Raw genomic sequence first — 144,179 nt, 5'->3', positions numbered from 1 at the left:
GCTTCAAAGGTAAAAGTAACTTACGGTTAAAGTCAGACATACGGCAGGTTAAAAATTACTTTTTTTAATTTCCTTGGAGTTTTTTCGTTTAAAAAGTTTTCGAGGAATTATTACGTGCACATAACCTTGTTCCCACTGGTTGGGAACGAAAGAATATTCAATGCGTTTCTTTTTTATTACCGCCACAATCTTAAACGTGTCCATTATGTGCAATAAAAACAAAAAGTCCTCTGTAATAACACTCACAATTCCAAAACACAAAACTTTTAAAAATAATAAGCAAATAAAATTAATTTAGTTTTCTAGTTAGTTAGTGTTCTAGTTTAGGCCAGTTCGGTAATTGCATCGGCCAGCAAAAGGATAAAAATTTTACATGTCACGTGACTCTCAATAAAGATTCTCATTGTTCTTCTCTGTGATTACTGTGAAAAGTTAATCGGATTGCTCGAAGATGTAATTACCGAACTTAGCATAAAATATCATTGTCAACTGTCAAAGATTTCTGTTTTACCGGCGTTACTCGACCTAATATAGCCCATTTTTTAACTTGCACCTCAAAGGAACAATACCTTAAGCAAGAAATGTTGACCTTTGAGGTTATTAATTTAAAGAAATCTTAACCTCATACAAAGAAAGCGGACTTTAAGGTGTTAAAGTTATGGAAAACCTAACTTCATAGACGAATAGTTAAAAACACCATTAGCGGCCATTTTCTTATCCAATTTATTTTCAAAAAATATTTTTTTGTGATATTGTTCTAAACTACTGAGAAAAATAAACAGTCGTTTATGAATAATACTACCTATACCACAAGTTAAATTAACTAATTAAGAACTTTAAAAGTGTACCAAGGAAGTTAGCTGAAAAAAAGTTTAGGTTAGAACCTTGAAAATAACGATTTATTCTAAAATTAATTGTTGAAAATACATAAAATTTTAATGGCGCATAATTTTTTAGGGCCTATCATATTTACGTCTCACAAAAAAAAATTCTCCGCAGACATAATTATCTTGGGAATCCAGTAATCGACTTCTTAATATTGCAAAGGAATAAATAAAACACAATACAGGATGAGTCTTAAATAAGTGCAAATATTTTCAATGCTGGTAGATCACGATAAAAGAAACATGTTCTCTCTTTACCGTTTTTCAAATAAATCCAAAATAACTGAGTTATTTTACTTGAAAAATTTCTAAAAAAAATATTTTTTGCTAAAATTTGGAGAACCACTAGATATTTTCTAGATTTTCTTTTTTGTAAATTTCTTTTTTGAAGGTTAAATTGCGCAAACTGGCCTGCACTGAAGAACGAAGCGTCTGTGGAAGCTCTAAGAGAAATCCACTGTTTTTCACTAAGAAAAGTTTTGTTACTTGTTTGTTGAATTTTTTGTTTATTTCTCGTAAACAATAAAACTGATTAATTTTAACTTAGGTTAGCTAGTATTAATATTTAGAATTATTTGTTTTAAAATATAAAAGTATCAACTAGGTCTAAGTAAATGGCATCTAATTCAATTACTACAGACATATAAGGTAAGACGCTTTAGGTATTTTTTGTACGTATTTTTTTATTTAAGATTTTTAGCATTGTAGCTAAAAGTTTGTCAACGAACGATGTAGAATTTTCAAAATTCTTGTAAATATAAGGTTCACTAGCGTGTGGCCATTTATATATACATGGTGGTCTATATTTTAAATCAGGATTTTCAGAGAACCTTTGACAGAAAAAAAAATAAGCAGAAAAATGGATGAATTTTTATATTTTGTAAAAATGAATATTTTTTTTAAAATAGTACAAATTCTTGATATATTTATATTAGAGTTGACATCTTCAAAATTTGTGTCATCGTACGCATCACGATCTTCTAATAATAATAATACATTCCCCCAGCTTACTCTCTTCTTTTATAACACATTTAACATTTTTCTGTATAATCCACATTGTCTGTACTATCAAATCTTCCTTTTACTTTCTTGAATACGGATTCTTGTGTTCCCTTAAACCTGGATATCTTTGATGATAAATTCATCTTGCTAAAAATATTAAAGCAGCAAGCAATAAATTTATAGTTTAGAAAGCATATAAGTAGTAGTATCTATAGTATATGACACTATGGTATTTTTGGAATGGAAATTTAATGGTAAATTCACTGCGTTTAAAAAATATATAGTATTCCATTTAAAAATACACAACTTTGGTTTGAAAATATGTTTGAATCACCCTGTATGTTTTTTATATGTAATATTTTCAAAACATGCGTTACCATTGCCCCCATATTATGTTAAAAATTGAAAGGAAATTCACAAAACAAAAACCTAATATAAATATAACTTCAATCTAACTTCACATCCAACATGTTTTAAATAAAATTAGACTACCCTGTATAATAAAGGGCCTTTCTAGATTTGTATTCCGAAATTATTCTGATCCTCTAAATGTGATGATTATGTATTATTAACTGTATAGTATTATATAGTGATTTTTTGTAGCTTTATGGATAATAGATAAATAAATAATACAGCGAATATACAGGAAAACTCATAGTTTACATGCTTGTTCACAATTTTTTGCTTCTTGTACTGTATCACTTTATTCTAGCATCTACAATCTTAAGAACAGTATTATAAAATATTATACCGCTTAAAAACTTTGCAACGACTAATAAAAAACTGTTTATTTAATTTTTGTTTTTCTTTTTTGTATAGGATGTTTTACCCCATTGGAGAACGGGCGATACGCGTGTAATAGATGCTATTCAACGTATTCAAGTAAAAACAATATGAAGAGGCACTTCAAGTTTGAGTGTGGCAGAGAACCCACTTTCATGTGCCACATTTGTTTGAAGAAGTTCAATTACAAATTTATACTCAGCAGGCACATGATGACCCACCGGAACTGAAGAATTGTTTATAATTAAATTCAGAGCCCAGTGTGTTCAATATAAATATTGTACATAATTAGTAAAGAATGATTAGAAGTAGAGAATTGCATATTTTGTTTATTAAAATAAGAAAGAAACAATTTCTGTAATTCATTATTATGATTAATTGATATACAGATTTACAAATTATTTCTTCAACACTAAACTCAGCAAAACTTATCAAAAATCATTGAAAATATAAACCAAGCATGACAAATATCAATTTTGGCAGTTCTACTATTTTATAAAGCTGTTCCGTATTGTACCGATATTTTTCAGGAACCGATCCTTACCATGAAACTTTCTACCACATGTAACCTGTTTAATTTTATTATTTTAAAAGATAAACGTGTGAAACAATGTTTCAATCTCTTTTATTTCTTTCCCCTATTATATTTGGTGTCCCACGTTGGGCGCCAAATATCATAGGAAGTGAAAACGCCTACATTGGGCGCTAAATATAGCTCGGAAGTGAAATAAAAGAGATTGAATTACGTAAGAGATTGTAGTTGTAGTGTGAACTAATACGTTAATATCTGTTATTTCACTTCCGTATTATATTTGGTGCCTCACGTTAGGCGCCAATTATATTAGGGATGTGAAATAATACTTTAATCTCTTTAATTTTACTTTCCTATCATATTTAATGCCCCACGTTGGGCGCCAAATATAATACGTGAAACATAAGAGATTGAACTGTAAAATAATACTTCAATCTCTTGTATCTTACTTCTTTATTATATTTGGTGCCCCACGTTGGGCGCCAAATATATTACGGAAGTGAAATAAAAGCGATTGATCTCTTATATTTTACAACCCTATCATATTTGGCACCCCACGTTGGGCACTAAATATCATAGGGAAGTGAAATAAAAGAGATTGAAGTATTATTTCACACATATATCTATTAGAATAATAAAATTAATCGAATTATACATATGATCATTCTAATACGATTTATTTTTTAGAATCTTCGAAAATTGAGAGAAATTCTGAAGGTGAATATATTTGTCCCACATGCAAATGGACTTACAAATACAAGACGTCCGTCTACACGCACATGAAGAATGCCTGCGGCAAAACACCCCAATATTTCTGTGACATTTGCGACTTTAGTTGCAAGTTTTACCATGTTTTACGCAGGCACAAACTTTCACGGTCCCATAAGAAGCGACTGGAATTGATGGAAAAGAATATGAAAAGTGAATTCTAGTTAATATGGATAAATATATTGGAATCTAAAACTTTAATAAAACATAATAAAGGATATGATGATAAAAAAGTTGGTTTTAAATTCCCTTTTTTTTTCGCGAAAATAACAACACTTTTTTTTCTTATAATACAGGTTGGTCCGAACTATATTCCGGACACATATTCTGCAGATAAAAATAAGTAAGTTCATATAAATATATGTCCTAAAATGCTTAGTTTCGGAAAAACAGGGTGTAGAAGTTTCATTTTTATTTCGATTTTTTCCAAATAATTTATGAAGTAACCTTGATGAAAATTGGTGTCTTTTTTTTTGACATGAGAAATTTGATTATAATGTCAATATGACTCCTACTTGTAGAGGGCGTCACCTACATATTTTTTAACTCGTTTGAAGTGTAATAACTTTTAGTCCGAACCTGTATAAAGCTACTGAGTAAAAAAATATACATTTACGACATTTTTTACGTAAAAAAGGTTTCTTGGGAAAAATCGCTACAAGTAGTTTTTTCCAAATATTTGGAAAAAAAATATCAATACCTGTCATCATTGACATAAATTAAACATGTTGACTAAATAGTTATTAGACTGAAATCATAAATTTGAAAAATGTTTTTGTGCCAGAAGTTCAACAGAATCTGTTTTATCATCATTTCTTCGCAGAAAAATTTATGATTAATTAAAAAAAAATCTTATTTATTATTTCAAGCAAATCACTATCCATTAATTTAAGGTCGTGTTTCTTTTTATGTATTGACTATTTCCATTTTAAATATCTTGAGAACGGTTACTCGTAGGGATTCTCACCAAGAGACATTTTTTACGTAAAAAGCCACAGTCAAAAAACTTCCAGACACCAATTTGCATCCAAATATTGACGTTATTTCAGACATTATTTGGAAAAAATCGAAATAAAAATGAAACTTCTACACCCTGTATCTCCGAAACTAAGCATTTTAGAACATACATTTGTACCAACTTTTTCACTCACATTTATCAGCAGAATATGCTGCCGAAGTTTCCGGAATGCAATTCAGACCACCCTGTATACAGATGGGGACTTAAATTTTTAAATTGAAATGAGGCTGAAACATCAAATTATTTATCTACAAATTGCTTAAGAAATTATCAAAATCGGCCTACTAGAACAAAATACAGGGTGTCCCAGAAATAAGTGTAAGTATTTTAATTGGTAGTAGAGTTCGTCCGTGGAAACACGCTCCTGAGATTTATTTTGCAAAAGAAAAAATGTTGAAAATCTTATATTTTTCACAATACACCAAAACACTTTTATTTTACACTGGACGCGCGTTTCGCTAACCATGTTAGCATCATCAGCAGATGATTATAAACGAAAGTACAATCTACAAGTTGAGCGTTTATATACTCGCTCAGTGGGCACCGAGTGGGCGTGGCAAAATCTAGCCAACCGAGTCAGAGCCAACTGAGCGTAACAGTTAGATTTCCGCCACTAGAGAGATATTTTCCGGAAAATATTAAAAAACTTTTGAGTGCCGCTTGTTTAATTTCGCAGAATGCAATGTTGCCAACTCCTACGCCATCCACATTACTGTCCAACATAAATGATCTCCGATTATCAATCATTTCAGTGGTCATTCTAAAAAAAACTAAGTCTAAACTTCTGTTAATGTTTTTTTTAGGTTGGTAATCAAATACACTTCTAATATATTTTTTTTTTAGAAATCAAAAAAAACGAGAAAGGCGAATTTATTTGTCCAAACCCCAATTGCAACAAGGCTTACAAATACAAGTCCTCTCTTTTGGCTCACGTGAAGAACGAGTGCGGCAAAACGCCGCAATTTTACTGTGACATTTGCGAATATAGTTGCAAATATTATCATCTTTTAATTAGGCACAAGAACTCGTTGGCTCACAAAAAAATTGTGAAATATTTGGGAATGAAGGATGGCACCGATACATAACAGTAGCTAATGTGCATAAAAACAGTGTCGTTCAGTTTATTTGACAAGTATAGAGCTATATTGCTCCAAAACGTAAAGTTTGGAGATGTTAGAGGACTATTGGAGCTAGAATTTAAATTTATTTTTATGTTTCATTTCTTTTCATATTTTGCTTTTGTTATTTCTTTTTATATTGTACAGGGTGTATCATTTTGGTTGAAATCATACGGTATCTCCGTTATGCGTGGAGATAGAAGGATGCGGTTTGCACAAACCTGTCCCACTTTTTTGTCAAACGGAAGATGCTGTAAACAAAATTTTCATGGCCCTCTTCGTTTCTATGTTCACTAATAACAGAGATACCGTATGATTTCAACCAAAATGGGACACCCTGTACAAAATGTTCTAAGTAAGCCAGAATATAATGTTTTGTTACTTAAACAGGAACACTATATACCTATTATTGCATTTTCAGATCTTTTGTTTAAAATAAAGATACCTTTTATTAAGTTTTACCTGTGTAATGGAATATTTTAGAGCAGACAACAAACCTAGCTTGTTAAAAGTTTGTCATGTGTTTCTGCCTTTAAATTGGTATTTATTCAGAAGATCGTAAAAACTGTTTAGAATGAAGGACCCGTTTCTCTGGGAAAAAACTAAATATTTTTCTGTTAGGTTTAAAATCCCACCGCTGCCACCAATTTTTAGGTGACAAAACTTTCAAGATTTGCCCGTTATCATGGTTGCCTTTATATAATTATAATTAAGATAATTTATTAAGCTATTTAAAAGAACACTGTGATAACCGGTCGAGTGATTTAATCGACAGAATGAGTCCAAGACCGAAGCGGTAGATCTACAAGGGGATCAATGAAGTCTTCGACAGGTTCTTGTTGTTGATGAAATGCTGACGGATGTTGACGTAATAAGGTAAGTGGCAATAGAGTTTATAGTAACTGAATTCAGAAAGAACCCTTACCATAAAAGTGCGATGCCTTAATTTCTATTTTTAGCTGGCTATATTTTTTTTATATATAAACGACAAACTTACGCTCTGAAAAGGCGGTGTTCTAATTAATCCAAGTTTTGTCTACCGCTCAATAAATTATCTTAATTATAATTATATACAGGCAACACTACCATGATAACTTTTTAAAATATTTTCGTTTTTGTAAAAATACATATATGTATATAATCGTTATAGAAAAGAAGTATTTGACAAATTTTCAAGCTGCCTCAAATAACTGCTCAAAAGTAACTACCCAACTCTTAGAGTAAAAGTTGTAATTGCATTTTACAATTAGGTACTAATTTTTTTCAAAAAGAGATATATCTATTTAAGTGGTGTAAACTTATATATGAATTATGTTTATTTTAATCGTAGAAACTGAAAACGCAATAATACTATACAGGATGTCCCAGAAATAAGTACAAGTATTTTAACTGGTAGTATAGTTCAACCCCAGCCTATGAGGTTTTTTCGCAAAAAAAAAATTGAAAATTCAGAATTTTTTGAAATTTTTTTTGGAAATTTTAGTTTTTATTTAAAAAGCATAATTTCTTGGTAACATGGCAACATAGGTAGTTGATTAAATAACGTAAGTAAAATAACTCCGTCATTTTGGACTTACTTAAAAATCGATAAAGAGAAAATATGTTTCTTTTATCGATATCTACCACCCCTTAAAATACTTGCATTTATTTCTGGGACACCCTGTATAGGCTGTCCTATTTAAATATTAAAACTTCAAAGTTTTCTTACATATTTAGATTCACCCTGTATTATGATACAGGATATGCCTTGATATTAAAACCAATTTTTAATATCAAACCACTTAGCTATACCTACTCTCTGTCATAGTTATAGAATTAAATATTGAAAGTTATTATAATTTTACATCTTGTCAAAAATAAAACATTCTACAACGGACGATGTTTTTTTCTATTTCAAATTGACATATTTATCTATCTTTTATATAAAACTAACTTTAACATAATGTATTTCAGGTTCGGGTAAATTCAAATGCACGACTTGCGACAGAACTTATAAATACAGAAGCAACATGAGAAGTCATCGGAGAGTATGCGGTCAAAAATTGTACAAATGCAGGGAATGCAATAAAGATTTTAGCACGAATTTCAGTTGCAAAAGACATATGATTAGTGTTCACGATGTCAATGTTTTCTAATTGACATTAATACTGTTACGTTTTTTCGTCGGTTCCGTGTGGATAGAAAGTCACAATTTATTTAAACACTATTTATTTAACACTAATTAACAAAACTAATAACGATAAACGACTTATAGAACTATTTACAAACGATTTATAACTAAGAATTTATTTTGAATTTTAGCGCGTCGACTGTATATTTATAACTGCCCCCTGTAGGTCACGGCCGCCGGCTTTATACCGGCAGGTAAAGAACTCTAGAATTGTCCATAGATCGTTAGGTGCGTAGAGAAGGTTTTCGAATGTTCTCGTATGTACTCGTCCATTCCAGTGGGACTCGATTCTTCTCGAACGAATGAATCATTGCGGTGTCTATGCGATGTTAAGGTCATCCGAGGGCGGGCCATATTGTGAGGTTAGGTCGAGTCCACACCGGCCCGCAACACTGCCCCTTCTTAGGTACATGCTCGTCCCGAGATGTATACGGTGAATGAAGGTATTTGCAAAGCTGGCCCCTGGTACATTGCGAAGTCTGGTAGAAATAGCAGTCTACAGTTTTCTCTCCCGATCTCAGCTTTGGGTTGTAGCAGCAAACGAGGATCTCGATTCCCGTAAATCTGAACAAGACTTCAATCATGTTCCGGATTGTACGCCAACTCAAACCATCGAGTCCACACGCCAGCTTCGGAATGGCTAATCGTGCAATGTTGTTGTTTAGCAGGGCTTCTCTCAGTTCAATCAGGGTCTTCCATAGATTGAGATAAGTCGGCTTACTCGGGGACCATTCCTTGGTGACCAGGTAGAAGATGTGCCTTGCTTGACCATGTGCATTGTCGGTTAGCCTCAAGACGCTTCCAACCTCTGGATCCTGTCGGCGTAGTTCTCCGACACGCCCAAACTTCTCATTGAACGTCGCAGCGATTCCTCTGGACATCCGCAAATCTCGAGCCACACAATGAGCGAGCGAATAATCAGGAGGCACGGAAAAGAGGTCTCGTTGATCTTCTTTGGTTACACCATAGCGAGCCTTCTCACTGCTGTTGTATCGGGCCATGAAATCGTCAAAGGACATCTCCGAATCAGGGGGATCAAAGCTGCAGGTTCTCACGGTCCCAGCACGATCTTCTATTTCGCCTTGGTAGGGGCTCAAACGGTTGAAATGGACTACCCTCGGTTTTCCTTTTGGCAATTTTCTGATACGGTATACGACGTCATTAATTCTATCCATGACTTCGTATGGCCCTTCCCACGAGGATTGTAGCTTCGGAGATAACCCACGACGTCTCTGCGGGTTATATAGCCACACCAACTTCCCTGGTTGGTATCCTCCATGCTCAGCTTGAATGTCGTAGTGTTCCTTCATTCGGTCACTAGCACTTTGAATATTTAGGCGGACTCTCTGATGAATGTCGTCCATCCTTTGACGTAGTGTGTGGACATAATCTTCTCCGGCGACTTCTTCTCCCGGTCGGCAACCAAATTTCAGATCACAGGGTAGGCGCACTTCCCGTCCCATAACGATGCTGGCTGGAGTTTGCCCTGTAGATTCTTGGACGGATGAACGGTAGGCCAACAGGAACAGGTGAAGAAATTTGTCCCAGTCTCTTTGGTGGTCAGAGACTACTTTGGCCAGATAACGGTTGATAGTTCTGTTCATGCGTTCAACCATCCCATCGGATTGTGGATGTAGAGCAGTCGTCCTGGTCTTGCGGATGTTCAGGACTTCACAGACGCCTTGGAACAGATTGGACTCAAAGTTTCTTCCCTGATCTGAATGAAGCTCCATGGGAACACCAAACCTGCAGATCCATTCTTTAACAAGGGCATCAGCAATCGTGGACGCTTCTTGATTTGGCAACGCGTAGGCCTCGACCCATTTGCTGAAGTAATCCATTACTACCACAATGTATTTGTTGCCATCGTTCGTCTCCGGGAAAGGACCAGCCACGTCGATCGCTATTCGTTCGAAGGGACTACCAACATTGTACTGGCGCATAGGGGCTTTACCACGCTTTTGTGGCCCATTAATGGCTGCGCAAATGTCACATTTCTTACACCAGGCCCTCACATCTTCTTTGCAGTTCACCCAGTAGAACCGTTCACGCAGCTTGCCAAGTGTCTTGGTAACACCAAGATGTCACCGCTGGTTCCATTGTGAACTTCCGCCAAGACTTCCGGGACCCTCTTCTTTGGAATGACGATCTGCCTCTCTCTTCTTGTCCCTCTGGTCTCTCAATCACACGGCGAAGTAATCCATTATCTATTACCAATGAATTCCACTGGGACCAGTACGACTTCACGTTCGGCGAATATCTGCAAACTTCCTCCCACGTTGGTCTCTGGTCCGCGTTTTTCCAGTTAATCACCAAGCCCAACTCTGGATCACTGATTTGGTCATTTGCAAGATCTTCGGTTTGCCAACTATCACCAACCACAGTCGTCCTTAAGACTTTCACTTCTTTCTCTTCTTTGTAACGATTTCCCATCTGTCCGCAATTCCAACAGCGAATCGGTCCCCCCTTCTTGCTCATATACTGATCCAGTACTTTCCGCACAATCCTTTCCACTTTGGAATCGTCGGAACTCTCCTCAACAGCCCGTACAAATCCTAGAGACCTAGAGCATTCTTTCGCGGCCTCAAATTCCAGGGCACGTGCTAGGGCATCTCCCAAATGCGTTGGATGAGCTAAAAGAAGTGTTTGCCTTGTCTCGTTGTCACGTAAACCATCAATAAAAGCCTGTACTGTTAAGCGCTCCATAACATTTTCGGGCATAGCAGGGTACGCAAGGCGAACGAGGCGGGCTACGTCGGCTTCAAACTCCTGCAGAGACTCATTTGACTTTTGAATGCGATTTTTTAGCTGGGAATGATAGACATGTTCCAAATGAGCTTGGCCGTACCTCATTTCTAAATGTCGTACCAATTGCTGATATCTCCCTGTTCCGATGGTGACAATGTCTGCAGAATATCAGTCGCATCTCCTCGCAGTGCGACAGTCAAAGCGGTAGCCTTTTTCAGCGATTGTCCATCCGTTCGCTCTCGCAGCGGCCTCAAACTGGCAAAAATAATTAGCCCAAGCGGTTTTTCCGTCAAACTGTGGAGGCTTAATAACTGACTTTGAGATATACTTATTTTCGACTAGTTTCGGCCCCTCCGATGTTTCTTGACATTTTGGTGAATTTGATTTCGCTATTTCTTCTCTTAAAATTTCGATTTTTCTATTTACATCTTCCTCAATCTCTGTTATTTTGTCTTGTGTATCTGTTATCTTCTCTTCTAATTCCCTGGAATTTTCTGTTATCTTTTCTTCTAAATTAAGTATTTTATTATTAAAGCTGGCCTGTATGTCTTTAGAATTTTCTGCGATCTTATCTTCTAAAATATTAATTAAATCCTGGGAATTTTTCATCATTTTATCTTCTAAATTATTCAAATTGCCGTTTAAATTGTCTTGCAATTCCCGGGAATTTTCTGTAATTTTGTCATTCAAATTGTCTTCTAATTTTTGTAGGCACGAGTCAAGGTCACCTTCCAACTCAAAGCAAAATGTGTCAGGATCCTCACCTTCCTCAATCAAAACGTCTCTCAGTCTGGCTTGCAAAATGCTTTTCTTTCCATCTGTCTCGCATTCCCTCTCTTCCAGTATGCTTTTTAATTCCGACACTTTCAGGTCTTTCAATTTTTTTGGAGCCATCGTTAGTCTTTTTATTTTTCTAGTCTATCACACACGCCACACTTGACACCAATTGTTACGTTTTTCGTCGGTTCCGTGTGGATAGAAAGTCACAATTTATTTAAACACTATTTATTTAACACTAATTAACAAAAACAATAACGATAAAAGACTTATAGAACTATTTACAAACGATTTATAACTAAGAATTTATTTTGAATTTATAACTGCCCCCTGTAGGCCACGGCCGCCAGCTTTTATACCGGCAGGTAAAGAACTCTAGAATAGTCCATAGATCGTTAGGTGCGTAGAGAAGGTTTTCGAATGTTCTCGTATGTACTCGTCCATTCCAGTGGGACTCGATTCTTCTCGAACGAATGAATCATTGCGGTGTCTATGCGATGTTAAGGTCATCCGAGGGCGGGCCATATTGTGAGGTTAGGTCGAGTCCACACCGGCCCGCAACAATACCTATATAAATGTATTGCTTTCTTGAAGTCGTTATGTTCCATCTGGAGTTTAGAGAAATAAGTATACTTAGAGTAGTATTAAAATATACATACCTAGATGCAACAAAACAAGAGTTAAAAAGAAAAAAAAAATATAATAGGTTCGTTCCAACACAGTAGAAAACCGTTCTCGGCTTTTGTGTTTAAACCACACATGCTCTGCAATGCCCGACTTCATTGTTTCACCTCTTTGCGTATGCTTTTTATGTTCGTCATGGGCGCCGGAAGAATGAAATTGAGGGGGGGGCAAGGTAAAAATGAATAAAAAATTGACATTTTTGGTAATTATTGGGAAAACTGGAAATCGTCCGATTTTCACCAAAATTGGTATACACCCTATTTTGAAGTCGTAGATTACGAATCTGAACTTTTTTCTTGGCGGTATCTTACCGTTTTTCAGAAAAACGGAAAATAATATCAATATCGAATTTTTCTTAATTTCTCATATTTTTAAGGTTTTCTAGCACATATTTTATTAGGTATTCAATAATCAATAATGTTTTTGCTATTTTCTGTTACTTTTTTATCCAATTCTATGCAAAATAGAGGAAAATTTGCTAAAATAAATTTGTAAACAATCTGAAAATGTTAGGTTATAGCTTTGTTCGGGTTCTTGTTATTACCGATTCTGAACCGTCCAAGAACTCTGCAGCGCATGCGCAAATGAAATAATGTCTTCATATTTCCTTCTGCGCATACGCATCACAGTTCTAGGACGGTTCAGAATCGGTAATAAGAGAAACCCGAAGTAAGTTTATGTGTTTCTGGCATTTAAAGCAACGTTGCCAATGCTAAACCTAAATTTAGCGTGTTTTTTTCGCTCATTCTGGAATTACGAAAGGCGGTCGCCAGAAGAACGGCTCCTTCCCATAACTGCTATTTTACCAACGAGATCTGACTATTTATACCCACGAAGTTGCACGAAAGAGTTTTGATTGCATTGGTTACAACTTCCATGCAGAGGGTGTTAATCTTTTGTTGTTATATTATTAGATTAACTAAAAAAAGATTAACCCCCTCCGCAAAGAAGTTAAAACCAATGCAATCAAAACTCTTCCGCGTAATTTTGTGGATATAGGTGTATATTTAATTATTGTCGATCTCATAATAGGTAATTTATTTAAAATCCCTAATCACCCGAAAAAATAGAAGATATGGCAACGTTGTAAATTTTCAAATTTCTAGATTAGGTCTAGAATATATTTGTCTCTCTTATTACATAGGAGAGAGGAAGAAGGATATATCAAATGTCAAACTTCCATCTGGTCTCAATTTTCTTTGCTATTTTGTTAAGAAAAGTGTTTTTCAGAAAAATGTTGGACACTTTTCTATCCCCAATCAAGTGTGGCTTTTAGAAAAACTATAATATAATGAAAATATAGTGAAATTATTACTTTATAGGGCCGAAATAAAGAAAAATTCAATGTTGAAATAATTTTCCGTTTTTCTGATAAACGGTAGGAGACCGCCAAGAAAAAAGTAGATTCGTAATATACGACCTCAAAATAGTGTGTATACCAATTTTGGTGAAAATCGGACGATTTTCAGTTTTCCCAATAATTACCACATTTTTTATTATTTTACAGGTAACACCTAACAATTTCATAATAATGATTATTTTTTTTACAGATGGATGTAAGAAGATAGCTTTTATTTTTATTGTTTCAGTGATCCAGGGGGGGGGCAAATGCCCCCTCTTGCCCCCCCTGTCCGGCGCCCATAATGTTCGTCAAGTCGTACATGTAGAGAACGTTTTGTCTCTCCAATATACGACTCACTGCACTCGCAAGGTGCCTGGTAGAAGCACTCTTTTTCTTGATTTGATGATTCCGCTTTTGTTTTTGTTAGGACACTTCTTAAAGTAGTCCCAGACTTAAAAGCAGTTTTAATTTTGTCCTGCTTGGCAATTCGCCTGATCTTCCCCGATGTTCCTTTCACATATGAAGACTACAGGGGTAAAACGATCTAAGTCCATAGTCATTTTCTTACTTTTGAGATAAATGATTTTGAAACTTTAAAGACTAAAGGAAAAGAAATAATAAAATGTAGCGAATCGTAAGAAGTTTTTATCAATAGTTATATGTATAGACATTAACTGATTGACAGACAAAACAAAGAAAAATAATTTGTAGCAAATTTGTTAGATAAAATAAAACTCGGATTCGCTTGGTTCAATGGAAAAGTGATCCAAGTCCATATGGAATAATTCTGTATGTATAATTCTGTATGTGATTACTCCGAGGATTACTAGTGCTGGAATAAAGAGAAAAATATGTTTTTATTCTCGGTTTTATTATTAATATTGTTAGTATATTTTCTTAATATTTTTTTACTTATTTCTTATTTTTATTCTTATTTTTTTATTAATATTATTAATTATTAGCATTAGATTATTTTTTACTTAGGAATGGGGCGATTTGTTTCTGATAAAGTTAGACTACACTACTAGACAGTTCCCTTATGGTTCCACTTGAACCATTTCCAGAATTTAATTTCTTTGAATTTAAAACTAGTGACACAATAGACATAATCAGACTTCTTTTCTTAGGAAGAAATAAAAGCAATATAGTTTAATTGATATTACTCACCATATCTGCATCGTTTAGATGAGCATTGTTTGACGCACAAGTCAAATTTGTGTAGTAGTCTTGTAGAGTTTCATCTACGAACTTTTTCAAAAATTGTAGCTGCTCATACTTGAGTTTAGGCAAAGGAATTAGGTCAGCATAAAGTTGCTGAACATATAGCATATTTTTATTCGTTTTGTATGCGTTAATATGGTTACAAACATGAAATATGGACTTGGATCGGTCTTCCGTGAATTCACGTGTACTAAGATCGCTTTTCCAAAGTATTAATATTTTAATCGCTGATTTTAGTGGTTTTAGATCATTGTTTCAGTCTTACATTATTCCTATGTTGGAACGGACACTTGATGGGCATAAGATGGCAGTGTTATCTCAATTTCCATTTTTTTGGACATGGTCCGTTTTTCTCGTGTAGTCTTCATATGGAATCGTCAAGAGAGAGAGAGAGAGAGAGAGAGAGAGCATCCTCCTCAGGCTGGCACACCAATGAGTCAGACTTGCAATTGGATACAATATTGTCTAGGGATTTTGCAGAGTAACCATTCTGAAGCAAATTGGTTTTAATATTACTTAGTTCAGAATTCAGAGATTCTTGGTCACTGCATATATCTAGTAGTTTAACTCTTTTCTTTTGGTTGCTTCAGAATGGTTCGACTGAGAATTTAAATGTTGTCCCCAATGTGTTGGTTTTCTATAAACAGCAGTGGTAATGGATCCATCGCTTCTACTGACAAGAACATCCAGAAACGGTAGACAGAAGTTTTTCTCTTTCACAGTTGTGAATCTGATTGAGTTACTTCGTGAATTTAGATGATTGAGAAAGGAATCCAACTGTCTATCGGTTCCATTCCAGATTATAAAGGTATCATCAACATATCGAAGCGAGATTTTAGGTTTGACGACTGCGGTACTAATGGCATTAGTCTCGAACCATTCCATATACAGGGTGGTCCGAACTGTATTCCGGAAACTTCAGCGCAATATTCTGCAGATAAAAATAAGTAAAAAAGTTCGTATAAATGTATGTCCTAAAATGCTTAGTTTCGGAGATACAGGGTGTAGAAGATTCATTTTTAATTCGATTTGTGTGTTGGAACGAAGCTAATAATGTTTTTCTTTCACACTCCCTTGTTGATTTTAACACAATGATATTGTAACTTATTACAAACTAATGGTTAGTGTTATGTTAGAACGCCTCTTTGTTTACTTATTTCTCTCTTTGTGTAATAAAAACACTGTCATAGTAAGCGTAGAAACATAATTTAAGCTTGTTCTGTATGTTTAATCGTTGAAACTCTTGACAGATGAGAATAAAAGTTTTAAACGATAATATGTAAAAAATATAAATATTTTTTTAAACATGTACTTTTTTTGTTTGTAAATTATTTATACATGGTGTCCCAATATTCCGTTTACTGTCAAGAAACAGTGACATACATAGTAAAGCTCAAACTAGGAGATTACATCTATGCCTACTATGACGTTGTTTTTTTATTGTTTTTTTTTAGGAAATCCGTATGGTATTTTAAACTGACAATATTACTTTGTAAAATAAACAATAAAGCATTTTACTTTTGTATATAAATGTAAATATAAACAACGGTTTGGTAAAACTTCCTTTTTCTTCTTTTTCTATTAACACTATTCCATAACCCATGTTGCCAGATCATTTAAAATATATTAAATTTACTTATTAATTTTTCTAATATTAAATATACTGTTTTAAAAGAAAAAAGAAATATTTTGAATGGTCTGGCGAAAGTAAATTAACTTTTGATAAATAAATTCTTATGAAACTTTGCAGAAATGTTTACATTAGACCAAATAAACGCCATGATGGGTCAACAGTGTCTCTTTGCTTGTAAGGAATGCGGAAGATCATATAAAAGGAAGAGCTCGTTGTACAATCACATGAGATGGGAATGTGGCAAAGAGCCCCAGTTTAAGTGTACTTACTGCCCTTATAAGGGCAAGCAGAAAATTCATTTCATCATGCACGTCATGGCCAAGCATAAGGAACACAAGGCCGAAGTACTGAATGCTACCTACAAGTAATAAGAAAAGAAGCATTTTGTCCCACGTTGGATATACTGTATGATATACAGGGTGGTCCGAACTGTATTCCGGAAACTTCGGCAGCATATTCTGCTGATAAAAATGAGTGAAAAAGTTGGTATAATTGTATGTCCTAAAATGTCTAGAAATTTCATTTTTATTTCGATTTTTTCCAAATAATTTCTGAAGTAACGTCAGTATTTGGATGAAAATTGGTATTTGAGAGTTTTTTGACATGAGAAATTTGAGTTTGATGTCAGTATGACTCTTACTTGTAGAGGGCGCCTCCTACATATTTATTAACTGCTTTGAAGAGTAATAATTTTTCGTTCGTACCTGTATAAAACTACTTAGTAAAAAATATACATTTACGATGTTTTTTTCGTAAAAAAGGTCTCTTGGTAAAAATCGCTACGAGCAACCGTTTTCAAGATTTTTAGAATGAAAATAGTCAATACGTGTCATTATTGACAGAAAATAATCATGTTGAGTAGATTTGTATATACTTTTTACTTTTTTAAATTAATCATAAATTTTTCTTCGAAAAAAATATGATAAAACAGTTTCTGTTCAACTTTTGACCCAAAAACATCTCAGATTTATGATTTCAGTCTAATAACTATTTAGCTAACATGTCTAATTTATGTCAGTGATGACAGGTATTGATCATTTAGATTCAAAATATCTTGAGAGCGATTTTTACCAAGAGAACTTTTTTACATAAAAACGTCGTAAATGTATATTTTTTACTCAGTAGTTTTATACAGGTACGGACGAAAAGCTATTAGTCTTCAAACCAATTAAAAATATGTAGGTGGCGCCCTCTATAAGTAGTAGTCGTATTGACATCAAAATCAAATTTTTCATGTGAAAAAACTCCCAGATACCAATTATCATCCAAATATTGAAGTTATTTCAGAAATTATTTGGAAAAGATCGAAATAAAAATGAAATCTCTACACCCTGTATCTCCGAAACTAAGCATTTTAGGACATACATTTATACGAACTTTTTTACTTATTTTTATCTGCAGAATATGCTGCCAAAGTCTCTGGAATACAGTTCGGACCACCCTGTATATACGAAAAAAAGAGCGTTAAAGACGGCTGCGGTCTCAATTTTTTTTATTACGTTTCCAGACCATAAATCTATTTTTAAAATATTATTTTTTCTCGAATTTCAAACTACAACGTTTAAAAATAGTTTTTAATCGATATAACAATAAATTAAAACCTTCTTAAGGCTAATTGACTCAACTGGCAGTAGAGGCCATTAAAAAATAAAGAAGAATACGGGCCTAGTAAAATACGTCTAGAGACTGACCACGCCAAAATTATCATCGATTGCCATTCCCCAGCATTCTTTGACGCTGTTTTTTTTCTATACTATGATACATCACACATGTTGTTTTAAAACAAATTTAGGTAGTGCGGTCAATTATGTGTACTATTGTTATTACGGTGGTTATGGTAAAAAGTCTGTCCTTAGTACTCTTGTTATACAGGGTGAGTTCTAAAAAAGTGCAAATATTTTTGGCGGTACTGTAAAAAAATTGAAAATTTAGAATTTTTTGAAAATGTTTTTAGTCACAAAACATAATATCTTTATAATATGTCTCCCAGATAGATTAAATTTATAAGAAAGAAAACCCAGAAAAAATCCGGTGGTTCTCAAAATTTAAGAGAAAAATAATTTTTTTTAATTTCGAAGTAAAATATCTTGGTTATTTGGGACTTATTTCAAAAACGGTAAAAAGAAAATATGTTTCTTTTATCGAGATCAACAAGCTTCGAAAATATTTGCACTTATTTAAGACTCACCCTGTATACAGAGATATTTTAATGTAACCGTGAGGAGAAAAAGGAGTACAGAATTGCAAATGACAGAAATTGTTATTTTGATGAATTTTAAGTTGGTTATACCTGGTATATATTTACCTTATTTATTTATTTACTTATATTATTTAAATATTATATTTAATCAAAATGTAGGAACTTTTTTCTACACCAAAAAAAATACACAAACTTTATATAGACTAATTACATATTTTAATATATAAAAAGAGGCTCTTATAAATATATTTATACATATATATTTTTATTTTTAAAAGTACAAATATTATATTTTTTATATTTATTTAGTAGTGAAGTACAATTTTCTTTTGTATTTAGAAGACTGTGCTTAAAAGATTCTGAAAGCTTTATATATCAACATTTATGCATTCCGTATTTCTGTAATTTTTAGATTTATATTTATTATTTTATAGTTTTTTGTATTTATTTATATCTATCTATTCATATCATTACTTGAAGTTACTGCCAATATGTAATAATAATAAGCTGTTTTTGTACTGTTGTTTACTGTTTTTAATTAAGAATGTTATTTATTTATTTATAGTATTATATAAAGCAAGCATTTAATCTATTTTTTTACGTAGTACAATTATAGGTATAGATTAATTATTTAATTAAACGATTGAGGTTCATGGTTTTGTGGAAAGGTTTGGGAATGGTTATATTTTGTTAGAGGAATTATTTTTAACCATATTTATATATTTTTATATAATATTTTATACATAATATTATATACGTTTTTTTATATACCTGATTGTTTTGAAAATAAAGTTATTTAAAAGTAAAATCCCTTATTATCTCCTATAGATAGATTTGATATGATAGATTTTCACACAACTCTTTCATTATTTAATAATTATTTCTTTGTATATAACTTTACATGCAAAATGACAATGATTGTCATTTCCATGCCAATTCTGATGACGTACTAACGCAACTGCCGCCACCCTGTATAATTTTCTGTGTACGGCTCAGGAAATGATAGGTTTGTGTTCGTGGGTTTTAAAAGCATCTAGAGTAGAGTCGTAGAGCGTATTGAAGTTTTGTGATGAATTTTGTACGTGTTTTTTGGCCCTGAGTCTTTTTCTAGGCGCGCCGTCGTATCTGTATCTAATGCCCAAACCTCTCTCCTGCAGTTTGCTGTCCACTATAATGGAGAGCGCCGCCATGAATATATTAAATAGGCGCTAAGACACATCCCTGCCTAACGCCTGTGTTTGTTAGGAAGGGATAGCTCAGGTGATCCATGATATGACACTCTTGATTTGTTGTTGTTATGGAGGCTTTTACACACTGTAAGAAATTTGTTGGGTACTCCGAACTTTTTCATAACTGCCCAAAGTGCATCTCTGTTCACAGAGTCGAAGGCTTTTGTTAGATCGAAGAATGCAACGTAAAGTTTAGACTGCTGCTCTCTTACTTTTTCCTGTAGTTGGCGGATGGAGAATATGGAATCGACGGTACCGCGGTTGGTGCGAAAACCCGTTTGCGATTCTGGGAGGATTTTTTTCTATATGTGGGTGCAGGCGGTTTGACATAATTTTTGCAAGAATTTTTCCTCCGGTAGCCAGTAGTAAAATTCCTCGGTCGTTTCCGCAGTCTGATGCAGTTCCTTTGTTCTTAAATATATTTACTATATTCGCGTTGCAAAAGTCCTGAGGTACCTCTCCGCTTTCCCATATGACATCAAAGAGAGCCAAGTTTTCTTATAATGTTCGTTTTAAGTGTCCATGTTTCGCATGCATAGGTCATGAGTGGTAGTACACATTGATGGAATGTTTTCTCCTTTAGATGAAATGGAATTAGAATTAGATGAATAAAATCCCATCCCTAGTGTCATCTTGTGCCATCAATAAATATTGTTTCGAACTTTTGAACTTTTAGAAGTGCAAAGGACTTAAAAATAGATCGATTTCTGTTTCTTTGAATACACGTAAATCATTGTTATTTAGACAAACATTCGATATATCGATATTTTAGAATCCATATTAAAATATCGATGATAAACTTCAATGTTCCAGAATCACGATGATAAACTTCAATGTTCCACATTGGTCTATCGTTTGCATCCCTAGATGTACAGGGTGGGTCAAATTCGACGCTTTTAAATGGAAACACCCTTTGCTATAGGAGATAGACGAAAACTAATATCGGTGTCTGAAGCTCAATTTTTATCAACAACATGATGGTGAAAACCGCACATCAATATCTTTTACCGTTTCAGAGTTACGAGGTGTTTATCAAAAATGTGCATTTTTAACAAATCGCTGTAACTTTTTTGCTATGGAAAATTTTGTATTTTTGTGAAAACATTTCCAAAGCACCTTTTTACGTAGAATTTAATGGTTTAAGTATATTTTTTTTAAATTAATAATTTAAGAGTTATCAACAGAAAAATTGATTTTTTATTTGGGACACCCTCTATATTTTTAATTAACTGCCAAGAATTTAAAATTAGCTTTCCAAAAAATAGCACACTTGATATTTTGTTATAATCCCCTTATTTTTAAAAGTTCCCACTTTTAACTAGTAGGCTTTGGACCTCTTATTGATGATATGCCCTTAATGGAACTCGAAAACATATTTTTCTAGAAAGACGACTCTGAACGCTGAAGTTATCAGCAAATTTTTGCAGCCAATTTCAAGAATAATTGAATAACTAACCAAGATCCCAAACTTTGGCCGTCGAGGCCGCCTGACTTAGTGCCCATGGATCTAATCCTATGGATATACAAGAATAAAGGTTCCTTATTCCGTATAATCTAGACAAGAATCAGAAATACTTAAAAGTTATGAGAGGATATCTTTCACCCACACTGAGTTAATGAATTCCGCGAGAAATGTTCAAAAACTGCCCCGTCTGTCCATAACAGAAGACGGTCGATATGTCGAACACCTGTAGCAAAATCTCATGTCTTGGTTTGCTATTTATTTTTATTGTTATTAGATACAGTTTAAATGTGTTGATGGTGGTTAAATATATTTTAAATTGTTATAAAATTCTGCATCTCTCGTAACAAATATTATTTTTGTTTTAATTGATGCTCACAGCTTGAATTTTTTCCATTATAGCCGGTGCCGTTCAAAGCCTACTCATTTAAAGCGGGCAAATTTTTATATACTCTATATCTCGAAGAGGAATCGAGCAAAATATCAAGTGTGTTATATTTTTGGAAAGGTAATTTTAAATTCTTTTCAATAAACTAAAAATATACAGGGTGTCCCATATAAAAAATCAAGTTTTCTGTTGATAATTCTTAAATTATTAATTTAAAAAAAAAAAAATATTTAAACCATTAAATTCTACGTAAAAAGGTGCTTTGGAAATGTTTTCATAAAAATACAACATTTTCCATAGCAAAAAAGTTAGAGCGATTTGTTAAAAATGCATATTTTTGAAAAACACCCAGTAACTCCGAAACGGTAACAGATATCGATATGCGGTTTTCACCATCAGGTTTTTGACAAAAATTGAGCTCCAGACACCGATATTAGTTTTCGCCTATCTGCTATAGAAAAGGGTGTTTCCATTTAAAAGGGTCGAATTTGACCCACCCTGTACATATTTGAAAATCGACATTGGTAGGTGAATTTTTAACCTAATAAAATGAGTTTTAATATTAAACATTAATAAAATAATTATAATTATATTTTTTTCTTTTAGATAACATGTTCATGTGTAACTACTGCGGTAGAGGATACAAATACAGAAATAATATGGTGTTTCACAGTAGAACTTGCGGACGAAAAATATTTAAATGTCACTATTGCCCTAAACTGTTCCAGTCCAAATTTAACAGCCAAAGGCACATGTCAAAAATGCACAATCACATCGAATAAAACTTTGAATAAAAATATTAAGGAAGGAGCATATCAACAAACTTAGGAGGACCGCGAAGGGGGATTAATATGGCGGATTCAAATTCCGGTTCATCACTGCCGTTCTAATTTTATTTTTTCCATAGCAACTGTTAAAATTGCCTTATATCTATCAAAAATAGTAGATAAAGTAGTACTTTAACCGCAAGGGTAGATTAAATGATACTTTAACAGCGAGGATAGGTTAAAAACTTTATTTCTTCTCGCACGGGTTTTAATTGCTTCCATTTTTGAAAATGTTTGTATTCCTTTTCATAAGTTATTCGGGATTTAAACGGAAGTAGTTTGGATATGGCGTTTGTCGCCTCAGCCTGAATATCTGTTGGTAATTTACTTATTTCGTTTTGAGCCATTTCTGGCTCCAATTCAATCAGCAATCGACAGGAAAGAGAATTAAAAAATATTGACTCAAAACTGACAACTAAAGAGACAGCTTTATTTATTTGCCAAATTACATAGAAATCAACGCCAACCCAGCACAATATTTTTTCTACTCGTAATAAATTCCTTGAAATATTAACTTGTATAAAAAATAACTATTAATTGGTGTAAAAATATAATACAATTGGTTGGTTTTGTTTGACGTTGTCATTAAAGTGTGACCAACGGATCTGTAGCTACGGGGTATCGGCAGGGGAACGCAGTTGTAAACAAAACACGCCCAATTTCATTCATAAAATAGACATGGGCGTACGGTGTTATATGAAAATAATGTGTATCATAAATATAATACTCAGATTAATAATTTTTTCAAAAAACTTTATGCTGTTTGAATCGTTACTACTGTTGAGTTACCAGATAAACACTAAAAGCTTTTATTAAAGCTCCCTTAAATATTTTGAATCATTTTATTATTGTGTTGTTACTATAATAGAAGAAATAATTACAGCTGGGGGTTGGAACCTTTGGTGTTACACAGCAAAATAAAACACTAAGTCAGTACACTACACCAAAACACTTTTAATTTTACACTGGACGCACGTCTCGCTAACAATGTCTGCCATCAGCAGATGATCAAGACTGAGTCTTGAGGTATATTTATTTATATATCTCTACTAACTATATTTTTTTCTATAATACATAATTTTAGATATAACTATTTCCAGCAAAAAAAAATCTTGAAAATAGTTAACTTTGGAAGCGCAAACAAAACATAATTTTACTCACCAGTAGATCCAATATTGCCTATTACACCAGATATGGTATCGCTCCGCCAGCAGTTTTAAAAGGTTAGGTCATTGTCTACCCATATGTTTCATCCAAATAGATAATACTTGGCTATATTCTCGAATTTCGCGTATATATTTATATCTCTCTCTGCAATATAATGGGCCGCTCCATTAATATTTATCTGTTATTTTGACATTTATGCCAAAAAAATTCATTTGATTTTAATAACCCGCTAAGCGTTTCCCTGCAAAAGAAAAATTCGATTCTTCCTGCAATTTTTGCGAAAGCTTTCTAATTGTGGGGACGAGTTTGAATTCGAGATAAAATCTATTTATCAAATTCCTGACCACTTCGAAAAAGTCGTCGAACTTTTCGACAGCAGTCTCACATGGTCGTTTCTTTCCAAAGCTGGATATCATTTTATCGGGGTTAGTTTTCAGCCTTTTTTTATCTTCTGTGTGAATTTTTTTATAGCCGATACGCTAACTCCGGTATAAAGAAATATCCGCCGCTCAAGTTTACGTTTAAGCGGCAACTTAAGCGAACTCTCTGTAGCTTCTTCATCGCAAACCCTATTATGAACACAAGGAAATAAACCAAATGAGATTTCATCCACGTTATTATTAACTTACCTATATAAATTAGCTATTATTTCTCTTATCTGACTATGTAGTGTCAAATTTTATTCCCAGAAATCGGACACTGCAGAAATCTACTTTATATTTTGTTTTAAGAGAAAAAATAACTCTTTCTATTTTAGTGTCATTCAGGCATAATCGGTTTGTCTGAAACCAGTCACCAACATTTAGCAAAATCGATTCAAAATCAGTTTGAATTTCTTCAGGGGATTTCCGAGCACATAAGATAGTAGTGTCATCGGCAAACAAAATCAAATTATTCTGAAGTGTAGCCACGGGTAAATCATTAATGTAAATTAAAAACAATAAAGGTCCTAATACTGAGCCTTACGGAACCCCATATTTTACAACACTCACATCAGAGAGCGTACCGTTGGCTAATGTTTGTTGAGATCGGTTTATAAGATAATCAGCCAATAATTTCGAACTCAAATTATTTACTCCATAATATGAAATTTTCTGTAAAAGTATGTTGTGATCCACACAATCAAAGGCCTTGGTAAGGTAACAGAACACCGAATCAACATAATTACCGCTCTCAAAACACTCAATTATATCTTCCATCAAACGAATGCAAGCCATTGTTGTAGATTTTCCTTTACGAAACCCAAACTGATTCTCTATGAACAAGTTATTAGATTCAAAGTAATGTGTTAACTGGTGTTTCAATAAACATTCAAAAATTTTTGAAAGTGTGGGTATTAAAGCTATAGGTCTATAATTATTCACATTTTCAGGATCACCTTTTTTAAATACTGGTACGATTTTGGAAATTTTTAAACAACTGGGATACGTACCGTCTCTTATACATCTATTGAATAATTTAGTTAGAGGATATATTAATAAATTTATTACTTTTTTAACCAGTGGAATGGTCATGTTATAAATATCTTTACTATGCTTATTTTTTAACGAATTTACGGCGTTTCGGGTTTCTATGAAAGTTACCTCTCTAAAGGAAAAATTTAGATTTAAAGGTTTATTAGAAAATTTTGTTATATAGTCAAGCGCTGTGCGATTTTCTACGCTCAGAGACTTTACAATATTTTCGGTTATATTCACAAAAAAATCGTTAAAATCATTTGCGCTAACATTCGTACTCACAGTATATTTTACAGGACCTCTGTATGAATTTATTATATCCCATGTAGCCTTCACCATATTGTCAGCGTCTTTAATATATTTCGAGTTTGCTTGTTTTTTGCAAAAAGTAATATTTGCTTTGTATTTTTTCCTAAAAGACCTTAATTCAGTATTGATTTCCGGGAAATTATAATTGTTTTTTAATTCTGTTAGAAATTTTAAATGGTCACGCATACGTTTCAGCTCATCATTATACCAAGAAATTCTACCACGCTGATTTGCCCTCTTTTTGACTAAAGGGAATGATATATTCAGATAGTCAACGAGTTTAGAATAAAATACACCGAACTGCCACAACATACACTTACGTTGTGGCAGTTGTGCTTTGACACACTGCTTTTGTCTATTGAAACGTCAAACAGAACTGTCAAAATGGAGGTTTGTGATGCCGATTCCGTCTGTACTGCATGAATACATGAATATCATTATACTCCTTCATTAATCTTTTTATTCAAAGGAATAGCACAAATATGTCCGAAATTGTCATAAATAAAACTTTTAATTTTTTTTATATATTTTTTTTGTTTTTCTTTAACCAGCTATTGTATATAACATGTTTCGTCCTGTGACAGTCTCTTTGTTTATATATACAACCTTCCTTTGTGGTGTTCTAATCTATTTTAACCAACCTTCTCTTTTAGAATGGTTAGAGTTTGACAAAATCGTAATGCCGCCGTCTTTAGACCACCTTTTATTGAACCCGGTCAGTGCCAGATGTCAAAATAGTCGCAGGGACAGGAAATGTCCCAGAGTCTTTACAGACGAATATGTCCGACATGGTTACAGTCACGACAGTCAGTTTGCGTGTAGACATTGTGGAAAAAGGTAACTAGTTACATGAAACATACAGGGTGTGTTTTAAATGAGCGCAAATAGTTTCTAGGGTGGTATATTTGGAACCCGAGGGGTAAACCGCAGAGGAAAAAGTGTACACCGTAATTCCTTTTACTCAAATAATTCACCAGAATTCCTCGTAATTCCTTCGGAATTCCTTGGAATTCCTGGTCTTCAAGGTCAAGGTCAATCATTCAAGGTCTTCCTTGGAATTCCTTGGTATGAACTCGGTAACTCTTTCAGTCTGAACCAGCGTTGCCACCTCGGTTTCGCAGTTCCGCTATGAATTTTCTGGTGATTTTTATAAATGTCTAATGTCTCTATAAGTACTAGATCTAACAATAAAAAGTACTATTACGAGATTTACGTTTTTTAGTTAAATTTTAGGACTAATAGGGGATCATGAGGTAAAAGTACTGGAAATATGTCGGCACTTACTTATTAAAATTAATTTTTCTCGGGATTTTTTGAAAATGATAGGTACCTAGTTATACTCATATCCATAGGAAAGGAAATTAATAAAACTTCAGTTGCACGTCATAATACGATCACCAGTAAATTCCATAAGATTACGCATGGTATCATTGATGAAGTGCACCTAAAGTTGTATTAATTTCCCTATAGTATATACCTAGGTATTATTCCGAGGAAATGAAAAAAATCAACTTTACACTTTCTAAGTACTGAATAAAAAAATCTTATGAGGGTTTCTTTAAAATGGCGAAATCAGGGAACGTTATAAGTAGATCTCTCGGGGGTGGTTCGGCCGTACTATTGGAAAATATTTTAGATATATAATCGAGGGTACAATATTAAATTAAAAGAATATCTAAACTGTAGATATTTGATATTGGGAAATTTTGGAAGCGAAAACGAAAAACGGATAGTAAAAAAATCGCCTGCAAAACGGTTTTCTTTAAATTTAGTACTACCTATTATAGTATTCATGGTTTACTAATGTTCGTTAATTTTTTATAAAGTTGCTTGTAATTCCTCTTAATTCCTGTGGAATTCCTCTAAATTTCTAAGGAATTCCTTGGAATCCATTGGAATTCTTACGGAAATAATTGGAATTCCTAGTAATTCCTATGGAATTCCTTGGAATTCCTCGTAATTCCTTGGAATTCCTGTAGAATTCCTTCATAGTGTACACCATAATTCCTCTGCGGTTTACCCCTCGTTGGAACCCAGGAACACGTCTATGACGTTTTTTTTCGCAAAAAAAGATATTGAAAATCGTGCATTTTCTTTTAAATTTGCTTGTATATTTTAGAAAACTTTTTAGAACAGCCTGCAAAAGAAAATATGATTCTTTTATCGAGATCTCCCAGCTCTGAAAATATTAGCATATACTTAAGACTCACCCTGTATATACCGGGTGCGTCTCAAAAGTGGCTCACCCCTATAACTTTTTATTTATTCTGATAATAGAACGAGATTTGGTATGTTAGTATATGACATAAATTAGGATTGATTGACGTATTCAATTGTTTTCAGTCACTTCCTGTTTCGATTTTTTTCGATTACTTCGATTGAAACGAAGTAGTTTCGAGTTTCGATTACTTCGATTGAAACGAAGAAGTCACACTAGTTATTTCTAAATTTGGGATATTTGCAGAAGTGTTTGTGCATTTTTTGTCAAATGTATAAAAAGCACCTAGCATCAATTGTTCGAATTTAACCTGTATTGGCTATGTTTTTATGATAACTGGCCAGAATTCATTCAAATAACTCTGTTTTGTATTAAACGACATTATAGAGCGGAGACATCTTAACAGAAACGAAATGCTAAGGGCCATGGGTATGCTCGAAGCTGGAATGCGCCAAATCGACGTAGCTAGAACATTAAATACAACGCAAAGTGTAATATCGCGATTAAGTGCACGCTACCGTGAAAGTGGTGATGTTGCTGAAAGGTACACAGGGCGACATCGCATTACTACCCCTCAGCAAGATCATTTTTTACAATTAAATGCTCGACGCCGACCGACTCTTACAGCACCAGAGCTTAGTTTAATTCTCCAGGAAACACATAATGTAACCGTTAGTCCTAACACTGTTCGCAATAGATTAAGAGAGGTCAACATAAGAAGCAGACGCCCCTGGAGAGCTCAACCCTTAACGAGAGGAAATCGAGAGGTACGATATTTGTGGGCTCAAGATCATGTTCAGTGGTCGAATGAACAACAATGGGCCAATGTTCTCTTCACGGATGAGTCACGCTTTGGAATTCACCCGGATTCGAGAAGGCTTAGGGTATGGAGAGAACTGGGAAATCTTATTCGGTTGGATCATGTTCGGGAAGTGCACCCTTATCAAGGTGGAACTGGGAGGATTCCAGTTAGGCCGAAAAACCGATCTCGTTTTTCTTGAAAGGTTTCTAACAGGAATCACATATCGTGATTTAATTCTTGAGCCTGTCGTGTACCATATGCCAATGATTTTTGGAGAAATTTCATTCGCATGCATGACAATGCACGGCCTCATACAGCCAGAGTGGTAAGTGAGTTTATCAATGCTCATCAATTAAACATCGTACCCTGGCCGGCACAATCTCCTGACCTCAGCCCCATCGAGCACGTATGGGACGCGGTCCAAAGAAGAATTTTGAGAATGGGTATGCCTCGTGAAACTCGTAGGGATCTGGTTCGGACCGTGAATGCAGCGTGGCAGGCTGTACCTCAAGAAGAGATCGACAACCTGACCAGGAGCATGGAGAGACGATGTAGGGCTGTAATGAACAGTAGAGGAGGCCATACCCTTTATTAAGTAAAAATGGTTTTATCTTTTTTTTTAATTCACAGTTTAGAATAAAAAAAATGTGTGTATTTTTTTGAGTTCAATAAAAATCATGGTAAATTTGAAAAATTCGGTAAATTTCAATACGTCCTGTAAACTATTTGTTTATTTTAATTTTATTATATCAGAAATGCAAATAATAAAATTACTGACGATGGCTGGATAAAATTGTAATATCCCTAGACTTTTCCGGTGTGTGTAATATGTCAACTTTGGACATTTTCTTGCTTAAGAAAAAATCGTATTTTAAATTTCAATCTATGCGGCTGTATTAAAAACACTAATTTTTAATCAAGGAACCTTGGATTTGATCGTCTAATGTTTTTCATGTCTTGTCCTGTCCGTTTAAAAGATGCCCCAATCGCATTTTTAGTCATATCTCAATTTTTTCAAATGGAACAAGTGTGGCTTATTAGCAAATTTGAAAAATGCATTTTTACGAATAATTTTGTACCACAAACTTGGTATTTCGAGTCAAATTGTCGTTATGAACCACATGTTACAATCTCGAATAAATGAAAATGTCAAAAGTTGAGATATGATATGTCATTCTATTCAAAGTGTCATTTTCAATCGAATAAAGTAAAAAAATACCGAGCGTGTCATTTAAAAATCAACAGTTGTAGTCATTTCCGGTGAAACAGGAAGTGACCGAAAACAATTGAATACGTCAATCAATCCTAATTTATGCCTTATACTGACATACCAAATATCGTGTTTTTATTTGAAAAAATAAAAAAGTTATTGGGGGTGAGCCACTTTTGAGACGCACCCGGTATATGGTGATTCACGTCGATGGTAGGTTAGATGTCTATGGAGGAACCAACCGGTGAACCGGTGATTTTTACATAAAGGAACCTTCTACATTTATGCTCATTTTTTTGAATTTTACACATATTTTATTTTTTTTCTTAAAAATTATTAGAGATAGGTATGATAGATTGTGATAAAAAAAAGGATAAATGAAAGTAGATTCTAAATATGAAGTAATATAATGAATCCTCTATTTAAAATAACAATGATATACTACTTTTCAAATGAAGCGGCAACACTGTAAAGCTGAAATGAATTTAAATCGATGCAGTGACTTTATAAACTCCATAAATAGCTAAGCTAATATCGCGCATTGCCGTGACTCACCCTGTATGTATTTGGGTAAATTAATTAAATTATTTCATTACAGCATTTTTTTTTTATTATCATTAACCAAACGATATTTTTTAGGTACAGGTGGAAATCAACTATGCGTAGACACGAACAAGTGGAGTGTGGTGGTAAAGAACCCACATTTAAATGCCCCAAGTGCCCCTACAGAGCAAAGCAAAAAGGAAATCTGGGTGTGCACATCAGAAAGCATCATTCTAGCGATCAGCTGTTCTGTAATGATAAAAAGAAGGATTTTTTAGTACAAGCCTTACTAGCCAGTCAGATTAGTATCAATAACAACAACAATAACGCCAATACTACTAACAATAACACTAATTCGGAATAACTATTATTTTTGTAGTTATTAAAATTATTTTTACAAAAGTTTAGAATTTTTTTGTTGTTTTTTTTTACTAAATAGAATTTATGTTTATTTATGTTTTTACTGTTAACGATTTTATTAAAAAGAGTTTATTAAAATTAATTTAAATTCTAGAATTTGTTAAACATTTTTTTGTTATATCTTTTTTTGTTCAGTATTTTAGAGGATATTATTTATGTTAATTGTTGTTGAATTTATTAACAAAAAAATCGATATTGCTTCATATCGATATAAAATTGGCAATAAGCTAAACTAGTGCCTTAATATAGTGCTGTTTATTGTTATTAAACCACTTTATATCTAACTTTATATATACATATTTTACACAGAGTGATTTAACAAAACATATATTTTTTCAAAAGATACATTTTTTAACCATAAATTTTTATTTGCTCCACTTTCATCGTTCGTTTTTCTCAAAAATTTAATAATAAAAAAGTTTTTCCTCTTATAAAGAAAATCCGGGGACTTACTGTGTATCAATCAATATACAGGAAAGATATTTTTAATTTATTGATATTCTCCATTGAATAAAGAGATTAATGAAGGAGTAGATCAACAAAACTTAACAAGACTACTTAACAGACTTTGTCTGTTAAAATTTTCCTAAAAGAAACTGGATCTTCCTGTATATCTACCAGTAATTTAATATCATTTACATACATATTGTTGATTACTTACTAGACAGGGTGGTCCGAACTATATTCCGGAAACTCCGGCAGCATATTCTGCAGATAAAAAGAAGTAAAAAAGTTCCTATAAATGTATGTCCTAAAATTCTTAGTTTCGGAGATACAGGGTGTTGAAGTTTCATTTTTATTACGATTTTTTCCAAATAATTTCTGAAGTAACGTCAATATTTATATGAAAATTAGTGCTTGGGAGTTTTTTGATATAAGAAATTTGATTTTGATGTCAATATAACTCATATTTGTAGGTGACGCCACCTACATGTGTTTTAACTGTTTTCAAGAGTAATAACTTTTTGGCCGTACCTGTATAAAACTGCTGGGTGAAAAAATATACTTTTCGGTGATTTTTTACGTAAAAAATTGCTACGAGCAACCGTTCTCAAGATATTTAGAATGGAAATGGTAAATACATGTCATTATTGACAAACAATTAAACATGTCGGGTAGATATAGATATTTGACTGAAATGATAAATTTGGGAACGTTTATTTTTTTTAAGTTAATGACGAGAAAAATTATGATAAAACAGTTCTTGTTGACCTTTTGACACAAAAACATTTCAAAATTATGATTTTATTCTAATAACTAATTAGTCAACATGTTTATTTATTATTCAAACGTCGTCAATGTATATTTTTCTACTCAGTAGTTTTATACAGGTACAAACAAAAAGTTATTCTTCAAACTAATTAAAAAATATGTAGGTGGCGCCCTCTACAAGTAAGAGTCATATTCACATGGGCGCCGGACAGGGGGGGCAAGAGGGGGCATTTGCCCCCCCCCCTGGATCACTGAAACAATAAAACTAAAAATCTTCTTACATCCATCTGTAAAAAAATAATCATTATTATGAAATTTTTAGGTGTTACCTGTAAAATAATAAAAAATGTGGTAATTATTGGAAAAACTGGAAATCGTCCGATTTTTCACCAAAAATATACACTATTTTGAGGTCGTAGATTACGAATCTACTTTTTTCTTGGCGGTCTCTTACCGTTTTTCAGAAAAACGGAAAATTATTTCAACATTGAATTTTTCTTTATTTCGGCCCTATAAAGTAATAATTTCACTATGTTTTCATTATATTATCTAAAAGTTTATCTAAAAGCCACACTTGATTGGGGATAGAAAAATGTCCAACATTTTACTGAAAAACAGTTTTCTTAACAAAATAGCAAAGAAAATTGAGACCAGATGGAAGTTTGACATTTGATATATCCTTCTTTCTCTCTCCTATGTAATAAGAGAGACAAATATATTCTAGACCTAAACTAGAAATTTGAAAATTTACAACGTTGCCATATCTTCTATTTTTTCGGGTGATTAGGAATTTTAAATAAATTACCTATTATGAGATCGACAATAATTAAATATACACCTATATCCACAAAATTACGCGGAAGAGTTTTGATTGCATTGGTTTTAACTTCTTTGCGGAGGGGGTTAATCTTTTTTTGATATAATATAACAACAAAAGATTAACACCATATATATACATACATACATATAGTATGTATATGTATGTATGTATGTATACCCACGAAGTTGCACGAAAGTGTTTTCATTGCATTGGTTACAACTTCCATGCAGAGGGTGTTAATCTTTTGTTGTTATATTATATCAAAAAAAGATTAACCCCCTCCGCAAAGAAGTTAAAACCAATGCAATCAAAACTCTTCCGCGTAATTTTGTGGATATAGGTGTATATATAAATAGTCAGATCTCGTTGGTAAAATATCAGTTATGGGAAGGAGCCGTTCTTCTGGCGACCGCCTTTCGTAATTCCAGAATAAGCGAAAAAAACACGCTAAATTTAGGTTTAGCATTGGCATCGTTGCTTTAAATGCCCGAAACACATAAGCTTACTTCGGGTTTCTCTTATTACCGATTCTGAACCGTCCTAGAACTGTGATGCGTATGCGCAGAAGGAAATATGAAGACATTATTTCATTTGCGCATGCGCTGCAGAGTTCTTGGACGGTTCAGAATCGGTAATAACAAGAAACCTAACATTTTCAGATTGTTTACAAATTTATTTTAGCAAATTTTCCTCTATTATGCATAGAATTAGTTAAAAAAGTAACAGAAAATAGCAAAAACATTATTGATTATTGAATACCTAACAAAATATGTGCTAGAAAACCTTAAAAATATGAGAAATTAAGAAAAATTTGATATTGAAATTATGTTTCGTTTTTCTGAAAAACGGTAAGAGACCGCCAAGAAAAAAGTTCAGATTCGTAATCTACGATTTCAAAATAGGGTGTATACCAATTTTGGTGAAAATCGGACGATTTCCAGTTTTCCCAATAATTACCAAAAATGTCAATTTTTTTTTCATTTTTACCTTGCCCCCCCCCTAAATTTCATTCTTCCGGCGCCCATGCATATTCAGATCATAATCAAATTTATCATGTCAAAAAACTCCCAGACACCAATTTTCATCCAAATATTGACGTTACTGCAAGAATTATTCGGAAAAATTCTAAATAAAAATAAAACTTCTACACCCTGTATCTCCGAAACTAAGTATTTTAGAACATACATTTATACGAACTTTTTTACTTATTTTTATCTGCAGAATATGTTGCCGAAGTTTCCGGAATACAGTTCGGACCACCCTGTATATTTGTTATATGTTTAAATATTGTGATTTGGTTTTAAACCATTTGCCTTATCTTTATTAATCTAGAGAATAATGTTATAACATTTTTGTTAGAGAAGGATATTATTGATTTAGTCAGAACTATGTTATTTGTTGTTATATTCTATTAGAAAAGAAATGTATTAATTTATCAATTATTTATATATTATAACTTATTTATAGAGATATACATATTTGTTTTGGGTTTGGTTTAAATAAATTTATTTACAACTGAGCGAGTAATTTTTATTGATATACCGGGTGGTGCGTCGTCGTTGGAAATAGTGATGGGAATACCGGTTCCACATGAGTCGCGTTACAATAGCGACCGTTCCAGAAAAATACCGCGGCAAAATACCGCGATTTTGTAACCGAAGTCCCGATTTCCAAAGTGTCGCGGTCCTCGCTAAAAATATATCTAATTTATCTATATTTGTTGATTAATGTAACTTTTATCCGGCACTCATTTTCCAAATATCGAGTTTATAATTGTGTATAGCCAATCTATCTCATTTTTAGGAAAACTATGACATTCCTTGTTATTTTCCATCAATTTTCGTTTAAATAAAATCAACGGCTCATATTTATGTGCATTGCAATATAATATATTTAATGTTAAAATCAAGGACAAAGTCCAAACCACCGACAAAAAGATTGTTTATCGGCCTAACCTAACCTTAAAACTAGATATAAACAATAAAACTTATACAGGCCCGGCAATGGATCTCTAGGCATAGGAATTACATGCATTGGAATGAAACGCCTATAAAAAGTCTATGCTTAAACAGAGATGGACAACAACTTCCCCGTTTCCACTTCCACTACGACTGTCTACTTAGACAAACTCCAATAAGATAACAAATTTTAGAAATTCCGCCACCTCCCATCCACTCATGATACCCATCTCCCTGCCCTTTATTTATCGCCATTATTTTATTTCCCTTCCCGCGCCTCCGCACCTCGCTATTCCGACTCCCGTCAGTTCATCACAGAGTTGCCAGGTCTACCGGTTTCGTCTGTAAGCGTTCGTTTTAAAGAAAAATCTAACGATATACTCAACTGCGTCTTTAGTTTTTACAATAGAAGCACTTTTAAAAAGCTGACTTATTTGACTAAAAATTAAGCGACTGCCGCGTTGGAATCTGTATAATCTGACTTTATTATTGTTTCATTAAATTTTATTTAGTAATAACACACATACAGGTCATCGTTCTGTCTAGTTGCAGAGTTACAGAGATATTCCTAAAAATCCTTATTACCCCTTATTAGGCGCGGTATTGGCGACATGCCCGAAGAAGTTGATATCTTTTGAAAGATTTTTATTTCATTCATCTACTAAAGTTGAACCCATATTTTCCCCAAAAATGTAAACAAAAACAAAATTTAAGTTAAGAAACAACCTAAATTCGGACAAATATTTTAGTTATTTTCCCGTCAAAAAATATATTAATATGAAAAAAAGAGTTGAGAGTTGCTACAGCTTCCCATTGAAATGAAATTAATTTTAGATATCACTGATCAAAATTTGTACAAAGGTAAAAAGTGACTGCTACACTAATTTGTGACTGCTATCCCTACTTGTTATAGTTTTATATGTTTTTATTAATATATTAATATTATTTAATTCAATATTTTTTTTAATATTAAATAATATACCTAGCTATTTCTAATTCTTGTTATATTTATTATATTTGTATTTTATTTGAGTGATCTATTATTACGACACATAGGAATGCTAATTTTGGACTTAAATATTATATTTTATTTCGTTTCTGTACTTTTAATTTTTGTTGAAGATCTACCGAGAATTTTGTTCTCGTATGGAATTATAATCTAACAAACCCGGCAACCCTGTTCGTCTACTCCTTATAAAGTTTTTTTCGGCCTAATTCCTTTGTCACAGCCGCGGCTTTGTGAAGCGCCGCCGCCGACCGACTGTGTCGGGGCGACTGCTAGGAAGATCGTACAGTATTGCCATTTCATAGAATTGCACTTGCTATTTTAGAAATGATATCAAAGTTTTGCATGTTACTTTTCGTTTTAGAAAGAAGTTATGTGCCTAGAGAAAACATTCGTAAAATTGTTTCGTACTTTATTTAATATTTCATTAAGTAGGCAAGATAATGGGATTAGAAGATTTAGAATTTTGACAAGCCAACATAATTTCGATTTAATTGAATGGCAACACTGTCCGTCCTGTTTCTATTTTTTTTGATTCTGTTCTATTAGTAGGCGGTAGCCCCCACACAAGCGTCTTAAAGACCCGCCCGGCGCCCCCTCTCGCAGGGGCTCGCTCGTCGTATCACTTCTATGATCACTTCCCCTATACGATGGTAGGGAAAAGACACTTTAGCCGTCTCTGTTGCACTGCAGTGTATTTTGCAGCCTTACCATCTTTTTTTATCGCATTGAAAACCTCCTATTGCTAATATTCCTTTGCCAGTAGTGTATAAATGTATAAAAGCAAATAAAATATTTTTATTTTATTTTGTTGGCTTTTGCGTTTCATCTTTCAAACAACGCTATTTTATACCATGCCTAGTACATAGCAAAAATCGGTATTTCGAAAGTAACGTAGCGACGGGAGCACCAATGCCAATAGTAACCGACCAAATCGCGACAGACAAAACCGGAACCCTAGATTTCCGATGTTTCCAACGACGATGCACCACCCGGTTATACACTGTCGGCAAAGACTGGCTTTGGGTGGGGATTTTTTTTGTACTAAGGTTACTAGAGATGAACAACAAATCGCAAACTGCGATTCTATCGCAGCGACTTTAAAATCGCAACCTGCGATTGGCCCTCATAGAAAACTGCAACTGCATGCGATTTTTTCTATTTGCGAGTTTCAATTTATGCAACCAATATTACTATAGTTGCGATTTGCGATTTCTTCTATTTACGAGTTTCAATTTAGGCAACCAATATTACTATACCGGGTGCGTCTCAAAATTGGCTTGCCCCTATAACTCTTTTATTTTCTCAGATAAAAAATCGAAATTTGGTATATTAATAAATTAAGATTGATTGAAGTATTCAATTGTTTTCTGTCACTTCCTGATTTACCGGAAATGACTACAACCTTTGATTTTTAAATGGCACCCTCGGTATATTTCTACCGAGATTTCTACCTTATTCGATAGAAAATGACACTCTGAATAGAATGACATATCATATGTCAACTTTTGACATTTTCGAATATGGTTTATTTGAAATTGCAGCAGGCGATTCATAAGGATAATTTGACTCGAAATATCAAGTGTGTGGTACCAAATTATTCGCAAAAAAATGTTTTTTCCAAATATGCTAATGAGCCACCCTCGTTCCATTTCAAAAAATTGAAATATGATTAAAAATACGATTTGGGCATTTTTTAACCGACCTGGACAAGATACGAATAACATTATAGACGATCAAATCTATTTTTCCAAGGCTCCTTGATTAAAAATTAGTGTTTTTAACATAGCCATGGCACTCTAGATTGAAATTTAAAATTCTATTTTGTTTTAAGCAAAAATGTCAAAAGTTGACATATTATATGTCATTCTATTTAGAATGTCATTTTCTATCGAATAAAGTAAAAGAATACCAAGAATGCCATTTAAAAATCAAAAGTTGTAGTCATTTCTGGTGAATGAGGAAGTGACTGCGAATTTGAATTTTAGGAGCTGCGATTTGCGATTTTGTTGCGAATGTAATTTTGTGGTCCATTGAAACATTTTATAGAAAACTGCGATTGCATTTTTTCTCTGATTTTATTTATTTATAGAGAAGGTAATATTTTCTAGGGCCAAGACCAATAATATACTGGGTGTTTCTTAAGAGTGGTTCGCATCTAAATTTTCCTGATAAAAGAGATTTGGTATGTAAGCATATGACATAAATTAGGATTGATTGACGTATTCATTTCGTTTCGATCACTTCCTGTTTCACCGGAAGTGACTACAACTTTTTTTAAACGATACCCTCGGTATTTTTTACTTTATTCGATAGAAAATGACACTCTGAATAGAATGCCTAGTAGAATATTTAAATATTAAAATCACAATATCGCAGGTTACAGTCGCAGCCATTTAAAAATCGCAATCGCTACCAACTTAAAAAATTATTGTATTTTTTCTTTGTTCAGTAGTTACATAGGCCTGTTATGAATTAATCATAACTCATTTATTAGTATACTAAAATTAATTTTGGTTTATACATTTTTAGAATCGTTTATCTTTGACTGTCACAGATGCAAAAAGAACTACAGATCTAAAACTGCATTGAACAGGCATTTGAAGTACGACTGTGGACAGGAGAAGAAGTTTAGGTGTAACGTGACGGCCTGCGAATACAGGGCGTTCCAAAAAATCCACGTTATCAACCATTTGTTTGCCAGGCACAATATTCGGATCAAGGATATGGATGGAAAAGTCAAAACAAACAAGTATTAAAGTTATATCTACCAGAATGTAGCATTTGTTTAGTAATACCGCATGATCGAAAAAAAATCGGCGTCAAGGACGGCTGGGGGTTTCCAGTCGATGATAATTTTGGCGAGGTAAATCTCTAGAGTAGGTATGGAGGTACTTGAGCCAGACAGTAGACCTTTACTGATTTTGCTGTCTGTTTTACTCTTTTTACTGCCTGCTTCACGTCTGTTTTACTGTTTTTACTATTTTATTTTCTGTTTTTGCTGTTATTAGTTACTGTTATTATCTGTTTTACTGTTTTGGCTCTCTGTTTATAGAGGTATAAAAGCTGAGAACATAAAAGCTGTAAAACAGAGAGCAAAACAGCAAATAAAGCAGTAAAAACAGTAAACCAGACAACAAAAACAGTAAATCAGACAGCAACATCAGTAAAAGTCTGCGGTCTGGCTCAAGTGCCCTCATACCAACTTTCTAGATATCATTTAATAAAAATTGACATAAAACTTACACAAAAAACTTAAACAAAAATTAAGACTAATTATAGAAAGATTCAAAAAGAACATAACGTTTACAGAAATACAAATCAATTTTCAAAAAATATTTTTCCCTAATTTTAGACTACACTATTTAAAAATCATTTTTACGCAATATAAAAATAAAATACAACTTTCTAAGCCCAACTGACAGTGAACGCCATTAAAAAATAAAGAATACGGATATATCTATGGCTTGACCTCGCCAAAATTGTCATCGATTGTTATTCCCCAGCCGTCTTTGACGCTGTTTTTTTTTCGATCGTATGGAATATACAAATATTAAACAACAAAAATGTTTTGATATCTAATCTAGTACAACTATTAGGTATTTTAACAAGAATTATTGTGTCTTATTTTGACATTTTAACAGGATTTGTGTTATTTTTGAAGAAATTTGCCATTTTTTACTTAATATGTCGAGTGTATACTTAGTTTAAAACTGCTACATTGTACAAACAAAGCTAATTTAAGTCAGAAAAATAATATACAGGGTGTTTCAAAACAAGTGCGAAAAACTTCAGGGGGTGATTCCTTGTTCAAAATAAAGGGTAGTTTGCTTCATAAACGTTGGGTCAAAAGTCAACCATTAGGGAGATATCGCGGTACAAAGATGGCGGAAAAATAATGTTTTTATTTTTTATCTTGAAAACGAAAAGAGATAGACTAATAAAATTTTATGAAGCATTACTGTTATGAAAACACACTTTCTGGTAATTTTTTCACTTTTTAAAATGAGTGGAAGGGGTTGAAATAAACTACCCTATCATTCTTGTTAACGAAATTTAAAGAAAAATCTTATCAAACACATGCAAAAAATTAATTTGGATAGTTTAGTTTGTTTAGAAACTTTTTTATCTCTTGTATTTTTTGATAAAACTCACCGATTTGAAATTAAAAATAAAATGTTAAGCATTACATGCCAGGACAAAAACATTTTCTGATAAAGAATCTAGTGGGCTGCTGTAATTTTTTAGGAAAAAAATCTAGTCGCCCGCTGTTACTTTTTAGAAGTTCCTAATATTATTTTATTTGACATTACTCTACTGCAATACGTTATTATCTAGATGATTATTATTATCGTTATTATCACTAGATTCTTAATCTAAAAATGTTTTTTGTCCTGACATGTAATGCTTTACATTTTATTTTTTAATTTCAAATCAGTGAGTTTTATCAAAAAAACACAAGAGATAAAAAAGTTTCTAAACAAACTAAACTATCCAAATTAATTTTTTTGCAGTTTGATAAGATTTTTCTTTAAATTTTGTTAACAAGAATGATAGGGGTAGTTTATTTCAACCCCTTCCACTCATTTTAAAAAAGTGAAAAAATTACCAGAAAGTGTGTATTCATAACAGTAATGCTTCCATAAAATTTCATTAGTCTATCTCTTTTCGTTTTCAAGATAAAAAATAAAAACATTATTTTTCCGCCATCTTTGTACCGCGATATCTCCCTAATGGTTGACTTTTGACCCAACGTTTATAAAGCAAACTACCCTTTATTTTGAACAAGGAATCACCCCCTAAAGTTTTTCGCATTTGTTTTGAAACACCCTGTATAAGGTATTGTGAAGAATGAATCATACTCTATTCAAAGTCTGTAAAAATATTTGGATGCTTTAAAAATGGGGAAGAAGTCTTAAAAATAAATGTTTAAATAAAGTATTTCTAAAGGTAGTATGTTTCAACCTCGGTTTCAACCCCAGAAACACGTCTATGAGTTTGTTTTTTCTCGAAAAAAAATTAAAAATTTTGTATTTTTTGGAAAAAAAATGTTTTTTTTCATTTTTAGTTAAAAAACAGAATATTTTGAAAATATGGCAACCTAGATAGTATATTAAATTAATATATCTATTATTTAAACATTTATAGATACTGGTTAGCCATATAGTTTACCACTTTTATATATAATTGTTTATAGACATATCTAATGGAGTATGGTTAAAAATTACAACTGAATTTTGTACATAATTTTTTGTGATATAATAATTATAAGATCTTTTTATCTCTTAAATCTTAGTATTATGTGAGTATTATAAGTTTATTTTTCTGTTACATATATGTCCAGGTTATCTAATATCCAATTTCATATTATTGGCTTCATTTTTTTGAAAGAGTTTCCTGAACTTAACCTATTGCGCATCTTTAATTAACCAACATCATATCTATCTGTAGTTGGGTATTGAATTATCTGTTATATAAGTGTGAATCATTTGATATTATCAATAAGGAATAAAATATAATGTTTGTGAAGCTCGTTTGTGTTTAACTTTTTTGCATGGCAACATTAACGAATCCTCTCAAATATACAGTGTGTTTTAAATATATATATCAATTTTATTTTAGAAATTAATCAATGCGAAGCCTGCAAAAAGTTCTACAAGAACAAAAACACCTTGAAGGTCCACCAGGCTTTTGACTGTGGCAAAATGAAGGAATGCACTTGCCTTTTGTGCGACTACAGATGTAAACGAAAATTTAATTTAAAACAACATATGATTAAGAAGCATGGAGGAAACTATGCTGATTTTCTTATGTCGACATCACAGTATTTGGGAAGAGCCTATGATTCGATGACATCAATGACAAGAATGTCAGAGTAGCAGTAGACCGTTTACAGCTAATTGGTTTAAAACTGTAATATATTTTTTTAATTACTTGTTAAAAATATGATAAATCTACAGAGATCCGAACTGTATTCCGATTCCAGATAAAAATAAGTAAAAAAGTTCGTATAAATGCATGTCCTAAAATGCTTCCTTTCAGAGATACAGGGTGTAGAAGTTTCATTTTTATTTCGATATTTTCTAGATAATTTCTGAAATAACGTCAATATTTGGATGAAAATTGGTGTCTGGGAGTTTTTTGACATGAGAAATTGATTTTGGTCAATATAACTCCTAGTAGTAAAGGGCGCCACCTACATGTGTTTTAACTGTTTTGAAGCGTAATAACTTTTTGTCCGTACCTGTATAAAACTACCGACCGAAAAAATATTCATTTCTGTGACTTTTTACGTAAAAAAATATCTCTGTGTAAAAATCGCTACGAGCAACCGTTCTTAAGATATTTAGAATGGCAATAGACAAAATACATGTCATTATTGCCGAAAAATAAACACGTTGAGTAGATAGTTTTTTACTGAAATAATAAATTTGGGAAATTTTAATTTTTTTAAATTAATCATATTTTTTTTCTGCAAAAAATGATGAAAGTTTCTGTTGAACTTTTGACACAAAACCATTTCAAATTTATGATTTCAGTCTAATAACTATTTAGTCGATATGTTTAATTTCTGTCAATGACAAGTATTGATAATGTCGATTCCAAATATCTCGAAAACCATCCCAAGCAGCATTTGGACGTCGAGACAACGTTGTGTAACGCGACCAAACGTCGCGTCGGGGCGCAACGTCGGCACAACCTCGTGCCAACACTAGTCTGCACTAGTTTGGAGAATAATTTTTGGGTCGAAACGACGTTGGGTACCGACGTTGGTTAGCAGCCTAATTTGGTACAAACTGCAACGTTGTTTAAAATCCTAATTCACAGAAATACAAAACTATAATAATATGGTGTTTAAGTCGCGTTTTATCTAAATTGGGATAATTGTAGTAAAAATATTATTTTTATGATTTAGTTAGAGACATATGCCAGATGGCAGTAAAGGAAAACAAAACAAAAGTATTTAAGTGTGGAGGATGTTTGAAGATCATAATTATTGAAACACTTTAACCGACTCTGTAACTCGTTACCCAAGGCAAAAAAGTTTAACGCAAACAACTTTATTGATAAATGTATTATTTCTACTTTGAGGCCTTAAAATTAAAGAAGTTTTAAAAAATTTCTTGAATTTTTTTAGCAAAATGAGAATAATTTATTCGTAGTCGAAAAAATTGTTTCCGCGTATTGTTTAGGGTCAAATATTTCAAGTTAATGTATTCAAAAAGCAGGAATTGCTATTTTAGGAACGAAACATTTTCTTATTCAACAACATGGCGGCTTTCACTTTGTTGTTTTGGAGATTAAGATGGAGTAGTTCGAGTAGTCGCATACTGGACTAATAAAGTCGCAGTTCAGCCTTAACAGGTAGTATACTAGTCGCAAGATTGTCTAATTTAGTCATCCTAGAGTCTAGCTTGTGCCGCCCTCTATATTCTAAATTAACGAGGGAGTGGATAAAGTATCGGTAATATGTCGATGTATATTTAAATTTAGTTTTATATGTACCTTTCATTAAGTTTTTTTATAAAAACAAAAATAGCACTGAACTATCTGACTGAACAGAACAATGAAGTGAAAATTTAAGATTTAAGGTTATGGTTCAATACAGTTGCAAAAAGGTAGTGGCTCGACGTCCTACCAACGTAAGAATAAGGAAATCTAAACAACGTTGGAATTAGTAAAACAGACGACGTTTGAATAGCGTTGGAATAGGTCCTGAAAGTGACGTCGGAAAACTCTTTATTGCCCAACATTGTAACTACGTTGTCCAAATCACCTAAAGATCACTTAAGCAAAAAAGGTTACAAGACAACGTTTATTCGACGTCGCAGAAGTTTTTACTTTGTTGTATAGTCTATAAAATGAATAACTTTGAATTTTGACCGTTATTTTTTACCAACATGGCAAATATAAAATCCCTCTATCAAAAAAGTTACTGATATTCTTTAAATTGAGTGCCTAAATGAATCAGATAGGTAACTCTTTTTACTTTCGTGAAATAGAAAAGGAAAATAATAAAACAAGTGACGAACTCTTCTTGCAAAAATTAACACGAAATGTCATAATTGACAAAAGTAAAATGTCATCAGCTTTTGACATTTCAAAATAGTAGACCAATGCTGTCTCTAATAGAACAGCCTCGGAGCAAGATTTATGACGTCACGCTAGTTAGATACTACGGATTAATAAATATGTTGGAAAACACATGGAAACATAATTATTTCTCGTATTTTTGGTTTGTATTTTAAAAATGATATAGTTTACTTAAAATATACATAATTTACAGTTAATAAATACAATATAGTATATACATATTTATAGTAATAAATACTTTGGCAAATAAACTATGAACCACACAAATGCAGCAAATGTTTTACAATATACAAATAATGAATAGGTGGTACATAAGATAATGGGTAAAATGCAAAATATATTTTAAATTTTGGGGTTCGAAAATCGATCTAATTTAACAAAAAACATTCAATATCTACTAATAGTGATGTATTATTATTTGCATTCACAAAATTTATTTATATATTATAATGTTTACTGCAATTAATAGACTAATATAAACTTGTCAAAAGATGACCACATATTTTTTTAAATTATTATTCTTAACACAAAAACTATCTACATTGACTATAGAGTACGATTTCAGCCATATTGTAAAACATTTGCTGTATTTGTATGGTTCATAGTTTATCTGCCAAAGTATTTATTACTATAAATAGGTATATATATTGTATTTATTAACTGTATATTATGTATATTTCATGTAAACTATATCATTTAACCAAAAATACGAGGAATAATTATGTTTTCCATGTATTCTACAACATATTTATTAATCAGTAGTATCTAACTAGCGTGACGTCATAAATCTCGCTCCGAGGCTGTTCTATTAGAGACGGCATTGCGTCAGCATGGCCGCAAGTTGCTAACCTAATAAAATTAACACTAGAAAAGCCCGCGGGAACTGTCAAATTCAAAGTTATTCGTTTTACAGACTATAGTACTAGTTCAACGTCAGCACAACGTCACAATAACGTGTATATTTATTTTAATACCTAAGGTACGGAGCTAACTATTTTTTGTAACTAATCCAACGTTGTGTTTAGTAAACATGTGGTCGCAAGTCCTGAAAATGCTACTTGGGATTACTCGTAGCGATTTTTACCAAGAGACCTTTTTTACGTAAAAAACGTCGTAAATGTATATTTTTTTACTCAGTGGTTTTATACAGGTACAGAAGAAAAGTTATTACTCTTCAAACCAGTTAAAAATATGTAGGTGGCGCCCTCTACTAGTAGGAGTCATATTGACATCAAAATTATCATGCCAGCAAACGCACAAACACCAATTTTCATCGAAATATTGACGTTACTTCAGAAATTATTTGGAAAAAATCAAAATAAAAATGAAACTTCTACACCCTGTAGTCTCCGAAACTAAGTACCTATTTTAGAACATACATTTATACGAACTTTTTTACTTATTTTTATCTGCAGAATATGCCGCCGAAATTTCCGGAATACAGTTCGGACCACCCTGTATATTGTTTATATTTTAGTTTTGATGCTTAATATAGGTTTGAATTTACTAAAATACAGGGTTGTTCAAGGTAAAAATTACGGTAAATGTAAAAATCTGAAATTATTGTTGTTTATAAAAAATAAGAATATGAACTATCGGCTATCGGTATAATTTTTTTGGCTTTCATTCGGGCTTTCATTTCAGGCAAAAATTCAGACTTTTACCATCAGTAATTCTCCATAAACAATAGTATAGTAAAAAAAATATAAACCTGTCACTGTGACTGTTATAAAGATCAACGATTAGGCGTTCTCAATATAGAGCAAAACTCGATTTAAAATGTTGTGCCAACGCCTACTGCGACGTCTACTTTTTTTAATCATCGATATTATTTTTGTTGAGCCAGTCTAAATTAACAATGAAAGTTAATTTTGTGTTATTTTTCTTGACAGTTCTGTAATTGTTAAAGGTTTTAATTGTTTTTGAAGTTTGTAGTATGTTCTTATTGGGGAATATAGTTTGTGGTGTGTTTTTTTTTTATATAAAAATGACTGTTATATTATATAAAACAGATAAAAATATTTGTGTGTTCTTGATAATTTTATAATTTTAAATGATCTTACAAGAGTTTTAAATATTTATTTCTATAATTTTAGGAAGTCTGTGTTTTATTTTTTATTTGGAGTTTTAGGTATATTGTTTTTTTTTATTAAAAATAATTATTATTTTATAAACGATATAAAAATATGTTTGTGTATAGTTTATTAATGTTTAAACAATCTCAATTAGTCGAATTTAATGGCATTAAATTAATTTTTGCATTGGTGTATGTTTTCCTGTCATATTACAAAGACAAACTCGAATAATTATATATGTACACAATGATCTGAATCTGTCAAATAAAGATTTGCATATATTATGTCTACCATGTATATAACATTAGATAATATTTTATTTATTTAAATGTCACTATAAAGCAGCCTTAAGATTTTTTTATTTGTGTTGCAATTTAGATGTAATAAATAAAATACTTCTTGTGTCGTAGACTGGTTTTTAATATTCTTTTAGTTTGTTATAAAATATGACAGTATAGTGCGGACAGTATGTCAGCGGGAAGATCCCTGACAGCGACAATTGTGACTGTCATTTTAATTAACAGGCAAATTGAATTTTCTGTCATTTATTGATGTCGTCTGTCTTCCCTTGCTCGACACTATATCCACTATCTATAGAAGAAATCATGAATATAAATTCATGATTTCTTCTTCAAGAATAATCTTACATTCGAAATTTTCTGTTGTGTATGGTAGGTATCATTGCTGTTTATACAGGGTGGCCCATCGAAACCGTTCCGCAAGGCATAACGGCCAGGGTAATTTTTTTTTTCAGAAAATTCAAAAACACGTCAATTTCGTTTGTGAGACTCAAATAACAAAAAATACACGAATATCTGGGTAGATCTGCAGATTTCCATACTTATGATCGTATATCGACAGGCTGGTTATGAATAGGCTGTGGTTTTACGTTTGCACTTTTTTTTCTTCAAAGGATATGATCTACTAATAATTAAGAACTTCAAAATCTTTTTATTTTTAATCGTTTTTAAAATTTTGTCTAACAAATTAGTCTTGAAAAACTTTAAAAAGTACTTTATGAAACATCAAAAACTGTTTCTTAAAAACCAACTCCATAAATTATAAAAGAAAATTATAATGACAGTTGTATTCATATAGTACCTAATAAAGTTATCTTCTGTTCTTTATAAATTTATTGCTTATTAAAATATAACAATTTTTCATTCTTAGCATTATAATAGACAATATTTTCCAATAATATATAGGTACCCATTAATTTTAATTTACCATTAAAAGATGTTTTTAAAAAAAATTCGACCCACAAAGCAACTTTATGATTAATTTACCAGAGCACAGATACGCTAAATAGCAAAAATTAAACTTGTTAACCAGGTTTGATTTTTTATAATCGAGTTTCATTTAAATACAAACGATCTGCTTCAACAACAGGTCCGTAACCAATCTACAGGTATATTCAAAAGTATTTTAGAGTTTTTTTTCTTTTTTTCTAATCCTTGTATACAAACTTTAGGGCAAGTAATAACTCTAATTAATAAAGAACAATTAACATTTCTGGTGGAATATTTGTATAATATTAATAAAATATTTAAAATTACCTAAGTTAGGATTTATATTAAATAGTATTTAAGATAATTACAGAAAATCTAATTTTAAAAAGGTTTAACATCCTGTAACTCTAAAACTATGCATTTCCATATCCATGTTTATAGGAACTTTCTTTCATATTTTTTTGATGAGGAATCAATGACTACTTATTTAAAACTTTTGCAAGTTAATTCTATTAATTTTTTTAAAGGTTCGTATAGACTTGGATCAAGGCAAATTTATAAAATTGCGTTTATCTCATCAAGGAGGCCGAAATCAACAAAATATTAAGAGACAACTTTTAATCGGCATTAAACGGCTTACACTATTTCGCTTTCGCTAACAACAGAGAAAAAGTCAGTGGCGTACATGCTCTTTTTAAGAACATTATTCCAGTGATAATCCATATGCACGTCCCTGGTGAATATGTCGACACTTTTTTAGCTGTAAAATATGTCGTATTTATAGTAACTTTTACCCTCAAAATTTCATTCGAAACGCTTAAAGTACTTGGAAGAAAATTATGACAAATAAATCTTATTTTTACGTGAGGAATTTCCCCACGAGAGATGGCACATGTTTTTTTGAAACACCCTGTATATTTCTATGCGAAGGCCTATTTGCTTGGACTTTAGAATATTGATAGCTTTATAGGAATACAGGATCACCTTGTGTAATTTTATTATAATAAAAAATTACAGAATTACCTGTATTCCACAATTTTATTAGCTTATTTTGCACTATAGTATATTTAAGTAGCTCTGTGCACGTATGGACTTGTATTCCTGAATACAGTCCTGCTACACCTCTTAGATTAGCATAGAAGAAAAACCAATTACATAAATCTGAAATTGCCATTTCCAATAGAATAAGATCGAAAAAATCTAGGAGCCCTTGTGCTAGAAAATTGTTTTCTTTTGACACGACTTGATTAGTTGATTCTTGGGGAGGTGGAGTCCTCGTTTACTTATAGTATATACCTATAAAAGAGTGAACCATAGTGCATTATCATTCATAAAATTGCAGTGTTATTGTATTAGTTACTTATTCTTGCATTCAAGTAAATAAACTACGGCAAAATGTTCAAACTGGTAAGTTAAATTTTTGACTCTTTATAGAATAAATTATGATGATCGATAAAATATATACTGATGTTTCTTAAAATATATTGTATGCAGGGAGTCCAAAACAAAGAAAAACTTTATGGGGGATTCCATGTTTAAAACAGTATTTTTTTATATAAATTTTCTAAAATCTACCATCTGGATCAGTAAAAATGTGGCGAAAAATAATCTTTTTAATTTTTATCTAAAAAACGAAAATCGATAGGATACTGAAACTTTATGAGAGTATTACTACAATGAAAGCACACTATCTTCATATTTTTTCTATCTTCAATTTTATTATGATAAAAAAGTTACCACTAGAATATTTTTCTAACAAAAGAAACTGTTTTCCACTGACTTTATCTTGTTGGCACAATTGTGTAGGACTTTTTGGAAAAGTTGTCTCTTCATTGATATTGTGATATTATGTCGATTTCGATCTTATTGTTGAGATAAACGCAATGTTATTAATCTCTCTTAGTTCAAGTCTAATAGCAACCTTTAAAAATTTGAATGTCAAATTGTTAAATAAAAAAAAATTATTGATTCTCCATAAAAAAATGAAGAAAGGTTCCTATAAAAATGGTTGCAGAAGAATTAGGTCCTTTGTAATTATATTAATTACGATTATTTTTTTGAATTTGCTGTGGGTAGTAATAAATTTTAATAATAAATATAAATATTTATAAAATTAATCAAAAACGACCTATACAATACTAGAGCAAAAGTCAGTGGTGTAGATGTTTTTTTAGAAAATTGTTCCAGAGATAGTCCATATGCACGTCTGTGGTGAATGTGTCGACACTTTTTTAGCATTAAGTTATGTAATAGTTAAAGTAACTTTTACCCTCAAAATGTCATTCAAATCGCTACTGGCGCTTGGAAGAAATTTATAATAAATCGAAAAAAAAAGGAAGACACTAACACCCTGTAGCTACCAGGGGCGTAGATAGGTGTATGCTATGGGGGTGGTACTATGATTAAGTCGCAAAAAAATCACCGTCGGAATTTTTTTGTCGAATTAAAACGACGGCGATTTTTTTGTCTTCAAAAAGATATAAAAACATAACACAAAAATTAAAATATAGATTTGTAAATAACATAAACAAAAATGAAACAACGACGTTTATTAGTTAATTTTCTATAAACTATAAAAAAAAACTCTAAACTATCAAAAAAAACTATAAAAACTATAAACTATAAATAAAACTACAAAACAAAATCAAGTTTTCTAGTACGCTGTTTCGAAAACCTATCAATAACAGCATCAACATTTATTTCAATATCTTTATGGATATTGATTAGAGTTAACCCCACTAATCTGTCCTGGCCAATAAGAACACTTTGTGTGCTTTTAATTAGGTCGAACATATTATAAACGATAAATCAACATAATTAAAAGCATACAAAGTGTTCTTATGTCGGATTTTAATTAAAAAAAATCCTTTCATAGTCAATGACTATTTCAATTCTCGTATCTCGTCAAGCGTCAGGGGGGGGGGTACTGTCCCCCAGTACCCCCCCCTTATCTACGCCCTTGGTAGCTACGAAACAAAGCAGAATCGGGCCTAGGTTGATATGAAATATAAATCTTATTTTTACGTGAGGAATCACAGATGTTTTTGAAACACCCTGTATAACTTTAAAACTACTTTTTTAAACACCCTAAATACAAATTTTATCGTTTCTCTTCAACCATATGGTATATTAGTTGCCTAATTCATTGTAAATATTAATTTTAGATTCTTCTTATTGTTATCATTTCTTATGCATCTGCGGGTATTATAAATCTCGATGAAGGATATGGATATGGTGGATACGGTGGATATGCTATAGCTGCCCCAAAAGTTGCTATTCCAGCACCAGCTATTGCTATTAAGGTAATTATAAGATCATTAATATGTAAACGTTATTTAGAATTGGTAGACTCTCCATTTTTTGTTAATTGTCATTCATTACTATTCTACATAGTATACATATTTAAATTTCTTCCTATAACTAGGCTGCAGCTACATCATACCAAAACAGTAATCTTTTGTCACTAAACCCAACTCCAATTGTGACCAAAACTGTAGCTACAGCTCCTGTTTTTACAAAAGTTGCAGCTCCCATTGCTGTAGCTAAAGTTGCTCCAATCCCATATCCAGCTCCGGCCCTTACTGTTGTTAGTTATGGTAAATCTTTTTTATTATTATATATAATAATATTAATATTACTTTATTTTGTAGGAGGCTATGGACTGGGCGGTTTGGGCTATGCCAAGTATTGAAAGGATTTAACTATTTTTTTGTTAGGTAGATTAACAGTGTTATTAATTGTTTTAACTTGTTAACAATAAAAATGAATTAAAATTATCTGTATTTCTATTAAATTGAATTAAATAATAAGGCCAAACTATGTCGAAACACCGGTTCCTGCTATAAAAAAACGGTATAAAAACATCTTAATAGTTCCATCATAATGCATTTAATATTCTTAATAATAACAGGAAATAATAAAGCTTATTAAAAAAACTGTACATTGTAAGACGCCCGGTATATTTACTTATTTCTATAGACTCTTAATTGAAATATAAGCGTAGAAAATGGTAAAAAAATCTTGGAAGTGGATTAATAACTTCCATGGTGATGGTGATGATGACCAATGGTGAACGCTACTGGTGTGATATGTGCTCCAACCACTGGTACTTGTGATACAGTCTGAAATAAACAAAAAATATTATATAGTACAATAGAAACAGACCAAAATAGTTTCCAAAAACATGCTGAAAAATGGTCAATACGTATTTTTTAGAAACAAAATGAAAAAGGACCCATTTATAATTGAAAATTACACTTTTTACGATAATTTAATAACTTGTTCATTATAAAAATACTTTTAAAGATAATAATAAGTACTAAGGAAGTTTATAGTACAGTTTTTGCATTTTTTGTCCTATTTTTAAAAGTTTTTTCATCCAATAAATAAAAAATCATAGAGTTTTTAGTCAAGTTCCATTTCCTATTATCAGAAGTGGGATTAATTCTCAAATGCCAGTTATTTGCATAAACTATGTTTTTTAATGATACACCCTTTATATTAGAAGTTTATTAGATAGCAGATTGTTTTTTCCTTTCAAAAATACATGGCACACTTTTCTTTTTAACAGTTCTATAGAAATTTGATTAAAATATACACAAATGTTAATATGTTTATTCTTTCCCATTTAGATATTTATGTATAGTTGCACATATAATTTGTTTTCATCAAATCAATGTCATTCTTAGGCTCAGAGCCCTTTTGCAGCGTTGCAAACGCAGTCACAGGAATGGCCAACAAATCTCTACAATGGTAGAACAAATCAATAAAGCAAAAGCAGACAAACAGTTCATAGTATAACATTAGCCAAAATTTACGGCAGATATGATCAGCAAAGACAGTATTACTGACAGTTCATTGCAAGCATTCGTTTACAAAATACAATTTATAACTATGATAATTATATCGTTTGTGACAGAATTTAATTTAATTAAAACCGTATTAAATGTGGGATAAAATAAAATATAAGCACTGTACAATATGACAGAAGTTTTTGCCAACTGCACTAGTACACTCTGTACACACTTACACTTTGAACAATCGATCCTGGATGTACCACATCAAAACGAGATTGGCTACTGAAAGCTGTCGGGTAAACTATAGGAGGTCCGGCAGGAATGGCTGCAAAACTAATAGATGTATGTCTGCTATTATCATTACCTCCACCAGAGTTATTATCACCTCCCATTCCACCATTGGTACCTCCATTTGAACCTCCCTGTCCTCCGTTATTGGGTCCGGAACCACCAAAGCCCATAAAATTTCCACCTGCGCCTATATAATATTTGAAAAACGATCAATCTTATGATTAATTTGGTTATATCGAATTGTAACAAAATGGGACACCCTGGACATGTGAAAATGTCGTTTTTAGTTTGGAGCTACTATAAAATGCGTTTTAATCAAAATAATACCGGAAACATTGAAACAAGAGAAAGAGTGCATCTAGAAGGTACACTGTGAGTGTGGTGAGTTGTATATTCGTATATTGGAGAGACAAAATGTCCTGTAAATGTAAGACTTAAAAAGCATACTCAGAGACACAGAGAGATGGGGTTATGTATTGTATTGGAAGGCTGGGTTGTCCACAAGGAATCTCAATGGAAAATGCGCAAATTTAAAGACACCGTTTTTATATTAAACAGCAATAACATCTTTAGCAATCGAACTATGGATATTTCTACACCATGCCATATATAAAACGTACTAATGCTGGGGTCTTCAGTGGACAATCTCACGCTTGATTACGCCCAACAGAATAGACAGTGGTAGTCCGAAATTATTTTAATATATTTGTCATATTTCAAAGAATCGTTACTATAGATATTTATAATTACCACTTGCGCCACCTCCTACTCCCATATTAGAGCCACCAGCTGCTCCGTTTGGACCTCCGTTACCTCCAGAACTTCCAGCATTACCCGAATTCATTCCATTTGCTCCACCTGGACCTCCAAAGAAACCACCTGGGTTTCCGAAAGTGAACCCTACGAAGCTTCCGGCAGGTCCATTTGAACCTCCGTTGCCCCCAGCTGATCCAGCATCACCAAAAGAACCGCCGTTATTTCCCGGGTTTCCACCGTTTCCATTCGAACCTCCTGGACCTCCGTTAGGTCCAGATGCAGCAGCAAATAAGCCAGGGGCGTTTCCAAAACTAAAACCTCCACCAGAGTTTCCATTTGAACCTCCATTATTTCCAGATCCACCTCTAAAGAAACCGCCGGCATTTCCGAAGTTAAAACCGCCAAAATTGCCATTCGATCCTCCAAATCCGCCGCCGGCGCCGTTTGAACTGCCAGAAGAGTTAGGGTCTCCGAAATTGAAGCCTCCAAAGCTACCGGCTGGTCCAGCTGATGCTCCGTTGGCTCCCATGGATCCTGAAGCTCCTCCTGGAGTGGTGCCACTCGCGTCACCGGTATTTCCGGGTCCGGAGCCAGTGATTATGCCGAAGGAGTATCCGTTAAAGCTATTTCCACCTGCGAAACCATTGTTTCCTCCATTGTTACCTCCCGACATGGATCCTGCGTTCCCGGCATCTCCAGAATTACCAGAACCGCCATTGCTTCCCCCAGCACCTCCTGATGCTCCAAAGCCGGTGAATCCTGAAAATATGCAATAAAAAAAGAATGATATGTTCTTATAAAAACGTTCTAGATTCCGTTTTTTTTTTATATTTAGTTGTCATTCAAACAACTTTAAAAATGCTTGTTTTAATATACTCAGGTCGAATCAGTTGTAAGTATTTTTATTTAGAACGTTTGGTGCTTTATAAAGGTACCTGTTTTATCAAATTAACGTATTTTCAGCGTTACAGTGTTGCCGCTTTCTATTCGAGAACACTAGTTTTTTTTTTTAAACAGATACGTCTATAAAAACCGTTGACGTTCTGTTAAAATGACATTATATCCAAGTTAAACTTCAAAATTAACAATTATTACCTGATAACAATTATTACTTATTAAGGTAAAACCAAAAAGCTTCAAACTTTTAGTGTATGATTATTTTTTAATTTTGATTTTTTATTTTTAATTTTTACGTTATGCTATGTTTATTTATGTTATGATCTTTAAAATCAAAAAAGCGATTGGTATACACTACTGACATCTACAGATGCATGAGCAATACATTTATTTTCATTAGGTTGCATTAAGAAAACCTCTTTTATTTTTCTTTTACTACTTTCATTACTACTTATAAATTTATTTTATTATGGTATCCGAACAAAAATAAATGATTTAAAAAAAATCAAATCATCTCATTTTCAATATCTCATTTTTAAAAAGATATATGATTTCAGAAAAAAAAATAAACCACCACCCAGGAAGATCAAAAATATATTTTTATTTCCGTTTGTTATAAAAAATCTCAAGCCTTTACTTTACACCCAGAAGTTAATCTCTAAAGACTGGTCTTGAGCTTGGGTTTACACTAAAAGCAAGACAGACTACCGTAAGATCTGCAATACCAAGACCAAGACCGACCAGTGCAAGACTTTCACAAAACCAGGACCAAGCATGCGATACTTTAACAACAGTAAAAAATATGACGTTAATCGAAATTAATAATAACCATGTATCAAAGAATGAAATCGAAATTATATTACCATAGAAACGCCTTTTGATTTTTAGGACTAAAATAAATTCAAGCATATTTTCATGTTTTTGTTAATTTTCTCTAAAACGGTATGGAAATTTGAAAAACTATAAACGGGATTAACCATTTTAGAACAAGCAAATTTTTTTATGTAGAATGCATTTTTCTCAAAATGTCAATAATGAAGAAGTTTTTTTTTATCTTGCAAAGACAATCTGAGGACATACGGTAGTGTTTTCCTGCACAGCTAGCCTGTGCCAAGATGTCAAGAAAAAAAATATATAAACTTTGAGTACTTTATTTTTTTAATGCCTATACCACTGGCTTCAAAAAAATATAAAAATTAAAATCGCCGACGTACAATTGGGGTCTCTACACAAATTTAAAAAAAAAACTTTTTCAATCAAAGTAAAAAGCGCGCAAAAAGTTTTGTTAATAATAAATAACGACCATCATCACCAAAAGGTATGCTTACTGTTGCCCCCCTCCCTGTTTCTAAATCCAGGAGGTTGGGTCTTGGCACAAATTTAAATAAAAATAGACTTTAATTTAATAGAAAAAGCAAAAAAATATTTTTTTTCTAATATTTTAGTGATAAAATTTTACTTTATGATCATAAGTATTAGTAAACAAGTAAAACTACCAACTAACAATTAAAGAAGTACAATTAATAACTTTAACACACACTGAATTTAGACTAAAAAGGAAGAAAACAATTAGGTACTAGCTATAAGTAAATAAATAAATTTTAAACATGGTTACTGTTGCAGGAAGCAACACTCCTAAGGAGATTTTTTTGATAGTTTTTGTGATCTCGGATTTGAATTAAAGTTTTTTGAGAACAACTTAAAAGAATGATGCATCTGCTCTGAGGCTTGCTCAGAGTAAAAGCCCAATACTTTCTGTGAAATACTAACAAAATCCAGTATATGGTGAACAACAGCGTGAATTTTTGGAGTAAAACTGATTTTCGTATCTCTTATTTTTTTAAACAGCTGGCTACCACATCATTGAAGGTACAAAATACCTCTATGTATTTGTTGTCTAAAAAAAATAAGCAAAGGGCTTAGTGTCCAAATAACAATAATAAAATAAAGTTTTGTTACAAAGTAAGTACCAGGATCTAGTGCTTAAGGACGTCAACTTTTTTAAGCAAGTGTCTGGCATTATTTCCATTAAATCTGCTGTAATGGACTAATTGTATCCCAAAACTTCTTAGCCAGCTTTCAGCAATTTCCGGAAAGTCCTTTTTTAGAGAATCGTACATTTTTTGTACAACTCCCATCTAAATAAATATATAGTTGATAATTGGAAGATTGTCATCACCAGTTATTAAAGGGATGTTGACGCAATTCTCTAAAAATTTTAATTAAAATTTGCAAAAAATAACTATTAAAAAAGTCAATACTGTACTTTTTTGTTTCTTTTAAATTTCCACTTTTCTCCTCGTTCTATAATGTACTCCATTTGGAAATATCTTTTATGGATCTTAGTTCTCCCTTTGACTGTAAATTTTTTGAGTTAACATCACACCAGGCACATGGATGGCATGATGATAAAGATTGAAGGCCCAATATAATCATTATCAACTTTAGATCTGCGGCAAATGTGTAAGAACTGACTCCACAAATAGTATGGTGTTGCAAAATCTCAAACATTGCTCTGATATTTTTGTAGGTTTCTATTATTTTGGGAGCCAATCCTATTAAAATGCATTTGTTTATTCCGGTACTTTTATGTTTTTCTTGTTTTATTTCGGGATTTTCGTAACAACATAAAGACAGACAAATTTTTAAAGATCCACTTCCACTATCTATACTCAGTTTTAAATGGAAATTATCAGTTCAAAAGTTCACGTTTTTTAAACAAATGGTATTTCCACCAGGCCAGGCAGACAAATTGGTCAAAAAAAATCTCCTTAGGAGTGTTGCTTCCTACAACAGTAACCATGTTTAAAATTTATTTATTTACTTATAGCTAGTACCAAATTGTTTTCTTCCTTTTTAGACCAAATTCAGTGTGTGTTAAAGTTATTAATTGTACTTCCTTAATTGTTAGTTTGTAGTTTTACTTGTTTAATAATACTTATGATCATAAAGTAAAATTTTATCATTAAAATCTTAGAAAAAATTTTTTTTGTTTATTTTTATTTAAATTTGTGCAGAGACCCAACCTCCTGGATTTAGAAACAGGGAGGAGGGCAAAAGTAAGCATACCTTTTGGTGATGATGGTCGTTATTTATTATTAACAAAACTTTTTGCGCGCTTTTTACTTTGGTTGAAAATTTTTTTTTAAATTTGTGTAGAGACCCCAATTGTACGTCGGCGATTTTAATTTTTATATTTTTTTGAAGCCAGTGGTATCGGCATTTAAAAAATAAAGTACTCAAAGTTTATATATTTTTTTTCTTGACATCTTGGCCCAGGCTAACTGTGCCTGGCTATTACATAACATTTTAATGTCATAATACAAAAAATGCACTCAGTTTATTCTAAATAATGAAACCAAAGTGATTTCAAGTTTAACAGCTTCAGGTGTAACGTATTTTTTTTAACTTACCTATATTTGCAGCGCTACAAATCACAAGGACACAAGAGAAAATCAAAATTTTAAACATTTTGAACTTTACTAGATCTATCTACTAGAAAAAACAATTTTAAACTATAAGGCATTCTAATTTGTGTGTCCTTTTATACACCAAAAAAATCGTGTGCCATATGAGCCTGATATCTGCCGTTACAATTACTTGAAACTCATATAAAGTTACAACAAACTAAATTATTTTGAATTCTTGTTCCTTTAAGGTTATCTTGTTTATGTTAGAATGTGGAGCAATACTATCGTATCTTATTTAGTTACAACTGAGAGAAATTCATTCAGAAATTAATACTATAAACAAAGAATTTGTTAATGAAATTCGATGTTAATGTAAAATAAAGAATAATTTATTATTAATTAAAACCACATTATTTCTCGTACAATGTACCAATGTAATGATTGAAAAAAAAACGGCGCCAAAGAGTGCTGGGGAATAACAATTTTGCCGAGGTCAAGCCCTAGACGTCGTTTACTTGGCCCGTACTCTTCTTTATTTTTATAATGGCGCTTACTGCCAGTTGGATTTAAGAAGTTTGTAATTTATTTTTATATTGGGTAAAAGTTATTTTTAAATGGTGTGTAGTTTAAAACTCCAGAAAAATTTTTTTTTTTTTGGAAACAGATTTGTTTTTCTGGATACGTTCTATCCTTTTTTAATCTTTTTATAATTAGTGTCAATTTTTCGCAAATTTTTTTGTCAAATTTTAGTCAAATGACATCTGAAGATTTACCTCGCCAAAATTATTATCGATTGTTGTTCCCCAGCCGTCTTTGGCGCCGTTCTTTCCGATCATACGGTATCAGAGAACAGTAAAATATATGTTTACAATGTTTTTAGACAGTATGGGTCCAAAAAATTGGAGGATTACCATTCCAGGTTAGTCCGTAACATGTATACCTACCTATACCATCCTGACCACTTCATCTGCGTGGTGTGTATTTCAATACATGCAACAGAGATAAATAGAAATATAAATCTCCGTTTGACAGACAGAGAGACGAAATAAAAGCGGCGTACAGTGGTTAAATTGTGAATTTTTACCTTACAAATCAAAAGTTACTCAGGTTAAAAGTGTATTTTTTGGTTTTTTAGGCATTAGACTTACATGCGAGGGCTGTGGGAAGCTGTACAAAAACAAAGACAGCCTGAGGATTCATAAAACCTACGATTGCGAAAAACTGATGGTAAAACCAAAGCTACAATGTCAATTTTGCAGTTACACTATCGGAAGGAAGTACTGTATGAAGCTCCATCTTATACAAAAGCATAATTATCGCGGGTCGTAGATAAATTGTTGGTAAATAATATCTACAGGGCGAGTCTTAAATAAGTGCAAGGGGTAGTATATTTCGACCCCAAAAACACGATTACAAGGTTTTTCTCGCAAAAAAACAATTTGTTGGAATTTTTTGAAAAAAATTTTTTTTAGTTTTTAGTTAAAAAATAATTTCTTGATAATATAGCAACATAGGTAGAAGCACAGAATATCTAGCTACGCAACAGAAGCCTCGTTACATGTAGCAAAAGGAGACAGGCTTTAAAAGCCTGTCTCCAAATCAGATATTTTGATGTCGTAGTTTCGCTACTACATAATAGAGGGCAATAAATTTAAAAGAAAACAGTTTTCTACAAACAAAATTTTAAAGAATTTTGTGCAGTGTTGCCATTGTGTAATTCATATCGTAATACTTCCTGATAAAGCCTACCTTCAAATTTGCTACATCATTTAAACATATTAAAATAGATCAGAGCTGTTTTTTTCAGTTTGCCATGTTAGTTGGAATTAAATCTTATGAGCTAAATTACAATCACTTCCTGATGTTTGATTGTATAATTGAATCCTGAATTTTCATTGTAATTCGGCGACAATATAATAAGTATTGTTCTACTGTATATGTATGTATTATGATACCACTTCCTGACGTTCGATTGTGTTCATACCAAGTTCATATTGTATAATCGGGAAAAAACGGCGTTAGCGATAGCTATGAAATGAATATCACTATAATTTTATATGTAAATTTATATGGGAAATGTCATCGATCGTCCTTTTCCAGCCAACTGGACGCCGTTTTTTTCAGAAGCATATCAAGTGATACCATAATATAGTACTATATTACGATACATGGCGTTCGATTGGGCTTAAATTTGAATACTACGTACCTTCGGTGATATTGTAATATTATGGTACCAAGGAGCATAATAAGAGGTACCATAATATAGTACTATATTACGATACCATTTCCTGGCGTTCGATTGGACTTAAATTTGTTATACTACGTATCTTCGGTTACATTGTAATATGATGGTACTATGATGCATATAAAGTGGTACCTTAATATAGTACCATATTTCAATACCATTTCCTGGCGTTCGATTGAGCTCATATTTGATATATACTTGCGTATTTTTGATGACAATGCATTATTATGGTACCATGAAGCATATCAACTGGTACCATAATATAGTACTATATTACGTACATGGCGTTCGATTGGGCTTAAACTTGGGATACTACGTATTTTCGGTGACATTGTAATATGATGGTACTATGATGCATATAAAGTGGTACCTTAATATAGTACCATATTACGATACCATTTCCTGGCGTTCGATTGGGCTCAAACTTGGTATACTACGTATCTTAGGTTACATTGTAATATGATTGAACTATGATGTACATAAAGTGGTACCTTAATATAGTACCATATTACGATACCATTTCATGGCGTTCGATTGTTCTTAAATTTGGTATACTACGGATCTTCGGTGACATTGCAATATTATGGTACCTTAAAGTATATCGAGTGGTACCATAATATAGTACACTATTATGATATCATTTCCTGGAGTTCGATTGGGCCCAAATTTGGTATACTTGCGTTTCTTTGTAAAGATTTGTTTAATTAATAATTTTAATTTATTTTACGAATTTTAATTTATTGTTCGATGTCGTGACAGCAACTTTTATGCCGAACTAATATATTATTAATTGTACCTGTGTCACTTTTTAAAATCTACCTAGGTCTATATAAATAACGTGGCAAACGGAAGAAATTTGTTATTATAGTATTTTTAGTCAGTTAACATTTTTTGTACTGCATTTTAATAAATTATTTCCATTATTATTAAACTTATATTTCATTACTAACGTTCCAGCATTAATAAATATCACTATCAATCGCCCTGTATATTATTAATTTTAAATGTAATTAAATGTATTTTCTTAGTTAACATTATAAGGTAGTGTATATTAAAAATGTATATGTTTTGTAATAATATACTTAAAATTATTTTAATAGCCAAAGGAATAATTAATATAAGTGTATCTGACAAGAAAAGAAGAATAGAAAGAAACACATACTGCATTATACACAATAAAAAGAATGGGATGCCAATTCAAGTCTTTTTGAATCTGGCAACTGTGCATATTTAGCCGAGCTATAAGGCCGTCGACGAGCCGTCGATCCAAAACCGAAAGTTCAAAATTGATAATTATATTCTGATTATGATATTGTCGCGCCATCTAGTATTCTATTTGTGCAATTTTAGTTCATTCATTTCGAGTATTTTTCTGTTGCGTAGCTAGATATTCTGTGGTAGAAGATTAAATTTAAACAGAAAAAAGATCCAGCGGTTCTCAAAATTTAAGCAAAAAAACATTTTTTTAAGTAAAATAACTGGGTTATTTTGAACTTATTTGAAAAACGGTAAAGAGAAAATATGTTTCTTTTATCGAGATCTTCCAACCCTGAAAATATTTGTACTTACTTAAGATTCACCCTCTATAACTTTATGAGTTGTTTATTAGTAAAAAAAACTGTATATTTTGCTACTAAAACAGACAAAAAGAATATTTTTTTAAATTAATCACTGGGTCTAACTCAAGGGTTGATATATTTTATTTTAGATTTCTGTTTAAGTGGTCTTAATACCCAGTCTAATTTTAGTAAATTATACACTACACTGGCATTAGCGTAACTAGCAATTTTTCCTGGGGTGGGCCTGGGGCGCCTGGGGTTGAGCCCAGGGGGGACCTAGGGCTTTTGTTTATTTAAAAATGAAAAATAATTTTAAAAGACACATTTTTTGAATAAAACGTTTACATGAATTTCTCTGTCAATAAATTTCATAGACTCTGTTAGCACACCGTGTTCCCGTAGATTACTTAAATACCTACACATTTTTTAAAAAAACAAAAATTAACACATTTTTGAACACAACAAAATAATATTAACTAAACAAAACTAAAAAAACGTAATTTTTACTGCATCACAAGCAAATAAAAATTAATACGTAGTCAAGAGTCATAATTCAGGATTTCTCTGGGAGGTGCACAGCAGTACCTGGGGGTACCCGGTACTGCTGGGCACCTCCCAGAGAAATCCTGAATTATGACTTATGGCTGGCACCCCCGGCCACCCCCGGGCACCCCTGTAGTTACGCCAGTGTACACTGGATGTAAATTATTTTGTGCCATTTTAATAATGAGTGTTGTGTGAATATTTATAGTGTGATTTCCATATTATAGAAAGTTCGAAATATTATTTTCTAATGATAATAAATTTAATGTTTTTCAAACTTTGTAGTTTCTTTACTATTTTCAGTGTCTGAGACCAATTCCACACGAGGGGTGGCTTACTATTGGAATTACATGTACATTTTCTTGGCAGTCGGTGGCAGTCATTGGCAGTCACTTATAATAATTACGTGGCAGTTATAGGCCGTCTTCTTCGCAGTCATTGACAGTCGCTTAGAAGTAGAATGGTATTTTTTTCCCATAACAAGGGGCCGTCCTCTGCCGGAAACACTGCGACCTGTTAGGCCTATTGTGTTTGTCCCCCTTCTATATCTGCACCCATTCTCCTATCCCTGTGCCCTGCACTAGCTTATGCAGGTCCCTGATAGGATGGGAGCATAGTTCCTCCGGTTCTAGTCTAGTTTTCCCAAATAAAAAGTGTCGCTTGCGATCCAGAGCCTCGCAATGACATATTATGTGCTCAGCTGTTTCAGGATCTTTATCGCAGAGTCTGCAGCAAAGACTTCCTTGACAGGTTGAGCTTGATCAGGTAACACTTGACAATCATGTGTCCTGTCAAGAGGCCTGTTGTAATCCGATCTTTGTTCCTGCTAAGCATTAGCAGTTCTTTTACGGTTTTAGAGCTAGGTCCTTGGATAAAAGCCTTGCTGTGCCTGTGCCCCCGTCTGTTTCTCCAATGGACATTGTGCTTTTCCCTGATCCAGAGTTTTAGTGCACTACGGGCCATACACTTGGGTATTCTCAGGACTGACTCTGGACCAGGATAGGATGCCGATGATCCCTGCCTAGCTAGCTCATCGGCTTTTTCGTTGTCTTGGATGCTGCTGTGGCCCGGCACTCAGAATAATTTAATATGAATATGAATGATATTTTGGAAGTACTGTACATTTTTAACTCATGTGAGACACCCGTCGATTCCACATTATAATCTTTTTTTTAAACTCAGGACTTTACGTGAAATACTCGGATCTAGGAAAATTGCCCGAAAACAATTGACCTATGGAAAATTACCAGAAAACACTTGACCGAAAAGAAAATTGCCCGAATAGATAGATACCCGAAAAGAAAGTCCACCGAATTACAATTGACACACTGATTTTTGGTAAAATATTGCTCTTATACAAATAAAAAGCTCTTATATAATAGAAGAATACAAGACAGATTTGTAAGATCAAATGTGTGGTATCAAATTATTCGTAAAAAAATGTTTTTTCCAAATATGCTAATGAGCCACCCTCGTTCCATTTGAAAAAATTGAGATATGATTAAAAATACGATTTAAGCATTTTCTAACTGACCAGGACAAGACACTAAAAACATTAAACGATCAAATCTATTTTTCCAAGGCTCCTTGATTAAGAATTAGTGATTTTTACATAGCTATGGCCGAGGGGTGTCTCACTATTGGAATTACCTGTACATTTTCTTGGCAGTCGCTGGCAGTCATTGGCAGTCTTACGGCAGTCGCCTATAATAATTACATGGCAGTCATAGGCAGTCTTCTTCGCAGTGATTGGCAGTCGCTTGGCAGTAAAGTGATATTTTGGCAGTACATGTACATTTTTTACCCAAGTGAGACACCCCTCGGCTATGGCACTCTAGATGGAATTTTAAAATACAATTTTTTATTAAGCGAGAAAGTTAAAAGTTGACATATGATATGTCATGCTTTTCATAATGTCATTTTCTATCGAATAAAGTAAAAATATACCAAGGATGCCATTTAATAATCAAAAGTTTTAGTCATTTCCGGTGAAACAGGAAGCGACCAAAAACGATTGAATACGTCAATCAATCCTATTTTATGTCATATACTAACACACCAAATCTTTTTTTTTTTCTGAAAAAATAAAAAAGTTATAGGGGTGAGCCACTTTTGAGACGCACCCGGTATAGTTACTTTCTAATATTGCCACTAGGTGCTATAATAAATATTACACTTTATATTAATATCATTCGAATTTTATGCGGACTAATTCGCGGAAACAACTAGGTATATAGTTCGTAGTTTCGTAGTTTGGTTCTCCGCTACTTCGGTAGTTCGTAACTTGATAGTTCTGTACTTCGATAGTTAACATATACCTTAGCCACAGCAACGCGTAGACGGGTCTGTTAGTTCATCTATAAAACAATAACTCTTTATTGCTAACCGCAATAATTTTCTTGGGAAAATGAAAATTAAAGACCAAAATTACATTTAAAGACGCCTTGCATATATTTGATAAATTCTTGTATCTTTGTATTATTAAAATTTAATCATTTTTTTTAGGTATGCATCGGTATATTTGTGACGTATGTCAGAAAACTTACAAGAAAGAGACTAGTCTGAAATACCATCAAAGCTACGAATGTACCAATTCAAGAAGATTCAAGTGTGCATTTTGTGACTACGTCACTAATAGAAAAAACAACCTGAAATGTCATTGTTACTCCAAACATAACGCGATGATGCAAACGTCTAACAAATTTTTCGTTATGCTTGATAAACGCAGTGATTAATATTTACCCTACAACACGTTTGTAGGATGTATCAAATTTAATGAGAGTAACTTTAATCTCTACATATAGTCCAGAAGGCAGTTATTTTTTTTGTACTTATTTTCCCAGTGAGTGAATATACAGGGTGGTCCGAACTGCATTTCAGAAACTTTGGCAGCACATTCTGCAGATAAAAATGAGTAAAAAAGTTCGTATAAATGTATGTCTTAAAATGCTTAGTTTCGGAGATACAGGGTGTTGAAATTTCTTTTTATTTCGATTTTTTTCAAATAATTTTTGAAATAACGTCAATATTTGGATGGTAATTGATGTCTGGGAGTTTTTTGATATGAGAAATTTAATTTTGATATCAGTATGACTACTACGCCTCTACTACGCGCCCTCTACTACTTGTAGAGGGCGCCACCTACATATTTTTAACTGGTTTGAAGAGTAATAACTTTTCGTCCGTACCTGTATAAAACTACCGAGGAAAAAATGTATATTTACGAACTTTTTTACGTAAAAGAAGTCTCTTTGTAAAAATCGCTACGAGTAATGGTTCTCGAGATATTTGGAATCGAAATTATCAATACCTGTCATCATTGACATAAATTAAACATGTTGACTAAATAGTTACTAGACCGAAATCGTAAATTTGAATTGTTTTCGTGCCAAAAGTTCAACAGAAATTATTTTATCATCATTTCATCATAAATTAGGAAAAGTAAAAACATGTACCTGTATAATTGAACATGCCGAATTTAGCGCGCCTGACGGGCGTTGAACGAGTCTGGTAAGGCTTTCGGGATATTCCACATGAGCCAGACTATGTTTGCAGTTGTAATTATAATATAAACTATCATCTGACAAATTTTCATGACTGCGAAAATAAGGGCAATGGTTTCAATAATTTTTATCCAAATTATCACCTGCCAGACATATTACCCATTCTCACAGATTAGCCAGACTATTTTTTTACTTAACTGCAAAATAAATAGAACACTAAAAGAATTATTTCTCTTTTGTTCTATTATATACTAATAGAACTATTTATAAACCCTCTATATGAAATTAGCTTAGAATAAGATACCGATGCCTCCTGAACTAATATATACCCAAGTAGCATTTTCACGACTTGCGACCACATGTTTACTAAACACAACGTTGGATTAGTTACAAAAAATAGTTAGCTCTGTACCTTGGGTATTAAAATAAATGTAAACGTTGTTGTAACGTTGTGCCGACGTTGAACTGGTACTACAACAAAGTAAAAGCTTCTGCGACGTCGAATAAACGTTGTCTTGTAACCAATTACAATATTGGGCAACAAAGAGTTTTCCGACGTCACTTTCAGGACCTATTCCAACGTTATGCAAACGTCGTCTGTTTTACTAATTCCCACGTTGTTTAGATTTCCTTATTCTTACGTTGGTGGGACGTCGAGCCACTACCTTTTTGCAACTGTATTGAACCATAACCTTAAATCTTAAATTTTCACTTCATTGTTCTGTTCAGTCAGACAGTTCAGTGCTGTTTTTGTTTTTATAAAAAAACTTAATTAAAATGGGACGTAAGAAAGGCACATATAAATAAATTTAAATATACATCGACATATTACCGATACTTTATCCACTCCCTTGTTTATTTTGAATATAGAGGGCGGCACAAGCTAGACTCTAGGATGACTAAATTAGGCAATCTTGCGACTAGTATACTACCTGTTAAGGCTGAACTGCGACTTTATTAGTCCAGGTATGCGACTACTCGAACTACTCCATCTTAATCTCCTTAATCTCCAAAACAACAAAATGAAAGCCGCCATGTTGTTGAATAAGAAAATGTTTCGTTCCTAAAATAGCAATTCCTGCTTTTTGAATACATTAACTTGAAATATTTGACCCTAAACAACACGCGGAAACAATTTGTTCGACTGCGAATAAATTATTCTCATTTTTACAAAAAAAAAATTCAAGAAATTTTTTAAAACTTCTTTAGTTTTAAGGCCCATTAGTATTTTTCAAAGTAGAAACAATACATTTATCAATAAAGTTGTTTGCGTTTAACTTTTTTGCCTTGGGTAACGAGTTACAGAGTCGGTTAAAGTGTTTCAATAATTATGATCTTCAAACATCCTCCACACTTAAATACTTTTGTTTTGTTTTCCTTTACTGCCATCTGGCATATGTCTCTAACTAAATCAGAAAAATAATATTTTTACTATAATTATCCCAATTTAGGATAAAACGCGACTTAGACGCCATATTATTTTGTATTTCTGTGAATTAGGATTTGAAACAACGTTGCAGTTTGTACTAAATTAGGCTGCTAGCCAACGTCGGTATCCAACGTTGTTTCGACCCAAAAATTATTCTCCAAACTAGTGCAGACTAAGGTTGGCACGAGGTTGTGCCTACGTTGCGCCCCGACGTTTGGCCGCGTAACACAACGTTGTCCTGACGTCCAAATGCTGCTTGGGTATGTTTCGTTTTGCTAGGCCTTTTTCAAGAGTTTTTCAGAACCATTTCATCAGTTTCAAGAGTTTTTTACTCTTGAAAAAGGTCTAACAAGCCGAAACATATTATGTAGAGATAAAGTTTCTACACTCATTAAATTTGGTACATCTAAAAGCATGTTCAAAAAAGCAAGATTCAGTACAATGTATTAATATTTTTTGATTGTAACTTAATAAATTTAAATTAAACATAATATTTTTCATTATTTTTAATCATAATCATGGATTTTTTTTAGAGAAAAACTTGATATTGAATTCCATTTTCTTTTAGAGTTCCCTTGCGATGCTTGTTCGAAAGCCTACAAGAGTTTAGGGGCTTTGAGGTACCACCAGAAGTACGAATGTGGCAAAAAAGCGTGCTTTCAATGTTCCCTATGTACCTACAAAACCAAGAGGAAATTTCACGTCAAACTGCATTATATAAATAAACATTTGAGAGGCAACAGCAACAGCTTATTATTGAACGACGTTTATTTTATTGATATATAATTATTTATTTTGTGTCTTTCTCTAAATGTTTATTACTATTTTTTTGGTTAATTCCGAATAAATTTTAGTGCAATACGGACAGGAGGTTTTGTTCAAAACAAATATTTTCCTTTATTATCACAATTTCACTTATTGTTACAACATTGGTTTAAATATTTTCACGCCCTGTATGTTTGTTTGTTTAAAGTGCAGAAAAACAATTTATTTACAAATAATTATTTATGTACAGGGTGGGTCAAATTCGACGCTTTTAAATGGAAACGCCCTTTTCTATAGGAGATAGACGAAAATTAATATCGGTGTCTGGAGCTCAATTTTCATCAAAAACATGATGGTGAAAACCGCACATCAATATCTGTTACCGTTTCGGAGTTACGGTTTTTTTTTTCAAAAATGTGCATTTTTAACAAATCGCTGTAACTTTTTTGCTATGGAAAATTTTGTATTTCTATGAAAGCATTTCCAAAGCACCTTTTTACGTAGAATTTAATGGTTTCAGTGTAATTTTTTTAAAATTAATAATTTAAGAGTTATCAACAGAAAATTTGATTTTTTATTTGGGACACCCTCTCTATTTTTAATTAACTGAAAAGAATTTAAAATTACCTTTCCAAAAATATAGCACACTTAATATTTTGTTATAATCCCCTTCGAAATATAGAATATTTAAAAGTTCGTCACTTTTAACTAGTAGGCTTTGGACCCCTTATTGATGATATGCCCTTAATGGAACTCGAAGTTATCAGCAAATTTTTGCAGCCAATTTCAAGAATAATTGAATAGCTAACCAAGATCCCAGCTGTTGGCCGTCGAGGCCGCCTGACTTAGTGCCCATGGATCTAATCCTATGGATATATTTGCGGAAGAATAAAGGTTCCTTAGTCTTCCGTATAATCTAGACAAGAATTAGAAATACTTAGCAGTTATGAGAGGGTATCTTTCACCCCCACTGAGTTAATGAATTCCGCGAGAAATGTTCAAAAACGGCCCCGTCTATCCATAAAGCAGACGGTCGATATGTCGAACACGTGTAGCAAAATCTCATGTCTTGGTTTGCTATTTATTTTTATTGTTATTAGATATAGCTTAAATGTGTTGATGTTGGTTAAATATATTTTAAATTGTTATAAAATTCTGCATCTCTCATAACAAATATTATTTTCGTTTTAATTGATTCTCACAGCTAGAATTTTTTTGCATTACAGCCGATTCAAAGCCTACTTATTTAAAGCGGGCGAATTTTTATATACTCTATATCTCGAAGAGGAATCCAGCAAAATATCAAGTGTGTTATATTTTTGAAAAGGTAATTTTAAATTATTTTCAATAAATTAAAAATATACAGGGTGTCCCATATAAGAAATCAAATATTCTATTGATAATTCTTAAATTATTAATTTAAAAAAAAATATACTTAAACCATTAAATTCTACGTAAAAAGGTGCTTTGGAAATGTTTTCATAAAAATACAAAATTTTCCATAGAAAAAAAGTTACAGCGATTTGTTAAAAATGCATATTTTTGAAAAACACCCCGTAACTCTGAAACGGTAACAGATACCGATATGCGGTTTTCACCATCATGTTTTTGACAAAAATTAAGCTACAGACACCGATATTAGTTTTTGTCTATTTCCTATAGAAAAGGGTGTTTCCATTTAAAAGCGTCAAATTTGACCCACCCTGTACAGGGTGACAATTTGAAAACGAACAGTATTTAATATTACCTCTACCGATGATAGTATGAAAATTTGGCGAAATACGTCAATTTACATATCAAGGGGCATTTTTGAGGCATTTGTTGTCGTGTTAATTTCAACCCTTTGACCCTCAGGGCACATACCCCTAAAATTTTAAATGGCAACCCCTATTTCTTTTACCATTTTCGTGTTCCTTATAAAATTCTCAAAAAAAATTGCTGTTTATGTAGAATTCTATAAGAAACACAAAAATGGTAAAAGAAATAGAGGTTGCTATTTAAAATTTTAGGGGTAGGTGCCCTGGGGGTCAAGAGGTTGAAAGTAACACGACAACAAATGTCTCAAAAATTGTCCCCCTTGATATGTAAATTGACGTGTTTCGCCAAATTTTCATACTATTATCGGTAGAGGTAATATTAAATACTGTTCGTTTTCAAATTGTCACCCTGTATAATATTATGTTTGTATTTAATATCCATTATTGTTAACTGAAGTGACTGTCATTTTTAATTATCCAGTGAACTGTATTTTCTGTAATTTTTTGGATGTGATTCTTTGGATAGACTTTGTTTCAGTTTGTTATTTCATTTTATACCATACTCTCGAAAAAAAACGGTGTCATAGACGGCTGGGAATGACAGTCGGTGATAATTTTTGCCGAGGACAAGCCCTAGACATCTATTACTTGGCCCGTACTCTTTATTTTTAATAGCGCTTACTACCAGTTGTTTTAAGAAGGTTGTAATTTATTTTGATAGTATTGGGTAAAAATTATTTTCAAATGGTGTAGTCAATTTTTAGTAAATGACGTCTAGAGATTGACCTCACCAAAATTATCATCGATTGTCATTACCTAGCCGTTTTGACACGGTTTTTTTTCGATCATACTGTATATTGATATAGACAATTTATTTACGGATTTTTTTAATAAAATATGTGTTTTTATACCTCTACTGTTTTTATTTTTAAGATTTACTATACAGGGTGAGTCTTAAATAATGGGAGCTAAAAAGACTATGCTAAAGACAAATCTGTGTGTAACAATTTATTATCGTAAACGAGAAACACCGTAAAACACACTAAAATGGGACACCCTGTACAATAGATGTATCTATTAAGTGAACAAAATAACCTTAATGCGATATTTACTATCACTTCACTACCCTTGAAGCCCTGATCTGACGTCACTTGTGCATTAACCAAACTTTGAAGCAAAGATACTGAGAGCAGAGTCTAGGTAGATTATGGTCTAATATTTTTTTTAAAGAAAAAAATTCGTATTAACAGAAAAGAGAGTTAAAATCGACGGACAATATTATTTATTTAATTGTTTTTCTAGGTTACGTTATTTTGTTTAGGGAGAAAAATAGCTTTAAAACTATTTTTGTATATAATTGATCTTATGAACGTGTGTGTGTCGTGCGTAATGTTATCGGGAAAAAGGCAGAATTATAAAAGAAACACATTTTCTCTTTACCGTTTTTCAAATAAGTCCAAAATAATTAAGTTATTTATGTTTGAAAATTAAAAAAAAAGATTTATTTTTAAAAATGTTTGAAAGTCACCGGATTTTTTTCTGTATTTGCATCTCTTTTAGTGCCGTAACCATATAGTAAAATCATAACCATGGTATAATCTCAGAGATTAAGAAAATATACCGTGGGAAAATTTACGGTGAACAGGCAGTTCTAGAAGGTTTTCTAAAATATAAAGGAAAACTTAAAAGAAAATGCACGATTTTAAATATCTTTTTTTGCGAAAATAACCTTATAGACGTGTTCCTGGGGTCGAAATATACCACCCCTAAAAATATTTGTACTTATTTAGGACGACTCACCCTGTATTTCGTTTACACCAAATGTCTATCACACAAAATTTACAACAACTGTAACATATGTGTAGTTACAAGTCTTTTTTAATCCTATAACTCAATCAAGTTTGTATGATTTGTAAAAATAATGGTTTATTTCAACAAATTTCAACAGTTATTGGTTCTGAAGAAATCACCTGCTAATAGAACGAGATGAAAATCTTCATCATATAACGTGCAAATACCGTATGATCGAAAAAAAACGGCGTCCGGTTGGCTGGGAAATGAACATCGATGACATTTCCTATATAAATTTACATATAAAATGACAGCGATCTTCATTCCATAGCCATCGCTGACGCCGTTTTTTCTCGATCATACGGTATGTGTTTTTAAAAAAGTTTGAGATGACCGGCCTATTTAAAAATAAATATATTTCTTTAAATTTAAAACATTCAGTTTTAAGACACTCTGTATACATAAATCATTCCTGACTTTTAAAATATTTATTCCCAAACTAGGGAGAGGGAAATCAGACAATGAACAGAGATTATAGGTGTTAGGTAATAACTTTCTGAATCCCGTCGAGACACATTGATGTTAATTTGGTTTGTAAGTTTTGGCAATTGAGACAAAAAATTTTATTAAAGGTAAAGTAAACGTTTCCTCATTATATTTTTAACTAGCGTTAACTACAGCATATATTTTATTTTATTCTTGAAATATTCTGTGCTAAAGCTTTTCCTCATTTGTTTCATCTCAGATCTAACTACAATCGTTTACTGTCCATTCGTTCCGATGTTTTTGGTTCAGAAGCTCAGCTCAAAAGTTCAGCCACTTATGTAAAACAACCAACTGGGATACTAGCTCTTATGACGTCGACACCGAATTTTCTATTTTCGTAAAAACATTAACCAGTCTAGCGTTCAAATCCTTTCCTCTTAGGCTTATATTGATTATAAAAAATAAGCATAATAAACCTTGGACCACTAAAGGTCTACGCATATCTTCTAAAAACATGCGTTCATTATCTCACTTAAAGAAATTCTCAGACAGTCTCTTCTTCCACAATTACGTAAAACTATACAGAAAAATTTATCATAAGACTATAAGAGCCGCTAAGGACCTTTATTATAATAGGAGAATAGTCAATTCTGGTAATGTTGCTAAGGAAACATGGTCTATTGTGAATGAGTTGAGAAACAAAGCTTTTCTTCGTCTAGCAATATCTCTACCTCGCCTGAGAACCTTAACGATTACTTTGTAAATGTAGCGAAAAACTTAACTAATACCATATGTCCTCCTCATGATCCACTTTCTTATCTCTCTAATGATAATGTAAACTTACACAGTTTCTTTTTTTCGCCCGTAGTTCTTGAAGAGCTTCGGAGTACAATTAATACCATCAAAAATAAATCCTCTTCTGGGACCGACGGGCTAACTTTAAAAATGTTTTCGAATCTGCCAGAAAGCACTCTGAATCACCTAACAACTTTAATAAACATGTCGTTCCAAAATGGTGTTTTTCCAAAATGTCTTAAGACGGCAATAATCATTCCTCTGCACAAAGGAGGAGACAAAGATGAAGCTTCTAACTATCGCCCAATTGCACTCCTTCCAACGCTATCTAAGATCATAGAAAGGTTGGTTAAAAGAAGGCTGGTATCTTTTCTGTTTAAGTACGAAATACTTACTGAATATCAATTTGGATTTCTAAGCAACAAGTCCACAAATGACGCTATGTTTTCCCTCCTTAATAAAGTTTACTCCAGCCTAAACAACCATCATTCTACAGCAACAATTTTCTGTGATTTTTCTAAGGCGTTCGATTGTTAATCATAAGATCTTAATTAATAAACTGCAGCACTATGGGTTCAGGGGATCATCTCTCGGATAGTTTAAGTCGTATCTGAGCAACAGAAGTCAACTTGTGAAGGTGGATACCACGTTGTCTTCTAGCAAGCCAATAGACTGTGGAGTACCACAAGGCTCAGTACTAGGCCCTATTTTGTTTCTTCTTTTTATTAACGACATTGCTAACATAAACATCAGTGGCAAAATATGTCTTTTTGCGGACGACACTAGCTTCACTTGGAGCAACAAGAACATCACGGCACCTCATAGGATTATATCAAATGAATTAATCACCATTAAATCTTGGTGCGATTCGAACCTCCTGAGTCTCAAGATTTCTAAAACTAAAGCTTTGTCGTATAAAAACTCGTTGCAGCCTTTTGTACTTAACAACACCACCATTGACGTCGTCAAGTCTGTAAAATTCTTAGGGCTTGTTGTGGACAATTCTCTGAAATGGGACATACATATCGAAGCTTTGTCGAAAAAATTGAGCTTTGCCTGTTTTGCATTAAGGTCTGTTTCTAAGGAGCTTAACTTGTCAGTGGCTAGAACTGTTTATTATGCACTTTTTGAGTCGCACCTCAGATATGCCCTTCCATTCTGGGGTACGTGTTGTGCGACTCAATTTGACCGCATTTTCAGGCTCCAGAAGAGAGCTGTTCGATATTCACTGGGACTAAACAGCAGAACTCATTGCCGGGACTTTTTTAAAAAATTAAAAATATTGACTCTTCCTTCCTTATTTATATTTGAATCCGTTTGCCTAATACGTAAACATGTATCAGCTTCTCAAGAAAGGCCCTCTCACACTTATCCGCTCAGGAATGCGGAGCAAGATCTTTATCTACCTACCCCACGCTCAGAGTTAGTTAAAAGTTCAATATTATACAACTCGAAAAAAATGCACAATCACCTGCCATTTGAAATCAAATCCATAACATCATTTTTTTCATTTCATAAAAGCATTGAACTCTTATTTACTAGACAAGGCTTTCTACGCCGTAAAGGAATTATATTTTGAAAATCAAATTTGATCTTGTAAACACTGGTCTAATGTTTGCTATTGCTATATTTACTAATGACATCGAAATGAATTTATTTAGAGGTCATTGATATTTTACTATAAACTAGCTAAATATTTTTGAATATTATTTTTATTTTTTGTTCTTTGACATTATAAACATTTATAAATGTTTATCTTAACAATAAGACTGACAATATTATTTATATAATGTTTCGTATTATCTTTTGTTTGTTTGTTTGTGTACCTTGTTTTTTTACTTTGTTTGTTAGTTTACCTTTGTCTACAAATTGAAAATTTTTTTGACAATAAAGGCATTATTTTATTATTCAGTATCATAGTTCAGTTTGACGTAGTGTGACAATAAGGGTCCTGGTTTGGTTTGGTTGTGAAGAAAGATATTGGTACCAAACATATAGCTGACTATAGCTGAGTAGCCTCCCGAATCCAGAGACCTCTGTACCTTCAGAGACCTCTTCTTCTTTTACATGTGAATTCCAGGCAGAGTACGGCACTCCTTTCATTTCATTTAATAAAATAAGTAGAGCTGTATAGGAATTTAGCTTTTGATTTAGATGACCTATTCTCCTCAAATTTTCCAAATATTGTTTCTGTCGAGTGTATTCAAGGTAAGTCACAATAAAAAAAGCATTGTTAACACAACGTAGGTTCTTTTATTTCATTTAAACTGTTGGCCAAAATATTACCTCTTCAACTTTGTCGAACGACGTTGGGCAAGTTATACTAAAAGTTTTTTTTTAATTTTAGATCTTACAGGTGTAAACTGTCCAAAATGTAACAGACTGTACAGAAATAACAGGACAATGAAGAGTCACTATTACCAGGATTGCGGAAAGGAGTACAAATGTCATTTGTGTGATTATTCTTGCAAGAGAAGGCATTCGTTGAAACAGCATTGTTTCATCAAGCATAAATTTGTTATACCCGTTCCCAATAAATACAATTATACATAAGACGGATAAAAAGCAAATTTTTAATTATGAAAAAATGTATTTTTGAAAAATTATTCTTCCAAGTGCCAAAAAATATCTAGAACTATCAAAATTTTGATTGTCGTCATTTCAAAGGCTATTGAGATGCTATTTTTCTTTCAGTTGGTATGATTACAAAATTAAAAACTATAATATACTATAAAGCATTAAGTTAAGTTCCTAGAACTTTTAGTTTTTATGTATTTTTTAATTATTTTAATGAATGTTGCTTGATTTTTTTTTCAAATATCTGTGTCGTTAGTGTTAATGTTTAAAACTGATTGCTTAGATCTTTTTAGTATAAAAAGTGTGAAATAAAAATCAATAAAAGTCTTGAGAGATATTTAAATATACTTTTTTTCAATACAAATAAAATTTCTTTGTATTACTTTTTAGATCATCGTAATAGAAAATCTAGTGGCTGCTATCCTTGCAACTGTTTTACGTGTGTCAATAAAAGACAAAAGTCTGTGTCTCGCAGGGCTAGTAATGAGGATATAAAGCCGAATTTGATTATCTTAAAAGAAGACACTTTTAAGTGCAAACACAAGAACTGCAGCTTTACCACAGATCGTAGAGAGGTTTTGATCATGCACATTCTGAACCACGACGATGAAACTTAGAATAGGATGGTTTGAATGTTTAAGTCCATTCTGTATAAATCTAGTGTGTGAACCTTAGATAGTGTACCTTAGATCAATGATGGCGAACCTTTTGAGTTCGGTGGGTCAAAATTTTAAAAAATCGAAACATAATTTTCATGGCGTTTCACACATCACAAAAGTAAAGGCTACCAGAAAAGATATAGATATGTTTCTGTCAACAATTCCGTATATTGCGGTCCATATATCTTGAAATGGACGGCTACTGCTACTTACATTTTTTATTTTTTTTTATTCTCCATAACAGGGCTGCAGAAACAATATAGGGTGTCCCAGAAATAAGTGCAAGTATTTTAACTGGTAGTATAGTTCAACCCCAGAAACACGCCTATGAGATTTCTTTCGCGAATTTTTTTTTTTTTGAAAATTCGAAATTTTTTGAAGAATTTTTTGGAATTTTTTCAGTTTTTAGTTAAAAAAACATAATTTCTTGATAATATGGCAACATAGGTATTAGATTAAATTTACAAGAAAGAAAATCCAGAAAAGATTCAGTGGCTCTCAAAATTTTAGCAAAAAAACATTTTTTTTTTGGAAATTTTCAACTCTGTTATTTTGTACTTATTTGAAAAATGATAACGACAAAATATGTTTCTTTTATCGAGATCTATCACCTCTTAAAATACTTGTATTTATTTCTGGGACACCCTGTATAAATCACTGTATACAGGGGGGCGCCTCTCATACGACGCGGAGGCTCCTAGGAGAACGACAGTTTATATTTAAAGGAAATTTTATGAGCAAATGTAGGTTAATTTAGAGCATTGTTTAAAATTATAGTGAGTTCTACAGGGTGTCTTAAAAAAAGTTACACATCAAAGTTGTGTTTTTTGCGAGGGGTAAACCGCAGAGGAATTATGGTGTACACTATGAAGGAATTCTACAGGAATTCCAAGGAATTACGAGGAATTCCAAGGAATTCCAATGATTTTCGTAAGAATTCCGATGAATTCCAAGGAATTCGTTAGGAATTTAGAGGAATTCCACAGGAATTAAGAGGAATTACAAGCAACTTTATAAAAAATTAACGATAGTAAACCATGAATGTTATAATAGGTAGTACTAAATTTAAAGAAAATCGTTTTGCAGGCGATTTTTTACTATCCGTTTTTCGTTTTCGAATCGCTTCCAAAATTTTCCAATATCAAATATCTACAGGTTAGATATTCTTTTAATTTAATATTGTACCCTCGATTATATATCTAAAATATATTCCAATAGTACGTCCGAACCACCCCCGAGAGATCTACTTATAACGTTCCCTGATTTCGCCATTTTAAAGAAACCCTCATAAGATTTTTTTATTCAGTACTCAGAAAGTGTAAAGTTGATTTTTTCATTTCCTCGAAATAATACCTAGGTATATACTATAGGGAAATTAATACAACTTTAGGTGCACTTCATCAATGACACCATGCGTAATCTTATGGAATTTACTGGTGATCGTAGTATGACGTGCAACTGAAGTTTTATTAATTTCCTTTCCTATAGATACGAGTATAACTCGTACCTATCATTTTCAAAAAATCCCGAGAAAATTTAATTTTAATAAGTAAGTGCCGACATATTTCCAGTATTTCCACCGCATGATTCCCTATTAGTCCTAAAATTTAACTCTAAAACGTAAATTTCGTAAAAGAACTTTTTATTGTTAGATCTAGTACTTATAGAGACATTAGACATTTATAAAAATCACCAGAAAATTCATTGCGGAACTGTGAAACCGAGGTGGCAACGCTGGGTCAGACTGAAAGAATTCATACCAAGGAATTCCAAGGAAGACCTTGAATGATTGACCTTGACCTTGAAGACCAGGAATTCCAAGGAATTCCGAAGAAATTACGAGGAATTCTGAGGAATTATTTGAGTAAAAGGAATTACGGTGTACACTTTTCCCTCTGCGGTTTACCCCCCGGTTTTTTGTAATGGAACACTCTATATATTAATTGAATTTCGGATTGCAGGAGAAAAATAAAGGCCAGTTTCATTAGAGGAGTATATGGCTAAAATGTAAGATTTTTGGCATATTTAACATTTTCTAAAAATGAAGAACAAATTTTAAATTTCAATAAAAGCTACCTAAATTGCAATTTACCCGGTATAACCTAATATGTAGTTAAAATAACAATTACTGTACTCTAAATGAAATTAACACTTGACCCAAAAAGTTATACAGGGTGAGACAAAATTAATATTGAACATTGTATTGTAGCAACTTACTCTTTTCTTTTAAATGGAACATCCAGAATATTATTCCGATATTCAATGAGGAATTAATGTCTCTTCAAAATACTATTAAGGTTGCCTACCCCTCAAACAAATATTTTCGTAGATATTTCCATTTTTATGATTTAGTGACAGTGGATCTTTATTATTTCTTGAAATTTTTTAATTTATTGAAATTTTAAATTTGTTCTTCATTGTTAAATATGTAAAAACCCTGCATTTTAGCCATATACTTCTCTAATGAAACTCACCTTTATTTTTCTCTTAGAATCCGAAAATCAGTTACTATGTAGGGTGTTTCATTACAAAAAAGACAAATTTGATGTGTAACTTTTTTGGGGACACCTTGTAGAACTCTCTGTATTTTAAAAAAAATGCTCTAAATCACAAAATGTTATTTCAATACAAGCTGTAGTTGTCTTAGCAGCTGTAGTTGTCTCCGCGTCGTATGAGAGGCGCCACCCTGTAGATCTACCTTCAGAATTAAATTATTAATTGTTATTAATGTAAATAATAATATTACTATTAATAACCCACTCTGACCGTTATAAGAGACAAATATGTGAATTATGATTTTTTTTTATCTTTCAATATGCGCGTGTCTTCACCAAAAATGAGCTAGCGTGTCATAGGTTTGCCATCACTGTACTAGGACTCAATGGAGTGTCATTTATACTCCGGGATAAACCTATGTTTTATTTCTATCATTCACTCAATGGATACTTTGGGGTCACCCTGTACATTAAGAAATGTTATAGATAATAAAACTTTGACTAAATAATCGTAATAAATAGTCATAGTTTCACTGTGGCACTGCCAACTGATGTACCTCCTTTATTTATAAGTACTAGTTTTTAAGATAAATATCTGAAACTAAAAAGTAATACTCGAAACAATCAAAATTACTACAAAAATATCACTAATCAAAACAGTATTCTGCCTTTTAATTCTTAGAATTAAAGATCTTGCCTCTTTTAGTTGATTGTAATAAGAAATTATTTATTTTATCATCAAAACTGTTTTTCTACCACTCCATGTCTTAAAAAACAGATTGTACCAAGTGCATATAGTCTTTTATACACTCATATACATTATAGGTATAACATTCAGGTATAAGAGCCGCCACAGACGTTCAGTTCTTTAGCGCAGGCTGAGTGTGCAGACCAGTAGTAATACAATTTATCCTATACTACTGTCTAATCGCTCACATGCGCAGTTTTACAGCACAGTTTTCTCTAGAATGAACTGAGTGACGCATCCACTACGTTGGTCGGAAGTTCCCACACACGTGTCGATATGCCGGCACAAATCAGGTTTGCACAAGAGGCCTTTGCGAAAATACTGAGCATCTGGGGTGGCCTTTAGGCTACTTTCATGCAGTTGTTAGAAAAAACTACACTATTAACAAAATATAAATAAATAAAATACTAATATTCTTATCATTAGTTAACATATAAAATGCTGTGGTTAAATAACCACAGCATATATTCATTACTCAGCTTGTCGACTTTCGATTATTTGTAGGAAGATCTGCCTCCCTATCTAGATATTTTCTTCATCATCATCATCATTTTCAGTTCATTCAACCATTTAAAATGACAAGCTGGTACCGAACAAGCTGTGGTTCAACCATTTTAATATTAGTTAAATCAACTAAAATCTTCAAATTTGCTCAAAAGATATGAATTAGAGATATGGTACCTTTAAATTTGAAGAATATCATGTAAAAACAGGGTAAAAAATTAATCACTGAAAAATTTAAAATTAAGATAGTTGTTATGGATAAATAAATGGAATTTTTTAATCTAAGTTTGGTTGTATTAAAAATATACTAATAATAAGCCTAAAAACAAAAAGAATAGTTTTTGTTTAATAATAGTATAATTTAATGTAAAAATGGCCGTTTTGTATACTATTATTGTACTACTTAAATATAATAATTTATTCTTAGATTTATAGTTATTACTTAACTGATATTTTGAAAATATTGGATAACCTATTAGGTAATTCAAACTTTTACATAAAAGGAGACTTTTTTGCGTCAAGAATTTTAGATTCTGTTTGATTTATATTGTATAATACCAAATTAACGACTTTGTTAGAGTATTATAATGAATAAGTTATAGTAGAGCAGCTCAAGTCCAAAATACTAAGGGCTGGCAAAGGTTAGTCTTGGGTCGAAATTTCCGTATGTACGAAGAGTACAATGCGTTTATAATGTACTGAACAAAGAGAGGACAGTAAACACGTTGCCAAACGTATGAAATAAAGAGAGAAACTGTACACATCGCTAAGAGACGTGGAAGGGGATATAGCAGATTTGTCGCAGTTGACCGGTCGACCCATGATACAAGAAGGTTAAATAAGATCCTTCGCAGTCGCAAATCTGTTCTCCGCGCGCATGACGTCACTAAGGTAGTAATTTTCTGTTAAGCTCCGCCCATTACATGCGTAATATATTATCTAACCCTCCTTGTATCATGCGGTCGACCCAATCAATACCTCTGTCAATACTTAAAGTTCTAGGGAAAGGTGTACGTCATGCGTTTTGCTTCACGATTTAATTACGTCTCGTGATACTTAATTTGTTTGTTTATTAACCAGTCGTTGTAATTTTCCCTATATCTCTTTATTTTTTTTAAGTGCAAGTTGGAAACACTTGTATTTTTGGTAAAAATAAGTGGAATTGAGTGGGTGTTCGATAGTGGTCGCGCTATTAGAACTCTGAATTTAAAAATCGATATCTCGAAATCTATTAGAAATAATATATTGTAGTTTTTTCAAGAACTTTGTTAATATTTCTGCTGTATTTTCTTTGTAGACAGTATGTGAAAATCTTTGTCAATAAAAAATTACACGATTGCTGAAAATTCCTGTGCTCTAAAAGTAACTGGATGGATTGTTTACAATTTTTGAATGGAAAAATCAACCTTATCGAATTTTTCTTATGTAAACATATTGTAAAATATCCGATCTTGAAAATAAAAAAAAGTTTCAATATCTAAATTGGTTCTTGAGTTATGGCCTGTTGTGTTAAAAGTAGAGTTTTTAAATTATCGCGATTACTGACGTTTTCTCGTTATAAAAAAAATTACACCCTAACGATATTCTTATAATTCCATTTCAGATACTCAGAGACATGTCTAATGATTTTATCTAGTTGTGATTTTACTTTACTTGATAGGGAAAGCCGTACCGGCAACCCCGCAACAGCACCCCGTCGCGCGTTGCGTCGGTCGGTCGCATTTCTCTCACTCCGACTTAATAAGATCCCTATGCGATTTACTTCCACACATGTAAATGCCGACCCAAAAGTAACAGTTGCCAGCACGGTATATCTTTTAGTCAAATGACAGATTTAAATTAAAAAAAAAATGTTTCTGAATTCTTTTCTTAATACTCTATGGAGTTGAATTTTTTAGTAACATGGAAAAACACATGATACATGATATATTTCACATGATACTGACATAGATGGATCCGTTTATATCTTGAGTTAAACGATCTCTAAGCAATAAAAATATTTTGCATCATGATTTTTAAGACTGTACTTAATGCTAAGTGAATTTAATTTTATTCATTAACTTGATCTCATTTTCTGGCATTTATAAATGTTTTTTTTTAATATTTCCTTACCTATTACAAATATATTTTTTTCAATTTTTCAACATATCATTGAAAAGATTTTGGATTTTGTGTAATAGATTTATTTTAGATTTTAGATACCTATTTGTATTAAATGTAAATATATTTTAGTGTTTTTTAATTTTTTATTCTTGCCTAATAAAATTTCTTCATAGCAATATCTATGAAAAAGAAAATATTATATTTAGTTTTATTCTTTTTTATTTATATTTAAACATTATAACTTACTATGTTCTATAATTGACAAATACTTCTCCTTGTTGTTTATACTTTTTCTTCTTTTAAATATTTTGTCACTAAAACCTACTAACAAGTAAAAATACCGTATCATCGAAAAAAACGGCGTCCAGTTGGTTTGGAAACGACGATCGATGACATCCCCATATACGACATATTATGATCTTCTTTAATAACCTTTTTTAAAAGTTTTAAACTAATTAAAACATATCTAACAAGTTGTCTACTAATTTTTCTCTGGAATTGTATGTACAGATGTACAAGAAGCATGTTCTTACTAGTTTAACTTTGCCGTATTGGTACATCGGAACGCGGGACATGTAAATTTGGAAAGGTCAAGTATTATCTCTCCAGATGATTTTATGCAAAAATTGTATTCAACTTTTTGGTTGATTACATTTTGATACAACAAAGCGTTACATTTTGTATTCAACAAATATCAAACTTAACACTAATGCATATTCTAGTTATTATTTACAATATTAACATTACTACTACAACCAGTACATGAACCAATATTTAATCCCAAACTAGATAATTCTGATTTTGCTTGAGATATGGGGGTTTTGGGCCTTGAGACACTATCCAATTTTGATGTAGAGGTACTTGATCTCGGTATTTGATCTCTAAAATTTTATTTGATATTTGAATTTTATTTTTGATAGAATCCTCGACGAATCCCTCGGCCACTGTCGAAGATTTCCATCCTCCGTGGCGCTTCAAACTAAATATATTACCCCCTGCATTAGCAAGCAGTGATGACACTGTTCGCAATAGATTAAGAGAGGTCAACTTAAGAAGCAGACGCCCCTGGAGAGCTCAACCCTTAACGAGAGGAAATCGAGAGGTACGATATTTGGGGGCTCAAGATCATGTTCAGTGGTCGCGTGAACAATGGGCCAATGTTCTCTTCACGGATGAGTCACGCTTTGAAATTCATCCGGATTCGAGAAGGCTTAGGGTATGGAGAGAACCGGGAAATCTTATTCGGTTGTATCATGTTCAGGAAGTGCACCCTTATCAAGGTGGAACAGTTATGGTCTGGGGAGGAGTCCAGTTAGGCCGAAAAACCGATCTCGTTTTTCTGTAAAGGTTTCTAACAGGAATCGCATATCGTGATTTAATTCTTGAGCCTGTCGTGTTACCATATGCCAATTGTTTTGGGAGAAACTTCATTCTCATGCATGACAATGCACGGCCTCATACAGCCAGAGTGGTAAGTGAGTTTATCAATGCTGATCAATTAAACATCTTACCCTGGCCGGCACAATCTCCTGACCTCAACCCCATCGAGCACGTATGGGACGCGGTCCAAAGAAGAATTTTGAGAATGGGTATGCCTCGTGAAACTCGTAAGGGTCTGGTTCGGGCCGTGAATGCAGCGTGGCAGGCTGTACCTCAAGAAGAGATCGACAACCTGATCAGGAGCATGGAGAGACGATGTAGGGCTACAATGAACCGTAGAGGAGGCCATGCCCTTTATTAAGTAAAAATGGTTTTATCTTTTTTTTAATTCACAGTTTAGAATTAAAAAAAATGTGTGTATTTTTTTCAGTTCAATAAAAGTCAAGTTAAATTTGAAAAATTCGGTAAATTTCGCATTTTTTTTCCAATACGTCCAGTAAACTATTTGTTTATTTTAATTTTATTATATCAGAAATGCAAATAATAAAATTACTGAGGATGGCTGGATAAAATTGTAATATCCCTAGACTTTTCCGGTGTGTGTACTTTGGTGATCTCGATTAATTTTTCAACTCGGCTACGCCTCGTTAAAAAATTCAAGTATCGTTCACCAAAGTAGCACTTCACGCACTAGATACAAAAATAACTATTAAATAACTATTCCAAATGAAGCATACAAAAATTCTACACAAAAGTTCAACTTTAACGCCTCATCAAAAAAGTCTAATACCTACAACTTTTGCATAAAATCACCTGAGGAGATAATATTTACAAAAAAAGATAATTTTTATATTAATTATTTTAATTTTAACCTTGCTTCTGTTTGTTTTAGTTAAGCCGTATAAATGTCATCGGTGTAACAAGGCATATGCCTTAAATTCGACTTTGATCAACCATCGAAAGGGATGTGGTAAAGAACCTCAATTCAGGTGTACATTTCCACTTTGTGACTACAAGTCGTCTAGGAAAGGCAATTTAGAAAGGCACATTACTTATATGCATTGAAAGGGTACATTTATACAACAATATATTGCAATAAAAAATGCTATGTAAAAATTTCTTTGTCTTTTTATGTTTCTATGTAAAATTTTTCATCACTTACAAAAAATAGCAGCAGATATTAATAGCAATCTTCTTGCTTATACTTCTACTACAGGATCCGGCTACAAGATTAATACGCATCATCATATTTTTCATCAAAACCCAATCTTTAACGTATATTTATGAAAAGGGGCATTAGGGTGGGTCAAAAAAATTGACTATTTTTTTTTTCAATTTATACTTAAAAAAAGGTACCTCAAAAAAATTCTCTTTAAGTATGAGTTCTTAATTTGAAAAGGAAGGTACCGCCTTTCAGTTTTCTTTTTTTTTCCTTACTATTAGAAAGAAAACTTCATCTCGGTATCTACTATTTGGAAATAATTAAATTATATATAGAGATAGATATAGATATTTTAAAATATCTCGTCTCACATATTTGTAGAACATTGAATTCTCTACAAAAAACGTCTCTTACTAGAAGAAAAAAAATCATTTTTTTTTCTTCTAGATCATTTTTTTTATTTAATTATATCAACTGAAATATACTTGGATTGGAATTGTTTAGGTTAGGTTAGGTTAGGAAACGAATTATTAATCAAAAACTGTTAAAATTATTGTGCATAGGAGTTTGACGATGAATATCTTATAAACGGTTAATTTAATCGACTAATCATAAGAAACCATTTTTGTAGATCAGTGAATTTCCTACAAAACCACACTGATAAAAAAGATAGACTTGAACTAAAGTCGTCATCGTTCTTGAAAAAAAAATTAGTGGCAAGAGAATTAATTTTTTTAAAAGAAAATATTTTGCTTGAAGAAAAACTCTCTTAACTCAAGAAAACTGGTTCTCTTGAAAAATTGGAAAATTTCTCTTGAATCTATTTTCATTCAACCAAGTGCAAGTTACTTTGTTTTAAGATAATAAGAAAAATACGCTAGGAAGTACTTCATTCAAGAAACATGGCCATTTTTCCAATAGCTAAATACTCTTTTGATGAAAAATAATAAGGACACGCAAAGACGATGACGAAGGACGTTATATACAATCAGTCGGCAGTCCGATCAGTCGTACGTCGCATTTCATAGTCGCACATCATAGTACGCACGGGTTTTGTTGCTTGGAATTTTCCACTTGGAATTTTGCATAATTTGCTTTTTAAACGCATATCGTATAACAAATTAGTGATCGTTATTAACATGATTCTTTAAAGGAGTTTCTGAAAAAATGGAAATTATAGCATTTATTTGCTATATTTGAAGGCAAGAGACATTTACCTATTTTGATAATGCATGCGTGACTATAGATAAAATGAGAATATAGGTATCGATTTTTTTATGCAAATAATTACAAAAATTTTAGAATTTCAAGTCGTATTAAAAAATTCAAAATGTGACCAAAGCTTATAATTTTAATAATTTATTTGCTTTACTTTGATTAATCGTGATGTAATATTTTTTGGTAATTTGTAGAATGATGAACCACCCAAAAAAATACTAAGGAGTGAAGAAGCAGAAATAACTACTATCGAGGAAAATAATATCACTTTACATACAGACCAGGAAAACCTAAATTTATCAGAAAATAATATACCTCGTAATATGCCTGTATATGATGTATAGACTTCTCTTAGATCAAAATAAATTTTAGTTGAGTCGAAATAGTATTCGCTATTGGTTTAAGAAAAGTGTCTCTGTAATCAAGAAATGTCCCTTTTCAATCAAGAATTTTTGCATGAATCAAAGAGACTATTGTTCTTGTAGCAAGAACTTCTTTGCATATTCATTTTGGGTCAAGAGTGAAATACTTTGGACAGATAGATTCTTCTATTCTCTAAAGTAATTTTTTAAAGCTTGTGAAAAGATAGTTAATGCTTTGGGTAAAGAAACGTCGTTCTTGGCCCTATTGAAAAGCGCCAATCTTTTGGGTCAAAGTCGTATTCATTTCGACTGAGAGATCCCTTTTTTCAGTGCATGAGTTGTGCGCATCATAATGATTTTTTGTTAACGAGTTATAAAATTCATAAGAAAAAAGAAAACTGCCTTAAAATAATGAAACTTCAACCTTTAATAACTTTCGAACGGTGAGGTTAACAAAAAAATTGTTAAAAGACATTATTAAAAGAAATTGAAAAAGAGACATTTTTTGTACAGAATTTAATTTCCTACAAATATATGAGACTAGCTATTTTTTCCAGATAGTAGTATATATGTATAGTACTTTTTTCAAAATATAAAGTGAAAAAGAAAGAGTCAATTTTTTAAGCCACCCTAAGGGGCATACACTTTTAACAGGGTGCCGAACAAAAAGTTGCCGCAAATATGTTTAATTTTTTTTTTGAAACAATTTTTTATTAACACATATTCTTTTCATTTACATACAATTAACAATAAATTCTCTAAACAGTGCTTAAGAGCTCTGGCCTCGAGAATACATGACCTGTTGAATCAAGAGATTACTTAAAACCTAAGTATGCTTTAATTTGTTTAACAAACATCCTATAATTCTGTATACCTCTTATGTGCTCCGGTACCTTGTTAAATACCTTAGAAGCAAGTATTTTGGAGACGACATTACATTTATAACATTTTTTTATCACTTACATGTCAAATTAAAGCTATTTGTATAAGTAACAACCTAAAGTATGTGTATGTATAGGATGTATTCCAGGAAAATAGTTTAACTTCTAGTTTAATTTTAGGATGTTAGGTTTTTTGTTATTTGTTAGGTTAGGTTAAAATTTTTCTTTCAGTATGGCTAATTTACAAGAAAAAGTTAATTTTTATAATTGCTATTCTAATTTTAACCTTGCATCTGTTTGTTTCAGTTAAACCGTATAAATGTCATCAGTGTCACAAGGGTTATGCTTTAAAATCGAGTTTGTGCAACCACCTAAACGAGTGTGGTAAAGAACCCCAATTCAGGTGCATGGTTCCGTTTTGCGACTACAAATCGAAAAGGAAAGGCAACCTAGAAAGGCACATTAAAGACAGACATCATATGTATAATAATGACTATAACGTCGCTATTTTGCATTCTGTGAAGCCGAGCCGGTGAAATAGATACATATATAAACCTTCCGAAGGAATTTGTAGGTATAAGTTTTTGTTTGGGGGAAGTAAGACGCTATAGGATCGGCTGTTCAAAATTGAAATTCTTTCGGTCGGCTTTCATTGGCGACACTAGCCAGTTAAATTTTCGAAGATTGGACTTGCGCAAAACGCCAGTACTTTCCTGACAGATGAACTTATGACAAATATACATGGAACGTGTTGTTTCATCTATTATACAGGATAAGTGCAAATATTTTCAGGGGTGGTATATTTCGACCCCAGGAACACGTCTGTGAGATTTTTTTCGCTAAAAAAAAGATGTTGAAAATCGTGCATTTTCTTTTAAATTTCCCTGTATATGTTTCGACAACTTTTTAGAACTGCCTGTTCACCGCAAATTTTCCCACGGTTTAATTTCTTAATGTCTGATATTACCATAGTTATGGCTTTACTCTATGGTTACAGCAATAAAAGAGATGCAAATACAGAAATAATCCGGTGGCTCTCAAAATTTTTTCAAAAAAAAATATTTTTTTTTAGTTTTCAAACTTAAATAACTAGATTATTATATGAAAAATAGTAAAGAGTATATATGTTTCTTTTATCGAGATCTACCACCGTGTTTAAGAATTTTTCCGAAAAACTTACCGGTTTTTAAATAAAAAATATTCTAATGTTTGAGGGGTGGTTTCACCCCCTTAGAATTCGAGTTTCGAAAAATCCTTTCTTATCGAACCTCTACACCCTAAAGTCAATCCGTTTTTCAAAAATCAGCTTTTTACGTCAAGCGCTATAAGCAGGATCGTGATTCATCAATGACCACATTTTTCGAAACACTCTGTATACATTTTTAAAAAATCGTAAAATATGCAAAAAAACAAAATTAAATATACGTGTTTAAGCGTTTTTTCGGAAACTTGACCGTTTTTTAAATAAAAAATATTGTAATATTTGAGGGGTGGTTTCACCCCCTTGGAACTGGAATTTCGAAAAATCTCTTCTTATCGAACCTCTACACCCTAGAATCAACCTGTATGCCAAAATTGAGCTTCTTACGTTGAGTGGTTTGAGCAGGATCGTGATTAATCAGTGAGTCAGTCACTTAAGGATTTTATATATTAGTATAGATTATGTATTATTTTATTAAAATAAAATAATATTAATTTAATTAAATTCGTTGTTTTATTATTTTATTGTTTTGCTTTTTCACTTTAGGTTATCTGTCTGAGTGGCTAATTGTCAAGAAAAAAAATATAACTACTATAAAATTTTAATCTTGTATCTAATTGTTTTAGTTCAAGCATTTAAATGTCATCTGTGTAAGAAGCTCTTTGCCCTGAAAGCCACTTTGTGCAAACACCTATACGAGTGTGGTAAAGAACCTCAATTCAGGTGCATAGTGTCACTTTGTGACTACAAGACCAAAAGGAAATTCAACCTGGAAAGGCACATGAAGGACCGGCATGCAAAGAAGGACAATTATGGATTAGATATTTAGACAATACATTAATTTGAAATAAAATTCTTGTATCAAACTTCCATGGCCTTTTATTAATTTTCACTACAAAACTTGTTTTTTACTTACAAAATAGATGGAAATTTGACGAGTAATATTGTGAAGATGCATTCTGTTATAGAGTAAGATCCCAGATCCAGTAGTACAGATTAAAGTATCCTAAAAACTATTTAAAAACGTAAGTCAGAGAATTCAAGGTGTATTCTTTTTCAAATTAATATTTTTTTTTAGAAAATATGCGATAATTGTTTTGAGTAGTTTATAATATGCAATACATTAATTTACTTTAATAATTATTATTAATTACTTTAATAAAAAAGCTCATCTTATTTAAATAGAGATGCAAAAATATTAAATCGAAAGCAGTGAGTATATTTAAATACTTTACTAGGAAGTGCAAAGTTCTCCCGCGCTCATAGTCACGGCTAAATAATTTTTGTGTTTAGAGGATGTTTGGTCATTACAGTCTGTCTGACTGATTAAATATAACTTTATAATAGCTGTCTTAATACCATATGTAAAAATCTGACATGTAAAAATAAGTAGTTTATTTATTTCTTTTAGTAACCTTTCTCTGACACTTTTTTGAGCCACCCTGTAGAAGTTAAAATATTTTCCTGAAATACATCCTCGTATATACTTTATGACTGCACTTAAACAAAATTCTCAAGTTTTTTATTATATTTGCTATTGCCGGACCCTGTATAACGTATATATTGCAGTGTAAGTGTTTATTTAGGATACCATTTTGTCTATAGATTATCAAAAAAAATAAAGTAATTGTTTAATATTAATAACTATTGATTTGTAGATCTACTCAAATTGAACTGTCCAAGATGCAACAGGCACTACGCACAAACTTATACCCTGACAAGGCATTTACGTTACGAGTGCGGTGTGGATCCAGCCTTTAAGTGCCCTAATTGCCCCTATACTGCCAGACGAAAATTTTCATTAAAACAGCATTATCTTAAAAAACACGGCGATGCCAATATCATTGATGTAAATTATTTGTAAAACTATTAATAAATGAGTGAAGAAAAACATGTTTTTTTTATTTAACAGTTTTACTTAAGAGTCTATTACGCTCTACTTTTACTGTTATTTCAGAAATCTGGTTAAGGCTTAGCCCGATCCTGTCGTGTTAAGCCACACCCAAAATTCCAAACACACGTGCTTTGATTAAGGTTTGCAGAGCTTCAGAATTTGCCATAAAATAACGAGCAATTTGTTACAAATCCATATAAGTTATACAGGGTTGTTCACCACATACGACACGGAGTACTGTAGCTAAACGATTAGATTTTTACAAATTGTAAGTTTTGGGTTCGTTGAAGGCCTATTAGAGCTACAATTTAAAAATATTTTTACAAGATACAGAGTGTCCCAAATAAATAAAAAATATCAAAGTTGTATTTTTTTAAATGGAACACCCTGTATATTATTGCATTTTTAGTTTCTACGATTAAAATAAAGGTAAATTTGATTAAGGTTTATTTTACTTAAACCTTACCGTTTTTGAAATATTTTCAATTTTACGAAATTGCAGTATAAATTTTAAGGCTTCATTTCTCCGAGGATGTCAAAGTTTTTAATACTAAATATTTACTGAAGTTTATTTATTGATCAGTTATTGTGTTGCAATAATAAAAATTATACTACCTTATACAGAGTGTCTAAAAATTTATTTTAAATAATTACTAGCTTTAAACGGCAATAACTTATTTACTTTAAATAGAACACCCTGTATATTTTATGAGAATCAAATGCACAATTTAATTGTCTATCAAATTGTATTATACCATTTCTTACCTATACCTTCAAGTTTTCGTATAAAATGCATTTTCTTATAATTTAGACCTCATTTATCAATATACCCATGACATTTTAGATTGTTTTTATAACAATAAATGTACAAAATGTACAGACTAGTAATATTATCGTTTTTACTAAAACGATAATATTACTAGCCCATTTGTATGCTAAAAGAAAACTATTTAAATCTTTATAAAAGAGTATACCATTAATTAAATATACCACCAGTATTTCCGCCCAAATACTAATTAACTACATACTTAATTGTGTTCGTTAATAAATTATTCTAAATAAAGGTGGATTTGAATCAGAAATCAATATAATAATAAGTTATGAAAATGAACGTCTCTGTTGTTATAAATAAGCATGTGTCAAAAAATTAAATATCATTTTTAAGGTGTTACTTTTTACCACACTGTCTAATACACATACATAATTCAGTTTTTTAGTATTTGGAGCAATTATTATTAATCAACGCAAACAGTCAATTAATGTAGTTTGAATACTGAAATCATATTAATTGGTCCTCTTTAACAAATATTTAAACAGTTTTTTTTTATTTTTTAATGAAATAAACGAACTATATCGACTAATATTAGTATCTGTACTCTTTAAAAATTTGGTACATCTTTAAAAATAATCTAAAATATCAGTATTCCATGGGTATATTGATAAATGAGTTCTAAATTACAAGAAAATGCATTTTCTACGGAAACTTGAAGAGACAGGTAAAAAATGGTATAATACAATTTGATAGACAATTAAATTGTGCATCTGATTCGCGTAAAATATACAGGGTGTTCCATTTAAATTAAACAAGTTATTGCCGTTTAAAGCTTGTAATTATTTCAAATAAATTTTTAGACACTCTGTATAAGGTAGTAAAGTTTTTATTATTGCAATACAATAACTGATCAATAAATAAATTTCAGTAAATATTTAGTATTAAAAACTTTGATACCCTCGGAGAAATGAAGCCTTAAAATTTATACTGCAATTTCACAAAATTGAAGATATTTCAAAAACGGTAAGGTTTAAGTATAATAAACCTTAATCAAATTTACCTTTATTTTAATCGTAGAAACTAAAAATGTAGTAATATACAGGGTGTTCCATTTAAAAAAATACAACTTTGATATTTTTTATTTATTTGGGACACTCTGTATCTTGTAAAAATATTTTTAAATTGTAGCTCTAATAGTCCTTCAACGAACCCCAAACTTACAATTTGTAAAAATCTCATCGTTTAGCTACAATACTCCGTGTCGTATGTGGTGAACAACCCTGTAGATATCAAACTCAAGGCAATTAATAGTATTTCTAATAACGGTATTAAATTTAAAATAAATTCAGTTCTCTGTCAATTTGCAGATATTAGTTTAGTTTTAATAATCTGCTGATGATTAGCGAAACGCGAGTAAAAGTGCAAGGATAAAGTGTTTTGGTATATTGTCGTGAATTAATGTTATATTTTGCAATAGATACTATGTAAAATAATAATAATAATAGCTCCCGTATATAGAGTGGTAGAGTGGCCTTGGGAGTAGCAAGGTACAGCTTGCCATGCTAGAGCCGTTCGGTATACAAGGAAGGTAATGTGGCTAGCACTACGCTTCAACCACCTATTATTACCTCAGGATTGTGAATCCCAAGTACTCATTTAATGCTGAGTCGACCTAGGTACCCAAACTATTTTTATTTTATTAAAAATAGTCGGCTTATGAAATGCCGGGTATAGGATTCGAACCCACAACCTTGAGATTGGTAGACGAGAACTGTACCTCTACGCCACCGGGCACCTTTACTGAGTGTTGAGCACTGTTACTATGTAAAAAATCATCTAATACTTGAGCTTGATAAACTAAAAAATATAATTTTGTATACATTATGAGCGTTTGTACACGATAAGGCCCATATGTATATTCATAAGTGTGAATCTTTGAGATATTTATTGTAAACCTCAGGGCATTGTCTTTTCTTTTAACGCCCATAGTACTCAAATAAGTATTTTGAATGTAGTTAGAGTTAAATCTCCGCCCCATTACTATTTGCTTCTATTTCTTGTAGCATAATCATAGAAAGGTTTATAGGTTTTATGTTGTTGAAAACTTATTTGATAATTACAGAAAAAAAATTGAAAAAATACATTTGACTGCAACAATTTCTTACTTTACTAACTGATATATTTTTAGGTCAAGACCAAAGACACAAATGTCCAACCTGTAACAGAAGTTACAAGCACAAGTACCACCTGAAAAGCCATATTAAGTACGAGTGTAATAAAGAGCCCAAATTTGTGTGTTTCGCTTGTAACAAGAAGTTCCATTTCCAGTTCTTGTTGAACGCCCATATGAAGCAGACAAGTTGCAGAAGACTGTTGCCTATTTCTTGGAAGGCTATGTATGGAAAAAACAGTTTTTCTATATAACTGATTTCGTTGACTGCTTTCGGTAGTGCCATAATCAGTAATTATCCCTGAAAAAGAAATAAAAAATAGTATGCAACACTCAGTTTGTGTATGTATATACAGTGTGTTGATTTTAGTATAATATTGGTTAGATATTAATTCTTTTATGAAGTGAATTTTTGTAGAAAAGTGTTTAAGTGTGTTTTTATTATGTATTTTATGCTCTTAGATTGAAATTTTTTTTATTGATTTTTTAAATAAAAGTTATAACTTTATTATTCTCTTAAGATTTTTCTTGAATGCCATAAAATTCAATATTTATATTAAACTACGAGTTTTTACTAGATCACCAAACAATGATAGGACACACTGTGTATAGATAGGCTGTCTCGCTTATAAGTAGGGTTTTCATATGTCCGGCTTTATCCTTGTTTATACAGGGTGGTCCGATCTGTATTTCGGAAACTTCGGCAGCATATTCTGCAGATGAAAATAAGTAAAAAAGTTCGTATAAATGTATGTCCTAAAATGCTTAGTTTCGGAGATACAGGGTGTAGAAGATTCATTTTTATTACGAGTTTTTCCAAATAATTTCTGAAGTAACGTCAATATTTGGGTTAAAATTGGTGTCTAGGAGTTTTTTGACATGAGAAATTTGATTTTGATGTCAATATAACTCCTACTTGTAGGGGGCGCCACCTACATATGTTTTAACTCTTTTAAAGAGTAATAACTTTTCATCCGTACCTGTATAAAACTATTGAGTGAAAACATATACATTTGCGTGACTTTTTACGTAAAAAATGTCTCTTGGTAAAAATCGCTACGTGCCACCGCTCTGAAGATATTTAGAACGGAAATAGTCAATACCATGTCGTTATTGACCAAAAATAAACACGTTGAGTAAATAGTTATTTGACTGAAAAATAATAAATTTGGGATTTTTTTTTATATTAATCAAAAATTAAAATAAAAACATGATGATAAAACAATTTCTGTTGAACTTTTGGCACAAAAACATTTAAAATTTATGATTTCATTTCAGTTCAGTTTCAAGTTCAATTTTGGCCTCAAATTTTTTTGGAAATTTTCCTTTTTTGCTTTTTTTTAAATATCTCCCATATCCTTCATTTGTCTGTAATTAGTTATACATTGTTGGATAGAGCATAGGTGGTGCTCATTAACGCGAATTTTTTTACTTCTTAATATTGTACAGAGTGTTGTAGAAATCGATCCAAAGTCAAAAATTTGCAAAATCTAAAAATCTCGATAATGAAAAATTGTAAAATGATGGTTGACCCCTGTGTAGATAGAGCTTGTGGCGCCTTACAATTACCCCATTTAAATTGTGAATAAACCCATCTAAAACGAATAGTTTTTGAGATATTTCGAATAAAAGTTTTCAATTGTCGATTTCCTGATTCCCTTTGAAAAAAAATCGATTTTTGAATTTTTCAATTTTTTGTACTTTTTTCACCTGAAACGTGTAAAGTGCGTTAAAATATGAATATTAACAGCATTTTTCTCAGGTATTTTAAAAAATTCCCGAAAATTAAAAAATCGGTTTTTATTTTTTTTTCTCGCCCTGTATACGGCTTTTTGACAAACTTTGTTATAAAAATAGCTTCTCTTCCTCCTTAATATGGAATTTGTTTGAGGTAAATCGGTTAAAAAATAAGAAAGTTACAGTATTTAAAAAAAATTGTGTCGGCCATCTTTAATTCAACCTGGCGGAAATAGCAAGCCTCCTAGAAGGTGTAACTTTTTTTTACAGAGTACTATTGATGGGTAGTATCATCTGTGAAAAAATTCGCTTGATTTCAAAAACTTCTCCTAAAGGCAATTATTTCACCTAACTGCCCTGGCCTACTAGGGTTGTTTTATATATCATTACTCTTGCTTTGGCTTCTTTGTATATATTGGCGAGAGTTTCTATATAAGGCCTGTCAATACTTATATACCTAAATAAATTCATAATTTATCTTTCAACGCAGTCCGGATTTTGACCGGAGCTTTCTTGTCCGAAATTTTCGAAAGCTTGGGTGGAAACCCTACTTCTAAGGTATAATATTATGTTAAAGCCGCTGTAATAATTTTAATTATTTATAATCGTCGCTGTAATTTTTTAATTATTTTTATTTTATATATATATATATATATATATATATATATATATATATATATATATATATATATATATATATATATATATATATATATATATATATATATATATATATATATATATATATATATATATATATATATATATATATATATATATATATATATATATATATATATATATATATATATATATATAACTGAAAAGAATAATTATTTTCCATCATTGCATGAACTGATACATATGTAATCAAAAACTATTGTATATCCCCATTGCTCATCAGTGTTAAAATTATTTATTAGTTAATATTAGGTAGCTAAACATTATTTGTATTTATAGGACAGAAATTCCTAATACTGGCTAAGTAGGTTAAGTTAAAATATATTCATTTAAAATTATAGTAAAATTCGTATGTATTAAGGTAAAATAATTATTTTTATAGTCATTATGTCCCAAGTAGCAAAAATAAATTCTAAAAGGATTCAATTATTTTATAACAGTCGAATAGCGTTGTCTTAAGGAGTGCTTGATTTTATTAAGCGTTTGGTTTCGACCATTCTGTTTTTTAATAAAAGTTGTCATATTAAACTATTTTCTAGTGGTTTTTACAACGTATCCTATAACGCATTAAACGTTAATTTCTTTTAGTATGATATAACACTTAATAAGACAATGCTATATGATAAAAAACATATTATTTTATTAGACTCTTATACCCACCATGTAAGAGTTCTATAATATTCATATAACTAGTAGTCACAAGATCATATAATAGTTACTTAAAATTGTCTTATTAAAGTTGTATTACGTTGTATAATAGAATGTTTTATTGCATTAAACTACGGTGCTGTATACAACACTAGTTATATAGCCTTATGCCTTATATGATAAAATTGTGATTAACAAAATAAATTCGCTGTAATATTTGCATTATAAAACTGGTTATGTATAATATAACCTCATTTTAAATTAAATGGTATACCTAGTTATTTATTTTGTTATTGTTGTTGCAAAAGTAATATCTACGTAGAAGTATAATCACAGCTATTATGAATTCTGGACAAAATTGGAAAAAAGTTAACAAACGCAGTTGTAGTTATAAAGTGCATGTAAGAAAAAACTCCTCGAAATTACGGCAAATAATCCCGAGAATTCCCTGGGTTCCCAAAAGCCAAAATCTCTCGGGTTGTCTGGCTTCTTCAAAGCATTGTTGCCACGTTGATGTAAAAGTTTTACTGTAGTAATGTTTGTATTGTTTTATTGTTGTTTTTCCAAGTCCTTAGGTTGCCGCTCACTCGTCGGGCATGCATGAAATGCATTGCGTGTATGAATCCATGAAAATCTGATCATGTTTGTTAGTTTAAATACTAACCAAATGAGATTTGGCAACATCTATTTGTCACAAATCTCAATATGTCAAAAATAGTTCTATAGTGCCTGGAAATTCTGCGTAATGATAGATATTTATCCTATACCGTTTTATTTTACAACAAAGACTTATTTAAGGGATTCATTTATAATAAAATGGTTGCATTATAATTCGCCATGTTTTTAGGCAGAATTTTTGTATGGCCTATGGCCGCCATTATATGAAGCAAAATTAAAAACATCAAAATAAATTGTAAAATGTTATTTTTGAGAACTATTTTGTGATAAGATTTCCACATACAGTAATAATCTGTTTAATTAAATTAAAAACAAGAATTTTTGAAAATTTTATTTTAGTTTATTGTTTAAATTTAATCGTAACGTAAACCTTAATCGAAAATAAAGCGCTTTACTTTTTTGCCAAATGTACCAGTAATCTACCAGTAAAATTTTCGGCGCAACAAAAATTGTCCCTACTTTTCAAATCCAAATATTTTTTATATTATATATTTGTTGTACCTTCTGGCTCTACCCGCCATTTTCACCGTCGAGTAAAGTTCTCCTTTTTAACTATCCACATCCTCCAGTTTCATTTTACGACACGCTTAAAATATAATTTGCTCCTGATTTTCTTCGGTAAAAAATAAAATACTCTTTTACCTCGATAAATGATCAAATGTTTTTATTGTTCTATTTCTTAGATGTGAGCACGTAATACACAATAAAACTAGTTTTATAATAGTTATATAACGCTGTGTAAAATAGTTGCATAAGAGTTGTATACCCTTTTTATAGAACTTCTATACTACTAAACGGTTGTATAAAAATGGGCCTTTTTTGGTTGTAAAGCTATCATATTACGGTCTTATAGCACGTTATACGAACTGAGGTATCCTATAAAAATGATCACATAGCTGTTTATACAGCCTTTATAAAATAAAATTTGCTACTTGGGGTGTATTTAGATATTTTTGTGTATGACAAAGACTAGACTTAAAAATATACATTTGCAATTTATATTAAACCCTTTTTTTATAACTTAAAGTACAGTGTTGCACATAAAATCTTCAGAATACACGAAATATCATACGACACGATAAAAAAAACGTTGTTAGAGGTGTATTGGAAATCAACATCTCTCATTTTGTACGTAAAATTATATAGAGAATATCATGGAGCGTCATTTCCAAGCCAACTGGACCCTGTTTTTTTTTCGAGCACAACGGTATTAAAATATATATTTCTCATTATCAAATTTTCTAAGATTTAGCTAAAAATGTTAAAAAATTAGTTACTTTGTGGAAATATTCATTATAACAGTTAAAAATTACTGTCGTGTATACAAGGTGTTTTATAAATATAGCGGATATAATATGATATTGATAGCTGAAATGTATTAAAATCAAACATAAGCATTATTGAAATAATCAGAATAATTCAAAAACTACCAAAAATAGTTGTAGACAAGTTTTTAAAAAAATATAATCACATAAAGGGCAAATAAAAATACTCATTTAAGTGAAAGTCGACTTTATGTGTACCACTGTATATAAAATTTGTATGTGTATTTTTTATGAACTTGTTCAAGTTGCTTTGTGATATACATACTGTGCCATCGAAGCAAAAAAAAACGTAGGCATTCAAGTAACATTTTATTTCGGGCTACACTATCCTGAATTTGTTCTCAATGACAGCTAAATAAATGTGAGTTATTGAAAGGCTCTGTTATAAATTTTAAAATACGAATATAAAAATATTGATAATTTTTCTAATAAAAATTGTTATTTATTTCGAAGCATTTCTATGTTGCAGTTTTTGATTAAAGATTATGTTCAATAGATCTGTGTGGCCCACGGCCACACAGAAAGCGTTTTTAGCGTTTTGCGTTTTTTGCGTCTCAAGCGCTTTTTGCGATTTTACCGTTTTAAGCGTTTTTATCGATTTGTGTCCATTAAAAACACGCAAAAGACGCGGCAGGTCTGCAGTTTCTATCAAGATGTCAATTAGTAACGTCGCAAGCTCGTGGATTCCCGGCCCGTTCAACAATCAATCCTGTGAGAAAGAGATAGGCGAGATCGGCGCCGTTAGCGTTGAAAAGACGAAGATAAAAGACGCTGGGATTGAATTGTAGGCGGGCCGGGGCATATATTCGTAGACAAACACAATATACTGCTAGTGCCAGTAGTGTGTGTAAAAATAATAATTATTATTTGCCATTTATATTACGAATTTTAGTTTATATGTGTATAGTTTTTTTATATTGTAGTGTTGTGGTTAGTACTTGTCATAATTATAATATAATATAATAAATAATTATAATTATATAATAGAATAGTAAATATTTCTAGTGGCTAATGCAATTTTAGGACATGATTTATGAAACATTTTGGAGTAAAACTTCTTTACGCGCTCTGGGAGTAAAAATTCAAGGCCGTGACATACGAGCTAGTGAGACGGCCTTGACACACGAGCTCGTGGTAACGAAACGTGTTAACAGCTTAGAAATACGTAGTGACGCGACGTGTATTTGTGATCAGTACACGTGTTTATCAAAAATATAAAACAAATTTTGTAAAAGCGAATCAAAATTACGTGTAAAAAAACATTTGTTATACGTAAAAAACTATTTTTATTATTTTACGCGAATAAAACTGTTACACGTAATAAACTATTTTTTACGCGTATAAAACTATTTGTTACTGGTAGAAAACTATTTTTTACGCGTATAAAACTATTTGTTACTGGTAGAAAACTATTTTTTACGCATATAAAACTATTTGTTACGTGTAAAAATATATTTGTTACACGTAAAAAACTATTTTTTTTACGCGTCAAAAACTTATTGTTCCTGGTAGAAAAACTTTCTTACGCAAAAAAAATATTTTTTACGTGTAAAAAACTCTTTGTTACACGGAAAAAAATAATTTTTACGCGTCAAAAACATTGTTTCTGGTAAAAAAACTTTTTTACCCAAAAAAAATATTTTTTACGTGTAAAAAACTATTTGTTACACGTAAAAAACTAATTTTTACGCGTCAAGAACTTATTGTTTCTGGTAAAAAAAGTCTTGTTAGGCAAAAAAAATTACGTGTAAAGAACTATTTGTTACACGTAAAAAACTAATTTTTACCTGTCAAACTTTTTTACCCAAAAAAAAAATTACGTTTAAAAAAACTATTTGTTACACGTAAAAAACTATTTTTTACGCGTCAAAAACTATTTGTTTCTGTTAAAAAAACTTTTTTACGCAGAAAAAACACTTTTTACGCATAAAAAACTATTTTTTACGCGTAAGAAAATATTTAATTTATTACTTTTACAAGATTTCAAGCTACACTTTTTCAAACATTTCCTTCAAATTTTTGAATTTAATAGAATCTTCCTAAACAGTAGATGTTCTTTATAAAAATATTTTTAGATAATACCCTAAGATGAAAAAAAATGCATACTATTTAATTTATTTTTATTGTATTATTAAATATAACGTCCGCCTATGATGGGGTCTCATCTTAGAAAACGCTAAAGACGCGACAGAAAACAAACTGATTTGTTTTCATTTGCGTTTTTTGCGAGACACGCCGAACGCTACACGCTTTTGGTGTGGCCACTCCTATATAATCCTGTTATTTTGTTTTAGTCGCTAAAGACGCTTCACGCTAAAAACGCAAAAAACGCTTTCTGTGTGGCCGTGGGCTTAATGTGAAGAACTTGAGAAATATACATAGTAAAGCTCGAATTGAAATGCTACTTCTAAGCCCACTATGACGTCGTTTTCGTTCGATCATAAGCTAGTTTTTATTATATTATTTGACAGTTTAAATCATACTTAAATATACTATAGAAACACATTACTCTAGGACAAACCATATGTAAAATAGACTTGTATAAAATAGGACTGTTTAACCATCTTAGATGTATGAATAAAATATTTTAAAACATATGGTATGTGTCTTGATATCATTTTTATATACAGTATTTTTTATTTTTTAACCTCTGTAATTGGCGAGGAACCTAATAACCTTTTTTTAAAAAGTAGGTTTATAAAATTTTGAAGAACTATTAACATATCTAGATATCACAAAAAGTAAAATTACCTCTAGAAAAAAAGTCAATATATGATATAAATCAGGATTGATTGACGTATTCAATTAGTTGTAGAATGTAGAATTCTACATTCTTCTACATTCAATTAGTTTCGGTCATTTCCTGTTTCACCGGAAATTACTCCAACTTTTGTTTTTTAAATGGTACCGTCGGTATTGTTTTACTTTATTTGATAGAGACTGACATTCTGAATAGAATGACATAAGTCCCGTTTGACATTTTCACATAAAAAAATATATTTTAAACTTCAATCTAGAATGTCATGGTTGTGTTAAATGTGCTAATAGTTAATCAACATAGTTAATCAACAGCGCAATAGTTCATCAATTATTATACGTTAAGTACACTAAAACTAAAAAAATATAGTGTGTCCACTAAAACTGTCCTATAATACATTTAATCGTCGGAAAACAATATAAAATTATTTGGAGACTAGCTGAAAACTGCCGAGTACCACAAGATGACACGCAATATGGCCGCTAATGTCAAGTTACGAGGCAACCTGTTTAATTTAATAACCTTGTCCTGTACTACACCCTGTACCACACCTTACCTCACCAATTATGGATAAAACTTACTTTTTGTTGTGTTGTGTTGCTTGAAAAGTATGTATATATTATTTTATTTTTATTTAGTTATTTTATTTTTGTATTAAATTAAAGAAATTCTTTCATTTTTCCTGTGTTCCTTTACTAATAAAACTTACTTTTAGGTCATTCGAGAGCTCGTAACCGTAGATCATACAACAGATTTCATCCTGACAGAACTTTCAATTGTCCTCGATGCTCGAAACCGTACAAATCCAAGAAGGCCATGACTACGCATCTAAGATTCTCCTGCGAAAACAAACGACAGTTCTTCTGTAGCGTATGCCCTGCTGCTTACTTCTACAGCCATCATCTGAAACGTCACATGAATCATCAGCATTCGATGATTTTGCCCAATTGCAGTCTGGGTGTTGATGAGGGAGATAACATGAGCAGCGGGACTGTAAAAATGAAGGAGAATATTTAGCTAATACTGATTTAATTTGATCAGAAGGAGAATGTCTGAATTAAAATTTAAATCACGTTAATGTAAATGTACAGGGTGTAAAAGATAAAGTCCCGAACTTCAATGGATGATACTAAATACTACAGATAAAAATAAAACAAAAAATGCCTTAGAGTAGAACCAGAGCCGCAACAAGTCTTAAATATAAAGTTCAAATGACTTTTTTTTTCGCATATCGACATCTGTTACCGTTTCGGAGTTACGGGGTGTTTTTCAAAAATATGCATTTTTAACAAATCGCTGTAACTTTTTTGCTATGAATAATTTTGTATTTTTATGAAAACATTTCCAAAGCACCTTTTTACGCAGAATTTAATGGTTTAAGTATAATTTTTTTAAAATTAATAATTTAAGAGTTATCAAGAGAAAAATTGATTTTTTATTTGGGACACCCTCTATATTTTTAATTAACTGAAAAGAATTTAAAATTACCTTTCCAAAAATATACTTGCGAGGGGTAAACACCTGTGGATTTCTGGTGTACACCCATATGGATTTCCGTGGATTTCCATGGATGTCTGTGGATTTCTGTGGATTTCCATGGATGTCTGTGGATTTCTGTGGATTTCAATGGATTTCCGTGGATTTCTGTGGATGTGTATTAGATATCTGTGGATTTCTCTAGATGTCGTTAGTAGATTTCCTGACAAAAATGTGTACACCAGAAATCCACTTTTGATAAATAAATCCAAGGAAATCCACAGAAATCCAAGGAAATCCAAAGAAATCCAAAGAAATCCAAAGAAATCCAAAGAATTCTAAAGAAATCCACAGAATTCCAAAGAAATCCACAAAAATACACAAAAATCCAAAGAAATCTAAAGAAATCCATAGAAACCCAAGGAAATACACAGAAATCCAAATAAATTTATTAGTTATTTATTATTTATCTAAAAAATATTAGATTGCATTTTAAATAGTAATATAATAAAATAATATAAAGTCGATATAGTATATTTCAGGAGATTTCTATATGACATATGACCAAAGTAATAAAAAAATTGAGAGTGAGTTTTTTTATGTGAATAAACGTCTATTTCACTTACTATTAATATTATGCGATGATAAGTATTAGTTTAAACGTCAAAATGAAATAAAAAGTAATAGACTTGGGACCATTTAAGCTGCAGTTTGACAGAATTTGTTATATAGTAAGTCATTAATACAAAGGTCCTGTTGTTTTTATTCTTCTTTTTTTTTTGTTATTATATTTGTTGTGTCCTCCTAGTATACTATAAAAATATCCTTATTTGTTAAATATGAAATAAAACTATTTCAGTATACAGTATAAAGTATAATTATTGGGTCCAATTAAAGTTGCCGATTTGTTCATTCAAATTGATATTTGTATTAATGACTTACTATATAACAAATTCTGTCAAACTGCAGCTTAAATGGTCCCAAGTCTATTACTTTTTATTTCATTTTGACGTTTAAACTAATACTAATCACCGCATAATATTAATAGTAAGTGAAATAGACGTTTATTCATATAAAAAAACTCACTGTTAATTTTTTTTATTACTTTGGTCATATGTCATATAGAAATCTCCTGAAATATACTATATCGACTTTATATTATTTTATTATATTACTATTTAAAATGCAATCTAATATTTTTTAGATAAATAATAAATAACTAATAAATTTATTTGGATTTCTGTGTATTTCCTTGGGTTTCTATGGATTTCTTTAGATTTCTTTGGATTTTTGTGTATTTTTGTGGATTTCTTTGGAATTCTGTGGATTTCTTTAGAATTCTTTGGATTTCTTTGGATTTCTGTGGATTTCTTTAGATTTCTTTGGATTTCTGTGGATTTCCTTGGATTTATTTATCAAAAGTGGATTTCTAGTGTACACATTTTGGTCAGGTGCTTACCCCTCGTATACTTGATATTTTGTTATAATCCCCTTCGAAATACAGAATTTTTAAAAGTTTGCCACTTTTAACTAGTAGGCTTTGGACCCCTTATTGATGATATGCCCTTAATGGAACTCGAAAACATATTTTTCCAGCAAGACGACTCGCCGCCTCTGAACGCTGAACTTATCAGCACATTTTTGCAGCCAATTTCAAGAATAATTGAATAGCTAACCAAGATTCCAGCCGTTGGCCGTTGGCTGTTGGCCGTCGAGGCCGCCTGACTTAGTGCCCATGGATCTAATCCTATGGATATATTGGCGGAAGAATAAAGGTTCCTTATTCTTCCGTATAATCTAGACAAGAATTAGAAATACTTAGCAGTTATGAGGGGGTATCTTTCACCCCCACTGAGTTAATGAATTCCGCGAGAAATGTTCAAAAACTGCCCCGTCTCTCCATAACAGAAGACGGTCGATATGTCGAACACCTGTAGCAAAATCTCATGTCTTGGTTTGCTATTTATTTTTATTGTTATTAGATATAGTTTAAATGTGTTGATGTTGGTTAAATATATTTTAAATTGTTATAAAATTTTGCATCTCTCATAGCAAATATTATTTTCGCTTTAATTGATGCTCACAGGTAGAATTTTTTTGCATTACAGCCGGTGCCGTTCAAAGCCTACTTATTTAAAGCGGACGAATTTTTATATACTCTATATCTCGAAGAGGAATCGAGCAAAATATCAAGTGTGTTATATTTTTGGAAAGGTAATTTTAAATTATTTTCAATAAATTAAAAATATACAGGGTGTCCCATATAAAAAATCAAATTTTCTTTTGAAAATTTTTTTTTCATTTTAAAAAAATTATACTTAATCCATTAAATTCCACGTAAAAAGGTGATTTGGAAAACTTTTCATAAAAATACAACATTTTCTATAGCAAAAAAGTTACAGCGATTTGTTAAAAATACATATTTTTGAAAAACACCCCGTAACTCCGAAACGGTAACAGATGTCGATATGCGGTTTTCACCATCACGTTTTTGACAAAAATTGAGCTCCAGACACCGATATTAGTTTTTGTCTATCTCCTATAGAAAAGGGTGTTTTCATTTAAAAGCGTCGAATTTGACATACCCTGTACAGGTTGTCCCATTTTTGTGTGTTTTACAGGGTTTCGCGTTTATGAGCAGCGGTACAAAGATACAGTTTTCGCAGTTGCTACTTTTTATATGAAACTAAAGATGGTAAACACATATTTGATGCCGCTGTTAAAAATATATGAAAAAAAAAGACTTAAATCATTTAAAAGAAAGGAAGGCAAAAATGCAATAATATACCATTCAAAAAAAATTATCCCGATCTACTCACACTTTTTTGAACCGCCCCATATTTTCCTGAAATACATCGTAGTAGATACCTACTTCAGATTTGCACCTAAACAAAATTCCCAAGTTTTTTACTCTAAGAGCTACAGATGCCCGACGCACTATTGCCGAACCCGGTATATTCATCAGACTTTTTTTGTTTTTCTCTTTAGAATCATCTAAGAAGGTTTGGCACACTATTTCTTACACCCTGTATAAGTAGTATTATTAATTAACAAGAAACATTTTGGATTTCTTAAAGCGGCTCAGTGTCACTGATGCAGTTTGACTGATTCATTATCAATGAAATGTTGATTAATGAAAAAGAAAACTTAATTTTGAATTTAGTCTTAAGTTAATATCTCTGTAGACAATCTATTATTGTTTACAGAAATTTGAATATCTATGTACTTATGAGATCATTATATGTATTTAAGAATATAAAAAAGAGACTAGCATATTAATTAATAATAACAAGAATAATAATAATTTCAATGCACTTTTGTATAAAATTTATTCGAATTTTTAGTTAAATGAGTTACTTATTATTTCTACCAAAGATTAATTATTTTGCCATTGACATTAACCAAAGATTTTCAAATTTAGTTCCTAAGATAGGTAATTTATATAATATTTTTAAATTGAGATTTTTTTGAAATATCTTTTTGCATTTCAAGATTTCTCTGTATAAATAATTACACTTTTTAATTAACTATTAAAGATATAGAGATATAGGTAGTACTTTAGTTTAAAAATGGTGTTTTAGATTAGGTATTTTTCTTAAACTAAGATTTATCTAGTCAAAAGGATATACATATTATGGATAGGGTCCTATTTGTTGTATAACTTTCATTTTTCTGTATTTTTTTTCACTATTTCAGTTTTTTGTTTGTTATAACTTCCATTTCTTACCACCTTGACCCCTTAAATTTTTATGTAGATATAATTTAAAATTTAGTATATTTTGTTCTAATGGATCTAATTTATTTTTTGGCTCATTTCAACAGCTATATTTTGCAGATATTATCTTTTGAAGAAGACTTGTTGGTACAGTCTTCCTCAAAAGTGAATATCTCCAAGAAAAATAAAGCCTATTGAAATAAATAAAAAACAAACAATCGAGAAAAGTTAAATTTTGACAATAAAGTGCGTTTTTAGTTCCTCACTTTGTTAAATCTTTCGACAGGGTGTGGACTTTTAATATTTAATTTGAAAAAAGGCTACATGGTCTTCTGCTTAAAAAAAATATCGGCCCAAAATCGGCCCGGTAGAACAAAATACAGGGTGTCACAGAAATAAGTGCAAGTATTTTAGGGGTAATTTGGTAGATCTCGATAAAAGAAACAATATTTTCTCTTTATCGTTTTTCAAATATGTCCAAAATAACGGAGTTCTTTTACTTTGAAAATTTCCACAAAAAAAATGATTTTTTGCTCAAATTTTGAGAACCACTGGATCTTTTCTGGATTTTCTTTCTTGTAGATTTAATCTACTATAGTCTATAAAATGAATAACTTTGAATTTTGACCGTTATTTTTTACCAACATGGCAAATATAAAATCCCTCTGTCAAAAAAGTTACTGATATTCTTTAAATTGAGTGCCTGAACGAATCAGATAGGTAACTCTTTTTACTTTCGTGAAATAGAAAAGGAAAATAATAAAACAAGTGACAGTTCTTCTTCTTCATGCAAAAATCAAAACGAAATGTCATAATTGACAAAAGTAAAATGTCATCAGCTTTTGGCATTTCTAAATATTAGAAATGTCAAAAACCAAACCAAACCAAACCAATGCCGTCTCTAATAGAACAGCCACGGAGCGAGATTTATGACGTCACGCTAGTCAGATACTACGGATTAATAAATATGTTGTAGAATACATGGAAAACGTAATTATTCCTCGTATTTTTGGTTTGTATTTTAAAAATGATATAGTTTACATGAAATATACATAATATACAGTTAATAAATACAATATAATATATACCTATTTATAGTAATAATACTTATATACTTATATACTTTGACAAATAAACTATTTTGCCGCAAGTTGATAACCTAATAAAATTAACACTAGAAAAGCCCGCGGGAACTGTCAAATTCAAAATTATTCGTTTTACAGACTATACCTATGTTACCATATTATCAAGAAATTATGTTTTTTTAACTAAAAACTGAAAAAAAAATCCAAAAAAATTCGAATTTAAAAAAAAAATTCGCGGAAGAAATCTCATAGGCATGTTTCTGGGGTTGAACTATACTACCTGTTAAAGTACTTGCACTTATTTCTGGGACATCTTGTATATTGCAGTTCAAAAAAACATGAAAATCTTAAGGTGTAAATTTATTGTACCAATCAATATAATTATGACTGATATCAAAGTTTACAAGTGAGCTTTACTGATATACAGTGATAATTTTTAAGCAGTGTCATGGTTACTTTTAAAACAAATATTTTCCTATACTATCTAAATTTTTGAATTAAAATTTGATATTAACTATAATTATTTTTATGTCATTCTGATTTTGTCATTTTTGTTAAGTAAAACTGTTTTGTGTGCAATCTTTTTTTTTCAGTTTTTAAATTAGTACAAATTGATATTAATATTGTATATGTATGTGTGTCTATGTACGTGGATTTCAAGTAGTAGTTCAATTATTGATTGTAATATATAAAATTACCAAAGCAGTTGTGTTGTTTATTCTTTTATCTTTTGTTTTTTGTGGTCTAATTTTACGTAAAATCAAAATATCTAATATAATAAAAAAGAAATTAAAACGTTTTAGTGTACTAAAATCTATTGTATATAAAATTTTGAGACAAATTGTTAAAAACAGTGAAAATAAACTACAACCTCCGTTTGCTAACCACAAATCTTGTGTATATACACTTCTAATAACGCCAGGTGTTGTGTTTTTCAATGTGCTTTACAACAGGGGTAAGGGACGCACTCATATTTCTGTTTTCTAAAGGCACCCCTACACGTCAATGTTTGTCGGACACATCAATGCCGTTCCGACAAATATTCACGTGTGGGGAAGCCTTTAGCCCGTATTTTCCTTCAACGTTATTCGATGTTTTAGATCTTTCCGACATACAATTGCCCATGTTACGCCGACCAAAAGGTAGAGGTAACCATCGTTGCCTGTGTGGCAGAACCTACTACGAGAAAAAGAATTTGGTGAGACATCAGAGATTGAAGTGCGTCATTCAGTTTCAGGATATCCAAGAATATACGGATATTCATAAGTTAAAGATTCAGTTGTAGGGAAAAGATACAGAAAGAAGGTTTTATTTCGAAAAAAAAATTAAGACTAAAAATAATTTTGTAATCATTACAAACTACTTAGAATATATTTATTTAGACTTATTTTGGTTGAGGAATTTGAAAGTATGTACTTATATTTTACTTAAATTTAATTATTGTTTTTATTAGTTTTTTTATTATTATTATTGTTTCATTTTATAACAACTTATATACATTTCCCTCTATCGAGTTTTATTTTGTTTTTTTTTATATTATTATATTTGTGTTTTGTTGCTATACTGTTTACGTGATAGATATAACCAAATAGAATTTAACTTTATTATAGTTTTATAATTATATGAAAAGAGGTAATGGAGTATTTATTTTAATATGTTTTACTGGATAAAATACAGCATGTCCCAATATTTCGTGTAGATAGAACTACTATGTATTTTTGAAGAACAAAATCCATATTTTGGTTGCAAAAATACGTAGTAGGGCTGAGTACATGAAATATTGCGACACCCTGTATAATATGTAACTGTGACAATATATTATTGCTGTTCAATCGTTATGGAAATGTAAAATTATATAGTACAAAAAAAATAACAGAACTTTGTGTAGTTTGATATTAATATTATTAAATTTTAAAATATTAGTATCAAATAATAACGGTTCACCTTTGCTAACCAAAGTGCCTTTCTTATACAGGGTGAAAATAAAATTATATAACAACTTTTTATAAGTCTCTCTGTATAAAGGAGGCGTATGAAAAAAAATACGCTAAAAATTATCTACTAAATATTTTAATAAAATGTTTTTGATATAGAGAAATATATATTTTATACCGCTTTGTTGTCAAATTGACTGAATTTTTGATAATTGGTCATTAAACTATGTACTTAATATATGTACAGGGTGTCTGAAAAAAATATTTACCTTTATAAAAAAAATATTTTATTTTGAGAAACTCTTAATTATTTTTTTCCTGCAAATGTGACTAATATTTTTAGACACACTGTATATATACATATATTCTCCCTTATATAATCAAGGGAATTTAATTATATTTAGTTACTTAAACCAAAATATTATTTATTATTACATAGGTGTGTGTTGGGTGCAATATGATATATTTTATATTAGTTATATTTGAAAAAAAATCAGTCATTTTCTTTGAGATTTTGCTGTATTTTTTCTTTAAATTAATTTAGATAAGTATTTTAATAAATTATACAGGGTGTCGCAGAAATAAGTGCAAGTATTTTATAGGGTGGTAGGTCTGGGCCAAAAGAAACATATTTTTTCTTTTAAGTGGTTTGAGTAAAATCTCAGTGAATTGAATAACCTAAAATTCATCAGCTAAACAGATCGGCTATTTACATATCTAATAGATGGCACTGATTCAAGATATTCAGAAAGAAGGCCAAACAATATTTGATTTATAAATATATCGTAATATGACAGAAAAAGCTGCTATAATTGATCATTATTTAGAGTTTTATTATTTCAAATTACTAAGCTGTAAGAAAAGTATTTAAAATAGTAGACGTTGCACTATTATTGTGTTGCTTGAGTAATCTACAATGATTAAAAAATCTACAATACAAATTTAAAAATGTGAACTCATAACTTATAAACATCCAGAATGTGGATAACGTAGGAGGTGGCAACATTGCATTCTCTCAAAGCACTATAAACAAATTTCCTCAAACTGAACAAGCGGCACTCAAAAGTTTTTCGATATTTTCCGGAAAATGTCAAGAAAAATATAAAATTTTCAACAATTTGTTTCGCAAAAAAACCTCATTGGCGTGTTTCTGGGGTCGAAATATACTACCGGTTTAAATACTTGCACTTTTTTCTGGGACACCCTGTATACTATTATTTTATTGGATATTCGAAAGTTATGGTATGACCTGTATTGTTAAATCAATAACTCTAACTATTAAAAAGTAAAACTTTTGGTGTTTATAAAATTGCGGAAAGTATTTGATCAAAAGAAAATTCTGTGAAGTTAATTATAATATTTATGAAAAATATGAGTTTATATGGAACACACAAAATCTGAAATAGAAAATTAATTAAAGAAGAGTAATTGCTAGCTTGAGACTAGTACAAAAGTACAGTTGTACAAATATAGGAAGAGACTTGGGGATAGCACCGGTCGCGTGTTATTTTATATTTCTCACGTCTCTAGCTATATATACTATACAGGGTGCTACAAATTCGAGATACGAGCATTGGTATCTGGAAACCGTAAGAGATACGGAGATGGTTAAATTGGGGCAAAGTTGCGCTTTAGGATGTTCACCAAGATACCATCAACAAAGTTTTAAAAATTTCAAGGATTGCTGAGTTTTTTGGAAAAAACGGATTTTTTTTGAAAATCAATTTTATTTTTTCCTGGCGTTACTTTTTAAAAAATCAAAAAACTAATTGCACATTCTCATGGCTACTTTATTAGGGCTATCTGATAGTGTTTTTAGATTTTCAAATTAGCTGATAATTTGTGAGATACAGGCATTTTTTATTTCAGATTTTGAAAGAACTCGGTCTCCGGAGTACAATCATATGCCACACTTAACATTTTTTTTGTTTCGGCATGTGAACACAATTTAATTATACCGTATGATCGAATAAAAACGGCGTCCACGATGGCTATGAAATGAAGATCGCTGTCATTTTGTATGTAAAATTAAATGGGGAATGTCATTGATGTTCATTTCGAAGCCAACTGGATTCCGTTTTTTTTTTGATCATACGGTACTAATGTTAAGTCCGGCTCTATTTTTTTAAATATTTAATCTATTCATCGTTACAATATTGGTAAGCTTTTAAACTTAACAATGACGTGGAGTAAAACATTGAATACGGATAATCAAATGCAATTAAATAATAAAAAATAATATAAAATTATTGGGCATTACTTGACAGTGAGAATACATTTCAACATTACAATAAAGAGTACAGAATGCATTCGGAAGTATAAGAAGAAGATCTGTTCAAAGAGCTATAAATAAGATTGAACGAAAAATACATTAATTTGCGCATTAGGGACGGTGGTAACCCTTTCGAACATGTAGAGCATTACTAGTTTTAGAAAAACTAGTTTATAAAAGTTGATTTATTTATAATAACTACAATTAATATTATGCATATTATTAGATCGTACACTGAGATTTCAAAATCACAATAAAAATAATAGTTTTAAATTGCTGACCTGGGTATTATTTGTTTGAATCTTTCAATTGGCTCGATTCAATGTTAATTAGCGCTGGTCCATATTGTTGCGATGATATAATCAGATTAAATAATTTAAAAAACCAGAGTGGGACTTGAAATTATTTTAAATAATAATTAAATAGTTTTGTTATTGTTAAGGTACCTAAAACAAAAAAAAGTATCAAGTGTGGCATATCATTGTACTCAGGAGATCGAGTTCTTTCAAAACTTCAAATAAAAAATGCAGGTCCGTATTTAAAAAAATTAAGTTGGCCTCTGTATCTCACAAATTATCAGCTAATTTGAAAATCTAAAAATACTATCAGATAGCCCTAATAAAGTAGCCATGAGAATGTGTAATTAATTTTTTGATTTTCTAAAAAGTAACGCCAGGAAAAAATAAAATTGATTTTCAAAATAATCCGTTTTTTCCAAAAAACTCAGCAATCCTTGAAATTTTTAAAACTTTTTTGATTGCATCTTGGTAAACATCCCAAGGCACAACTTTTTCCAACAAAACGATTACAAAAAAAACGACTGCAACCAAAATTGGATACTCTGTTCTCAACTTAAATGTTACATCATTCCATTAGGAACAAACATTTTATTCTGTATATCTGCGTTACAAGCAACTTCCAGACATACCATCAACTTTTGAATATTAATTTTTATTATTTTTTTAATAGTTTTATTTAATTTTAATTTTGGATTTTTATGAAATTTTAGATGAAAATGCATATTTATACTTAAAAATTGTGGGTTTGGGGTTTTATTTAATCACCGATTATTTACTTAATTTTATACTTAAATTGTTGTTACATTTAAACGTTTTTATATTAATATTATTTCACTATATTTATCTAAATAAAATTATTTAAAAAAGCTTTCGCATTTTCAACTGTACCATGAGTATCACTGTATCATTACGCATGTTACTTAAATAAAAACGTATAATTTATTCACTAAAATGTTTTTGTTTTATTAACCAAGGAACTAAATCTGTTCCAGATGGTACAAGAGCTGAACTGGAAGACTATTCTGAGCCCGTTATGGATATAGATGAAATTCTTTCAATTAAAAACGTGTTGAAGCCGAAATCTGACAATTTTGACAGCACGGACAATGATGAAATATTGCCCTTCGTTTGTCCAAAATGTGGCCGAAGCTACAAATGGAAGAGCTCATTGAGAAATCACGTGAATATGGAGTGTGGAAAGGAACCCCAGTTTGAATGCCCGTACTGCGAATACAAGGCTAAACAAAAGGGTCACGTTATCAGACACATTGGGAGGTTGCATAACGAAATGTTGTCTGAAATTGACTATAACGGTTGGAAGAAACAGAAGATGGGAAAATCAGTTGGTGGACGAGTTGTGAAGGGTCACAATATGAAGCGTTGAAGCTTCATATTGTGATTGAACCTGCGATAGTTTAAGGTTTATTTTGACTGCCGTCAGTTGTTTCAGCATTATTAATTGCTAGGAACTAAATACAAACACGTAACGAAACTAATAACGCCAATGGACGTTATGATCTATATTACAGGGCATTATAATCAAATAGTTTAACACAACACCTAGCAATACGATATTTGTCTTTTATACTTTGCATATAGAGGCAGAAAAAAACAGTAGATAACTTTTAAACACTGCTGTTTTTCAAAGCATTCTCCACGAAGAGAAATGCATTTTTACATCCGATGGAAGCAATTCTGAAATCAGTTATTCCCCTCGCGCGTTCAAAAATTGCGTTTTTGAACGCGCTGACTGCATCTTCTGTGGACTGGAACCTTTAACAATGTATTTTATTCTTAATTTTTGGAAAAGTCAAAAAGTCGTTAGGACTTAGGTTGTAACTGTATGGAGGATGCTACGACAATTGGTTGTTTTCTTACTTTAAAAACTTAACTGTTTTTTGAGCTGTATGGGAACGTGCATTGTCTTGGTGGAGGATCATTCGTCGTTGAGGGTTGCTATGTATGAGATCTTTGAAATGCCCAATAATGCTTCAATTTCATCAGCTTACATACTGGATTGACGTTTCCTGTGGGGTGATTGTCGTTGTTGGTGGACCGTCGCTTAAGTTAACTAAAGATGACAGTTAACTTTGATATTTTATATACAGGGTGGCCCATCGAAAACGTTCCGCAAGGCATAACGGCCAGGGATATTTTTTTTTCAGAAAATTGAAAAACGTCAATTTTGTTGTTGAGGGGGACACCGTTTGTCCCAAAAATGATTGCAAAATCTTCAACCCTCTAAGCGGGGGTGTCATCCCTCAATTTTTCTCAAATGGGAAGGTTTGGTTTTCTGTGACTTGTGCGTTGCAGTTCTTCTCAATATCGTTAAACTTTTTATCAATTATGTTGTACTCACTTGCAGAAAAAGTGGAAATAATCGAACTTTATTTTAAAAATAATAAATGTGCGCAGATATTCAATGAACGCCATCCTGACAAACACCTTTATGGCAACATTGTTCGCTAGTTAGTAGCAAAATTTCGCGAAACTGATTCTGTTATGAATAAAAAGTGACAGAGGGAAAATCCTGTATTAAATGAAGCTATGGAGGTATTCGTATTGGGTCAAATTGCAATGGATAGTACGCAATGGAAGAGTACAAGAAAATTAACCAATAAGACCGGCGTGAATCGTATACAAGTGTCCAAAGGATATTAAAAAAACACAAGTTCCACCCGTACAAAATTCAGTTGGTACAAGAACTCAACGAAGACGATTTTGATCGTCGCTTGCAATTTTGTAAAACTATGAGTGAACGAGTGGCGAATGATAATAATTTCCTATTTAATATATATAATAATGTGTGTTTTTCGGACGAGTGTACTTTCTTTCTGAACGGTGCAGTTAATCGGCACAACTGTCGGTACTGGGGTGAGGACAACCCCAGGGTTTTTCACGAGGTGCACAAACAAAACCCTCCGAAATTGAACGTGTGGGCTAGTATTTTTGGAAATTCTATTGTAGGTCAGTTGAACGATATTGAGAACTTCAACGTACAAGTATCACAGAACAGCTATCTAGCAACTACCGCAACTGATCGTTCAACCTCGTGGCAAGTGAAAAAATGCGTAAACATCTAGAAATAATAAGAAAAAACAGCAAATTGGTCGAAGGAATTTATCATTATCATTTACTCTGATAAATGTTTAAAAAAACTTTTCAAATTTCAATCCTTCAAATTTTCTCAATGACTTCACCGATTTTCAAAAATGAAGCGGGGAAATATAGAGAATAAAAAGCTCTTTTCATTGCGGCGCCACTTGACGCCCCTTCTCATTTGAAAAAAGTTTGGGGATGACACCCCCGCTTAGAGGGTTGAAGATTTTGCAATCATTTTTGGGGCAAAAGTTGTCCCACTTACAAACAAAATTTACGTGTTTTTGGACTTTTTGAGAAAAAAAATTCGCTGGCCGTTATGCCTTGCGGAACGTTTTCGATGGGCCACCCTGTATGTTGACAGGTGCCTGCTATGTTTCTATATGCAAAATATGAAAGACAACCATCACAACTTGACAAAACAATGTTTCAGCTGATATATTTTTTTATTAAAATTTATCCTAAAAATACTGAAGTAATGAGGAAGTTAAAAATAAAATCTTTTGTGTGCCATGGTATATGATTTATGATAGTTCTTGTTTCCCTCCGTGCACTATAGTCCTAGTTAATATCCATCATGAATAAATAATTATTGTGTAATCACTAGTTTACCAGATACTTTTTACCAATTATATATGCTAAAGTTGTATTGTAATCACTACATACTGATGAGAAATACTGAGTTTCTTTTTCATAAGAAACTCTGGCAACCATAATAATATATTTTCTTTTTACCTTCTAAGACCACAATCCAGCATTAGATGCCAATTTATTGTAAAATTTATTATAGGTAGTTTAGTTAATTTTTTTAATTTGAAGATTTTTAGTATATTTATTATTATGCTATTAAATATTTATTATTAATAATTGACATTCCTATTGATAATCTGATCATTTTTATGTTTTCATGAAGCATTACTATACGTATTCCAAAAAATATCTATATTCTACTTTTTTTTCTTTTTATACAGGGTGATCTAAATAAATAAATAGGGCTAATAATTTTAGAATTTTTTTTTCGTGAGAATCCTAAAAATCGCGTTTTTGATAGTTTATTATAGTGAATTATACATAATATGTTCCATGTATGATGAGTTGTGTGTTTTAAAAAAGTAAAATATTATTTTCCATTAGGTTAGTCCTATTATATTAAACACTGTTTATATTTAGTTTTACTTTAATTTTTCCAATACTTTATTATTCATTAGTGCCTTAAAATGCCTTACTTTATATAAAGTTTGTTAAAAGTTCCATTTATATATTAGTTATAGGAAACCTTTTATAAACATTTACCAACAGTAAAATAATATTTTCCATTAGAATAGTTCCATTATATTAAACGCTGTGTATATTTAGAATTAAGTACAATTTTTCCAAGGAGTGCCTTAATAAAAATGCCTTACGGTTTGTTCCAACACAGCGGATGTTGTACTGTTGTACAACAGTGTATGTTGGAACGAAGCTTTTATAAAAAGTTTGTTAACAATTCCATTTATATTAGTTATAAGAAACGTTTTATAAACATTTACCAATTTGAACAATAAAGTTTCATTTTTTATCACCTGTATTTTATTTTATGAAATAATTATTTGCTCTAACCAGGGATGGGTAGGCAGAAAATTTCATATATTCTATAGTATTTTCTACGCGTAGAATATTAATTTTCTATGCTATGTTACCCAACCCTGGCTCTAACGTTTTCCGACATTTGTTTTAAAAGATTTTTTATTTTCAGGAGGAAAATCCAAAGTAAGCTGTAATATGTGTGGAAAATTATTCAAAAATACCAATAGTCTCAGAGCACACACTTCCTTGGACTGTCTAAAGAGTTGGTATTTTTTCTGTCAAGAATGTGATTTTCAAACTAAGAGGAAATTCAACCTGAAGATGCACTATATTTCGAAACATGGAATTAGAGTTGACACTGACGCACTCAAGAGAGATATGGTTATATTAGATGAAGACGGTAGTCCAAGTGAAATAATGAATTGAATGCTTGGATATTGCAAAATTACTTGCAATTTATGAAAATCATATCTAGAAAATTCTATTTATTTATATATATTTTTTATATACCAGGTGTTTCTCAAAAGTGGCTCACCTTTAATTTTTTTATTTTTTAAGATAACAAAACGAGATTTTTTTAACAAAAGACTGATTGACGTATTCAATTGTTTTCGGTCACTTCCTGTTTTACCGGAAATGACTACAACCAAAGATAATTCTATTAACTATAATATTCTTTGCTACAACTTTTGATTTTTAACACTCTCGGTATTTTTTACTTTATTTCGGAATTTTTTAACCGGCCAGGATAAGACACGACATTAGATGATAAAATCTATTTTTCAAAGGCTCCTTGATTAAAAAATAACGTTTTTTTCACAGCCATGTCACTCACTTGAATTTTTTTAAGCGAGAATGTCAAAAGTTGACATAATATGTCATTCTATTCAAAGTGTCATTTTCTAATAATAAATTAAAATATAATAAAGTAGTAAAGTAACAATATAATAAAGTAAAAACATAAAGTAAAAAAACACCGAGGGTGCCATTTAAAAATCAAAAGTTAAAAAAATTAAAAAAAAAGATAGGGCCACTTTTGAGACAACACCCGCTAAAGCTACCTATAGAGTTTTTATTTTGAGGATGTCAAAATATTTGAACTGGTAATAATTATCAAATAATTTTATGGATAAAATTTTGTATATGTTACAGACTACAGTAAAAATCAGAAATAAGTATATACAGGGTGCTACAAATTCGAGGTACGAGCATTGGTATCTCGTTAACCGTAATAGATACGAACATGGTTAAATTGGGGCAAAGTTGCGCTTTGGGATGTTCATCCCAATACGCAACATCCCAATACGCAACTTTGCCCCTATTACGGTTACCGAGATACCAATGCTCGTTCCTCGAATTTGTAGCACCCTGTATAGTGAATGTCATCGATGGTCATTTCGCCAACTTATCCGCGCTTTTTTTTTCGATCATACACTATAAAACTCGGTATAAACCAATTTTTCTTATAATCTAAGATAAACCTTAATGGATTTGTGGTAGGGGAGACCGGTGTCGATAGTAACAAAATTTGATTTTTGATTTTTCGTGGCTTAATCTTACTATTTGAAAACTGGATTTAACTGTTTTAGGAAAGTGCATAATGTTAAGAATAGCAGCTTCGAATGCAAACTTATAAAATATTTACTGGTATAAAACTACAAAGTCATTTTAGGGACCTTGACAGATGTTACAATCGCCACCTACCTGGTGTCAAAAGTAACAAGGGCGGTGTTAATTGTAACAATGTTATTTGAATGGTACAAAAAACAAAACCATTAAAAATGCTTAAAAAACTAATTTATTTGTTTTACCGAAAATCAACTTTTTTATATCAAAGTCATTATTGGAACTTAAACTTAATCTAAAGTGTTAAATAATTGTTAGATATTAGTCGGAGTCATCATCCGAGTTACAATTTCTGCAAATGTAGAATGGACTTTTGTCTGTGCAGTTTAAATGAGCCCACTGGTGGCAGTTTCTGCATTGCAACCAATCCCCATTGCTTACAGAATATGCTCGACAACACACTAAACAGAAAGTTTCATTATCATCAGAAGAATCTGATGTGGAGAAGTCTTCTGTTGGCTTCTTAATTATTGTCTTTTTTTCGCAGTTTTTTGAGTTTTCGAACCTCCTCTTTTGGAATTATCTTGAACATTTTGCGTCTTGCTGGATTTTTTTTCTTTAGATTTTCTTCTTGAATTAAGTTCTTTTCTGGCGTATCGGTCAAGATTGCAGTTTTTCTTGTCATTCGGCCCCCTTTTTTTGGTTTAGAAAGATCTGCTTTGGGTAAAGGTTTTAGAATATCGGGTGTAATGAATATTGTAGATTGTGGTTGTAGTGAACGAGTAGTTTCTCTATTTGTAAATTATAATGTTGGTTTATTTTTTGGTTCAATGGTAGTCCTTGGTGTTCCTGGTTGAGACTGAATTAATGAATCTGGTTGGGGATCAGTTGATGGGTTTAGTTGGGGCGAAGAGGCATCCCGAGTGGTTGATGGGCCTGGTTGGGGCGAAGGGGTGTCTCTATCAGTTGTTGGTCCGGGTTCTGTTTGGTGGGTATTAAGTGGTCTGTCAGCAACAGTGGATGGTAGAAAATCGGAATCTGAAAATATTTCACGATTAAAAGGCCAAATTCCAGTGCACGCGAAACCAGCTTGGATATTTGATGGCGTAGTAGCCAAAGGAAGGGACGCTGTAACTATTGATGGTAAATCGTAGATGGTCATTGGTTTTCCAGGATTATTTTTCATCCACTGATCAGCAGTATTGTTGAAATATTTCTTAAAGGGACCATACACACCTCGATTTAAAGGTTGTAGTCGGTGGGAGGTGTTTGGTGGGAAAGACAATAGCGTTATGAAATTTGCTCTGCAATAATTAATTAAGTTGATTGATACATGTGACGAGTGATTATCCAATAAAATCAGGACTCTGTTTGATTCGCTGGGTTTAGCATGTTTCACGAAGTGTTTCATGAAGTCAATAAACTTACGTTCCTTCATCCATCCCGACTTATTGCCTGCCCCAACAGAACCAATAGGCCCATCTCTAATAAAATGATCCTTAAAATATATGCGAGGAAATACAAACATTGCTGGAATTACTTTTCTAATAGCGTTTACAGCAACGCAGAGGGTAACAAGAGTTCCACGCTCTTGGGATGCTACTGATCCGACTTGTTTCGTCCCTTTTTTGGCAATTACCTTTGACGGCTTCTGAACAGTGGAGACACCAGTTTCGTCAATATTGTAAATATTTTGTGGCTCAAAACTATATCTTTCCAAGACAGTTGCCAGTTTATTAAAAAAGTTTGAAACGTTCTCCCTATTAAAATTCATGGCTCGTGCGAGGCTGGTAGCTTGAGGGGTGCGCAACGTTAATCCCGGATTTCTTCTGAGAAAAGCTGTGAGCCAATCTTCACTAGCCAGTTCTGCATCATTCCATTTTTGAGGATAAGGAAGCCGGTTAGCAGATGCAAACTGAAATGCAAGTTGTCGGAGATCCTTTGTAGTTAATCCAAAATATAAATTAACAGATTTTTTGCAGTATTCGACTATCTGGGACTCCTGTTGAACAGTCAACACCCTATTGTATGGGCTGTATCCTACTTTAGGCTGTGAGTTGTGACGTAGAGCATTCACATAGCGACTTAACGAGACATGGCACATTCCATAATATTTTGCTGTTTTTCTAACAGACTGATGATTGTCAATCACCTTTCTGGCAGCTTCTTCATAAATAACTTTGGGTATCAGTCCCCTTTCAGTCTTTCTAGGTCTTGGCTTTACCATTTTTAATGTTAAACTGTAAAAAATAATATATTATTTAGCAGAACAGGAAACAGGTGTCAATAGTAACACGTTACAATCGACACCATGACATGTGTTACAACCGACACCACATAACCTTAAAAGATACTGTTTCAAAATCTATATTTATTTACAACACTAATGAACAAATGTAATAGGGGGGAATAGCATACTTGAAAAACATGTGCCTTAGAAATGTGCTTTAATGGAAAATTACAAATTTTCTGAACATTATTTTTATATAGTATTAATGAAATTTGAAGGTTTTTGAAGAAATAAAAGAAGTTTGTGGATAAATGTTATTAAATATTATAATGTATCATTTTTAATAAAATTTAGCAAATAAAATTGTTATCCCCGAAATTGTTTTTTTAATTTAAACATTTATTATTTACAGGTAAGTATTAATACTTAAATAATTTTAAATATTGTAAAAAAATAATTGACAACTTAGGTTCAGTTTTAATTTTAAAATACAGTTCATACAACATTTTTTAGGGTCCTAAAATTAAGAAATATCTTATAACACGAAGTAGATAATATTCTGAATTTTTAGACAAAAACAAAATTCTTGAAATGAGGAGAAATACAATTTTTCGTAAAATTTTCGTACTATTTGCTCGAATTGATTTGTGTTATAGTTTTTTAAACTATGATTTGAGTTTCTTGTTTATTTGACATACGCAATTACACGTCTTGTTATATTTTGTACATTTTAAAAATTATACAGATCATCTGTGAATAGTTCTGACTAAGGAATGCAATCCCGCACCAAAATCTGGATCCCGCAAACCCGCGGAATTAAAGCAATCAATCCTGCGGATCCGCAAAATTGCGGGACTGTAAACAATAGTCATACATTTGGTCCTAAATGGTACAAAAGGCATTGTACATTTTGCATAGGCCCACAATAAGATGATATAGCATGTATCTTAAACTAGCTGTACAGGGTGGGTCAAATTCGACGCTTTTAAATGGAAACACCCTTTTCTATAGGAGATAGACGAAAACTAATATCGGTGTCTGGAGCTCAATTTTCTTCAAAAACATGATGGTGAAAACCGCACATCTATATCTGTTACCGTTTCGGAGTTACGGGGTGTTTTTCAAAAATGTGCATTTTTAACAAATCGCTGTAACTTTTTTGCTATGGAAAATTTTGTATTTCTATGAAAACATTTCCAAAGCACCTTTTTACGTAGAATTTAATGGTTTAAGTATAATTTTTTTTAAATTATTAATTTAAGAGTTATCAACAGGAAAATTGATTTTTTATTTGGGACACCCCCTATATTTTTAATTAACTGAAAATAATTTAAAATTACCTTTCCAAAAATATATCACACTTAATATTTTGTTATAATCCCCTTCGAAATACAGAATTTTTGAAAGTTTGCCACTTTTAACTATATAGTAGGCTTTGGAGCTCTTATTGATGATATGCCCTTAATGGAACTGGAAAACATATTTTTCCAGCAAGACGACGCACCGCCTCTGAACGCTGAAGTTATCAGCAAATTTTTGCAGCCAATTTCAAGGATAATTGAATAGCTAACCAAGATCCCAGCCGTTGGCCGTCGAGGCCGCTTGACTTAGTGCCCACGGATCTAATCCTATGGATATATTTGCGGAAGAATAAATGTTCCTTATTCTTCCGTATAATCTAGACAAGAATTAGAAATAGTTAGCAGTTATGAGAGGGTATCTTTCACCCCCATTGAGTTAATGAATTCTGCGAGAAATGTTCAAAAACCACCCCGTCTGTCCATAACAGAAGACAGTCAATATGTCGAACGCCTGTAGCAAAATCTCATGTCTTGGTTTGCTATTTATTTTTATTGTTATTACATATAGTTTAAATGTGTTGATGTTGGTTAAATATATTTTAAATTGTTATAAAATTCTGCATCTCTCTTAGCAAATATTATTTTCGTTTTAATTGATGCTCACAGCTAGAATTTTTTTTCTTTACAGCCGGTGCCGTTCAAAGCCTACTTATTTAAAGCGGGCGAATTTTTATATACTCTATATCTCGAAGAGGAATCGAACAAAATATCAAGTGTGTTATATTTTTGGAAAGGTAATTTTTAATCTCTCTTTTCAATAAATTAAAAATATACAGGGTGTCCCATATAAAAAATCAAATTTTCTGTTGATAATTCTTAAATTATTAATTTTAAAAAAATTATACTTAAACCATTAAATTCTACGTAAAAAGGTGCTTTGGAAATGTTTTCATAAAAATACAAAATTTTCCATAGCAAAAAAGTTACAGCGATTTGTTAAAAATGCATATTTTTGAAAAACACCCCGTAACTCCAAAACGGTAACAGATATCGATATGCGGTTTTCACCATCATGTTTTTGACAAAAATTGAGCTCCAGACACCGATATTAGTTTTTATCTATCTCCTATAGAAAAGGGTGTTTCCATTTAAAAGCGTCGAATTTGACCCACCCTGTACAGAAATCTGGAACGATGTATACAGGGTGTTCAAAAAATATATTTAATATTAAATAAACTTAAATCTTATTGTAATATCATATGTATATGTTATCTACTTATTTTATGAATAAAAATATTATTCTGATGTTGAAGTTTTTTTTAACTTGAGTTAGTTATCTGCTTTTAGATACACTCTATATCAACAATTTTTTGGCATATGCAGAATGTACAAAGCTTTTTGTGCCATTTAGGGCCATACGTAAGACTAAAAATGCATATTTTTCGAAAAAACGTCGTATTTTCCTTAAAACAAAAAGAAAACGATCAAATTGTTTTTTCTAATTTCAATACAGATTAGTCGTACTTGGTAAAAATGTCGATTTTTTAAAAATTGTAAATTTGCGGTAAAAACGTTCTCTCTTATAAAACACCCTGTATACGAGAATTCGCTAAATATACTTTCGAAAACCACATCAGCATCTTAATCACAATAGATTCATCTAAAACCTGGTCTAAACCGCATCCCAAAATCTTTTTTAATTCAAGAGATATTCAACTTTAAATTTACCGTAAAATTTTGCTTGTCCCAATAATTATGTCCGGCAATTTATTTGACGAAATTGTCCACAACTACTAGTTAAACGCTTTTTTCGCTTACGCACATACGCCAGAAAGAAATCTAACAACTAGCCGGAACGAAGCGGTTGTTAATCGAGATCGATTCGGTTACCCAGTAGGAATGTGTCGATCCCGCGGATCCCGCACGGTAAATCCCACAACTTTGATCCCGCGGAATCTCAGAGGGGCATTTGCGGGATTGCATTCCCTAGTTCTGACTGACAACGAAACCCATTAGCAAGCAACGGAGATGTCAATGTTAGTCGGGAACTATTGTGAAGTAAAGACCTAGTTCAAGGAACTATTCCTCTGGAGGAACTAGAACTAAGGAACTAGTTCCTCCCAAGGAACTAGAATTCCCATCTCTAGTATATTATTTAGTTCATGTTTTAAAAGATTGCTTTCATTTTAGGTTATTTTATGCTTAATTTAGTTAAAATTTAAATATATAGGTAATCCTGTTTTATTTTAGGATACGATTTTATGAAGTTTACTTGTGACGTTTGTTACAAAACGTACAAATATAGACAGTCGTTGTTCACTCATAAAAAATTCGAATGCGGGAAGGTAGCGTCGTTTTGTTGCATATTTTGTCCATACAAAGCTAAAAGGAGAAGTCATTTGAAAGTCCACGTGTCGAGATGTAAATATCGAGCATATTGACTAGCTAGTGCCAAAATTGACTATGGGTTCAAGCAAGGTTCAAGTTCAAGCTGCAAGTCATAGGGGATAGAAATATAGTAGCGGATGTGGTGTTCTTTTTTATATGTTATTTTATGTTTTATATATATTTATTTTAATAGTTTTATAAGATTTTTTATTTTTTTTTTATTTATACTTAAAAATTCATTCTTAGATATAATACAGTTTAAAAAGGGATACAGGGTGTTACAGGGGGAAGAGATTAAGATTTTAACACTCTGTAACTACGAAACAAAGCAGAATCGGACCTATGTTGATATGAAAAATAAATCATATTTTTACGTGAGGAATATCACATGTTTTTTGAAACACCCTGTATCTAAGTTTAACTGTTTTTGACATATGTATTTTCAATTTTCTTCTTAAAAACTTCATTTATAAATACCTAAGACAAAAATTCGGCTACTTTTGTCAGTTATAATTTCTCAAAAAAAAACAATATTTTATTCTTAGGCAATTATTTGTTTATTAACTATTGTTAAATTAAAGAATTATACAAAATTATACAAATAAACTAATTTATTATATTTAAATTTGTTTATTTTTACCATTTTTTTAACATACATTCCTAAATATTACAACATCTCGTTTCGTTTTCCTTCTCTACTTTATTACATTCATTTTTTATTTATTTTTTATTATACGAACAAATCTAAAACATAACCCTTTTTAGGTGACTACCCTTACCAATGCAACACTTGCCTTAAACCATACAAAAATTACTCTTCTTGTTGGCGGCACATGTCCTACGAGTGCGGCAAAAAGAAGAACTTCCAGTGCCTGTACTGTTCCAGAGCTGTGGCACAACGATACGACATTAAAAAACACGTACGTGCATGTCATCCGGAACGATTAAAGGAATTTGACGTGATCTATAGGACTAGTTACTACAGGAAAATACCGAAAGCGTTTGCCGGTTTACTTTAAGAGCTACAAATTTGTGATTCTATTTGTAAACATATACAGGGTGTCCCAGGCTGAGCGTGCATTAGAAGTTTCTAGGGAACCACAATATCTAGATCGGAGATTTTTTGCAGATCATTGTTTTACAACGAGATCGACCGATTAAAAATATTTTCAATATGGCGGCACTTCCGGGAATACCGGAAGTGGACAGGAACTTTCTTATTTTAAATGGGTGTCTATGAATATTGATGTTAAACACTCTATACCTAACATTAACTGTTTTTGAGAAAAAAAAATATTTAAAATTTTTGGACGAAAGAACTACCTGTCAAAAAAATTTGTATAGCCTAAAAGTCAAATTTAGTGATTCCACGGCTAGTGTCACATAAACAGAAGACATGTGGCTATCTATTTCAAAAATTAAATTGTTCAAATGTCATATAATAATGGCGGTAGCTGTCATTATAAAATCATTTTTTTTCAAATGGAAACCCACTTTTTTATTGCACTAGTGAAAAGGTTTTCGAATTTGTTGCTTTTTGAGTACACATGTTCCTATACCTAAAATAAATTGTTTTTAAGTTATTTAAGATTTAGTTTGAAAACGTATATTTTTCTTGATTTTATCTAGCTTCCTTAACATTAAGTGTCAAACAATCAGACCATTTTTTATTTTCATTTGTCAGAAAACGAATTATTTGAATTTTCTGTGTTATAAATACTGCCTGCTGAGAGTTTAAAAAGTGTATTTATAAAAATATATCTCGTATTTTCGCTCTTTAGTGATATCTTATAGTTGATATTATTAATAATTTACCGTATGATCGAAAAAAAATCGGCGCAAAGTTGGCTTGGAAATGATGATCGAATAGATACTGCTTTTTGGCCAATGTGTCACAATATGACATGACCAGATCTGCTGTTTAAAAGCATAGCGTACTGGTTAAAACCAAGAAAAATATAGGCTTTAAAACTAAATTTTAAATAACTTAAAAACAATTTATTTTAGGTATAGGAACATGTATAGTCAAAAAGTAACGAATGGAAAAGCCTTTTCACTAGTGAAATAAAAAAAGAGGGTTTTTATTTGAAAAAAAAATGATTTATGATAATTTTTTAATCGCTCAATTCCATGACAGCTGCGGTCATTATTAAATGACATTCAAACAATTTAATTTTTGAAATAGATAGCCACATGTCTTCTTTTTATGGTACAGTGGCTGCAGTATTCACTAAATTTGACGTTTAGGCCATACACATATTTTTGACAGGCAGTTTTTTCGTCAAAAATTTTCAATATTTTTTTTTCTCAAAAACGGTTAATGTTAGGTACAGAGTATACGAAAATTCATAAATCGGTAGTCAACTTCCGGTATTTCCGGAAGTGCCGCCATATTGAAAATAGTTTTAATCGATAGATCTCATTGTGAAACAATGATGTGCCAAAAATCTTCGATCTAGATCATGTAGTTTTCTAGAAACTTCTAATGCACGCTCAGTCTGGGACACCCTGTATATGGCCTAGTAATGACATCCAAGAAATAATACAATCTACTTTGGATTTAAGATATCACCTCTTACTGTCATATATTCTATCCTTGAATAAATTTTATATTTCCTTATAGAAAGCTTTTTGTTGGATTAACCAAAATTCCAACAAATTCTGGAACTTCTTTTTCGACAAATATTTCAAATTATAGATAATATTCTGGCTCACTCATTGTGCACCATACGACCGAAAAAATAACGGAGTCACGGTTGGCTTGGAAATAAAAATCGACGTCATTTTATAGGCAAAACTATATACGGTCAAAGCCAAATTAAACTCAGTATTTTTTCGTTAATAGGCTATGATTACCTATGTTTAATATTCATATTCAAAGATGATAAATGCTAGAATCTCCTGAGATGCACATACGTAACTATTTTTTCAACTATCATATTGAAAAATTAAAAAAATTAACTTTCCTAAAAAAATATTTCTTGTTTTATTTGACTTAAATAATATAGTGTTAGTGTTACTATGAAAATTATTATTAGCTATATTGTTGAAATCGTTTGTAAATTCGTATATTGTTTAGTCCGTGCTATTTTGGACACCCTGTATTTAATATTAATTATACAATTTTTTATTGAAATAAACTGTTAAGCTCTAACTTTTTTAAATTGTTGATTTTACTATTAGATTCACAACAAATCACGCTGTAAACTGTACGAGATAATAATAGACAATAGATTTTGTATAACTAACTAAATTTAGTTATTTTATATTCTAGATCTATGGATTATTGTGTTTGTCAGAGAATTTATCTTTTAAGGGACGTTGAATTCTATTAGTTTTAATTTATAGGTGTGATAAGCAAGGGGATATACCGTGTGGTGCATTAGAACACGGGACATAGGAAATCCCATGTAAATTTTGAAAATGTCAAATATTATCTCCCCAGATGAGTTTATGCAAAAATTGTCTGAGAGTTTTTTGAAGAAGCATTAAAGTTGTATTTTTTTATAGAATTTCGTTTTATTCGGAATAGGCATCTAAAAGTTATTTGCAATAATCTATCTTCAAATTACTAAAAATTTCTAATACGGCCCAGAGAAAGCTACAATTAAAATACCAGCAAAAATATGATTTTGTCACTGTCAAATTCGATGTCACATTTTTTTGTTTAAAAGAACTTATGTGGTGTGGAAAGAATGGTTATTTTTTTTTCTGAATTGGGAATGATCATCTACAATAGAATTAGTCGAACTGAAAAGAATTAGTATGACTTGATTGCTGTTCATTACTCGATCACTCGTAGTGTTGCACAAGAGTCTTGAAAAAGTCTTGCAAGACCAAGACTCTTGCAAGAAATTTCAAGAGTCTTGCAAGATTTCTTGAATTCAAGATTTCTTGAAAGTTAAAAATGATACATTTTTTAAGTGATAATTAGGTCTTTGCGCAAGTTGTGCCGGGTTTATACAACATTTACATAGTTGTAATCACAATCATAGTCATAAACATAAAAGTTAAACTATCCACTTCTTATAAACCTGTTGACATCTACCATGAACTTAGCCTTTTATTATGTTACCCAACTTCACTGATATAAAAATTATGATTATGAAAATGTTCTATAAACGCACACTAAAATTGCGTTGTGATTATGACGATGATTAAGACTGTGATAATGATTACGACTTATTCGCTCCTGTTTCGTCAAACGGGCGAGTTGACGTAGTTCGTTTGCGGTCCGTTAAGATTTTTAGCCGCCCATACCAACAGGTATGGTAGGCTATTATATATATAAACGGGATTTGGTTTAAGTATTTAATACTCAATTCCAACTACAGCCTATTGCTGCCTTCCCGTTACCCTACGCCACACATCTCGATTTAGAGCGTCATCAGCTTCTAGGTTACGAGCTTCCATTGCTTCCGTAACCGTTCCGTTCCAGGATTTTCTAGGTCTGCCTCTCTTTCTTCTGCCCTGGGGAGCCCATTGAAAAACTCTTTTTGGCCACCTGTTCTCCGGCATACGCAGAACATGTCCAAACCATTTTAAGCTGGATTTTTCGATTCGATCCAGTACTGTCTCCTCCGATGCATTCATGATACGCCTGACCTCGATGTTTGTCTTTTTTTCCATCCTAGATATACCTGCACTTCTTCTAAGGTAGTCCATTTCAACAACTTGGATTTTGCGCTTCGCGTCTGCACTCAGAGTCCATAGCTCTGAACCATAGCAAAGAACTGACTCCACCAATGTTCTTCCAAGTCTCTTTTTAGTTGTTGCAGATAAGTTTCGGTCCCACCAGAGGCTGTTAAGACATCCAATAACTTGTTTGCTCTTCTGAATTCGGGTTTGTATTTCTTCTTTGCCCAAACCCTCGTTGTTGATAGTAGCACCCAGGTATTTAAATTTGTCTACTTGTTGAATCTGGACGTTATCATTAATGAAGACTTCAAAACAAGTGTTGGAATTGACAGCTAAGTATTCGGTCTTCTTTAGACTAACCTGAAGTCCCCATTTGTTGTATACTTGATAAAGCCTCTTAGTCATGAACTCTAGATCGTATGAGTCCTGCGCAATCACGACCTGATCGTCTGCAAAGCTCAGGGTAAATAGTGTGTTGTCCCCAATGGGTATTCCCATACCTTGATATTTCGTCTTCCATTCCCTAAGGGCTAATTCGACGTAAGCGTTGAAGATCAGAGGAGATAAGCTGCATCCTTGTCGCAACCCTTTTGTGGTGTTAATTGGATTAGATAGCCTGTGTCCTATCTTAACGTACGATTCATTTTCTTTATATAGCTATTTTATTATCTTAAGCAAAGGTCTATCTACTTCTAAGATATTCAATACTTCCCATATCTTGCTGCGGGGAATAGAGTCGTACGCTTTCTCCAAATCAATAAATGCTAGATGGACTTCTTGATCTACTGCTATCTTTTTTTCCATCACCTGCTGCAGGACAAAAAGGTTATCTGTGAAAGATTTCCCCGGTGTGAATCCGCTTTGGTCTTCCGAGATTTGTCACCAATACTGTCCCTGAGCCTACCCTGTAGCACCTTTCCAAAAAGTCTGCTGACCGAACTGTTAATGCTCTATAACAAGTGGGGTCGTTACGATTTCCCTTTTTAAAGATGGACACTATGTGAGCCACCGCCATTCTCGGGGTAGTTTACTTTGCAGGCAGCACTGGTTAAATAGCTCTGCCAGACGCCAGCGCAGTCTTTGGGTTCCACACTTTAACAATTCCGCTACAATATTACCAGGACCTGGTGACCGTCCATTTTTCATTCTTTTGAGACTTTGATGTACTTCTCTTTCGCTTATCATTAAAGTGCCTGCAAGGTTGTTCTCATCTTCTACTGCTTGGAATTCTGGATCGGTTTTCTGTCAGTAATTCTGCATAGTAGTTGCGCCATTTTCTATATCCATTCTATTCAAGAGCTTGTCCGTTTGATTGGTTTCATTTGTCGGATTGTTCTCCATACCTCAGTACTCCGTGCGCCCCCTATTAGGCTTTCCACTTGCTGGCACCTTCTTTCCCAAATATCTGTTTTTCCTACCTTAATGGCGGCTCGTACCTCTCTATTTTTTTGCTTGTAATGACTCCAGTTAGTATCTGTTCGGTCTGAGAGCCATCTTTGATAGAATTTTTGTTTGTCATTGATTAAGGCCTTTATGCTGTCAGTTATCCAAGCTGGTTCATCTTTTTTTTTCTGCATGTTCAGTTCACCTAAAACTTCGAAAGCTACTTTTTTAATTAGGGTTTTTAGGTTGGTATACTACATCGTTACAGGCTTTCACTTCCTCTAGGGCTACATCTAATTTTCTCTGGTATAACCATTTAATACTGGCATCGTGTAGTAAATGAAGCTTGTACTTAATACGCTCAGATTCTTCAATTTCCAGTTCTTGTGATGTTGTGTATTCTATACTTTTGGCTCTGCTCTGGAAAGGTACTACTAATTCTGCAACGACCAGACGGTGGTCGGATCCACAATTTGCTCCTCTCTTAACTCTGCAGTCTTTGAATTTGAGTTTCGATATTTGTTTAGCAATCATATAATCAATTATAGATTTTTGTTGCATGGTAGGCTATTAAGATCGGCAAAAAAAAAGTTTTTTTAAGTTCACTCAAAATGAGTTATTTGGGTCATAAATGACCTAGATACAAAATATTTTCATGGTGTCTGTATGTCTGTCTGTCCGTCTGTCTGTAACACGATAACTCAAAAACCGCTAAACCGATTTTAACCAAATTTGGCACAAATATACTGTGGCACCCGAGAATCTGGCTATTAGTTTTTAGTGTGGGTGGGGGGTTGGTAAGGGGGTATAGAAGGGGGTTAAAAATTTTAAAAAATCGTAACTCCAAAATTACGGTAGCTAGCGAAACGCGGTTTTCAATTTAAGATTAGGGATAATATTTGCAACAAAATTTGTAATAACATCAAAATCAGTCAAAGTCGCAGTTTTTGAGATAAAAAAATTGGAAAAATTTCTTTACTTTGAAACTGAAAGAACTTGCCCTACCAACTTTTTATTAACATATTTTAGTATGGGCGGCTACACGTGCCTCCCGGCGCCAATTTTTTTGCTAAAATTAGCATCGTTATTGTTCATTTTTCCGTATTAAATTTTGTATATGGCGCTTTCTATGAAATAAAATATAGAAATATTATTACCTTTTTGTTAGAATGTAAAATTTTTCAAGACAAGAAATTTCAAGAGTCTGGCGAGACAAGACAAGACTTTGCCATTCAAGAAATATGCAAGACAAGATTTTGAAAATTTGTTGTCTTGAATTTCAAGACAAGACAAGAAATTGATTTTCAAGATAAGAATTCTTGTCTTTGTTAACTTTAACTTTACTAAAGAAAAACAAGCAACACTACTCATACCACATATATCCACAATAATTTAACAAATAATAGAAGAAATATTTGTAACTAAAGGAACTTTATTAAACTATACTAGTTCACAGCCAAAAAATACCCCAAATGATTGTAAAATTCTCGTATTACAATACTAAGCTATTAAGGGGAGAATCTTTAGCATTCCGCAGAGATATCGTTTTCAGTAATTTTTTTCATCTAATTTTTATATTTAATATGCTCATAAAGACGGGTTTTGAATGTTCTCCACAGAGAGAAGTCGTTCGGCGAAAGATCCTGTTTTTTTCCCTACTGTAACCTCAATAGACAGGAGTCAATGTTTTTCATTTCTTTAACATGAAGAATATTCAAGTTATTGTTGTTTTCTTCCTGTTCAATTACTTTTATCTGCACACTTTCAACCGTGCCTTTAGTTTCAAACGTCTGCCTAGTTTATCCTTTAAACTGTTGATTTATTCGGTATAGGCTTTCGAGACTGAGCTGCGAACAAATCTAACACAGCGGGAATACTATTTCCAGCAAAATGCCATTTAACCATCGTAACTTTTTCAGAAATTGCGAAAATCTTAATTATTTTATACAAAATTACTCAGTTTGGTACCTTCAAATGTTTTTTTTGACAATGACACAACAAACAAAATATGGAAGCACTCTAAAAAGAATGCCTGCAAAAGGTGATGCTGGGAACTGGTGTTTATGCAGTTAATTTTCTATACTGCATACATATAAGGTGTTTAAATAAACTAAATAATGAATGTTTTGAATACGGCAACCAATAATACACACACTATCATGACAAGGACTACACTGATGTCACAAAGCGAAGAGTTTTCGCATGCACCTGGCAGACACTTTCGGCTGAATGAGCAGTCCTATTAGGTTAACTGTTCTTGGTTAGTAGTAATGTAGCAGTAGTTAAATAAACTTGTTTCATAACCAGACAAATTATGAAAAACAATTAGGAAAGTACCAAACCAAACAATTAAGAAAGTACCAAAACATTGTATAAAATTTCGAAATAGATTAGGAAGCTCAAACAAATTTGACAATAACACAATCACATTTTTGCTGGTATTTTAATTGCACCTTTTTCTGGGCCGTATTATAAATTTTACTAATTTGAAGGTAGATCTTTGCAAATTACTTTTAAATAACTGTTCCACATGAAACGAAATCCTAGACAAAACTACAACTTGAACGCCTCTTCAAAAAAGTCCATTACAACTTTTGCATAAAATTATCTGGGGAGATAATATTTAACCTTTTCAAAATTTACCTGGGATTTCGTATGTCCCGTGTTTCGATGCATCACACGGTATATATTTTATTAATGTTACAGTAAAATGTCGGAAATGTTAACAATTACTATAAAATACAAACAAAATGTACATTGGAAGAGTGATTGTATGTTGTATTTTAAAGAAATGTTTCGACTTTTACTAGTAAATGTTAGCATTCACTGATTTCTGGTTTTACTGTAACATATTATAGACCGTGTGTTCAAGGAAATTTTTGATCTTAAATTTACCTTGCTAAAAATATCAGCCAATAATTGAATAATAACTTAAAATACCAACTATTATAATTAATTTTTGATTTTGTATTTTCATACAGAAATCTAATAAAATCATACAATATTCTCTTCGGAATGAGGCTTATTTTCTTGGACACACTGTATAATCAATCAAAGAATCTAAAACAAAATAAGTTGTATATATTGTTTGTAAACTTAACCTTTATTTGTCTTAAGCAATCAAAAATTGATATGAACTAAATAACGAAATTTATAAAGTATGTAATCTGTACTGTTATAAAATATTATAAATTTATTTATACAATAATATGTTCTAGTTATATCCTATTTTTGTAATATAAGTTATGTTAAATTGAATGCTGTATCTTTTATCATCAAATAAATACCATATGATCGAAAAAAAATAGCGTCCATTTGGCTGGGAAATGACGATCGATGACATGTTCCATATAAATTTACATATAAAATGACAGCGGTATTCATTTCATAGCCATCGCTGACGCCGTTTTTTCTCGATCATACGGTATTATCACTATTTAGGACAAACTTCATAGCTGAATCTCCATTCTTGTCTTTTTATAGGTAGTTATATTTGAATATTCCAGTATATCGATCAAGAATTGTCTAATCTGTACAGATGTGCGTCTTATTTTTGTCCCTGCGTATGAATTCGTTATTACTTATGATTAATATTTGTGGTTTTCGCGAATTTTTGTTACTTTTTGGTGTTATATTGTATTTTGGGATTCTCTTCGTGTCTCGGTTATATCTGTTAAAACATCGAATAGCTAAATAGTTTTTCTTATCTACTTTTTGACGTAGAATCCAGTGGCGCAGTCAGAATTTTGCTATAATTTTTCATTACTTAAATATTACCCAAATGTGTGTGTTTTAAATACGACACCCTGTATATGTTCTAATATTCAAAACAAAAATGATCTGTCTTCTTAAAAAAGTATAACACTTATAGAATATTTTTGAGGCAATGACCAAAGAATACAAGGATAAATATTAACTAGTGATGGGAGAGACTGATTAATTTCAATAATCGACTACTCGAATCGAGCGAAATATCGCTCGTATTTAAAAATACGGTTTTTCGCCCGTCGCTTGTTGTACTCATAACGCCAAGCAGTAAGTTGCGCAGAGCACGACATATTCTTTCGGTGATGAATGGCAAGTAGCAAGCGACGAACGATTCGCTTGATCTCTTGCTTGATTTGGTTTATTTCAAGGCATTGTCGATGTAGGTCGTAAAATTTTGTCACTCAAATACGTAACGGATAACGTCGTATAAATTTGCTACCTGCAATGTATGTAGAAAATTCGCTCGGCTTTTTATCGAGTATGTCACATTAAAATCGGATTTCAATTTATTTCATTCTAGGATCGCTTACATTCGTCGTTTGGTACTCGTCACTTGTATCGCTCGTTCATAATCGAGCGATGTCGGTTATTTCAATAATCGACAGTACTCTAGCGAATTTTCGCTCGAGTTATCCCATCACTATAAATAACACTAAAGACCAAATCGTTACCATATGTCTCCAAACAGTGGCACATATTTTTCTTAACTTAACAGTTTGACGAAATAGTTGAGGAGCAGGTTTACTAAACACATTTTCTCCATTTTCTTAAATTTTTAACCAAATGTGGCATTGTAAACTATATGCACAGAGTGACTCTCTGACTCTCTGTGTTGTAATGAATTTGTAAATATTTTTGATGGTGTTTAATGTCAAAATAATACTAGCTTTATATTTATAATACAATTACATTAATAGTAGGTAAATAAATTGAATAGGTAACTGAAATTAAAATAAAATTATTAATATTTAATACGCATTTTTTTAGATGCTGAACAATTTTACAATTGCCGTACCTGTCCTAAATCGTACAGACATCGTTCAACACTATACAGACACGAAAAATACGAATGCGTGAACAAGAAAATATTTTTGTGTCCATACTGTGAATGCGCCTCCTCACAAAAATACTACATGAAGAAACACGTGAGAAACTCCCATCAAGAGAAAACAGAAGAGTTCGATCAGATTTATCAAACTTGGTAAAGTAGTTATACAGGGTGTGCCAAAACGTTCGAAACGTACTGAAATAACTCCGCATAAACTTTTTTTTCGACAACCTTGTATTTGAGAGAGTTTCTGTTTGTTGTGAACATTTTGGCACACCCTTAAGATAGTAAATCATCGCTGGAAGCTGAGTTCTGCTTATTTATAGGAAATGGACTAATAGAAAGCGTTAGATATGTTAATTATACTGAATAAATGCACAAAGATACAGGGTGGTCAAGATAAGGAGTCTTAAAATATGGATATGTAATGTAACGCCACTGAAACAGAAAAAAACTACAAAACAAAAATGTTTTTTTTTGTAAAATTTCAAATTATTTTATAGTTTTCTGTTTCAGTAGCGCAGTGAGTGGCGCAATTAGAGGGGGGCTAGGAGTTGCTTAGTTCCCCCAACCTCAAACTTGAGCCCCCTAAAAGTCGGTGTCTAGTTGCGCTTCTGAGCGCAGTACATAGCTGTTTCAAAAGAAAGTGTAAATACTATTAAGCTAGTTAGTTTTTATATTTGTAACTGAAGAAATTTTAATATATTAATTTACTTTAGTATTTTAAGAGCCAATCTACATTCATTGCTTTGTATGATTCATCTAAGATGATCATTAAATTACCAAATGCAAATGAACATCTAGGAATATTTGCGATCGATCATTTTTAAGAGAAATAAGTAAATATTATTAAATGTATACTAGATATGTTTTGGTTAAACTTTGGTATCCAACTTTCGCATGCATTATGCCATTACCGGTAGTACACATTGGTCGAATGTTTTCTGTTCAAATTGTTGTTCGAATACAACAATATAATAAAATAAAAATATTAAAAAATACAATATGATCGAAAAAAAACGGCGCCAGCGATGGCTATGAAATAAAGATCGCTGTCATTTTATATATAAAATTATATGGGGAATGTCATCGATTATCATTTCCTAACCAACTGGACGTCGTTTTTTTTTTCGATTACACAGTACTTGTTTTTTATTTGTGAACTACTTATACATTTTAAATTGTAATTTTAACATTAGCCTATTTGTTATTATTTTTACGTCTATTATAACGTAGACATTTTTATTCTAATATAGTAATAAATAAAATTATTGATTAATAAAGTACTAATTTAAATTTTATTTTCCAAATACAATTCACGTGTTGTTTGTCTCTTGTAATTAAATTATTTTTATGTTTATCTAAGCAAGACTCTAATTAAAGTAAGTAAGCAAGACTCTAATTAACAAAATTTTAATATAACCAAAGCTCGAGGTATAATAGATTAAATACAATATGATTGAAATAAAAACGGCGTCAGGGTTGGCTTGGAATTATATGTAAAATCCGCTCATTGTATATGTAAAATTAGCTGACCTGGTAAAAAGGTGTTTTTTAGATAAAAAAACGAGATTTGGTATATTTGTATATGCCATAAATTCGGATTGATTGACGTATTCAATTGCCTTTGGTTACTTCCTGTTTCACCGGAAGTGTCTACAACTTTTGATTTTTAAATGACACCCGCGCCATTTTTTACTTTATTCTATAGAAAATGACACTCTGAATATAATGACGTATCACATGTCAACTTTTGACATTTTCGCTTAAAAAATCGTGTAAAAAAATTGTGCTTTAAATATGAATCTAGAGTAATTAATCAAAGGAGCTTTGGAAAAATAGATTTGATCGTTTAATGTTTTTCTTTTTTCTTTCATGGCATGTTAAAAGATGCCCAAATCGTATTTTTAATTATTCTCAATTTTTTCTAATGGAACAATGGTGGGTCATTAGCAGATTTGGAAAAAACATTTTTTACGAACAATTTGGTATCACACACTTGGTATTTCGAGTCAAATTATCGTTATGAACCGCATGTTACAATTTCAAATAATCCATATGCGAAAATGTCAAAAGTTGACATATGATATGAGGTCATTCTATTCAGAGTGTCATTTTCTATCGAATAAAGTAAAAAAATACCGAGAGCCTCATTTAAAAATCAAAAGTTGTAGTCGTTTTCGCTGAAACACGAAATGACATAAAACAATTGAATACGTCAATCCATCCTGATTTATGTCATGTACTAACACACCAAATCTCGTTTTTTTATCTGAAGAAATAAAAAAGTTATAGGGGTGAGCCCCTTTTGAGAAACATTTTAAATAGAGTATTTAAATTATCTATATGGTGAATAAAATTGATGGCCAATTCCAAGCCAACTTCACGCCGTTTTTTCTATCACTCAGTATGAACTATACTTGTTTTCAACGATTTTGTTAGTTGTGATTCAACCAAATTACAAATAATAAATTATTTTATTCAATAGGTATATTTTTTAATTATTTTTACTGGAACAAATTATTTGTGTTACACAGTTCTAAGTAATTTAATAATAAAATAGTGAAACATTTTTTTAGGTCCAAAACATGTATGCGATCAATGTTTAAAACCCTACTCTACGAAAAAAGCTCTAATTTATCACATTCGAAACGAATGCCAAAAAGGTAAAAGGTATGGTTGCCTATACTGCGAGTACAAGAGCAAAAGATCGTACGACATAAAGATTCATTGCAGAGCCAAGCATCCCGATTGTTTCAACGCACTGTATATAGGACGTAAAAAGTGTTTTTACTCAGTAACATAGAGGCTGAAGTTGAAGAATTTACTTCGGTTGGTGTGTGATAATGTTTTCATTATGTATATTATGTAAAAAGCAAGCCAAGTCTAAGTAAAAGTAAAGTATATTAACGTCTCTTTTTGCTGTTATGGATAATCTGTATGGGATCTACTTTGTTTACGGGGCATCCGAACCTCGGTCCTCAGACATATCATTGTCAAAAATTAATACCTTTGTGATGTTTCAAAAAAATATACAGGGTGGCCGAACTGTATTCCGGAAACATCGGCAGCATATTCTGCAGATAAAAAAAAGTAAAAAGGTTCGTATAAATGTATGTCCTGAAATGCTTAGTTTCGGAGATACAGGATGTAGAAGTTTCATTTTTATTTCGATTTTTTCCAAATAATTTCTGAAGTAACGTCAATATTTAAATGAAAATTCCACACCTGTAATTTTTAACCAATCAAAACGTGTTTTTTTTTTAAAAATCACCATAAATACGGATAAATTTTAGTGAAAATTTCACACCTCTACTTTTCAACCAATAACATGCTTTAATGTTGACTAGTTACCATGGCAACTGAAAAAATTTCCGGAAATTTTTTCGAGGCGCCACGAAACTTTAGTGGAAATTTTTTGACAGTTGAAAAGGTAAACATAAGATCTACAATCATAATGTGAATGAACTACAATGTCTATATATTGAAATATTACCCATTTGAGTTTTAGCATTTGATGTAACTAAGGTTGGTAATATTTTTTATTTAAGGAAATATGTTAGATATACCTACATATGAATTTCTTCGAAATTGCCATGTTCTAAAAATATAGTTCTGCCGCCTTTATTTAACTAAAGCTGGTATTTTTCTATTTAACGAAATATGATGGATATATCTATATGATTTTTTTAGAATTTATTTCATGTTGAATTATCTTCAATGCCAAATCTTTAATGATATCGACTAATATAGCAAAATAATAACGAAACACATTTAGTAATTAGAGGTTTTATTAATATTAAAAACACAATTATTGTAAATGTTTGTAGGCTGGCTTGAATTGGTGGTTTGAATCTGGGTATTTTCTGTTTTATTTTGCATTGTACTAGTACTTGATGAAATGCTCCTCATGGATTCAATCATCTGTTGATGATGTTCAGCGTCCAACTGTAAGTAAGGTTTGATCGACTGACTATTACTATGTCCAGTAATTTTAATGAGCTGTTGTTCACCAACTCCTTTCTTGGCCAAATTCGAAACAGCTGTTGCTCTTGCAGAATGATTGGTTATTTTAACTTTTTAGTGTCAATTCCTATATCTGAAGCTGCTGATTTAAACCATGAAGATACAATGTTCTTACCAACTGGGCTATTCTTGTACCATCCTTTCGAATTGGGTTGATTCCAGTATGGGTTTGGTGTTAAGAATAGTCTGTCGGTTTGAATAAGATTTCCCATTTTTCCATCAACTTTCTAAACAAGCGAACCGGACACATTTGTGGATTTTCGAAATTTCTAATCAACCATTTACTATCCGACAGTTTTTTAGAACCACCTTGTGTGGTTTTAGAGAAAATTGGATTATATTCTATCCGACCTTTTGGGTTTCCGAAATTATCAGTTTCTTCTTTGAAGTATTGGATACAAGCAGAATGTCCTTCCCCTCCTCTCCATGCCAGCTCATGTGAAACTATGTGAAAAAAATTTACGCTGCAACCCATCTGGAGTATTTTCATCCCACATTTCAATAATTTTTTTGTATTCGTCACTGGTTAAGGCTGAAGCACTCACTTTTCTTTTTGCTGAATCTCTCTGTAGTATTTTGCGCTTAGCATCGCGTGCAGCTCTGGCGGTCACAAATTTCACATCAGAAAACGGATTAAATTTTATTTTATATTTTATTAATATTATTTATATATTATATTTTTATATTTCCTAATAAATTTCTTGCAACTGCTTAGCAGTAGAGTTCCACATCACTTTGACCACACTTTCCTTATAATCTTCAAAATTTTTCTTTTTCATATTAAATGCGTAGTCCTCCAGTATAGTAGCCAGCTGTACTACACTCATACACTCATGAATATTATACGACTTTTCATCACAAAATTCAACAAACTGTTTCCATACACTTGATTTTGATTTTCGGGTGTTATCTGGTTTTATATTTTCAATTTCTTCTTTAATGACTTGTTGGTTTACTTTTCCAAATCGCGACATTTCGCTATACACTTCTTACTCTACGTACAGACGTTTTAAAACTAGTAATAGCTTAATGACAGAATCGCAAACAAAAATGACAAAACACATAATATGTCAAAAACATCAATACCTTGGCCAACTTAGCAAATTGAAATTATTTTAAAATGTCATGTTGGATTAATATTTTTTTTCAAATTTAGGTGTGAAATTTTCTTACCGAATACCACGCAAGCTTAAATTATTCCTGGAAATTTTCTTTCGGGCACGAATATTTTAGGAAAATTATCCCTCGTCTTCGACTCGGGATAATTTTCAAAATATTCGTGCCCTCAAAAAAATTTCCGAAAATAATTTAAGCTCTTGTGATATTATAAGTGAAAGTTTTTTCCTCGTGGGCACCCAACAGCGAATTATACTGGAAATTCTTTGACGTTTATAATGACAGAATATCTTTTTGAGAGTCTGGTTTTTATTTGTTTACATGATAATTTTGATACCTTTCAATTACAGAGCTGAGGTGAAAGTTTATAAACTGCTTCCATACGCTTGACTGTTCTTAGTATTCGCGGGTGTCAACTGCTTAATCTCCTGGCGAATATTTTCTTTGCTTTCATGACCGAAGCGAAACATTTTTTTAAGCCGTGCCGCTTGACAGCTTCAAAACTGAAATAGTTTTTAGGTTTGGGTGTCACTTAGTTGTCATAGTAACTAAATAATCAATTCGACCAAAAATCGAAAAATACATTTTAATTATTTGATTTTCAAACACAGTTTGGTGTGGAATTTTCTTACCGAATACCACACGAGGTCAAATTAAATCCGGACATTTTTTCTCGCTCATGAATATTTTTAGAAAATTATTATAATTTTCAAAATATTCATGAGCTCGACAAAATTTCCGGAAATAATTTGACCTCTAGTGGTATTCCTAGTGAAAATTGTTGTCTGGGAGTTTTATTGTCTCTTAAAAGTTTCTGTTGAACTTTTGGGACAAAAACATTTCAAATTTATACTTTCAATCTAATTACTATTTAATCAACATGTTTAATTTATGTCATTGATGACAGATTTTGATAATTTCGATTCCAAATATCTCGAAAACTATTAGTCGTAGCGATTTTTACCAAGAGATCTTTTTTACGTAAAAAAAACATCATAAATCTATATTTTTTACTCAGTAGTTTTATACAGGTACGAACGAAAAGTTATTACTCTTTAAACCAGTTAAAAGATATGCAGGTGGCGCCCGCTACAAGTAGGAGTCACATTGACATCAAAATCAAATTTCTCATGTTTAAAAAACTTCTAGACACCAATTTTCATCCAAATATTTATGTTAGTTCAGAAATTACTTGGAAAAAATCGTAATAAAAATAAAATTTCTACACCCTATATCTCCGAAACTAAGCATTTTAGGACATACGTTTATACGAACTTATTTACTTATTTTTATCTGCAGAATATGCTGTCGAAGTTCCGGAATACAGTTTGGATGACCCTGTATATTTTCCTTTAACTGAAACTCCAACCATTTTTTACTTTAAACTGAAATATTAATATTTTTAATTTTTAGATTCCCAATTAGGATGTTATCAGTGCCGGAAAAAATTCTTAACAAAAAGAGCTTTAACTCTCCATATTAAATACTGCTGTCAAAAGAAAAAGAAGTTCGGCTGCCATTTCTGTTCATACAAAACTAAAAGAACCTATGACATAAAGGTACACTGTAATCTGAAACACCCCGTAGAATTGGCCGGATTGCGAGGAGCAGGACAGAAACATTACTATGAAGTTGACGAATGAGGTTGATTAAAAAAATTAGGTAGTTCTTATGCATATACAGGGTGGTTTTCGACAATATATGCAGCAGATAAAAATGAGTAAACAAGTTTGTATAAATGCAAATGTGCAAATATTTGCAAATGTCCTAAAATGCTTCGTTTCGGTGATACAGGGTGTTCAAGTTTCATTTTTATTTCGGGTTTTTCCAAATTTATTATTTCTACTATCTAGTCAATATGTTTAATTTATGTCAATGATGACATGTATTGATTATTTCGATTCCAAATATCTTGGGAACGGTTACTTGTAGCGATTTTTACCAAGATTTACCAAATTATATGAAAATTATATGGAAGAATTATATGGAAAATGAAAGAAATTATATGGAAAAAACAAACGAAATAAAAATGAATCTTTTACACTCTGTATCTCAGACACAAATTGTTTAAGAACACGAATTTAACCATGAAGTAAGTTTTTTACTTATTTTTATCTGCAAAATATGTTGTCAATGTTTTCCGATTACAATTTGGGCCATCCTGTATATTCTATATATATTCTATAATATAAGTTTCAATCGAAAATGTATGCTTAATATATTGTAATATTTTAGTTATAGATTATAATTAAAAAAAAAAGAAAAAAATTAGAAAATAAAGTTTGACTACATGTAATATTTTAAATGTTTCATTTCTTCCTGAAATAAAATATATACAGGGTGAGTTTCCTACGATGTTCTCTATGGGCATCTCGGAAACTACTGGAGATAGAGAGTCGGTTAAATGGGGAAAGAATTGCAGTTTTGTGGGGTCATAAATATGCGCCTTTCAGATTTTTGAAAAAGTTCATGGCTTACTAGATATTTCGAAAAAACAAATTTTGGCTATTTTAAAAATTGTCCCTAATTCCATTATAATCTATTTTAGACAAAAAGTGTTTAGATAAAAGTTGTAGATAATCACATTCCTAATGAGTTTGTGTTCTCCGATTTTTTCTGAAGCCTGTCATTTTTGTCTTATGACACAAACATATATTTTTTTTTATTGGAAGGCATAGTTGGCCATGACTTCATAAAAAGCGCCATTCTTTAATTTTAGTTTACAAAGATTGAATGTGACAATTTCATATTTCTGAGAGCAACGACGATTGAACTTGTTTCCATCGCTAACTAAGTGAAATTAGTCAAGAAAGATAAGAATTGACTAAGACTATAACTCAGTAATTTTGTGAAAGAAACATATTATAGCTTATATCGCTGAAAAGCTTAAAGAATGGCGCTTTTTATGAAGTCATGGCCAACTATGGTTTCCATTTAAAAAAAACATGTTTGTGTCATATGTCAAAAATGACAGGCTTTAGAAAAAATCGGCGAACACAATCTCATTAGGGATGTGATTATCTACAACTTTTATCTGAAAACTTTTTGTCTAAAATATATTATAATGGAATTAGGGACAATTTTTAAAATAGCTCTAGTAAGCCATGAACTTTTTCAAATCTAGTAAGCCATGAACTTTTTCAAAAATCTGAAAGGCGCATATTTTTGACCCCATAAAACTGCAATTCTTTCCCCATTTAACTGACTCTCTATCTCCAGTAGTTTCCGAGGTACCCATATCGTAGGAAACTCACCCTGTATTATAATGATTATAATAATTATTTTCAGAGCTTGAATTGTAATTAAAAAGATATGTTGATCAACTTATATTGTCTTTTATTTTTGACAAAATAACAGATCATTTATTTAGTGCCATATGATCGACAACTGTAGTCGAACGTTTACTACTTTATACTGATGTCCCCCGACAAAAGTTTGGTAGTCAGTTTCAAAAGTTTTAAACCTCAAACCTTGTGAATTTAGTTTTTCCATGATTACAACAAGAAAACAGAATATAAGTTTTCAGTAGTTTTATTTCAATGTTTTTTTAACCTTTTAGCTAAAAAATTAGACCTTAATCGGCTTAATCCTATATTATATGTTTTGTATGCTTTTATGTATTTTATATAGGTATCACATTTTATTATTTTTAAGAATTATTGGAATGTCATCAGTGCCACAAAAAATACTCAGTAAGAAGCTCGCTGATGGGTCATCTGAGACACTATTGTCAACAGAAAAAGAAGTTTGGCTGTCATTTTTGCGCATACAAAACGAAAAGGATCTACGAAATTAAGACTCATTGTGTTACGAAACACCCCGTAGAATTTGCCGAATTGCATGCGAGGAGAGAGAAATATTATTATAATGTTGAGTAAAATGTAAATAGACTATTATTAAGAAAAGTGTTACTTTGAAATAAAAACTTTATATTGAATTTGATGTAGCATTTTTATGGATATTTTAATATTCTTTATAATGAATAGTAAATACTAACAAATTTGCTTTTAGAACATGAAAAAGTCCAATGTCAAAATTGTTTCAAGTCATACAAGCACAAAAGGAATTTGTGGAGACACCAAAAGTACGAGTGTGGTATTGAACCCCAGTACAACTGTCCAATCTGTCACAAACAGTATAGGTATAAGCAGACTTTACAAGTACACATGATCGTGCACAAGGACCCAAAGAATACGTGTAATTCATCAACTTTAACCAAGTACTAATTACGCTGTGTGTACAGGGTGGATCAAATTCGACGCTTTTAAAGGGAAACACCCTTTTCTATAGGAGAAAAATGTGCATTTTTAATAAATCGCTGTAACTTTTTTGCTATGGAAAATTTTGCATTTTTGTGGAAACATTTTCAAAGCACTTTTTTAATTAGAATTTAATGGTTTAAGTATATTTTTCTAAATTAATAATTTAAGAGTTATCAACAGAAAAATTGATTTTTATTTGGGACACTCTGTATATTTTTAATTAACTGAAAATAACATAAAATTACCTTTCCAAAAATATAGCACACTTGATATTTTGTTATAGTTCCCTTGGAAATACAGAATTTTTAAAAGTTAGCCACTTATAACTAGTACCCTTATTAATGATCTGTCCTTAATGGAACTCGAAAACATATTTTTCTAGCCTCAGAACGCTGAAGTTATCAGCAAATTTTTGCAGCCAATTTCAAGAATAATTGATTAGCTAACCAAGATCCCAGCCGTTGGCCGTCGAGACCACCGGACATAGTGCCTATTGCCTATGGATCTAATCCTATGGATATCTCTGCGGAAGAATAAAAGTTCTTAGTTTTAAATTGCACGTATAATCTAGACAAGAATTAGAAATACTTAGAAGTTATGAGGGGGTATCTTTCACCTCCACTGAGTTAATGAATTCCGCGAGAAATGTTCAAAAACGGCCCCGTCTGTCCATAACAGAAGACGGTTGGTTTGCTATTTATTTTTATTGTTATTAGATATAGTTT

The 144,179-nt window shown here is 31.8% G+C and overlaps 5 protein-coding genes across 5 annotated transcripts; 4 read left to right on the top strand and 1 right to left on the bottom strand.

The window, feature by feature from the left end:
- Positions 1-25,880: 25,880 nt before the first annotated feature.
- Positions 25,881-31,239, top strand: LOC115889973 (zinc finger protein 628-like). Its single transcript, XM_030910070.1, has 2 exons — positions 25,881-26,556; positions 30,589-31,239. The coding sequence occupies exons 1-2, from the start codon at positions 26,285-26,287 to the stop codon at positions 30,854-30,856; spliced, it is 540 nt and encodes a 179-aa protein (XP_030765930.1). The 5' UTR covers positions 25,881-26,284; the 3' UTR covers positions 30,857-31,239.
- Positions 31,240-48,666: 17,427 nt separating this feature from the next.
- Positions 48,667-51,018, top strand: LOC115889871 (cuticle protein 64-like). The gene is made up of 4 exons (XM_030909954.1): positions 48,667-48,713; positions 50,471-50,608; positions 50,731-50,902; positions 50,957-51,018. The coding sequence occupies exons 1-4, from the start codon at positions 48,702-48,704 to the stop codon at positions 50,995-50,997; spliced, it is 363 nt and encodes a 120-aa protein (XP_030765814.1). The 5' UTR covers positions 48,667-48,701; the 3' UTR covers positions 50,998-51,018.
- Positions 51,019-51,277: 259 nt separating this feature from the next.
- On the bottom strand, positions 51,278-57,622 carry LOC115889935 (glycine-rich cell wall structural protein 1.0-like). Its single transcript, XM_030910040.1, has 4 exons — positions 57,460-57,622; positions 53,144-53,908; positions 52,336-52,580; positions 51,278-51,427 (listed from the first exon to the last, which is right to left on the bottom strand). The coding sequence occupies exons 1-4, from the start codon at positions 57,515-57,517 to the stop codon at positions 51,338-51,340; spliced, it is 1,158 nt and encodes a 385-aa protein (XP_030765900.1). The 5' UTR covers positions 57,518-57,622; the 3' UTR covers positions 51,278-51,337.
- Positions 57,623-58,341: 719 nt separating this feature from the next.
- Positions 58,342-101,299, top strand: LOC115889848 (zinc finger protein Xfin-like). The gene is made up of 5 exons (XM_030909925.1): positions 58,342-58,375; positions 86,725-86,862; positions 89,278-89,468; positions 92,474-92,525; positions 100,998-101,299. The coding sequence occupies exons 1-5, from the start codon at positions 58,342-58,344 to the stop codon at positions 101,297-101,299; spliced, it is 717 nt and encodes a 238-aa protein (XP_030765785.1).
- A 7,983-nt stretch (positions 101,300-109,282) lies between these two features.
- On the top strand, positions 109,283-113,370 carry LOC115889847 (zinc finger protein 536-like). Its single transcript, XM_030909924.1, has 2 exons — positions 109,283-109,346; positions 112,056-113,370. Exons 1-2 carry the CDS (start codon positions 109,283-109,285, stop codon positions 112,445-112,447), a joined length of 456 nt encoding a protein of 151 aa, XP_030765784.1. The 3' UTR covers positions 112,448-113,370.
- Positions 113,371-144,179: the final 30,809 nt, after the last annotated feature.

This window comes from Sitophilus oryzae, unplaced genomic scaffold (assembly GCF_002938485.1).
Source record: "Sitophilus oryzae breed Bouriz unplaced genomic scaffold, Soryzae_2.0 scaffold_857_pilon_pilon, whole genome shotgun sequence".
NCBI lineage: Eukaryota > Metazoa > Arthropoda > Insecta > Coleoptera > Curculionidae > Sitophilus > Sitophilus oryzae.
This window is presented reverse-complemented; position numbering and strand designations above follow the sequence as displayed.

Coding starts and splice junctions, on each gene's coding strand:
- LOC115889973 (XM_030910070.1), top strand. CDS start 26,285: ATGTTTCGTCCTGTGACAGTCTCTTTGTTTATATATACAACCTTCCTT. Junction 26,557..30,588: donor TGTAGACATTGTGGAAAAAG/GTAACTAGTTAC, acceptor GATATTTTTTAG/GTACAGGTGGAAATCAACTA.
- LOC115889871 (XM_030909954.1), top strand. Junction 50,609..50,730: donor CACCAGCTATTGCTATTAAG/GTAATTATAAGA, acceptor TCCTATAACTAG/GCTGCAGCTACATCATACCA. Junction 50,903..50,956: donor CCTTACTGTTGTTAGTTATG/GTAAATCTTTTT, acceptor TTTATTTTGTAG/GAGGCTATGGACTGGGCGGT.
- LOC115889935 (XM_030910040.1), bottom strand. CDS start 57,517: ATGTTTAAAATTTTGATTTTCTCTTGTGTCCTTGTGATTTGTAGCGCT. Junction 53,909..57,459: donor TTGTAGCGCTGCAAATATAG/GTAAGTTAAAAA, acceptor GCATATTTTCAG/GATTCACCGGCTTTGGAGCA. Junction 51,428..52,335: donor CAGGATCGATTGTTCAAAGT/GTAAGTGTGTAC, acceptor TGTTTATTTCAG/ACTGTATCACAAGTACCAGT.
- LOC115889848 (XM_030909925.1), top strand. CDS start 58,342: ATGGGTCCAAAAAATTGGAGGATTACCATTCCAG. Junction 89,469..92,473: donor GCGATGCCAATATCATTGAT/GTAAATTATTTG, acceptor ATATATTTTTAG/GTCAAGACCAAAGACACAAA. Junction 92,526..100,997: donor AACAGAAGTTACAAGCACAA/GTACCACCTGAA, acceptor ACTTACTTTTAG/GTCATTCGAGAGCTCGTAAC.
- LOC115889847 (XM_030909924.1), top strand. CDS start 109,283: ATGACAGAAAAAGCTGCTATAATTGATCATTATTTAGAGTTTTATTAT. Junction 109,347..112,055: donor TTATTTCAAATTACTAAGCT/GTAAGAAAAGTA, acceptor AATCTGTTCCAG/ATGGTACAAGAGCTGAACTG.